Genomic DNA, 135,000 nt, shown 5'->3' on the forward strand with positions numbered 1-135,000 from the left:
AATTATCACTGTCATGCAATGTTCCTCAAAGGTCAATCCTATCTCCTCTGCTTCATGCAATATACAGTCTGGTCCATATATATTGGGACATCGAAACAATTCTCATATTTTGGGCTCTATACGCCACCACAATGGATTTGAAATTAAACAGACAAGATGTGCTTTAACTGCAGACTTTCCGCTTTAATTTGAGGGTATATACATTAAAATCAGGTGAACGGTGTAGGAATTGAAATGGTTTTTATATGTGCCTCCCACTTTTTAAGGGACCAAAAGTAATGGTACAAGCTAAACAATCCTAAATCAAATATTGTAAATCAGTAGATCAGTGCGCTCGTCCAGTTCAACAAAAAATACTTTACTACTTAATGTGGTCGCAGCCCGGATCAGTGTTTTTCGTGAATTGAGCTTTGACATATTTTCCAAGGGCGATCTGATTACCATCTCCTAGATGAAGACCTGGATACAATATCCATACTGATATGCAAATATTTATTTATCTGGTACGCATATAAATTTTGTGTGATAACTGAATTTAATCCCACATACGGAAATATACTGCGCTATATAGTGATTCTTTGTGTCTCCTAGCAGCATTTAGATCCCAGTAGTAACCTGGATTAAAGAATGGGGGACTGATACGCCATGTGTCAAGCCGTAATCCGTACGCTATAATCTTGCGTGTAACAAAACTAGTGATGAGCGGATTCGGTTTTACTCTGTTCTCAAAACGCCATCTTATTGGCTTACAGATGTCATGTGTTTTGGATAGCCAATAAGATTCTGTTTTGAGATCCGAGTAAAACCGAATCCGCTCATCACTAGACAAAACTGATTGAAAAATACTACACCATAGTCGCTCTCTTGTTTCTTCCTTTGTTTCCAGAATCCTTAATCAAACTTTTACTTTTTAATACTTTGTTGCAAATCCTTTTGTCAGTTACAGCCTGAAGTCTGGAACGCATAGACATCACCAGACGCTGGGTTTCATCCCTGGTGATGCTCTACCAGGCCTCTACTGCAAATGTCTTCAGTTTCTGCTTGTTCTTGGGGCATTTTCTCTTCCGTTTTGTCTTCATCAAGTGAAATGCATGCTCAATCGGATTCAGGTCAGGTGATTGACTTGGCCATTGCATAACATTCCACTTATTTGCCTAAAAAAACCCGCTTTGGTTGTTTTCGCAGTATGCGTCGGGTCATTGTCCATCTGCACTGTGAAGCGCCTTCCAGTGAGTTCCGAAGCATTTGACTGAATATGAGCAGATAATATTGCCCAAAACACTTCAGCATTCATCCTGCTGCTTTTATCAGCAGTCACATTATCAATAAATACAAAGGAACCAGTTCCATTGGCATCCATACATGCCCACGCCATGACACTACCACCACCATGCTTCACTGATGAGGTGGTATGTTTTGGATCCTGAGCAGTTCCTTTCCTTCTCCATACTCTTCTCTTCCCATCACTCTGGTACAAGTTGATATTTGTCTCATCTGTCCATAGGATGTTGTTCCAGAACTGTAAAGGCTTTTTTAGATGTTGTTTGCAAACTCTAATCTGGTCTTCCTGTTTTATTGCTCACCAATGGTTTACATCTTGTGGTGAACCCTCTATATTCACTCTTGTGAAGTCTTCTCTTGATTGTTGACTTTGACACATATACACCTATCTCCTGGAGAGTGTTCTTGATCTGGACAACTGTTGTGATGGGGTTCGTGCTATTTAGTACACTAGTAGTGTACTAAATAGCACGAACAGCTTGTAACGTAGAGTGGCAAGTTTAATCTTTCTATGTATAATGGAGAGAAATAAAAGCTCCTCCCTAAGTTCCTGGATGCCAAATCACTGTCCTTAGTATCTCTGTACAGTTTTTTCTATTAGAGTACTAATTAGCAGGAACAGCTTATAATGTACAACATAGATTCTCTAACGCCGACGATCTACAGTACTGTGTTGCTCGAACAGTTAGTTGCGTCAGAATACACTAATTTATATCTACTGTTATGTCTATACGTGCTCATTACTGCTGTGTATTTTAGATAGTGAATGAGTCACTCCTGCAGATTTACCCCGATTTGTGGGAAACCTGTGTGCACCCTTCTGTTGAATGCTTTACAATGGATTACACAGAAAAAATAATAAAGTGAATGTCACTGGAACACAAAAAAAATTGACACTTTGGGAATCGAACCCGGGACTCTCAGCGTGGCAGACCGGAGCCTTCATCGCTAGCCCACAGCACTGCATGGAAGATTCTCAAGTTCATGTGTAAAAGTACTGCAAAGAGCGATTCCTCCCCATTGGTGTTTGTTTATGCCGTTAGGGGACTCGGACGCTCATTTTATGCACTGTACATACTGTAAAGTCAATGAGCTACATTATTCCTTTCACACATTAGTTGTGTCTGCATACACAAGTGTTTTAAAACGTTAATTTGCGTCTGTATAAACTATACACACAGGGATTTGGCATGCAGAAACTTAGGGAGGAGCTTTTATCTCTCCCCATTATACTTAATACTACAGGATTTGGACACTCGCATATCCCTAACATCAATAGACCATACTGTATCTGTAACACGTTCGTTTGCATCTGTATGTGCTGTACTATTTGCACCTGTACTGTATATACTGTTATAGACTTTATGACATACTGTTGCATAATGTAGAGTAATGAGATGCACCAGTAAAGTAGTTCTTACGCTGTAGTTCAGTATTGTATTTTAATGGAGACCACACGCTTGCGCATTGGTGATTTAAAAAAGCGACATCTGGTGGATGATCTTCGGTATTACACTCAAAGGTAACGCCAAACGCTCTGTGTGCCTTCCTACGACTAGGCGCGCCTCCTTGCACCCAGGTACGCTGCGTATGCCTGATCGCGACTAACGCCTCAGCCAGCCAAGATAACGGAGGACCCATCTGTATATTTAGTTCCTAAATAACTCATCCCAAATGCTTAGGTCTTTTTTCTGCTGTTTATTTTGTATCTTGTGCTTTGTGTAAATGTGGATGTCTAATACCAGTTTCCACAATCTGTATTGCTGCACGACAATATGGCGGCCATTGGAACGTGTTTTCACTTCTAGTTTGCCTAACTTGTTGCAGACACTCATCTTGATAAGGAGTGCTGAGTGTTTTCAGATACAAGATCCTATCCATATATACCCTGTACATTATTGTGCATTAGAGTCACCCGGGTTCCATCTTCAGTGGTTTGTTGTATGTTACATCTATATGGTGTGGATACTCCCCTGTATTTCATAATAAAAGCTTTTGTTTGCATCTAATTATTGCATTAAATCTTTTATTTTTATTCTGTTTTATATTCCCGTCTGAGTAATTACGCCATAATGTCTAATCTCGGAGTGGACCCCAGAAGATGTAAAGAAACCGTGTAAGTGTTCCATCATTCTGTTTTGTGTAAGCATACAGGTAAGTGATGGCACGGTGGTCACTGACCGTCACATTCAGGTGGTATAATGGAAGTGGGACTGTCTGGGCTTATTCTAGTCTACTGCAGAAATAAAAAAAATCAGCCTTTATCCTGCTTAAAAAAATGACAAAGCCCATAAATCAAGCTTGGTCGGACAAGACAGTGTCCACATTAATGGTGGCACATCATATAGGCTGAGGACCCATGCTTCTGCTATATATGGCATAACCCTCTTTGTCGACAAAAACCTACCCTTCACCATTCACAATGTCCACCATTGCCCTTTCAGAAGGGACACAACTTTGCTTGTTCCACCTACTTCACAGAGCCCAGGACCATCTCCATGACCATGTCATGTTTATCTGGGAGGTTCATGGCCTGAGATGACCACAGAACCACCAGGTAGTTGCCAAGGAGAGAGAGGGGGAGCGCTGTCAATAGCAGCTGGTAAGAGGGGTGGTAAATCCCCTGGTGGATAAATATACAGCCAAAGAAAAGAATTACCAGCGCTGACTGATCATGTATGATTAATAGGTACTATACATCCGAAAGGCTTAGTGAATTAAAAACCACAGTTATTCCACATGTAAAAACACACACAAAAAAAATAAAAAAAAATTAATAACATTGAGAAATAAATTATTAAAAATTAGAATATGCCACAATATGCCTGATGTCCACATGAACTGCTAGTGATGGACATTTCCAGTGACATTGGTCCTCTCTGAGTGTCATTAGCCGTTGATGTGGACATCTAAATCATCAACTCAGGCATATTGTGGCATATTTTAACTTTTAATTTATTTCTCAATTTTTATTTTTTATTTTTTTTACATGTGGAATAAATGTGTTTTTTAATTCGCTAATCCTTTCGGATGTATAGTACCTATTAATCATACATGATCAGCCAGCACTGGTAATTCTTTTCTTTTGCAGTGGCCAAGAAGAACCCAGACTCCCCAGGAAGTGGAGAGTCCAAAGATCCACCCCGCATGAGGTAAAGAAGGGACAAACAGGGTCTGGCTCACCTATTTCCTTCCTAAAAGCTGCTCTTTACCTAGTTTGGTACCTGTGGGATCCCACTCCAATTTCCCTTGAGAGTCCTCACTAATCCCTTCTGAGCCTACCAGCTCCTTCCCCTTCCAACCACTCCTCATTTTTAAGCTTTTCACTACCTGCTGTGTGAGTCCCATCCAACTACTCCATTCCTTGACTCATTGGTGTAGCAACCCCCTTCTCCCACACCCACCACACTGCTACACTGCAGTTAAGCTGTGAGACTTGCTGCTAGCAGTACTCACTACTCAGCACACACACTCACATCATGATTACACAGCTGTGCCAGAGACACTGTCTCACTGACAACCAGGACGAGACGCTCCCAGAAAGGCATGTATGTATGAGTACGGAGAGAGTGGGCGCAGTGGGGCTGCATCACTGACAGCCAGGACGAGACACTCCCAGAAAGACATGTATGTATGAGTACAGAGAGAGTGGGCGCAGTGGGGCTGCATCACTGACACCCAGGACGAGACACTCCCAGAAAGACATGTATGTATGAGTACAGAGAGAGTGGGCGCAGTGGGGCTGCATCACTGACACCCAGGACGAGACACTCCCAGAAAGACATGTATGTATGAGTACAGAGAGAGTGGGCGCAGTGGGGCTGCATCACTGACAACCAGGACGAGACACTCCCAGAAAGACATGTATGTATGAGTACAGAGAGACTGGGAGCAGTGGGGCTGCATCACTGACACCCAGGACGAGACACTCCCAGAAAGACATGTATGTATGAGTATGGAGAGAGTGGGCGCAGTGGGGCTGCATGACTGACAGCCAGGATGAGACACTCCCAGAAAGGCATGTATGTATGAGTACGGAGAGAGTGGGCGCAGTGGGGCTGCATCACTGACAACCAGGACGAGACACTCCCAGAAAGGCATGTATGTATGAGTACGGAGAGAGTGGGCGCAGTGGGGCTGCATGACTGACACCCAGGACGAGACACTCCCAGAAAGACATGTATGTATGAGTACGGAGAGAGTGGGCGCAGTGGGGCTGCATGACTGACAACCAGGACGAGACACTCCCAGAAAGGCATGTATGTATGAGTACGGAGAGAGTGGGCGCAGTGGGGCTGCATCACTGACAGCCAGGACGAGACACTCCCAGAAAGACATGTATGTATGAGTATGGAGAGAGTGGGAGCAGTGGGGCTGCATGACTGACCAGGACGAGACACTCCCAGAAAGACATGTATGTATGAGTACAGAGAGAGTGGGCGCAGTGGGGCTGCATGACTGACAACCAGGATGAGACACTCCCAGAAAGACATGTATGTATGAGTACGGAGAGAGTGGGAGCAGTGGGGCTGCATGACTGACACCCAGGACGAGACACTCCCAGAAAGGCATGTATGTATGAGTACGGAGAGAGTGGGAGCAGTGGGGCTGCATCACTGACACCCAGGACGAGACACTCCCAGAAAGACATGTATGTATGAGTACGGAGAGAGTGGGAGCAGTGGGGCTGCATCACTGACCAGGACGAGACACTCCCAGAAAGGCATGTATGTATGAGTACGGAGAGAGTGGGAGCAGTGGGGCTGCATCACTGACACCCAGGACGAGACACTCCCAGAAAGACATGTATGTATGAGTACAGAGAGAGTGGGAGCAGTGGGGCTGCATCACTGATAACCAGGACGAGACACTCCCAGAAAGGCATGTATGTATGAGTACGGAGAGAGTGGGTGCAGTGGGTCTGCATCACTGACAGCCAGGACGAGACACTCTCAGAAAGGCATGTGTGTATGAGTACAGAGAGAGTGGGAGCAGTGGGGCTGCATGACTGACACCCAGGACGAGACACTCCCAGAAAGGCATGTATGTATGAGTACGGAGAGAGTGGGAGCAGTGGGGCTGCATCACTGACACCCAGGACGAGACACTCCCAGAAAGGCATGTATGTATGAGTACGGAGAGAGTGGGCGCAGTGGGGCTGCATCACTTACAACCAGGACGAGACACTCCCAGAAAGACATGTATGTATGAGTACGGAGAGAGTGGGAGCAGTGGGGCTGCATCACTGACAGCCAGGACGAGACACTCCCAGAAAGGCATGTATGTATGAGTACGGAGAGAGTGGGCGCAGTGGGGCTGCATCACTGACACCCAGGACGAGACACTCCCAGAAAGGCATGTATGTATGAGTACAGAGAGAGTGGGCGCAGTGGGGCTGCATGACTGACAACCAGGACGAGACACTCCCAGAAAGGCATGTATGTATGAGTACGGAGAGAGTGGGTGCAGTGGGGCTGCATGACTGACAACCAGGACGAGACACTCCCAGAAAGGCATGTATGTATGAGTACGGAGAGAGTGGGTGCAGTGGGGCTGCATGACTGACAGCCAGGACGAGACACTCCCAGAAAGACATGTATGTATGAGTACGGAGAGAGTGGGAGCAGTGGGGCTGCATGACTGACAACCAGGACGAGACACTCCCAGAAAGGCATGTATGTATGAGTACGGAGAGAGTGGGAGCAGTGGGGCTGCATGACTGACAACCAGGACGAGACACTCACAGAAAGGCATGTATGTATGAGTACGGAGAGAGTGGGCGCAGTGGGACTGCATGACTGACAACCAGGACGAGACACTCCCAGAAAGGCATGTATGTATGAGTACGGAGAGAGTGGGAGCAGTGGGGCTGCATCACTGACAGCCAGGACGAGACACTCCCAGAAAGACATGTATGTATGAGTACAGAGAGAGTGGGAGCAGTGGGGCTGCATCACTGACAGCCAGGACGAGACACTCCCAGAAAGACATGTATGTATGAGTACGGAGAGAGTGGGAGCAGTGGGGCTGCATCACTGACCAGGATGAGACACTCCCAGAAAGGCATGTATGTATGAGTACGGAGAGAGTGGGCGCAGTGGGGCTGCATCACTGACAACCAGGACGAGACACTCCCAGAAAGGCATGTATGTATGAGTACGGAGAGAGTGGGAGCAGTGGGGCTGCATCACTGACAGCCAGGACGAGACACTCCCAGAAAGACATGTATGTATGAGTACGGAGAGAGTGGGTGCAGTGGGGCTGCATGACTGACAGCCAGGACGAGACACTCCCAGAAAGACATGTATGTATGAGTACGGAGAGAGTGGGAGCAGTGGGGCTGCATGACTGACAACCAGGACGAGACACTCCCAGAAAGGCATGTATGTATGAGTACGGAGAGAGTGGGAGCAGTGGGGCTGCATGACTGACAACCAGGACGAGACACTCCCAGAAAGACATGTATGTATGAGTACGGAGAGAGTGGGAGCAGTGGGGCTGCATCACTGATAACCAGGACGAGACACTCCCAGAAAGGCATGTATGTATGAGTACAGAGAGAGTGGGAGCAGTGGGGCTGCATGACTGACACCCAGGACGAGACACTCCCAGAAAGGCATGTATGTATGAGTACGGAGAGAGTGGGAGCAGTGGGGCTGCATCACTGACAGCCAGGATGAGACACTCCCAGAAAGACATGTATGTATGAGTACAGAGAGAGTGGGAGCAGTGGGGCTGCATCACTGACAACCAGGACGAGACACTCCCAGAAAGACATGTATGTATGAGTACAGAGAGAGTGGGAGCAGTGGGGCTGCATCACTGACCAGGACGAGACACTCCCAGAAAGACATGTATGTATGAGTACGGAGAGAGTGGGAGCAGTGGGGCTGCATCACTGACCAGGATGAGACACTCCCAGAAAGGCATGTATGTATGAGTACAGAGAGAGTGGGCGCAGTGGGGCTGCATCACTGACACCCAGGACGAGACACTCCCAGAAAGGCATGTATGTATGAGTACGGAGAGAGTGAGAGCAGTGGGGCTGCATCACTGACACCCAGGACGAGACACTCCCAGAAAGACATGTATGTATGAGTACGGAGAGAGTGGGAGCAGTGGGGCTGCATCACTGACACCCAGGACGAGACACTCCCAGAAAGACATGTATGTATGAGTACAGAGAGAGTGGGCGCAGTGGGGCTGCATCACTGACAGCCAGGACGAGACACTCCCAGAAAGGCATGTATGTATGAGTACGGAGAGAGTGGGAGCAGTGGGGCTGCATCACTGACAACCAGGATGAGACACTCCCAGAAAGGCATGTATGTATGAGTACGGAGAGAGTGGTCGCAGTGGGGCTGCATCACTGACACCCAGGACGAGACACTCCCAGAAAGGCATGTATGTATGAGTACGGAGAGAGTGGGCGCAGTGGGGCTGCATGACTGACACCCAGGACGAGACACTCCCAGAAAGGCATGTATGTATGAGTACAGAGAGAGTGGGCGCAGTGGGGCTGCATGACTGACAACCAGGACGAGACACTCCCAGAAAGACATGTATGTATGAGTACGGAGAGAGTGGGAGCAGTGGGGCTGCATGACTGACAACCAGGACGAGACACTCCCAGAAAGACATGTATGTATGAGTACGGAGAGAGTGGGAGCAGTGGGGCTGCATCACTGACCAGGACGAGACACTCCCAGAAAGGCATGTATGTATGAGTACGGAGAGAGTGGGAGCAGTGGGGCTGCATCACTGACAGCCAGGATGAGACACTCCCAGAAAGACATGTATGTATGAGTACAGAGAGAGTGAGAGCAGTGGGGCTGCATCACTGACAACCAGGACGAGACACTCCCAGAAAGACATGTATGTATGAGTACGGAGAGAGTGGGAGCAGTGGGGCTGCATCACTGACAGCCAGGATGAGACACTCCCAGAAAGACATGTATGTATGAGTACGGAGAGAGTGGGAGCAGTGGGGCTGCATCACTGACCAGGACGAGACACTCCCAGAAAGGCATGTATGTATGAGTACGGAGAGAGTGGGAGCAGTGGGGCTGCATCACTGACAGCCAGGATGAGACACTCCCAGAAAGACATGTATGTATGAGTACGGAGAGAGTGGGAGCAGTGGGGCTGCATCACTGACCAGGACGAGACACTCCCAGAAAGGCATGTATGTATGAGTACGGAGAGAGTGGGAGCAGTGGGGCTGCATCACTGACAGCCAGGATGAGACACTCCCAGAAAGACATGTATGTATGAGTACAGAGAGAGTGAGAGCAGTGGGGCTGCATCACTGACAACCAGGACGAGACACTCCCAGAAAGACATGTATGTATGAGTACGGAGAGAGTGGGAGCAGTGGGGCTGCATCACTGACCAGGACGAGACACTCCCAGAAAGACATGTATGTATGAGTACGGAGAGAGTGGGAGCAGTGGGGCTGCATTACTGACAACCAGGACGAGACACTCCCAGAAAGGCATGTATGTATGAGTACGGAGAGAGTGGGCGCAGTGGGGCTGCATCACTGACAACCAGGACGAGACACTCCCAGAAAGGCATGTATGTATGAGTACGGAGAGAGTGGGAGCAGTGGGGCTGCATCACTGACCAGGACGAGACACTCCCAGAAAGGCATGTATGTATGAGTACGGAGAGAGTGGGCGCAGTGGGGCTGCATCACTGACAGCCAGGACGAGACACTCCCAGAAAGGCATGTATGTATGAGTACGGAGAGAGTGGGAGCAGTGGGGCTGCATCACTGACAACCAGGATGAGACACTCCCAGAAAGGCATGTATGTATGAGTACGGAGAGAGTGGGCGCAGTGGGGCTGCATCACTGACACCCAGGACGAGACACTCCCAGAAAGGCATATATGTATGAGTACGGAGAGAGTGGGAGCAGTGGGGCTGCATCACTGATAACCAGGACGAGACACTCCCAGAAAGGCATGTATGTATGAGTACAGAGAGAGTGGGAGCAGTGGGGCTGCATCACTGACAACCAGGATGAGACACTCCCAGAAAGGCATGTATGTATGAGTACGGAGAGAGTGGGCGCAGTGGGGCTGCATGACTGACAGCCAGGACGAGACACTCCCAGAAAGGCATGTATGTATGAGTACGGAGAGAGTGGGAGCAGTGGGGCTGCATCACTGACAACCAGGACGAGACACTCCCAGAAAGGCATGTATGTATGAGTACGGAGAGAGTGGGAGCAGTGGGGCTGCATCACTGACAACCAGGACGAGACACTCCCAGAAAGGCATGTATGTATGAGTACGGAGAGAGTGGGAGCAGTGGGGCTGCATCACTGACCAGGACGAGACACTCCCAGAAAGGCATGTATGTATGAGTACGGAGAGAGTGGGAGCAGTGGGGCTGCATGACTGACAACCAGGATGAGACACTCCCAGAAAGGCATGTATGTATGAGTACGGAGAGAGTGGGAGCAGTGGGGCTGCATCACTGACAGCCAGGACGAGACACTCCCAGAAAGACATGTATGTATGAGTACGGAGAGAGTGGGAGCAGTGGGGCTGCATCACTGACAACCAGGACGAGACACTACCAGAAAGACATGTATGTATGAGTACAGAGAGAGTGGGAGCAGTGGGGCTGCATGACTGACAACCAGGATGAGACACTCCCAGAAAGGCATGTATGTATGAGTACGGAGAGAGTGGGCGCAGTGGGGCTGCATGACTGACACCCAGGACGAGACACTCCCAGAAAGGCATGTATGTATGAGTACGGAGAGAGTGGGAGCAGTGGGGCTGCATCACTGACCAGGACGAGACACTCCCAGAAAGGCATGTATGTATGAGTACGGAGAGAGTGGGCGCAGTGGGGCTGCATGACTGACAGCTGAGCCTGTCACGTCAGTGAGGTGGATGGGGCATCCCATTCCCAGCCGGTACAGCACAGTATTTGTAAGAGCCGGAGCGGTGCAGGGCTACTGGCTGACAGCCTAGCATCTCGGTGCAGCGGCAGAAGTCTGTAAATGATGGGAAATAACATCTGGCCCATGGCTACTGTGAGGAAATGAGAGGTCTGTTACAATATAGCTATGCCTCATTTCTCTGACGTCCTAGTGGATGCTGGGAACTCCAAAAGGACCGTGGGGAATAGCGGCTCCACAGGAGACTGGGCACAACTAAAGAAAGCTTTTAGACTACCTGTGGGCACTGGCTCCTCCCACTATGACCCTCCTCCAAGCCTCAGTTAGATTTTTGTGCCCGGCCGAGCTGGATGCACCCTAGGGGCTCTCCTGAGCTCCTAGAAAAGAAAGTATATTTTAGGTTTTTTATTTTACAGTAAGACCTGCTGGCAGCAGGCTCACTGCAACGAGGGACTAAGGGGAGAAGAAGCGAACCTACCTGCTTGCAGCTAGCTTGGGCTTCTTAGGCTACTGGACACCATTAGCTCCACAGGGATCGACCGCAGGACCCGTCCTTGATGTTCGGTCCCGGAGCCGCGCCGCCGTCCCCCTTACAGAGCCAGAAGCCAGAAGAGGTCCGGAAAATCGGTGGCAGAAGACTTCAGTCTTCACCAAGGTGTGCGCCATTGCTCATGCACACCGCACACTCCGGTCACTGGTGGGTGCAGGGCACTGGGGGGGCACCCTGAGCAGCAATAAAAACACGCTGTTGTTTGGACTCTCCACGGCACCGAGGGTGTTTACCAATGTAATGGCAGAAATGATGATACTCCTTCGAAAAAAGGGAGTTTTAACTATCCCGTACTTGGACGATCTCCTTATAAAGGCGAGGTCCAAGGAGCAGTTGTTGGTCGGGGTAGCACTATCTCTGGAAGTGCTACAACAGCACGGATGGATTCTAAACATTCCAAGGTCACAGCTGGTTCCTACCACAAGCCTACTGTTCCTGGGGATGGTTCTGGACACAGAACAGAAAAAAGTGTTTCTCCCGATGGAGAAGGCCGAGGAGCTGTCATCTCTAGTCAGAGACCTCCTGAAACCAAAACAGGTATCGGTGCATCACTGCACATGAGTCCTGGGAAAAATGGTAGCTTCCTACGAAGCAATTCCATTCGGCAGGTTTCATGCAAGAATTTTTCAGTGGGACCTCTTGGACAAGTGGTCAGGATCGCATCTTCAGATGCATCGGCTGATAACCCTGTCTCCAAGGACCAGGGTATCTCTGTTGTGGTGGCTGCAGACGGCTCATCTTCTGGAGGGCTGCAGATTTGGCATACAGGACTGGGTCCTGGTGACCACGGATGCCAGCCTTCGAGGCTGGGGGGCAGTCACACAGGGAAGAAATTTCCAAGGACTTTGGTCAAGTCAGGAGTCGTCCCTACACATCAATATTCTGGAACTGAGGGCCATTTACAATGCCCTAAGTCAGGCAAGGCCCCTGCTTCAAAACCAGCCGGTTCTGATCCAATCAGACAACATCACGGCAGTCGCCCATGTAAATAGTTATAGTTATTGCCTAACTAAAGGGTTATTGTTATGAGCCATCTGTTGAGAGGCTCAGTTATGTTTCATACTGTTAACTGGGTATAGTATCACGAGTTATACGGTGTGATTGGTGTGGCTGGTATGAGTCTTACCCGGGATTCAAAATCCTTCCTTATTGTGTCAGCTCTTCCGGGCCCAGTATCCTAACTGAGGCTTGGAGGAGGGTCATAGTGGGAGGAGCCAGTGCACACCAGGTAGTCTAAAAGCTTTCTTTTAGTTGTGCCCGTTCTCCTGCGGAGCCCCTATTCCCCATGGTCCTTTCGGAGTTCCCAGCATCCACTACGGACTACGAGAAAAAGATTTACCGGTGAGTAAAATCTTATTTTCTTATGTCAAATATGTACTTTTTATCCCTATACATTCAATTCATCTATTTCCTCATTCTCCATAACATGTCCATTACTGCTCACCCAATATTGTTTAAATCAACCTTAATATTGTTAATATATGCAATTGTGTTACGTTATCTGTTACCCTTTAGATAATGTATTCAAGTTAGACCTAGTTTTCTATTGTTTACTACCACCACAGTGGACACTCAAAGGGTGAGTCATATAAGGTACCATTGTCCATTTTTGTTTACTCCCTATTGTCCGACAGTGAGCTGACCAGACATGGTTGCTCTCTGGCTGATGTAATCACCTTGATTAGAATATGTATTGTATTACAATGCTGTAAGATCCTTAGACAAAGAAGTCACACACACTCCATGTAATATGAATCTTCTGGGGGTATAAGTCGAGCTAACCAGAGAGCTGAAAGAGATTATATGCTCCTTGACTAAGAAGTGATGTTCTGTCAGGAGTTTGTGGTGGGAATTGTCATGTGGAATTGGATTACAGAGGTGTGCTGAGCTGTTTATAGCCCATACTGTTCAATAAACCACTGTTGGTTTTTCATTTACCACTGTGCCTGAGTGATTTGGAACCCAGTATCTTCACAGCTACTATCGATGGCGGGTAACTTCCTGGCTCTCTGCCTTTGATGGTAAAACTAGTTATCATCAGGTATAAACCATCAATGATTCCTGATCATCAATAGTTGATGGCCAATCCTAGACCAGACCCTGAGAGACCACAGCCACCACCAGATCCACAATGTGTACCTAGAAGCTTCCACATCTGGCACTTTGTTACCCACCATCAGATCTACCTTCTCCTAGAGAGCCACCTTCACAGCTTTCCACATCTAAGCTGGAACTCTGCAGGTTTCCTTCACCACCAGCTTGGATCTCCTTTGCATCAGCATCCTGGCCAGCCTCAGACAGGTCCATGGAATCAGCATTATGATAACTTTTGACTCTCTATTTGCTGCAGCTGCTGTATAGTTCCTGTGATTTCCTCCAGCTCATTAACCAGCTGCACCAGCTCCTCATTTCATGTAACTCTCCCAGCTGCTGTAACAGTTTTTTCTCTGACGTCCTAGTGGATGCTGGGGACTCCGTAAGGACCATGGGGAATAGACGGGCTCCGCAGGAGACTGGGCACTCTAAAGAAAGATTTAGGACTACCTGGTGTGCACTGGCTCCTCCCCCTATGGCCCTCCTCCAAGCCTCAGTTAGATTTCTGTGCCCGGCTGAGCTGGATGCACACTAGGGGCTCTCCTGAGCTCCTAGAAAGAAAGTATATTTTAGGTTTTTTATTTTCAGTGAGACCTGCTGGCAACAGGCTCACTGCACCGAGGGACTAAGGGGAGAAGAAGCGAACCTACCTAAGTGGTGGTAGCTTGGGCTTCTTAGGCTACTAGACACCATTAGCTCCAGAGGGATCGCACACAGGACCCGACCTCGTCGTCCGTTCCCGGAGCTGCGCCGCCGTCCCCCTTACAGAGCCAGAAGCAAGAAGGTCCGGGAAAGCGGCGGCTGAAGACTTCTGTCTTCTCCAAGGTAGCGCACAGCACTGCAGCTGTGCGCCATTGCTCCTCATGCACACCACACACTGTGGTCACTGATGGGTGCAGGGTGCTGGGGGGGGGGCGCCCTGAGCAGCAATATTAACACCTTGGCTGGCAAACTGACACCATATATAGCCCCAGGGGCTATATAGGGGTTTATTAACCCCTGACAGAACTTTTACAATAGCGGGAGAAAGCCCGCCGAAAAAGGGGCGGAGCCATCTCCCTCAGCACACTGGCGCCATTTTCCCTCACAGCTCCGCTGCAAGGATCACTCCCTGGCTCTCCCCTGCAGTCCTGCACTACAGAAAAGGGTAAAAAAAGAGAGGGGGGGCACAAATTAGGCGCAGTATAAATATATTATGCAGCTATAAGGGGAAAACACGTTTTATAGGTGATATCCCTGTGATATATAGCGCTCTGGTGTGTGCTGGCATACTCTCCCTCTGTCTCCCCAAAGGGCTTTGTGGGGTCCTGTCCTCTGTAAGAGCATTCCCTGTGTGTCTGCTGTGTGTCAGTACTGCTGGGTCGACATGTATGAGGAGGACAATGATGTGGAGGCGGAGCAAATGCCTGTGAATGTGATGTCACCCCCTGCGGGGTCGACACCTGTGTGGTTGGACTTATGGAAGGAATTATGTGAAAGTGTCAACTCCTTACACAAAAGGTTTGACGACATAGAACAGCCGGCTACTCAGCTTGTGCCTGTTCCAGCGTCTCAAATGTCATCAGGGGCTTCAAAATGCCCGCTACCTCAGGTGACAGATTCAGACGTCGACACGGATACCAACTCCAGTGTCGACGACGATGAGACTAGTGTAACTTCCAATAGGACCACCCGTTACATGATTGAGGCAATGAAAAATGTTTTACACATTTCTGATAATACCCCAGGTACCACAAAAAAGGGTATTATGTTTGGTGAGAAAAAGCTACCTATAGTTTTTCCTGCATCTGAGGAATTAAATGAGGTGTGTGAGGAAGCGTAGACTTCCCCCGATAAGAAATTGATCATTTCTAAATGGTTATTGGCAGCGTACCCTTTCCCGCCAGAGGATAGGTCACGTTGGGAAACACCTCCTAGGGTAGATAAGGCGCTGACACGCTTATCAAAGAAGGTGGCACTACCGTCTCCGGATACGGCCGCCCTGAAGGAGCCTGCTGATAGGAAGCAGGAAACTACCCTAAAAGCTATCTACACACACACAGGCGTTATATTGCGACCAGCGATTGCATCAGCTTGGATGTGCAGTGCTGCTGCCGCGTGGTCAGATTCCCTGTCGGATAATATTGATACCATGGATAGGGACAATATTTTGCTGACGATTGAGCATATAAAAGATGCAGTCTTATACATGCGTGATGCACAGATGGATATTTGCCGGCTGGCATCAAAAATAAGCGCTATGTCCATTGCCGCCAGAAGGGGGTTATGGACTCGGCAATGGTCTGGCGATGCCGACTCGAAACGGCACATGGAAGTTTTGCCCTATGAGGGGGTGGAACTGTTTGGGGAGGGTCTTTCGGACCTTGTGTCCACAGCTACTGCTGGGAAATCGACCTTTTTGCCACAGGCTACCCCACAGCAAAAGAAATCACCGTATTATCAGGTACAGTCCTTTCGGCCCCAGAATAGCAAGAGGGCTAGAGGCTCATCCTTTCTGCCGAGAGGCAAAGGTAGAGGAAAAAATCTGCAACACACAGCTAGTTCCCAAGAGCAGAAGTCCTCCCCCGCGTCCCGTAAGTCCACAGCATGACGCTGGGGCTGCTCAGGCGGACCCGGGTACGGTGGGGCCCGTCTCAGGAATTTCAGCGCTCAGTGGGATCTCTCACAAGTGGATCCCTGGGTTTTTCAAGTAATATCTCAGGGGTACAGGCTGGAATTCGAGACAACTCCACCCCGCCGTTTCCTAAAATCTGCCTTACCGGTAACTCCCTCTGCCAGGGAGGCGGTGTTGGTGGCTATTCAAAAAGTGTATTCACAGCAAGTGATTGTCAAGGTACCCCTCCTCAAGCAAGGAAAGGGTTACTATTCCACAATGTTTGTGGTACCGAAACCGGATGGTAACACTTATATCAAAAGGTTCACGTTCAAGATGGAATCGCTCAGGGCGGTTATTGCGAGCCTGGACGAGGGGGATTACATGGTCTCCCTGGACATCAAGGATGCGTACCTGCATGTCCCCATTTACCCTCCTCACCAGGAGTACCTCAGATTTGTGGTACAGGACTGTCACTATCAGTTCCATACGCTGCCGTTTGGGTTGTCCACGTCACCGAGGGTCTTTACCAAGGTAATGGCCGAAATGATGATACTCCTTCGCAAGAAAGGAGTTTTAATTATCCCGTACTTGGACGATCTCCTGATAAAGGCGAGGTCCAAGGAACAGTTGGTAGTGGGAGTAGCACTTTCTCGGGAAGTGCTACAACAGCACGGCTGGATTCTCAATATTCCAAAGTCATAGCTGGTCCCGACGACACGTCTTCTGTTCCTGGGAATGATTCTGGACACAGACCAGAAAAGAGTGTTTCTTCCAGTGGAAAAAGCCGAGGAGTTGTCATCTCTAGTCAGAGACCTCCTAAAACCGGGACAGGTGTTAGTACATCAATGCATACGAGTCCTGGGAAAAATGGTGGCTTCGTACGAGGCAATTCCATTTGGAATGGTTCCACGCAAGGACTTTCCAGTGGGACCTGTTGGACAAATGGTCCGGGTCCCATCTCCAGATGCAACAGCGGATAACCCTGTCGGCAAGAACCAGGGTGTCGCTGCTGTGGTGGCTGCAGAGGGATCATCTACTAGAGGGCCGCAGATTCGGAATACAGGACTGGGTCCTGGTGACCACGGATGCCAGCCTTCAGGGCTGGGGTGCAGTCACACAGGTAAGAAATTTCCAAGGACTGTGGTCAAATCAGGAGATTTCGCTTCACATAAATATTCTGGAGCTAAGGGCCATTTACAATGCCCTAAGCCAAGCAAGACCACTGCTTCAGAACCAGCCGGTGCTGATCCAATCAGACAACATCATGGTGGTCGCCCATGTAAACAGACAGGGCGGCACAAGAAGCAGGAGGGCAATGGCAGAAGTCACAAGGATTCTCCGATGGGCAGAGAATCATGTGTTAGCACTGACAGCAGTGTTCATTCCGGGAGTGGACAACTGGGAAGCAGAGTTCCTCAGCAGGCACGACCTCCACCCGGGAGAATGGGGACTTCATCCAGAAGTCTTCCAAATGCTGGTACACCGCTGGGAAAGACTACAGGTGGACGTTATGGCATCCCGCCTCAACAAAAAGCTAAAAAGATATTGCGCCAGGTCAAGGGACCCTCAGGCGATCGCTGTGGACGCTCAAGTGACACCGTGGGTGTACCAGTCGGTTTATGTGTTTCCTCCTCTGCCTCTCATACCCAAGGTACTGAGAATAATAAGAAGGCGAGGAGTGAAAACTATTCTCGTGGTTCCGGATTGGCCAAGAAGAGCTTGGTACCCGAAACTTCAAGAGATGCTTGCAGAGGACCCTTGGCTTCTGCCGCTCAGACAAGACCTGCTGCAGCAGGGACCCTGTCTGTTCCAAGACATTACCGCGGCTACGTTTGACGGCATGGCGGTTGAACGCCGGATCCTAAAGGAAAAAGGCATTCCAGAGGAAGTCATCCCTACCCTGATCAAGGCCAGGAAGGATGTCACCGCAAAACATTATCACCGCATTTGGCGGAAATATGTTGCTTGGTGTGAGGCCAAGAAGGCCCCAACGGAGGAATTTCAACTGGGTCGATTCCTGCATTTCCTGCAAGCAGCTGTGACATTGGGCCTCAAATTGGGGTTCATTAAGGTCCAGATCTCGGCTCTGTCGATTTTCTTCCAGAAAGAACTGGCTTCACTGCCTGAAGTACAGACATTTGTTAAGGGAGTTCTGCATATTCAGCCTCCTTTTGTGCCCCCAGTGGCACCTTGGGATCTCAATGTGGTTTTGGAGTTCCTAAAATCGCATTGGTTTGAGCCACTTAAGACTGTGGATTTGAAATATCTCACGTGGAAAGTGGTTATGCTGTTGGCTCTGGCTTCGGCCAGGCGTGTGTCAGAATTGGCGGCTTTGTCCTGTAAAAGCCCTTATCTGATTTTCCATATGGATAGGGCAGAATTGAGGACTTGTCCTCAGTTCCTCCCGAAGGTGGTATCAGCTTTTCACTTGAACCAACCTATTGTGGTGCCTGCGGCTACTAGGGACTTGGAGGGTTCCAAGTTACTGGACGTAGTCGAGGCCCTGAAAATGTATGTTTTCAGGATGGCTGGAGTCTGGAAAACTGACTCGCTGTTTATTCTATATGCACCCAACAAGCTGGGTGCACCTGCTTCTAAGCAAACTATCACGCGCTGGATTTGTAGCACTATTCAGCTGGCGCATTCTTCGGTGGGACTACCGCAGCCTAAATCTGTAAAAGCCCATTCCACAAGGAAGGTGGGCTCATCTTGGGCGGCTGCCCGAGGGGTCTCGGCTTTACAACTTTGCCGAGCTGCTACTTGGTCAGGGGCAAACACGTTTGCAAAATTCTACAAATTTGATACCCTGGCTGAGGAGGACCTGGAGTTCTCTCATTCGGTGCTGCAGAGTCATCCACACTCTCCCGCCCATTTGGGAGCTTTGGTATAATCCCCATGGTCCTTACAGAGTCCCCAGCATCCACTAGGACGTCAGAGAAAATAAGAATTTACTCACCGGTAATTCTATTTCTCGTAGTCCGTAGTGGATGCTGGGCGCCCATCCCAAGTGCGGATTGTCTGCAATACTTGTACATAGTTATTGTTACAAAAATCGGGTTGTTATTGCGAGCCATCTATTCAAAGGCTCCTCTGTTAGCATGCTGTTAACCGGGGTTCCTATCACGTGTTATATGGTGTGATTGGTGTGGCTGGTATGAGTCTTACCCGGGATTCAAAATCCTTCCTTATTGTGTCAGCTCTTCCGGCACAGTGTCCTAACTGAGACTTGGAGGAGGGTCATAGGGGGAGGAGCCAGTGCACACCGGGTAGTCCTAAATCTTTCTTTAGATGTGCCCAGTCTCCTGCGGAGCCCGTCTATTCCCAATGGTCCTTACGGAGTCCCCAGCATCCACTACGGACTACGAGAAATAGAATTACCGGTGAGTAAATTCTTATTTTCTCCTGCAGGGTCCACAGGTTATCCACAGGATAACATTGGGATATGATGATGCGACAGTGGATTTGCACCAAATGGTCAAAGCTTTTGGCCTCCCAGCATGCAGTGGGCCCGTCCATATATCCCCACCTCCTGGCTCAGGCAAATCAGTTTTTTGTTTGGTGTGGCAGGAGCCAGTCCATGGTCAAGAGGGCTTCTGGTTTTTAGCAGCTATAAGCTTTCTTATTTTATTTTTATAGTCTTTTTCTTGAGTGATCTTTCTAAAAAGCATCTTACACCTACCTTAGAAAGAGTAGCTCCAACAATGCCCCGCCGAGTCAAGACAACGCTTACCCACACGTACAGTGCTGTTTTGGCGGGAGTCTGCATCGGATATACTAGCAAGTCCAGCAGAATTTACCTGGCTGTGACCGGAGCATGGGGAGAAGGTAAGGCATCGGTTCTGCTTAGAGGGGGAACACGGACACAGCCGCACTGTTTTGGAGACTACCAGTCACTGACGCAGCTGCCACCTAGGGTGCACCGTGCTAGGCCTTCAGGATCATAGGCTCCAGAGGTAGCATGAGGCCACCATACCTGGGATTGATGTCAGCTGTGGGGAGACAGACGCTCCCCTGCTCACCCCTCCCATGAACCATTTTCCGGCTTCCATCTGAGACACTGTGTATCTAAAAGGACCCAGTCGCAGCATAGGTGGCTGTGTGACTGGTGCGGCTTTGTTCACTTGGGCATCTGTGTTCACTGTAGGTTCACGGGGCGAGTGTGTACACTGTTAGTGTCTGGATCCACTCAGCGTTCGCTAATGTATTGTTCAGTCCTGGAAGCGAGGTGAGTCTTGTCGTATCCCACTCTACTGAGCCGGGTAATACAGCACTAAGTATCTAACTACCTTTTGAGTATGAATAGTTGGATATGTGCCTAATGCATACGAGTCTAATAATTATTACTGTTGTTTCTTTTGCTATGCGTCTGAATTTGGCTAAACTCCTATATAAGGTAATAGTCCCATAGTTACATAATTAGTGAGGTTGAAAAGAGGCAAAATGCCCATCGGGTTCAACCTGTATTCTGTGATCATATGATCATATTATAATGTACCTGCTGATGTAATGGTTTCGTACCAATTGACAACAATGACTCTTACCACTCTCAGTTTAATGTCACTGTGGTAAATGCTATAACCCTGGATTCCCTTTCCAGTTAGAAATTTGTCTAATCGGTTTTTAAATGCATTTACAGAGTCTGCCATTACTATCTTCTCCGGCAGGGAGATTCACATTTTTATTACCCTTACCATGAAGAATCCTTCCCTACGCTGTATACGGAAGCCTTTCCTCGTACTCCAGTGTCTCTAACCCTTTAATCAGTTTAGTAGCCCGCCTTTGAACCCTTTCTAGTTCTCCTAAATATTTTTTATAATATGGTGCCCAAAATTGAACACAATATGCCAGATACAGACGTACCAATGGTTTGTACAGTGGCAGGATTACATCCTCGTCCCTTGTCTCAATGCCCCGTTTTATGCATGCGAGCACTTTACTTGCCTTTTTTGCAGCATTTTGACATTGTGTACTGATAAGCCTATTATCCATGAGCACCCAAAATCTTTTTCCACCACAGTTACCCCTATTATTTCCCCATTTAGAGTGTACGCTGCTTGTGTGTTTTTTGTCCCAAAATGCATCATTTTGCATTTTTCTATATTGAACCTCATTCCCCATTTAGACACCCAGGCTTCAAGTTTAAATAAGTAATTTTGTAGAGACTCCACATCGCTATCTGAATTACCTTACACAGCTTAGTATCATCCACAAAGATTGACACTGTGTTTTCCAAGCGTATTCCTAGATCGTTGATAAATATATTGAACAGTTGCGCGCCAAGTACGGACCCTTGTGGTATTCCACTAACTACTGGTGCCCAGCTGGAGAACATCCTGTTGACCATTTCTCTTTGTACTCTATTATCCAGCCAATTACCTATCCATGTACAAATAGTATATCCTAGACCAAGTTCCCTTAATTTGATGATCAGTCTCCTGTGAGGCAGTGTATCGAAGGCTTTTGCAAAATCTAAATACACCACATTCACTGCTTTTCCCTGATCAAGATTCTCGCTCACTTCCTCGTATAAGCTAATTAAGTTAGTTTGACATGATCTGTCCCTTACAAACCCATGCTGACTTTTGCTAATAATCTTATTAACCTGCAGATAATCCTTTGTGCTATCCCTCAAGAAACCTTCCAATATTTTGCCCACTATAGAGGTTAAGCTAACTTGGCTATAGTTACAAGGATTATTTTTAGTTTCCTTTTTTAATAATGGCACTACCTCCGCTATGCACCAATCCTTAGGTACCTTGCCTGATCTGTTTGAACTGTGGATTATCAAGTATAGGGGTTTTGCTAGCTATGACCTAAGCTCCGTAATAACCCTCAGATGAAAACCATCTGGCCCTGGTGATTTATTAATCTTTATTTTGCTTAGTCTCTCCAGGACAACAAGTATTCAGCCAAGAGTCATTACCATCACTATCTTTATGCACTACTTTCTCTGACTGATCCTCCCTGGTGAATACTGAGGAAAAAAATTGTTCAGTATTTCCGCTTTTATTTTATCATCGTTTATCAAAGCTCCCAATTCATCTTTTAACGGGCCTACATTCTCCTTCTTTAACCTTTTACTGTTTATGTATATATAAAACTGTTTAGGATTGCTTTTACTCTCTATAGCGATTTGCTTTTCGTTTACAACTTTTGCTGCGATTATTACTTTATTGCATTTTTTTTGCATTCCTTGTAATGCTGGAATGACTCCTCCCCTCCATTAGATTTAAATGTTTTGAAAGCATGCCTCTTTTTAGCCATTGCTTCTTTGACCTCCTTATTGGTTTGTTTTTAGTACTCCTGCGTTTACTGTTCATAGGAATGTATTTGTGAATATTGCTGTCAAGCAACCCTTTTAAAGCATCCCACATTTCTGTTGTCTTTACCATGAAACAAAACTTCCCAATCAATCTCGTTTAGTGCCTGTCTCAGCATATTGAAATTAGTTTTTCTAAAGTTAAATGTTTAGTTGTTCCCTTATAGCTATGCTTCTTGAAACTGATGTCGAATGTGATCATATAGCGGTCACTGTTTCCCAAGGTCTCCCCAACTTTAGTGTTTGATATAATGTCCACATTATTGGTAATAACTAGGTCCAGAATAGTTTTACCTCTAGTTGGGTCCTCGACTAATTGAGTTAAGTATTGATCCTTTAATGTATTTAAGAACCTGCTGCTCCTAGTTTTTACACATGAATCGTTACTCCAATTTATATCAGGATAGTTAAAATCCCCTAACACTAGGATGTCCCCCATTCCCGCAGCTTTTTCAATTTGGTGTAAGAGTTGTTCCTCGTCATGTACACTAATATCTGGTTACTTGTAGCACGTGCCAATGACTAGTTTCTTTGCCTCTGTGCCCCCACTTGTGATCTCACCCCATAGCGACTCCACGTTATCTCCAGCCTCCCTGTAAATATCTTCTATTAAGTTTGGTTTTAGAGATTGTTTAACAAAGAGACATACCCCTCCTCCCCTTTTGGTAGCCCTATCCCTCCTGAAAAGAGAATATCCCTCCAAATTCGCAACCCAGTCGTGAGAGTCGTCCCACCATGTTTCCGTAATACCTATAATATCATACTGAGACTTTGATACAAGCCATTCCAATTCCCCCATATTACCCGATAGGCTTCTTGCGTTCACAAGCATACATCTTAGCTTAGCCTCTCCATTGCCCGTTTGTTTTAGTTGTATCTTATCTATATTTACAAGAGCCTTTCTAGACTTACCCTTACTGACTGTTATTCTCCTCCCTCCCTTTCCTCCCATCATGCTTAATGCAGCTTTCCTCTCTACTATCTCTATCTGACCTATAAGACTTTCTAACCCCCCCCCCCCCCGATGTTATTATCCTCCCTTATGCTATGCACATTATTTTCTATATACTGTGTTGCTAAGCCATATTTGTCATTAGGTAATACATTGGGAATATCTTGGGCAATACCTGTGTCAGTATTTCTGGTGTCAATACCCATGCAAATACCCTTGCCATCTGATCTTACACTCTCCCCTTCTCCACCCTCAAAATGTTCACTACCCCCATCCTTACTGCTTTCCCTAATTAACCCGCAGCTTCTAACTAAAACCTCCCCCCAGGCTCCTAGTCTAAAAGCTCCAACCTTCTGACCATGCAGCACTACAGCCCCTCCTCATTCAGTTGCTATCCATCGCAACAAAGATGGCACCTGACTGAGAAGAACGCCCGGGGTTCCAGGAACACAAACCCCTCCTTCCTACACCAGTCTCTAAGCCACACATTTACCTCCCTAATCTCCCTCTGCCTCCCTGGGCTAGCGCGTGGTATTGGTAATATTTCAGAGAATATTACCCTAGATGTCCTTGCCTTAAGTTTCTTGCCTAAGTCCCTATAGTCTTTCTTAAGGACAACCCACCTACCACTAACTTTGTCATTGGTGCCAACATGCACCAAGTCTGACGGGTCTTTACCAGCCCTTCCCAACAATCTATCTACCCTGTCCATGATGTGTCGTACCCGAGTACCCGGAAGACAACAGATTACGGCGATCACAGTCACGGTAGTAGGTTGCCCTGTCTTCCTGATAATAGAATCCCCTACCACCACAATCTGACTAGGTACTTCACTATCTTTTTCCCATCTGCATCGTAGGGACCGCTCCTCTGGTTGCTAGAGGAAACTGTCTCCTCCGGTTCCATCATTTTCTCACTGCCATCCTCAGAATCTTCATCCAAGCAAGTGAATTTATTGGGGTTTGGCAGATTGGAGATGTCCTGTCTTCCCCTCCCCCTCTTCTTCCTTCTAACCATGACCCAGCTGTCTACCTGATCTTCCTCATCTACCAGTGATCCCCCTGCAACTCCTCCACCATTCTATCTAACCTTTGCTCGAGATTGTGAATGCTCCTCAGTCGCATAACGGTCCGCTCTAGATCAGTTACCTGGGCTACCAGGGTGGCCGTACGGTCACATCTCGCACAGATGTACCCACACTTGGACTGTTGTGTCAGGTGTGCATACATCATGCACGACACGCACTGAGTGAGATTCCCAATCTCGGCCACCCCCATTTTTTTTCGTATAATCTGCTTTTATTGAATATAATACAGACATGTGCCAATATATAAACACGTATGAACACATTAACTGACACTTAGAAAACGGCTTAATATAGTGGCGTACAGTAGTATAAACGAGGTAGTAGCAGCGTGTTCAGTATATACAAAGTCTGCACTAACATTTTTTGAGACAGGAGCCATTAGAAGAAAATAGACACAGGATGGAAAAAAGAAAATAACAGAGAAAAAGGTGACCGAGCCGAGAATGCAAAGAAGAGAAGGAAAGGATGCGTGAAAAGAACAGATATATTCAAATATGCAAACCCGAGACAAATGACAAATAGATTCTCATCTCATTTTGCAGAAGAATTATGGGTCTTGTACGACTCAGAGGTCTTCTATTCTATCCAAGGCAGCCATATAGCAATAAACTCAGACCGTCTATCCCCAGCACTCAGTAATATATCTTCCATATTCATAGAATAATCCAGTCTGGAGAACCAGGTATGCCACGTGGGAGGATTGGAGGACCTCCACAGAGTGGGAATTACTGCCCGGGCGGCATTGCCAAGGTGTCGTAGTAGAGATGACTTATAGGTAGAGAGTGGGGTAGTGGAATGGATCAACAACCAAAAGGCCGGTTCAGGTGGGACAGGAACATGAAGGATAGCACTGGAAAGAAGCAAATTATACTTACCGATAATTTCATTTCTTCGAGATACTTCATGGCAGCCATAACTACTGGGATTGTATCCCTATTCCTAACTTTAGACAGGGAGTTTTCTTAATCCACTAGGGCCCACCCACTATGGGTATATAATCGCACTCCACCCCTTCCTCCTTAGTCTTTTGAGTGTCTCCTACGACAAGCCTCTCTGAGAAACCCAATAAGGGAGGGATTTTGTAGGCTGCCATGAAGTATCTCGAAGAAATGAAATTATCGGTAAGTATAATTTGCTTCTTTCTTCTACGCTACTTCATGGCAGCCATAACTACTGGGATATACCAACGCTCGTATAGGGAGGGCAATATAATACACAGGAAGCCTTGCTTTGATGCTGAAAATAATACTTATTTATTGCAAAGCCCCTTGAAGGACCTGCTTTCCAACAATATCTAAAGCATAATGAGTAGAGAATGTATGCATCGAAGACCACGTGGCTGCTGCGCAAATGTCTCTCGCCGACACGCGACCCTTCTTAGCCCAAGAAGTTGCCATGGCCCTAGTAGAGTGTGCCTTTAAACCTTCTGGAACTCTGCGACCACTTCTTTCATATACAAATGTCAAAAGCTCTGTAATCCATCTGGAAATGGTCTGCTTTGTTGGCCTTTCACCTTTCTTCACACCAGAGTGTAGCACGAACAGATGTTTTGTGTTACGGAACTGTTTAACTCTTTCCATATAGATCGAAACTGCCCTTATCAGATCTAACTTATGCATTGCTTCTTCCTCCTCATTCTGCGGATCCGGATAGAAAGATGGCAACATGATGTCCTGACTGAGGTGAAACTCCGACACAACTTTTGGCAAAAAATCTGGATTGGTTCTCAGAACAATTTTATCTGGGAAAAAATTAAGATAAGGTTCTTCCGACCACAGAGCCTGTAATTCGCTAACTCTTCTGGCCGTTGTGATGGCTACCAGAAACACAACTTTCCAAGTTAAGAACTTCAGCGAAATATCCTGCAGAGGCTCAAACGGAGGCAGCATCAAAGAATTGAGAACTAAATTTAAGTCCCAAGGAGCAAGAGTTGGCCTAACTCGAGGTCTTATTCTTTTAATTGCCTGACAAAACTTCTTGACCAAGTCTTCCTCAGACAATCTCCGATCCAACAGAATACTCAGAGCCGATATCTGAACCTTAATAGTGGACACTGCCAATCCTTTCTCAAAACCTTCAAACAGGAATTGCAAAACTTGAGAAGTTTCTGCTTTTAATGGATTAAATCTTGATCCAGACCAAGAGATTAATTTTTTCCAGACCCTATAGTAAACACTAGAGGATACTTTCTTCCTTGCCTGGATAAGCAAATCGAGGACCTGCCCGGACAGACCTCTATTTCTTAATAGCTGCCGCTCAATTTCCACGCCGTCAAATGAAGCCGTTGCAGATTCAGATGCAACAATGGCCCCTGATGCAGCAACTCCTTCTTCAACGGCAACCTCAAAGGACCCTGCACTGCCATCCTGAGCACTGAAGGAAACCAACCCCTCTTCGGCCAGTAGGGAAGAATTATTATTACTTGTGCCTTGTCCTCCCAGATCTTCCTGAGAGTCCTTGGAATCATCGGAAACGGGGGAAACACATACGCCAGTCTGAACGTCCAAGGAAGAGAGAAAGCATCCACTTCCCCTGTTCCTGGGAGATGATATCGGGAGAAAAAGAGTGGTACTTTTGCATTGACGTGTGTGGCCATCAAATCTACCTGAGGCCTTCCGAACTGTTGTATGATCTGTTGAAAAACTACATCTTCCAGCTCCCACTCTCCAGGTAATACCTCCTGTCGACTGAGGAAGTCTGCCACCACATTGTTTACTCCTGGAACATGTAGAGCTACTAGAGTTTTGAGATGGCATTCCGCCCATTTCATTATCTTTGACACTTCCTCCATCAACACTGGACTCCTGGTGCCTCCTTGGCGATTGAGATACGCCACTACGGAAACGTTGTCTGAAAAAACCTTGAGATGCTTTCCTTGAAGTTGTTCTTGAAACTGCTGTATGGCATTCCACACCGCTCTCATCTCCCTGTGATTCGAAGACAAACGTGCTTCCTCTTCGCTCCATGTGCCCTGACAATTTCTGTGCAACAGATGAGCACCCCAACCTGTTGTACTCGCATCCGTTGTCAGAACCAGAGCATGATGGTCCGACAGAGACGTCCTTCTGCTGACCAGCCGTTCATCCGTCCACCAGGTCAAAGATTCTTTCACTTTCCGGCCTAGTTTTATACGGTAATTCAGAGAATATCCCCTCCGAATATAACTCAGGATGTCCAACTGAAGATCTCTCATCCTCCACCTCGCCCAAGGGACTACATCTATGGAGCACGCCATAATCCCCAAGAGACGCATCCCCTGACGAATCGTCACACTGTTGCATCCCTTTATGAGGGTAGCCCGATCTTGAAGCTTTAGACACCTCTCCTCTGAAAGACCTATCATATAATCGAGGGTATCTACCTGTACCCCCAGAAACTGTATTCTTTGCTTTGGCGTTAATCTGCTTTTTCCCCAGTTTATGAGCCAGCCATGTTCTTGTAGAATTTGTAGCACCACACTTAATGCTTTGTCCACTTTCTCTATCGACTCTCCGCACACCAGCAAGTCGTCAAGGTATGACCATATTGCTACTTTTTGACCTCTGATCACAGCAATGAGCGACATCAGAACTTTGGTGAACACCCTTGGAGATGACTTTAGGCTGAAAGGAAGGCAAGTGAACTGAAAGTGTTTGCCGAGGACACAAAGCCTTAGATATTTCCTGTGCTGCCTGCAAATTGGAACGTGGAAGTAAGCGTCCTTTAGGTCTACCGAAGCCAAAAAGTCTCTCTCTCTCACCCCTAACAGGATAGACTTTAGGGTCTCCATACGGAACTTTATTGTTTCTATATACTCGTTGAGCTGTCTGAGATCTAAGATGGTTCTGAACTCGCCGGAAGGTTTTCTCACCAGAAACAGTATCGAATAGAAACCTCTGTTTCTTTCCAAAAACGGAACAGTCTCTACAGCTTTCGCTCCGATCAGTTTCCTTAAACTGTCTTTCATAGCTTTTAACTCCAGATTTGTAGTTGGTGTCTCTGAAACTAGAAATTTGTCCAACACGGGAATTTTTGAGAATTCTATCCGGTATCCCTGGGATACGACATCTATTACCCACGTATCCTGAATAGACTCTATCCAACAGCCGGCAAACTCCTGAAGTCTGCCACCCACTGGAAAAGATACCGGAACCTTGTGACAGTCATGCCCTTCGACCACCTCTCCTGTAGGCCTGCCGAAAGGACTGCCTATTGCTACCTGAGGAGTACCTTCCTGAATAAAAGCGACCTGGTCGATATCCTCTTGCCTCCTTAAACTGCTGCTTAGAGGACGGTATTGGAAATCTATTCCTCCTGTCCTGAGGAAGTTTTGCAGATTTTCCTCCAGACATTTTCTGTATTATGGCTTCTAATTTATTTCCAAACAGCAAAGACCCTTCATATGGCAGGGACACCAACCTATTCTTGGAGTGCATATCTGCCGACCAAGAACGCAGCCACAAAGCTCTTCTTGCCATCACACCTGCTGCCATAGACTTTGCAGCAAAATCCAGAGCATCTAACGAGGCCTCACAGAGATACTCGATCCCTTTGAACATTACGGCCAGACTTCTTTGCAGATACTGCCTCAAAACACCTCCTTCTATATCAGTCGCCAATACTGACCCCTAGACTCTCAACGCTCTAGCAACAGATGCTACCGCCACACCGGATTTTAGTGATATTGCTGAGGACATATGCAATTTCTTTAACGCACTCTCCATGCGTTTATCCATACCATCTTTTAAGACTGCGCCATCTTCTAACAAAATGGTGGTTTTTGATACCATCTCTGCGACTGCAGCATCAACTTTAGGGATTGCACACCAATTAGTAAACTGCTCATCTTCCACTGGGAACATACGATCAAGCCTTTTAGTATTACCCAGCTTTTTATCAATGCTTTTCCACTCCTTACTCACAACATCTTTTAATGCTTTATGGACTGGAAAGACCCTGTTCTTTTTGGTTTTATCACAGAACAGAATATCCTCATCATTACATTCCTCTTCAGGCATCTTATAATTCATAGTCTTAAAGATATCTTTCAGAAGACTATCCACCAGCTCCAAATTAAACTTTCTCTCCTCTTCCTACTCGTCCACCGACTCAGCACTAGAAGCAGCCAGATAATCATCATAAGCAAAATCCTGAGAACCTGACTCATCCACTAAATCAATTCTATCAAAAGACCTATCCCTTTTATTCCCTTGGAATTCCGAGAGCTGCTCTTTGGTAACAAAAGACTCCTTCATCCATCTCATTAAATCTCTTATTTGCTTGGACTGCACAGTCTCCTGAGATTCACTCTGTATACATTCCTCACAGAATTTAACATTTTCAGCAGCTGAAAAGATTTTGTCACAAGCTGCACACTGCATGTCCTTATGCCTTTTTCTTACATAACCTCTTCTTAGGTGGAGACACACTAAAACAACAAAATAAAACACCTTACAACCTATCCTAAACTACCACATGGTAACAGAACAAACAATAAACAATAAATAACAACCAGCCCTCTATGAGGACTTACCTCTTTAGGGCACTGACCGGCTTTTGGGGAGAAGGCTCTCTTTCCATTCTGCTGGTAAGCTTAGAAAACCAGCCCAGCAATTATAGGAGCTTCCTAACTCCTGTGTGCAGCGCCATTAATTCAAATTTCTATGCCTTATAAAAGGCTATGGCGTCCGTGCAGCCCGCCCCCCATAATCAGCTGGGACGGGTGCCAACAGCACTTCCGCCAGCCAGCCTTTTACTGCATCCCCCCAGCACTTCCGCCCACCGCCGCACTTTCCCTTCAGTGCCAGGACCTTCCGGAGGAAGTCGCGTACATCCCCTTCAGCAGACGGACCTCCGGCCGGAAACTGCACAGATGCCCTTCAGAAGAGGTACTCCTCACTGAAAGGCCCCATACACACAGCAGAGCAGCGGCCACAGCAGCGGAAAACGGCAAGAGGGGGACCCACAGCAAAGAGCTGACAGGAGGACACCTTAAGCTGGACATATGGGGACTTACTTGACCGCCCCTTAGCACACCTAGCCAAACACCCAGGGAGCCACCCTCTTCTAGCACTGCTACCAGGAGACGTATCAGCTAGGAACAACCTGAGGTAAGCCCTGAAAAATAAAATTATTTAAATAGAAAAAATAATACAGGAACTCCTCCTGCCAAGCTAGGAGACAGGAAAAAAGACAAAGTAGGAAGGGGTGGAGTGGATTAAGAAAACTCCCTGTCTAAAGTTAGGAATAGGGATACAATCCCAGTAGTTATGGCTGCCATGAAGTAGCGTAGAAGAAACAGGATTTTTCTGAGATCACAATCCCATTGTGAAAGGATCTTATACATTTGATAAATAAAACCTGTGTTTAAATCCCTTTTATATTTCACTTGCTTATATCAATTATTGCTCTACCTATATACCCATACATAGGTAGTGCTGGTATATAAATTATTTTATATCTTTCATTCATTTTTTGTCTTTCCAGGCTGACAATCAATTGCCTTATGTCATGCCTATTGACAAATCTATCTTAAATAAAAATAATAAGTTATGTTTTAATTTATTCATGAAACAAAGAAAAAATGAGTGCACCACACATTAAGGCTTCTTTATATATAAGCCCACTAGCTGTTTCTTCTAAACCCCCTAACCAGTCATTGCAATTTGCTTAATGGCGCACCTCCAACCAGATTAGCTAATCTTTGGTATTAACACTTTCAGATTATTCCCTCTATCGGTTGGTTCATACATAGAACGATCATAAAACAATTATCATTTGGGCCTGTGCATAGTCCCTTAGACTTAACGTCTTCCCTGGAAATACTTGTGGATGGAGCCCTTCATTCGCTTTGCCAGGATTCAAGGGGGGTCAATATGTTGAAATCAGAGCACTACATTTTGGCCACCGTGCTTGATCCTAGGCTTAAAGCCTACGTTGTATCTCTCTTTCCGGACACAAGTCTGCAGAGGTGGAAAGACCTGCTGGTGAGAAAATGGTCAACTCAAGCGGAACGTGACCAGTCAACAGATCCTCCTTCATTTTCTCTAGCAACTGGGGCTGCGAGGAAAAGGATAACATTTCCGAGCCCACCCGCTGGACACAAAGTAATAATACAAGTGACACATTAACAGGAAATTGTTTCTGTCACCATAGCGACAATTATCTGGAAATAAGATAACACACTGACACATAAAAAGACTCAACGAAAATCTTTTGTTTTTAAACAACTTCATTTCATATCTTTAATACACAGATTTTTCTCTATATTTTAAACTTAAAAAATACTTTACTCTGCACAACATGGATAAAATATCCTTTACATCACAGAAACAATTCAAGTTACATTATAGCATTGCAGGTAAGTAAAACAGATACATATCAGGAGAGCCAAAACTCTATGGGGGTCATTCAGACCCAGCCGCAATAGCGGGCCACAGCAGTTTGCTGGTGGTGACAAAATGCACATGTGCAGCGGCCACGCAGACACACATTGCGGTTGCATCCCTGAGGGGTGAATGCGGGCGGGCCGGGACCATTTTCCAGGGGCTGCGTGATGTCACATCTGCGTTCATCTCTGATTAACCCCCTATAAGCTTCCAGATTGCACCTCATATCTCATCTTTTCCAAGTTACTACAAATGATATGAGATCGGTAGCAGCACTACTTTCAGGATTATTACACAGAACACACATAAAGGCTGACACAGCAAATAACAGTGACACATACAAGGGATTAATTAGAAATAAGGAAGCATGATCATCATTAAGTCTAATAGTAAACTGATTCTGTGCGGGACCCATACACCTCTTTACTGCCTCCAGCATCCCCTGGTACTGCACTGTGGCCATCCACCCTGTCTCCCCCCTCTACTGCCACACAGCCGGTCTCCCTCCTACTACTGCCACCACCCTGTCTCCCCCCACTACTGCCACCCGCTGTCTCCCCCGCTACTGCCACCCACCCTGTCTCCCCCACTAATGCCACCCGCCCTTTTTCCGTCCACCACCCTGTTTTCCCCCACTACTGCCACCACGTCTCCTTCCACTACTGCCACCCACCCTGTCTCCCCCCCACTACTGCCACCGCCACTGCCCGTCTACCCCCACAACTGCCAACCGCCTTGTCTCCCCCCACTACTGCCACCGTTCTGTCTACAATACTGCCACGTCTCCAACTACTGTCACTGCACTGTATTCCCCCATTACTGCCCCCACTACTGTCACCACCCCATCTCCCCCCACTACTGCCACATCTCCCAACTGTCACCACCCCACCCCCTTCACTTCTGCCACCACCCTGTCTCCCCCACTACTGCCACCACCTTGTCTCCCCTCTGACAACTCAGTGCTGCTTGAGGACAAGATTCTCACAGACATTGCCTCCGGCAGCCCCCACTAGAGCACTAGTGCCACCACCCTGTCTCCCCCTCTGACATCTCAGCACTGCTTGAGGATTCTTAGTACTGCTGGTAACAGTCCTTCATCTGCAGGTGGAAGTTAGAAAGCAGGGCAGTAAGGAGGCAGAAGCTGCTTCTGGTACCATGGACCCTGGTCATGGTGGGCTGAGTCAGTAAGATTATGTAATAGTCACCATCTTACAGGCAGCTGGTGAAGAGAGCAGAGAATGGGTGTTATGTGGCAGGAACAGGCTGGTTAGGTAACAGCCTGGCTGCTACATTCTGTACATGCTACAACCGGTGCAATTCTATTGCTAGGAGATCCAGGTAGAGGACATTGCAGTAGTCTATGTGTGATGATACAAGTACATGTATGACTGTAGGTAGATCTTCTGAGAGAATTACGTGCTGGAGTCTGGCTATGTTCCTCAGATGAGGATCTAATTGTGGCAGATACTGATGTTTAAGTGTCACTCCACCATCCAGGACACCAAGATTCCGCACATGATCAGCATTCTGTAACTCTGAACCCCCAAGCCCGGTTGGTTTGCAAAGCTGAGCTGTAGCCCTGCCCTTTGTTGGTGAGCTTCTACCATAAATGCCTGTTTCACCAGGACTGAATCACAGCCAACTGGCATCACCCACACCTGGAGCTCAGCTAGACAACCATTTAGGATTGGGACTGGGTTCTCAGTACCTGGAGCAAAAGACAGGTCATCTGCATAGCAGTGGTAGATGATGGCAGGACATCTGATTATTTCACCTAGTGGTAACATGTATATTGCAAAAACATAGGAGAGAGGATAAGAAACTTGAAGAACAACGCATGGCAATGAGTATACTTCAGAAGATTAAAATGGTTCCTCATCTGAGTGATGTCTACTGTGTGCAACAAGAGCTGATTTATTTCTCAGAGTATGAAAATGACCTCTCACCTGTGTGACTTTGCTGATGTCTAACAAGATTTGATTTTTGTGTATAACATTTCCCACACTCAAAACATGGAAATGGCCTCTCACCTGTGTGACTTCGCTGATGTGTAACAAGTTGTGATTTCCGTGTAAAACATTTCCCACACTCAGAACATGGAAATGGCCTCTCACCTGTATGACTTCGCTGATGTGTAACAAGTTGTGATTTCCGTGTAAAACATTTCCCACACTCAGAACATGTAAATGGCTTCTCACCTGTGTGACTTCTGTTATGTTTAACAAGATGTGATTTGTGTGAAAAACATTTTCCACACTCAGAACATGGAAATGGCTTCTCACCTGTGTGACTTCTCTGGTGTATAACAAGAGCTGATTTGTTTGCAAAACATTTCCCACACTCAGAACATGGAAATGGCCTCTCACCTGTGTGACTTCGCTGATGTATAACAAGATGTGATTTGTGTGTAAAACATTTCCCACACTCAGAGCAAGAAAATGGCTTCTCACCTGTGTGACTTTTCTGATGTGTAACAAGATTTAATTTCAGTGTAAAACATTTCCCACACTCAGAACATGGAAATGGCATCTCACCTGTGTGACTTTGCTGATGTTTAACAAGATTTGATTTCCGTGTAAAACATTTCCCACACTCAGAACATGGAAATGGCCTCTCACCTGTGTGACTTCGCTGATGTGGAACAAGTTGTGATTTCCATGTAAAACATTTCCCACACTCAGAACATGGAAACGGCCTCTCACCTGTGTGACTTTTCTGATGTGTAACAAGATTTAATTTCAGTGTAAAACATTTCCCACACTCAGAACATGGAAATGGCATCTCACCTGTGTGACTTTGCTGATGTTTAACAAGATTTGATTTCCGTGTAAAACATTTCCCACACTCAGAACATGGAAATGGCCTCTCACCTGTGTGACTTCGCTGATGTGTAACAAGTTGTGATTTCTGTGTAAAACATTTCTCACACTCAGAACATGGAAATGGCCTCTCACCTGTGTGACTTTGCTGATGTGTAACAAGTTGTGAGTTCTGTGTAAAACATTTCCCACACTCAGAGCAAGAAAATGGTTTCTCACCTGTGTGACTTCTGTTATGTACAACAAGATGTGATTTCAGTGTAAAACATTTCCCACACTCAGAGCAAGAAAATGGTTTCTCACCTGTGTGTCTTCTGTTATGTACAACAAGATGTGATTTCAGTGTAAAACATTTCCCACACTCAGAACATGGAAATGGTTTCTCACCTGTGTGACTTCGCTGATGTACAACAAGATGTGATTTCAGTGTAAAACATTTCCCACACTCAGAACATATCAGTGGCATTTCACCTGCCTTACCTGTGTGTGGGTTAATAGGCTTTGTGTTCTGTGTAAAACATTTGGCATCTATAGAACACGGAAACACTGTATCTACTGTCAGAGCTGTAACAGATGCACCAATATCAGAGTGATCAGGAGAACATTTCCCAGGATCAGGGGGATCAGCTGATAGAGCTGGATGTATAATTGGGGTAATGGGGTTATCTGCTGGAGTATCCGGTCTACTGTCATTATCTTTTATGTCACAATCCGGAGATAACATTAGATGTACTTCTGAGATGTTCCTGCTTGTGTGTCCATCTCCTGGAAATAAAATACATTATGGAAATGTGACATTTTCTGTAACAATATTAATCTTGTAAACAATAGGAGAAGACGACTCTCTGGGACACTTATTAGTAAATGTGTGTGTATAATAAAACATAACTTTTAATGAAGGCTTTATAATATTGTGTCTCAGACTATCATTGTGTCCACCCTCCTGAGAACATCACAATAACAAATGTAATATTATAAGAAGACTTAGATGTATCTCTCTCTTGTACTGTTAACTAACCATGAAGTATAAATGGAGATGTAGTCACTCGCCAAGTCCTACGTCAGCACCAATGTAAAACAATGGATGGGGAACATATCGTATGAATTGGAGATTCTAGATGAACAATAACATCAGTCATATGAGCTGATGGATCAGAGAAATGTCTAACGTTACTACTGGAAGCATTGGTAAGGTAGCATTCCTTTATGTGTGTGCTCATACGCTGGTAAGCCTGTACATGTGTTACTCACCCTTATATAACGTATATTGCTACAGCAGAGTAGGTGTGGCACAAGGTACTTTACATGCAATACACCATATGATACCCCTGCAATCATCATAATCATCTGCTAGGTTATAATCAACTTTATTTTACGTCCTAGAGGATGCTGGGGTCCATTTAGTACCATGGGGTATAGACGGGTCCTTTGGGAGCCACTGGCACTTTAAGAGTTTAATAGAATAGGCTGGCCCCTCCCTCTATGCCCCTCCTACCAGACTCAGTTTAGAAAATGTGCACGGAGGAGCCGGTCACAGCTAGGGGAGCTCCTAGGAGTTTTCTTAGTTTTTTATTTTCTAGAGTTAGTTAGGTTACAGGAAGGCTGCTGGCCACAGAATCCCTGCTTCGTGGGACTTAGGGAGGGGGAAGGAACCAACGTCTTGAAGAGTTAATGGTTCTCTACTCCACTGACAGGACACTGAGCTCCTGAGGGTGCTGATCGCAAGCCCACGGGCGACTACTCACTCCCGCAGTACGGCTGCCACCCCCTAACAAAGCCAGAAGAAAGTGTTGAGTACAGCGTCGGCGACACGGTTTGCGGGTCGCCGGCGGGTATGGCGGCACAAGGGTGGGAGCGCAGCTCTGACAGGCTGCGCTCCAGGAAGGCTCAGCAACACACAGTGTAGGCGCTTTGAGGGGCGTCCTGAGCCAGCGCGGATAAACCCTACACTGGTCACGCAGCTAACAGGGGCTAATCCTCCTGTTATCACTAAAATCCTCAGGCCAGTATAAACAATTAGTGCGGGAAGCCGTGCGCCATTACAAGGGGCGGGGCTTCCTCTCAGAGTGGATCCAGCACTCACCAGCGCCATTTTCTCCCTGCAGATCATAGGAACTAGGACACTGACAGGGAGCGCTGCCCTCCCTATTAAGGTTAGTTAGTCAGCGCCGGGCTTTTATCATAATAACTGCCTACAGGGGCGCTGTGTGGCTGGCTCCTTATACTCTGTGACTCTCTGAAGGTACTCTGTGGGAAACTGTGTCTGACATTTTCCTGTGTGTGTGTGTGTGTGTGTGTGTGTGTGTGTGTGTGTGTGTAAGTGTGTATATCCATATTACCATGTCTAAGGACTCTGTGTCCTGTGCTGCAGGGTGTTTATCTTCTCCTGAGGAGTCTATTCCATGTACTCAGGACTGCAATGTGCTGTCTCAGCCTTCTGAATCCGAACCCCCATGGGTGGATTCTTTAAGGAAAATGATATCCCAGATTTCAACAAGGATGTCACATACTGAGAAAGAGACGCAGGTTTTGAGACAATCTGTAGTGGGTTTGAAGTATTCAGCTCCCACTACTTCATCTAAAACCCCACCTACATACCCCAAAAAACGTACACTTGCCCAGATAATGCAAGCTGACACTGATACCGACTGATACAGGGGACGGTGATGGGGATATGCAGGGGGAAGGGGGGGATGCATCCCTTGCTAAAGGGGTGCAGCTAATGATTGAAGCCATTAGGGATGTTTTGCATATTTCTGGGAAGGTTCCGGAACAAGTAGAGGAATCTTAGATTACAATAAATAAGAAATCCTCGCTGACCTTTCCTGATTCTAAGGAGTTAAACTCCTTGTTTGAAAAATCCTGGGAAAACCCAGAGAAAAAATTCCAGATCTCTAAAAGAATTCTCATTGCTTATCCTTTCCCTGAAGAGGAGGATAGGAAGAAGTGGGAAAACCCACCTATAGTAGATGCTTCTGTATCTAGGCTGTCTAAAAAGATGGTTTTACCTGTTCCTGGTTCAACCGCCTTAACGGAGCCGGCTGACCGCAAGATTGAGACTACGCTCAAATCACTATACACAGCTACAGGCGTGGCTTTAAGGCCCACTATTGCTTGTGCATGGATTTCTAAAGCCATAGTAAAGTGGTCAGGCACCTTACTAGAGGACTGAGATACTATGGATAGGAGTGAAATTGACTTGTTTTTACGTCACATACAGGATTCTGCAGGTTTCATGGTGGAGGCAATGAAGGACATTGGCCTGCTACTTCCATGGCTGTCTCAGCACGCAAAGGACTCTGGATACGCCAATGGACTGCGGATGCAGAATCCAAGAAAAGTGTGGAGAACCTGCCATTCACAGGTCAGCCACTATTTGGGGACGCATTGGATGTGTGGATTTCCACGGCGACTGCGGGTAAGTCGACATTTCTTCCCTCCGCAGCAGCCCCAGCTAGGAAATCTTATCCTACACCTACACTGCATTCCTTTTGGACCGCAAAATAAAAAAAAATCCAAACCCCCTCCCACCTTCTTTAGAGGAGGTCGGGGAAGATCCAAAAAACCTGCACCAACAGGTTCCCAGGAACAGAAATCAGGTTCTGCTTCCTCTAAATATTCAGCATGATGGTGGACCTCTCAGCCTGGAGATCAGACAGGTGGGAGCGAGACTAAAAGCTTTCAGTCACGTCTGGGGGTCATCATGCCTAGACCCCTGGGTGACGGATATTGTTACCCAGGGGTACAGACTGGAGTTTCAGGAACTCCCACCTCACAGATTCTTCAAATCAGGCTTACCAGCTTTGCTGACAGAAAGTGCTATACTTCAGGAAGCCATTCAAAAATTGGTACGAACATATGTCATTGTTCCAGTTTCACCTTACCCAAAAACCAAGGGTTATTACTCAAACCTGTTTGTGGTACCAAAACCGGTCGGTTCGGTAAGGCCTATATTGAACTTGAATTCATTGAACCCCTACTTGAGGGTTTTCCAATTCAAGATGGAGTCTCTGAAAGCGGTGATCTCAGGTCTGGAGGAGGGGAATTCCTAGTATCCCTGAATATCAAGACTGTGTACCTTCACATTCTGATCTGGCCGCCTCACCAGGCCTATCTACGGTTTGCACTACAAGACTGTCACTATCTGTTCCAGACGTTGCCATTTGGCCTCTCTACAGCACCGATGGTGTTCACCAAGGTCATGGCGGAGATAATGTTCCTCCTACGCAAACAGGGAGTGAACATAATTCCATATCTGGATGATCTGCTGATAGAGGCATCTTCCAAGGAGAAGCTGTTGCAGAGTATTTCGCTCTCAACTCAACTACTCTGGGATCATGGGTGGATCCTGAACCTTCCAAAGTCACATTTGGCACTGACAAGGAGACTGCCCTTCCTAGGGATGATACTCGACACGGAAGTGCAGAGGGTGTTTCTACCGGCGGAGAAAGCGTTGGTGATGCAATCAATTGTCAGGGATGTCTTGAAACCTCCCCAGGTATCGGTTCATCAGTGCATTCGCCTTCTGGGGAAGATGGTAGCGTCCTACGAGGCTCTACAATACGGAAGATTCCATGCACGGTTCTTCCAGCTGGATCTCCTGGACAAGTGGTCAGGATCGCATCTTCACATGCACCAGCGTATATACGCCTGTCGCCGAAAGCCAGAATGTCACTCATTTGGTGGCTGCAAACTTCTCACCTGCTTAAGGGACACAGGTTCAGGATTCAGAATTGGATTCTTCTAACCACGGATGCAAGCCTCAAAGGTTGGGGAGCAGTCACCAAGGGGGAAAACTTCCAAGGAAAGTGGTCAAGCCAGGAATCTGTCCTTCCAATAAACATTCTGGAACTAAGGGCCATCTACAACGGCCTTCTACAGGCGGCACATCTTCTGCAAGATCGAGCCATTCAAGTTCAATCGGACAACGTCACAGCGGTGTCGTACATCAACAGGAGTGGACTTCCTCAGCAGACACTATCTCTATCCAGGGTAGGTGGGGTTTCAAAGATTGTGGGTGCTGTTGGCAATCAAGCCTGTATCAATGTGTGCATTTATATTTAATCAGTACATATTTGGCTGCAAAGTATCCTAGCTGCATAGTATGTTAGTGTTAAGTATGAATATATGACCTTTGGAGATACTCGTAGATAAACAGGAGAGGAACAGAAGGACAGCAGACTATCTTCCCCAACTGCAATCAACATCCTACAGAGAGTAACCTAATCCAGTACCACCAATGCCTGCAGCCCGGACAGCCTGGACACTGACCTCCCTGTCTGATTACATACCAGCCATACTGCTCTCACACATTGCTTTCTACTCCTCATTTATACTCTCTACAACCACTGTGTAACAATCTCAGCCTTTCCGTTCCTTCCATTATTTACCAAAAAAACATTTTTCACTATCTCTGCTTTTACTACATCCCCCTTCTCATTGTCCAGTCTATATTACACCCACTCCATTCTATATTATTCCTCTGAACAACACTACTGTACTGGAATTATGGCTTCTCGATTGTGTCCCATACCAAACCTCACTGCTAGGTAACCCCCCCCCCCCCCCCAATTTCCAGACCACCCACACACATTCAGACCTGATCTTCATCTCCCTTGTCCCCTCCCTTCCCTTCTCCTGTGCACTCTGGAAAGCCTAATCAAGCTGCCAACTATCCACGACCTCTTCATCTCCCACTCTTTTAACCTTCTCGCCATCACTGAATCCTGGCTCTCCTCCTCTGACACCACCTCCCCTGCTGCCCTCTCCTACAGAGGCATCTCCTTCACCCACACGGTCAGACCTGATGGCCACTAGGGTGGAGGCATGGGCATCCTTCTCTCCCCAAACTGCACCTTTCGTGTCATCCCACCTAAGCCCTCCCTCACCTTCTCCACCTTTGAGGTCCACACTATCAGCCTTTTCTGCCCCATTCACCTCCATGTGGCAGTGATCTACCGCCCCCCTGGCCGCTGTTCACTTTTCCTTGACAACTTTGCTGCCTGGCTTCCCCACTTTCTCTCCTCCGACCTCCCCTCTATCATCCTTGTTGACTTTAACATCCCTATCGACATCACTAATGCAGCTTCCACTAATCTTCTTGCCCTTTCCACCACCTTTGGATTTTCTCAATGGTCCTTCACCCCTACTCACAATCTCGGCCACTCCCTCGACCTTGTCTTCACCCACCGATCTGATCTCTAATATCACTAACTCTTCCTTCATTCTCTCTGACCACCATCTACTTTCACCCTCTCATCTTCCCCTCTCCTCTCCACGCCCAGACCCAACATCACCAGACGCAATCTCGGGTCTTTCAATCCCGCTATCCTGTCCTCCCTCGAGACTTTCCTCTCTCCTCCCTCCACCATGACCTGTCCCAACCAGGCAGCCGCCTTCTGTCCCAACCCTGGCACACCAAACTAACATGATTACTACAAAAATGTTCACACTCTGCAGAACGCTCCTGGAGGAGATCTCACTCTCTGGCGGACTTCCTCCATTTCAAGTTTATTCTCTCCTCCTATAGCTCTGCTCTTTCTCTCGCCAAGCAATCCTTTTTCCACTCATCTCTTCTCAGTCCTCAATGACTCTTTGAAACTTTCAACACTTTCCTTCATCCCCTCCTCCTCCCCTCCCCACTCAGTGCCACTGACTTTGCCTCCTTCTTCATCTCCAACATTGAGGATATCCAAAATGACATCTCCTCCCGTCACCCCTCTGCTGCTCCCATCATCCCTCCCCTCCATCTATCCCACCCTGGCCTGCTTCCGTCCCACCTCAGACAAGGAAGTCCACTCCCTCATCTTATCCCCCCTCAACCTGCCCATTGGACCCTCCCCTCCCATCTTCTCCGCTCCCTCTCTCCACTGCCTGCTCCCACCTTGCTCACCTCTTTAACCTATCGCTCTCTACCGGCATCTTTCCCTCACCATTCAAACATGCTCTGGTGTCCTCTAGTCTCGAAAAAAACAACCTTAACCCTTCATCACTCACTCACTACCGCCCCATCTCTCTTCTCCCATTCGCCTCCAAACTACTTGAACGACTGGTCTACAGCCGTCTCACAAGCTACCTCTCTGACAACTCCATCCTTGATCCACTACAATCTGGCTTTAGCCCACTCCACTCCACTGAGACTGCCCTGGTGAAAGTCACCAATGACCTGCTTTCGGCCAAATCCAGGGCCACTTTTCTCTGCTCATCCTTCTGGACCTCTCTGCTGCCTTTGACACCGTAGATCATCGTCTCCTCCTCCGCACACTCCAAAACATTGGCCTCTCTAGCACAGTCCCTGACTGGTGTACCTCACTAACCGCTATTTCTCTGTGTCTGCCTCCAGAACCACCTCACACCCTTCAATCCTTCCTGTTGGTGTCCCTCAAGGTTCTGTCCTAGGCCCCCCTTCTGTTCCCCCTGTATACCTCTTCCCTGGGTGTGCTCATTAACTCCTTTGACCTTCAATACTACCTCTATGCTGATGACACACAACTCTACCTCTCATCTCCTGATCTGTCCCCCTCTGTCCTCTCTCAGGTCTCCAGCTGCCTCTCTGCCATCTCCTCCTGGATGTCTGAGCGCTCTCTGAAGCTCAACATGGACAAAACTGAATTCATTATCTTTCACCCAGCCAGAGCAACACCCCCTACAAATATCACTTTTTTGAACACAATCATCTCCCCCGTTCCCCAACTCCTCTGCTTGGGCATCACTCTTGTCTCCTCCCTCTCCTTTGCACCCCACATCCAAGCTCTGGCGCAATCCTGTCGGTTCCAGCTACGCAACATTGCTCGCATCAGGCCATTTCTCTCCCAGAGTGCAACTAAACTTATCATCCACTCACTGGTCATCTCATGACTTGACTACTGCAATGTTCTTCCTGGCCTCACTTGCTCCCATCTCGCACCCCTCCAATCTGTCCTCAACTCCACAGCTAGGCTTATCTTCCTCTCCTGCCGCTCCACATCGGCCACTCCCCTTCGACAAAATCTACACTGGCTCCCATTCCCCTACAGAATCCTCTTCACACTCCTCACCCTCACATACAAGTCCATCTCTAATTCCACTGCTCCCTACATCTCCAACCTCCTCTCCCTTCATACTCCCTCCCGCCCACTACGGTCGGCTGATGACCATCGTCGTTTCTCCTCTGCCTTGGTCACTGCTTCCCATGTATTATGTATGGGAATTGTGGTGCTCTTTGTTACCTGTACTCTATTTTTGTTATTTATTTACTGTTATGCTAAGTTTTGTCTCCCTGTACTGTCCTTTGTACGGTGCTGTAAAACACTTGTGGTGCCCTATAAATAAAATGTAATAATAATAATAATACTGTGTCTGTCTCCTTATCAGGAATATTCATCTGAAACAGAGTAGATAAGAGCTTCCACTCCCTGAGACATTAGTGTCCCCCATATTTACATTCACCTCCTCCTCTTCCAGATCTGGCATCTCGATAACACAGACAGACAGACTGGAGAACTTGAGGTAATGTACTTTTTGGGAAATAAGTATAGGGGGCTGAGAGGATGGTCTGCGGTCTGATTTCTTAATCATAAAATCAGCCATAGACTTCTTTTAAAATCCTGCCTCTCCTGCCTGGCAGTATCCAGTACAGGGGATATGTCTGTAATCATTCCTTTTATTGAGTCCAGCCACGCTGGCTCCTGAGTGCTGCTTCCTTGTGAAGGAGGGCTGCACTGTGCACACAACAGAGATCCCCTGGGGAAGGGGAAAACCTTGTGCTGCAGGACTGGCATATGACCTTCTTACCTGACATACTGTACAGCATAATACACACACAGGAACAGGTTACATAACACAGTAACCCAGAGAACCTGCTAAGAATGAGAGGGAGAAACCAGCACACCTTGCCTCTACAGCCAAAGCAGTGCTGTGCCGGCCAGTAACTAGGAACCTTAGATAAAGGACCTAGATTATTATATACACATACAGTATATCGCTCCATCCTACCACAAACCCCCTTGTACCAAACAAGGTGCTTCTGAGGGTCTCTAGGAGGTAGGAAATGGTGCACTGAGCCGCTGGTCCCGCTCTCCAGGAAGCCCCGCCCCCTTAATGGCGTGCAGTGTTCCCGGAATAGTTTATACTGGCAGGGTAATATTTGCAAAGAAAATGGGGTTAAAACCCCTTTTCAGCATCAGTGCCAGTGTGGGCTTGCATAGAGGAACAGCAGCAGCACTTAAGCTGTGTGCCCGCTGCCCTAATGCCGCCATCTGTACTGGGGACCCCGGTTTAGTATTCACCACTCAATTAGAAGTGGCGGCATGCTGTGGGGAAGAGCGCACACCACTGTGGGTGAGCGAAACAACCCCCTTCAGGAGCTATGTCCTGTCAGCAGGAATCTGGACCATTAACCCTTCAAGAGGTTGGTACCGGTGCCCCCCTAAGTCTCACGACGCAGGCAGACTGGTGCCAACCTGTCCTTCCTGAAAACATCAAACTAAAATACATTCTGAAGAAAACTCTCTGGAGCTCCAGAGAATGCACCCGGCTCCCTGGGCACATTTTTCTAAATGGAGTCTGGTAGGAGGGGCATAGAGGGGAGGAGCCAGCCCACACCAATGATTTCTTAAAGTGCCAGGCTCCAACAGACCCGATCTATACCCCATGGTACTAAGACCATCCCAGTATCCCCTAGAATGTTAGAGAAAGTGGACATTCCTGTTGACAGTCCTTCATGACACTTTACCTAAACCAATCCCGGAGGAGATGTCTTCCGTCTCGAAGTAATATGATAAAGGAGTAAAACTGTTACAGACACTCAGAGTTTGTTTCCTACTGTAACATGTGCCAACTGGGACTAAGTTACTGGGCATGGATCTATTTTTGGGCCAGATTTATTTGCTCTTGTTATGGGTATAAAACGTATATTTTTATCTTTATTTCCTGAGGTATGTATGAGATACACCAGAGTGTGTGGGGAGGAGACTGGTCAGATCTCTGGGCTGGTAACACACAGTGACATGATGTGAGGGGGGAGCAGGAGTATAATAGGGGCTGATGGCTCCTGATGTATGAGATACACCAGAGAGTGTGGGGAGGAGACTGGTCAGATCTCTGGGCTGGTAACACACAGTGACATGATGTGAGGGGGGAGCAGGAGTATAATAGGGGCTGATGGCTCCTGATGAATGAGATACACCAGAGTGTGTGGGGAGGAGACTGGTCAGAACTCTGGGCTGGTAAAACATAGTGACATGATGTGAGGGGAGAGCATGAGTATAATAGGGGCTGATGGCTCCTGATGTATGAGATACACCAGAGAGTGTGGGGAGGAGACTGGTCAGATCTCTGGGCTGGTAAAACATAGTGACATGATGTGAGGGGAGAGCATGAGTATAATAGGGGCTGATGGCTCCTGACTCCATTACTGGGCGAATACAGTTCCCTAATTTGTTCTGACAGAGGAGGGTGTAGGATAAGAGATTGCTGTAGTGACTGATAAAGGAGAATATGGGACTCTTTTCTGTAATAAGTGTTTATTTCTCGGGTTCACTACGGCTGGCCGGCGGTCGGGCTCCCGGCGCCCAGCATACCGGCGCCGGGAGCCCGACCGCCGGCTGACCGACAGTGTGGCGAGCGCAAATGAGCCCCTTGCGGGCTCGCTGCGCTCGCCACGCTACGGGCACGGTGGCGCGCTACGCGCGCCACACTATTTTATTCTCCCTCTATGGGGGTCGTGGACCCCCACGAGGGAAAATAAGTGTCGGTATGCCGGCGGTCGGGCTCCCGGCGCCGGTATACTGAGCGCCGGGAGCCCGACCGCCGGCATACAGAATGCCACCCTTATTTCTCACCTGTGCTGATATCTGTAGGGATCTCCTCCTCCTTACACTGCTGATCACCCCTCACATACGTCTCTTCTTCTCCCTCTATATCTTCTGCCTTCATATCAGTCACATACGTCTCTTCTCCCTCTATATCTTCTGCCTTCATATCAATCACATATGTCTCTTCTTCTCCCTCTATATCTTCTGCCTTTATATCAGTCACATATGTCTCTTCTTCTCCCTCTATATCTTCTGCCTTTATATCAGTCACATACGTCTCTTCTTCTCCCTCTATATCTTCTGCCTTTATATCAGTCACATACGTCTCTTCTTCTCCCTCTATATCTTCTGTCTTTATATCAGTGACATAAGTCTCTTCTTCTCCCTCTGTATCTTCTGCCTTTATATCAGTCACATACGTCTCTTCTTCTCCCGCTGTATCTTCTGCCTTTATATCAGTCACATACGTCTCTTCTTCTCCCTCTATATCTTCTGCCTTCATATCAGTCACATACGTCTCTTCTTCTCCCTCTGTATCTTTGACTTTAACATTATTTATTTGGGCTTCACCCTATGTAAACCATCAATAAAAGAAGACTGTAATAATTGTTGATTTCAGAAATAAATTAAACAATACAAATATAATGACACACACAGCTGCTCTACACATTATATAGTGACAGTCACTTTGGTATATGGGTGAGACCCTAAATCCCTCCTACCTGATCCTCCTGTGGCATCCTGTGATTCTCCTCTGTACAATCCTGGGAATACAGAGGACGGGGACATCTCTCTGGGGTATCTCTGTTACTGGGTCCATCTGTAGGAGACACACAGTGACTGAGTACAGTATATATATGTGATTATCAGATGATGTGTGTATATAGGTGCCCCCCATACTCTCCCCTGTACAATACATGACAGTCTCATCTTACCCAGTGATGTGAGGGGCCGGTGATTCTCTATCATCACGTCCTTGTACAGACCCCTGTGTTCCTCTATATACTCCCCCTCCTGCATGGAGACATAGACAGTCACATCCTGACACCTTATAGGAACCTGACACAGCTACAGTGATACAGTCATCACCCAGACACATCCCCTGGTGTTACTGTATAATGCGCCATTCCCAGCAGTCACCTCTCCAGTCATCACCCAGACACATATCAGGGTGTCACTGTATAATGCCCCATTCCCAGCAGTTACCTCTACACTCATCACCCAGACACGTCCCCTGGTGTTACTGTATATTGCCCCATTCCCAGCAGTCACCTCTCCAGTGTCAAAGTCAGAAAAATATCCCTACACACACTGCCATATTTGCACCTCACACTGGTCCGCGCTGCGCATGCGTGCGCTTTCCCGTGATAGCGCATACCCGCTGTTGCGTGCACCCGCTCGCACTCGGTATGCGTATTTACGGTAGGGAGTATGTAGGCGTAGCGTGCGACTCAATAGTTACATATTTTCACAATTAATGTAGTTTGTAGATCATAGTCCCTTTGATAGATTCTGAAAGTTTGGTTAATATAGAATGTCCCTGAACGGAGGAATCCCTCTTTGTATTGTACGAAGGGTCTAACAGGGGTCATACAGCAGTGTTTGGTACCCATCGGAAGAGTATTTAAATAGCAATATTCCGGTGTTGGTTTGGAGCGTATTAATCGCTCGTGCGAATAGTTATGGACATAAGAAGTTTATGTCTATTACTATTATTTACTCTTACTCAGGTATGCGGCGGGAAACCCAGTGTCCCACCCACCTGAGCTGTTTGAAATCGTCACAGCCCACCTGTATGAATCAACCTATGACCTTTTGTTATAATGCGAAGCCGAATTCCTGTGTCCAATGGACGATAAGATTGTAGAGACCATTAGATTGCATTGTGTGTGGAGCATAAAAGACGGGCCTGTGGTATCCAGCTTACACTTCTCTTCAAACGGTTCTCATTGCTGATAATCGGGAAGCTGGATGTCCAGAGGCGCTTGCGATCGTTTCCCCTTGTGCGTAAGTTCTCTCCGTAATCATATTGTCTTACTGTGAGCCATTTCTCTCATATCTCTCTCTCCCTCTCTTCTCCTTCTCTCGTATTTTCCCTTGATTAGATTGTATTGTATTGTATTGTATTGTATTTATTGTGTAGTTATTTGGTTAGGAAGTCTCTGTTATATTGTAGTGTATCATTTGTACTGTGATTCTTTTTGCAAGTATATTAGTCATAATACACATAACAGGCTTTGGACCCTAAACCCAGGTATCTGTGTATTTCTCATAGTGTTAAGTATTCACAGAGCATCGGTGACGCTCAAACAACTTTGTAGTTAATCAGGTTACACCAGGTTGCACATACACCCAGTCTCTACATAAAGTTATACTGTGTTTCTCATTGTTTTAGGTATAGATATAAAGGTATAGCGCTGTGAGCGTCTGCGCCGCTGGTGATCTCCTCGTGGTCTCGAGCGTCCGCTACGCCATAGCGAATCATTACGTTTGTCTGTAGCCAATAGCGTGCCAGTCTGTGATCTCTGGGCCGTGAGCGAACACGACGCTTGAGCGTCTCGCCTACGGCTGAGCGATCGTTACGCAACTTGCGTACCCTTACGGTACTTCTTACGTAGATAGCGTACTGTGTTCTTAGGCCTCATAAAGGGTTATAAGTACGATAAATAATTCAGCTTTATCAATTGGCGGCTCGTCCTGTCCTTCACATATCTGCACTAGGTAGATCAGCAGACATTATCCCTCAGCAAAGTGCGGGAGGTTGTCTCGTAGTGCTGACGGGATAAGCGTCTGCTTCGCTTAGATAAAGAGTGCTGAAGGAATCCGGGAACCGGAGGTAAGAACAAAACGCTTGTGTCTTTTAAAAACTGTATTTTTCTTCTGTCTTGCGTATACACGCACGTATACATCTGTATTTCCTTTTCATTTAAAATTTTCGTATATCACTATCCTGTTTGCCAGTTTTATAGTTGATAGAAAAGTGCTAAAAGAGATTTGCTGTTATTTCATAGTTTAAGAATAGAGGTAATAGTTAAAGTATAGACCAACACACGGTTTGCCTGGGAGATAAGGCGAAGTCAGTGTGGTGTGCGGTAGATGATCAGGGATCATCTACATTGATAAAAGTATAAATTGTGTTACGGTGGATCTTTGCTTTGCGTACACGTGTCCCTAACTGAGACTTGCGTACGCAATCCAAAGGCCGAGGCACGCAGCGTACATTACGCAGCGTAGCGTCCGGTTACGCCCACGTAGCTCAAGTCACGATAAGTTGATTTTTAACGCAAAAGCGATAAGACACCCAAAGCGATAAGTAACGCAACGCGGTAAATAGCGCAACAGGCGAGAAATAACGCAAGTCTATTTTTGGAAATCCAAAATTTAAATTAACAGATCCTGCTCCTAATTGGTAACACAGCTGGGCTAAAGAAAATTTCTGCGCAGAAATAGAAATAGAAGCAAAAGTGTACATGTGTTGAGTGAGTGTTTTTGTATTACAAGTTTATATAACTTTAAGGTGGAACCACAAGGAAAGTCGGGTACTCGTCAGGAACATACGTGTAAGTGACATATACGGTGGCTAGGGAGGCATCCTTGGTTAAATAATATAGGAGCATTAGAGTATAGTGGACCATAACAGACCAGGAGGTCATAAGGAGACAAGAAAGTCCGCTATAAAGGTAAGAGGCACAACCCCGGGGGTTGGTGCAGAACCCATATAGGCCATACAAGCTCTTGCTGAAGGAATTCGCAGCCGAAATTTTCGATTCCATTGATCTCTCTGTACATAAGAAGTAGTCTTATGTACTGAACGATTGTACCGCACGTCATTGTGTGCATTAGTAAACCTGACCAGTATCATTTTGCGTACAAAGGTCATAAACGCTATTTGTACATTCTGACGTGATTTGTGTAATTTTTTATTTTTGGAAGGGAAGTTCGCTGGTCACTCAGGAACTATCCAACAACCGATACTTGCTGGGGAACGCGCCCCAGTAAATAAAGGTTCACAGGGGCCCTGAGTTGGGTACAGCAGCTCTGAATACAGTGATTGCAGTACTGGCCAACGTGGGCGAGAAGTGAGTGGGGCACTTGGTAAACCGCCACCGCCAGCCTGCCCAGGACATCTTGGTTTGTCTGTAAGGGTTCACTGAAGACCTTGATATAAAGATCAAAGGAGTAGTAAGCAACACCTGCAGATTATGGGGGCCAGTTGTTCAGGTAGGGGGCGATCAACCTCGGTTCGGGTTGATTCAGAGAACCGACCAGTCGGGTCGGCAAGGTACATAATGTGTGAGAAATACGGAAGTCACACAGAAGTTTTATGTGATGAATGGGAGAGAATGACTGTACAAGACAGGGAGAAATTCCCAAGAATAGGTAGCTTCAGCCCAGAAGTGTTACAAAATATAAGGAGGAGGATATGTCTCATAAAATCAACAAAGAGACGAATTCAGCATCATGATTATTTACAGTTGTGGCAACAGGAAGGTGAGATACAGAGAGGTTTGGCTCTGGCGGCGGGATCTGGGGCAGTCAGGAAACTGATAGCCACAGCCCCACCTCCACCATACATTGCAGGAGAGAAGTTGATTGCGGAGAGAAACGCACTGGGGTGTAAAACACAAACACTTAGCAACCCTGTAAATGTTAATGATAATGTAAACCCATTAACCCATGCAAGTATTAACCCGTGCAAGTTGTACCCTGTTTTGAACTTTCCTCAGGAGTGTGATCAAGAAGACGATTCGGCAACAATTTCAGCGCTCTCTCTAGCGGCCACCATATCAGAAACCACAGTAGGAACTGCTCCACTCACGAGATTAGTGAAGGCCCCTAGCGGAGGGATAGGTGAGGTCGTGTCAACGGGTAAGTACGGCACCATGCATTATGCTGAGACAATTGTACCACAATAAGCTGTAGAATCTACACAGAGTGAAGTTGTTAAAATTAATCCAGTTAAGGTGATAGTAGTTCCCAATGGGAAAACAGATGCATCAGGAGCCACACCCGTTAGGAACATTGCCATGTATTGCCCGTTTACTAGAATGGAATTGAGGACCATAGTGTCTGAATTCCCAGACCCCAGAAAAGATTTAGTTGCAAGCCAAAAATACATCAGGGATCTAGGAAACACTTTAGAGCCCAATAATAAGGATTGGCAGATAGTGCTAAGAGCTTGCTTACCTTCCAACGTCGACTCACCTCAATTCTTAGTTGATTGTGGACTAGATAAAGATGTACCGCTTACAGATGTGTACGACAAAGATAATGTAAAAAGGATAAATTTACAGTTAAAAGAGTATTTCCCAGCCGTTGTTAAATGGAACAGAATATTCTCCATTAAACAAAAGGAGTCCGAAACGGCAGCAGAATATTTCCACCGGGCACTATTAGAAATGGCAAAATACACTGGTATAGAAGACATTAGGACCAACCCAAACCATCAAGAAGTAGCAGTATCTGTACTGATGGATGGTTTAAAGGAAACATTAAAGGCTAGGGTACAGACCTCGCAACCATGTTGGCGAGGTCTGTCAGTGTCCACCTTGAGAGAGGCTGCTATTGATCACGACAGAAACATCACCAGGCACAGAGAGTCGCAAAGTGATAAGTTAATGTCAGTAAGTATACAGGCGCTGACCACAAAGCAGCCTGCGTATGTACCATCAAATCCTGTAAGTAAGTCAACTGTGATAACATGTTATTCTTGTAACAGACAGGGACACTATGCACGAGACTGTAGAGTAAGAAATGTACAGAAATCATACCAACCCCCTAGACAACGACACAACACAAGACATTGGGATCAGGATCCACAGAGGCGGAGTTATGAGCCACATACAGGGGAAACAAAAAGATACCCCCCGAACAGAGATTGGCATGCCTCTGGTAGTTCCCAGCTAACTCCCTCACAAGTAGTTGCTGCCAGCGGGATTCAGGGAGGTCACCATACCCAATAGGGGTGTGGCCATACCTGTAATCTGCAGCCAGTAAAGTTGATTGCAAGCCTTGGAAGTGAACCCGAGGTCGCAATCAATGTAGCTGGTAAAACTTTAAACTTTCTTGTAGACACAGGGGCGGCCAAGTCAGTGATAAATTTGACAGTGGGCATGAGAACCACTGGTAGGACAATTCCAGCCATGGGAGTAACAGGAGTAGTCCAGCACTACCCTGTTAGCAAACCAGCCGAGATTACAATAGGACCTTTGCATACCAAGCATTCCTTTTTGCTGGCTGCATCGGCACCGACCAATCTCCTGGGTAGAGACTTACTGTGTAAAATGGGGTGCGTCATTTACTGTACTTCTGAAGGTGTATTCTTGGACATACCTGAGAATCACGCTCAGGAAGTACGAGACATGTTAGACTCCCCATCAAAATTAATGTCACATACCATTATGACAAATAGGAATCCATCCCAAGTAGAAGAGATGACTTCCCAGATACCAGAGTCACTTTGGACAAAAGATGGAGAGGACACTGGATTAATGGCAAACGTAGCTCCAGTAGTTGTACAAGTAAAAGATGGTAGGATAGCTCCAAAAATCCCACAGTATCCTCTGAAGCCAGAGGTGGAGTTAGGAGTTTTCCCAGTAATAGAGCGCTTGCTACAACAGGGCATTCTGGTAAGAACGTCCAGCACAGCCAATAGTCCCATCTTCCCTGTTAAAAAGAGTGGGGGGAGGGGTTACAGGCTAGTGCAGGATCTAAGGGGGATTAACAAAATAGTTGAGAGCCAGTTCCCCGTAGTGCCAAATCCAGCTGTCATCCTAATGCAAATTCCTCCCACTGCCAAATTTTTCACTGTTATTGACCTCTGCTCCGCTTTCTTTTCGGTACCTCTGCATCCTGACAGACAATATTTGTTTGCATTCACATACAGAGGAGTCCAATACACGTGGACTCGATTACCCCAAGGTTTCATAGATAGTCCAAGTATATTTTCTCAGGCTTTGCATGATTGTTTACAGTCTTTCCAACCAGAGAGTGGATCAGTATTGATACAGTATGTGGATGATTTACTGCTGTGTTCAGATTCACTGGAAGCTTCTCTGAAGGATACGAAACAGCTCCTGTTTCATCTTTCAGACACAGGACACAAGGTTTCCAAAGACAAGTTGCAATTATGCCAGACTAAGGTAAAATATTTGGGACACTGTCTAACACAAGGACTGAGACACCTGACCGCTGATAGAATCCAAGCAATTAGAGACATGACACTGCCACAAACCCAGCAACAGATTAGAACGTTTTTAGGAATGTGTGGGTATTGCCGTAATTGGATCCCAGGGTTTTCCATTTTAGCGCTACCTTTGCAGGAAATGGTCTCCTCAAACAAACCTGATAGGATTTCGCATACAGACGAGTCCGAAACAGCATTTGAGAGACTCAAACAGTGCCTAACACAGGCGCCAGCACTAGGTATGCCTGACTATGGGAAACCCTTTGAACTATACGGAACAGAAAGTGCTGGTTGCGCAGCAGGTGTACTAACCCAAAAACACGGTGATGCCAGCAGGCCAGTTGCATACTACAGCGCTCAGCTAGACACGGTAGCGCGATCCCTCCCCACATGCTTGCGAAGCGTTGCTGCAATAGCATTGCTAGTGACAAAAAGCGAAGATGTCGTGCTAGGCCACAACCTCACAATCCATACGCCACATGCAGTATCAGCCTTATTGAATTCTGCCCAAACCAGACACGTCTCATCAGCGAGGTTTACAAGATGGGAATTGGCACTAATGGCCCCAGTAAACATCACCATAAGGAGATGCAGTGCATTAAATCCTGCAACATATCTCCCAGGTGTGCCTGGTCAGGCACAAAGGGTGGAAGGTGAGAGTGATGGGGAAGGAGGATTTAATACAAAGGAAGATACACATGATTGTATGGAATATTTGACCCAAAATTTTACCGCAAGGCCTGACATCAGTGACAATCCACTGGAAGATGCAGAACTCACGTTCTACACGGACGGTAGTTGTCACAGACAGTCAGACTCGGGAGACTTGTGTACTGGATACGCAGTCGTAGATGACCAAGACACCATAGAAGCGGAACCGCTAGGCCCACCTCACTCAGCCCAGGTTGCTGAACTGGTCGCCCTAACCAGAGCATGTGAATTGGCTAAGGGTAAGTCAGCCAATATCTACACCGATTCTAGATACGCATTCGGGGTAGTCCATGATTTCGGAGCCCTATGGCGCCTCAGAAATTTCATGACGGCAGCTGGTACACCGATAGCGCATGCAGCTCACATAAAAAGGCTTCTAACAGCGATACAGGAACCCGACAGAGTGGCTGTTATCAAATGTAAAGCACATACATATAGTCAAGACCCAGTATCACTTGGTAACAGCCGAGCAGACGAAGCTGCTAAGTTAGCAGCTGCCACCCCCATACAGACAGACACCACACAACTGATGGTATTCAATACCATCAACACACAGAAGTTGTGTGAAATGCAAAATTTGTGTTCCACACAGGAAAGAGCGGTCTGGAAGGCAAAGGGATATGGCCAGGAGTCCTCAGGGCTCTGGACGGATGGACATGGTAAACCAGTGGCCCCCAGAGCATATCTTCCATGTCTGGCTGAAGCAGCTCACGGGCTGACTCATCTAGGCAAGGAGGGAATGTGCAAATTGGTAAGAGCATACTGGTGCGCCCCAGGATTCTCCTCTCATGCGAGTAAAAGAGCAATGTCATGCCTTACCTGTCTGAGAAAGAATATTGGAAAGGCAATACCTACAGAACCATCCCATATCCCACCTGCCGGCGGCCCCTTCCAGGTAATACAAATTGACTTCATTCAATTACCCCCTTGTCGGAATTTGAAATATGTACTTGTTTGTATAGATGTTTTCTCGAATTGGGTCGAAGCATTTCCAGCGGCTACAAATACCGCTATGTTTACAGCTAAGAAAATTGTACAGGAATTTGTATGTAGATATGGTATCCCTAGAATCATTGAAAGTGATAGGGGTACCCATTTTACAGGTGATGTCTTTCAAGGAATGTGTAAGTACCGTCCTCAGGCGAGTGCGAAGGTCGAAAGAGTGAACAGCACTATTAAAAATAAATTGAGTAAAGTAATGGCAGAGACAGGATTGACGTGGCCAGAAGCTTTACCCATTGTTTTGTATAGCATCAGAACCACTCCCAGGCCCCCTCTTAATCTGTCCCCCTTTGAAATCTTGTTTGGTCGACAACCGCATGTCATGATTAACCCTCAGGATGATTTGAAATGTAACAATGAAGTAACTGTAAAGTACTTGATTAACATGAGTAAACAGTTAAGTAATCAAAATGATAATCTGAAGTTAGTGATTCCTGATCTACCTGATAGTAATTGTCATGACATTGAACCTGGGGATTATGTAATGATACGAAATTTTCTACGCTCAGGTTGTCTTATTGATAGATGGGAAGGACCATACCAGGTCTTATTGACTAGCACCACAGCATTGAAGGTTGCTGAGAGAGAGACTTGGGTCTATTCATCCCACTGCAAGAAGGTTGCTGATCCAGAGAAGTCCCGTGATAAGGAACAGACGGTAGAGGTTGTATCACTGGAGTGTCTGTTCCAGGAGGACTGAGGCGGCACCTGAGTCTTGAAGACCGAAAGCAGTTGTCGACTCCCCAATCCCTTTTATTGTTTTTTTCCACTTCCCATCCCCTCTCCCTTGAAATTTCTTTTTCCCCCTTCTCATTCTTCTCCATTGCCTCCTCAAAGATGGACTTGCCCCAGGAGACTGTGATCCGGATTTTCCTGTTGACCATGATGTTGACCAGAGCAGTCTGTTCCGGCGAGAGTACCATGGAGGTCAAGAGAGGTTCTGGAATGGGTTCCGATTATGATGATGGAGGCATAGTTTTCCAAGATCAACCTAACCAACAAGCAAAGGCGAGTATCAGAAAACGATCCGATAGAAGAAATTGTGATGGATTGTTAGCTGAAGAAAACTGTATCTGTAGGCTCTGTGATAATTTGGTTGAGGATGGGTGCATAAAGAAATGCCAATCCAGTTTTAATATCCATATGGACCGGCATCCATTGAGTGACTATCACTCCTTAGTGGGTAATGTGTTAAACAAAACCGATTGTTGGGTATGCTCTCAAGTACCTCAGGGTCATAGCAAATCAGGGCTAGTACCATTTCCTTTAACGATAGGGGAGGTACTTGAGTTAAATGGTGGGAGACCGGTGGACAGGAGGTTTAATATCTCCAGCCCTCCTAGCTTGAAGCTCCACCAATACCATGTGGATAGGTCCCTCTTATGTTTCAACATCTCCAATCCCCGAAAGCCGGGAAATTGGGAAGTGTCATGGAGCAACCTAACCATGACCTTCTCGCATAGAGCAGATAGAATGCCTACAGATACAGAGCTTGTACGCCACATAGCCAGTAGAGGAAAATCTTTCCGGTATAGGTACACCTTAGGAAATAGGATTACTAGAGTTGGAGAAGTATCACCAGGATACTGTGCACATATCGTACAGCCTGATACGTGCATTAAGCAGATGGAAGAATTAGGATCAGGAGATTTCACCTGGAAGGTGTGTAATATGGTAATGTCCTTCTCCGTCCCTTATGTTCTCCCCGATGATGCATATTTCATATGCGGGAGAAAGGCGTACAAGTGGCTTGCCCCAAACTCTGAAGGATTGTGTTATATTGGAAAAGTATTGCCTGAAGTGATGACTGTAACACATGACAAAATGAAAGACATACACCGTGGTGCCCAAGCTCCTTATACTCACACTCATTACGAGCACCGAGTTAAAAGACAACTGTCAGAAAGGTTAGAGCATCCGGCCTCTGATCTGATCCATGAATCCACCGGGATTCAGGTTCTGGTGGCGTTAGATTTCACTCGCACCGCTCGAGGAGTGATGAATTATAGATACATTTCCGCACTCGCCAATTTGTTAGATAATATCACTGAAATGTATGACGACACGTTTAGATACACTGGAAGAGAACTCCAAGCTTACAAAACAGAACTGGTACAGCATAGAATGGTTCTTAATTACCTCACAGCAGTAACAGGCGGATATTGTGTTACATTGGCAACACAGTACGGCGTGAAGTGTTGCACGTATATCACGAATAGCACCGAGGATCCGGTAGAGGTCATAGACCAAAAGATGGACGATATTCTCCAATTAAAGTGGGAATTTCGCCGAAAACACAATCTCACTCTTGCTGCTGTAGGTAATGAGCTGACTGGTTGGGTGTCATGGTTGAACCCGCGAAATTGGTTCTCCGGTTTGGGAGACTGGGCTCAAGGAGTCATAATGGATGTTGGAAAGTTTCTCCTATGTATTTTAGGTGTTGTTATATCTATTGGATTGATATTTAGATGCGGGCAGGCTTTAATGAGGTGCAAACAAAGTACAAGAGTGATGAGTTTGAGGAGTGAGGAAACTGTAATTAACCTAGATTTGATTTATGACCCAATGATAGAAACCATGATGTGATGAAAATGCGATTATACGGTCCGTTTCTTTCACCTGTTTTTCTGATTTTCTCCAAGATAAAAAGACCCCCTTGGACGAGGAAGTTGACGAAGACGCTATACAGACAACGGATGGACCAAAGAAGGAGTTTTGACCACTTGAGAAATGGACATTTGATGACCTTTGCCATGGATCCCCAGTTTCCCTAGTATTCTTAAACTTACGCTAGCCCAACATTTTTTGTAAATCTAATGGCATTGACAAAGCTTGTTGCTCATGCCTAACGAGCAAAACAGCGCAAAGAAGACGACTTTCAACTGATACCGAACAAAACTTCAACGACAGATGTACATTTACCTGACATAGAATATCATTGCATTTTCCATAAGTGTTCTTTATCTTCATCTCTACAACCCTCAGGTAATGACACACATAGTCGATAGGGAATACAGGCACAGATATCAGCAACCACATACTTCCCCTATTCATGTATCATCAACTAAAATGTGCATCCCCATTTTGTTACAACTGAAAACCGAAATGAGCTCGGTAGAGTTTGACAGCCCATCCACAGACCCTTGATACGGGATAAGAAGGAATTCAAATGTATACTTCGCAATACCTCGAAGCTTGATTTACAACACGTACGGCACGATGATACATGACCCCCCAAACATGGACTCGTACACACATGCTTCTGCTATCTCACTAGGTCATACCCTCTTCACACCTACTCCTCTCTCCTCCCTTACCCAACCATGGAAATTAATTAACCCCTGACATATATTTTTCTCCTTTTGAAATGTTTTAGAAGGTGGCAGTTATTATTGACTGCCAAAGGGTGGACTGTCAAAGTCAGAAAAATATCCCTACACACACTGCCATATTTGCACCTCACACTGGTCCGCGCTGCGCATGCGTGCGCTTTCCCGTGATAGCGCATACCCGCTGTTGCGTGCACCCGCTCGCACTCGGTATGCGTATTTACGGTAAAGAGTATATAGTCGTAGCGTGCGACTCAACAGTTACATATTTTCACAATTAATGTAGTTTGTAGATCATGGTCCCTTTGATAGATTCTGAAAGTTTGGTTAATATAGAATGTCCCTGAACGGAGGAATCCCTCTTTGTATTGTACGAAGGGTCTAACAGGGGTCATACAGCAGTGTTTGGTACCCATCGGAAGAGTATTTAAATAGCAATATTCCGGTGTTGGTTTGGAGCGTATTAATCGCTCGTGCGAATAGTTATGGACATAAGAAGTTTATGTCTATTACTATTATTTACTCTTACTCAGGTATGCGGCGGGAAACCCAGTGTCCCACCCACCTGAGCTGTTTGAAATCGTCACAGCCCACCTGTATGAATCAATCTATGACCTTTTGTTATAATGCGAAGCCGAATTCCTGTGTCCAATGGACGATAAGATTGTAGAGACCATTAGATTGCATTGTGTGTGGAGCATAAAAGACGGGCCTGTGGCATCCAGCTTACACTTCTCTTCAAACGGTTCTCATTGCTGATAATCGGGAAGCTGGATGTCCAGAGGCGCTTGCGATCGTTTCCCCTTGTGCGTAAGTTCTCTCCGTAATCATATTGTCTTACTGTGAGCCATTTCTCTCATATCTCTCTCTCCCTCTCATCTCCTTCTCTCGTATTTTCCCTTGATTAGATTGTATTGTATTGTATTGTATTGTATTTATTGTGTAGTTATTTGGTTAGGAAGTCTCTGTTATATTGTAGTGTATCATTTGTACTGTGATTCTTTTTGCAAGTATATTAGTCATAATACACATAATAGGCTTTGGACCCTAAACCCAGGTATCTGTGTATTTCTCATAGTGTTAAGTATTCACAGAGCATCGGTGACGCTCAAACAACTTTGTAGTTAATCAGGTTACACCAGGTTGCACATACACCCAGTCTCTACATAAAGTTATACTGTGTTTCTCATTGTTTTAGGTATAGATATAAAGGTATAGCGCTGTGAGCGTCTGCGCCGCTGGTGATCTCCTCGTGGTCTCGAGCGTCCGCTACGCCATAGCGAATCATTACGTTTGTCTGTAGCCAATAGCGTGCCAGTCTGTGATCTCTGGGCCGTGAGCGAACACGACGCTTGAGCGTCTCGCCTACGGCTGAGCGATCGTTACGCAACTTGCGTACCCTTACGGTACTTCTTACGTAGATAGCGTACTGTGTTCTTAGGCCTCATAAAGGGTTATAAGTACGATAAATAATTCAGCTTTATCACCAGTCATCACCCAGACACATTTCCCTGGTGTTACTGTACATTGTCCCATTCCCAGCAGTCACCTCTCCAGTCATCACCCAGATACGTCCGCTGGTGTTACTGTATAATGTCCCATTCCCAGCAGTCACCTCTCCAGTCATCACCCAGACACATCCCCTGGTGTTACTGTATAATGCCCCATTCCCAGCAGTGACCTCTCCAGTCACCACTGAAACACATCCCTTGGTGTTACTGTATAATGTCCCATTCCCAGCAGTCACCTCTCCAGTCATCACCCAGACACATTCCCCTGGTGTTACTGTACATTGTCCCATTCCCAGCAGTCACCTCTCCAGTCATCACCCAGACACGTCCCCCGATGTTACTGTATAATGCCCCATTCCCAGCAGTCACCTCTCCGGTCATCACCCAGACACATCCCCTGGTGTTACTGTATAATGTCCCATTCCCAGCAGTCACCTCTCCAGTCATCACCCAGACACATCCCCTGGTGTTACTGTATAATGTCCCATTCCCGGCAGTCACCTCTCCAGTCAACACCCAGAAACATCCCCTGGTGTTACTGTATAATGTCCCATTCCCAGCAGTCACCTCTCCAGTCATCACCCAGACACGTCCCCTGGTGTTACTGTATAATGTCCCATTCCCAGCAGTCACCTCCCCAGTCATCACCCAGACACGTCCCCTGGTGTTACTGTATAATGTCCCATTCCCAGAAATCACCTCTCCAGTTATCACCCAGACACATCGCCTGGTGTTTATGTATAATGTACCATTCCCAGCAGTCACCTCTCCGGTCATCACGCAGACATGTCTCCTGGTGTTACTGTATAATGCCCCATTCCCAACAGTCACCTCTCCAGTCTTCACACAGACACGTCCCCTGGTGTTACTGTATAATGCCCCATTTCCAGCAGTCACCTCTCCAGTCATCACCCAGACACATCCCCCGGTGTTACTGTATAATACACCATTCCCAGCAGTCACCCAGACACATTCCCCGGTGTTACTGTATAAATAAGAATTTACTTACCGATAATTCTATTTCTCGTAGTCCGTAGTGGATGCTGGGGACTCCGTCAGGACCATGGGGAATAGCGGCTCCGCAGGAGACAGGGCACAAAAGTAAAAGCTTTAGGATCAGGTGGTGTGCACTGGCTCCTCCCCCTATGACCCTCCTCCAAGCCTCAGTTAGGATACTGTGCCCGGACGAGCGTACACAATAAGGAAGGATTTTGAATCCCGGGTAAGACTCATACCAGCCACACCAATCACACTGTACAACCTGTGATCTGAACCCAGTTAACAGCATGATAACAGCGGAGCCTCTGAAAAGATGGCTCACAACAATAATAACCCGATTTTTGTAACAATAACTATGTACAAGTATTGCAGACAATCCGCACTTGGGATGGGCGCCCAGCATCCACTACGGACTACGAGAAATAGAATTATCGGTAAGTAAATTCTTATTTTCTCTGACGTCCTAAGTGGATGCTGGGGACTCCGGCAGGACCATGGGGATTATACCAAAGCTCCCAAACGGGCGGGAGAGTGCGGATGACTCTGCAGCACCGAATGAGAGAACTCCAGGTCCTCCTCAGCCAGGGTGTGCCCCTGACCAAGTAGCAGCTCGGCAAAGTTGTAAAGCCGAGACCCCTCGGGCAGCCGCCCAAGATGAGCCCACCTTTCTTGTGGAATGGGCATTTACATATTTTGGCTGTGGCAGGCCTGCCACAGAATGTGCAAGCTGAATTGTACTACACATCCAACTAGCAATCGTCTGCTTAGAAGCAAGAGCACCCAGTTTGTTGGGTGATACAGGATAACAGCAAGTCAGTTTTCCTGACTCCAGCCGTCCTGGAAACCTATATTTTCAGGGCCCTGACAACATCTAGCAACTTGGAGTCCTCCAAGTCCCTAGTAGCCGCAGGTACCACAATAAGCTGGTTCAGGTGAAACGCTGACACCACCTTAGGGAGAAACTGGGGACGAGTCCGCAGCTCTGCCCTGTCCGAATGGACAATCAGATATGGGCTTTTGTGAGACAAAGCCGCCAATGCTGACACTCGCCTGGCCGAGGCCAGGGCCAACATCATGGTCACTTTCCATGTGAGATATTTCAACTCCACAGATTTGAGCGGTTTAAACCAATGTGATTTGAGGAATCCCAGAACTACGTTGAGATCCCACAGTGCCACTGGAGGCACAAAAGGGGGTTGTATATGCAGTACTCCCTTGACAAACGTTTGGACTTCAGGAACTGAAGCCAATTCTTTCTGGAAGAAAATCGACAGGGCCGAAATTTGAACCTTAATGGACCCCAATTTGAGGCCCATAGACACTCCTGTTTGCAGGAAATGCAGGAATCGACCGAGTTGAAATTTCTTCGTGGGGCCTTCCTGGCCTCACACCACGCAACATATTTTCGCCACATGTGGTGATAATGTTGTGCGGTCACCTCCTTCCTGGCTTTGACCAGGGTAGGAATGACCTCTTCCGGAATGCCTTTTTCCCTTAGGATCCGGCGTTCAACCGCCATGCCGTCAAACGCAGCCGCGGTAAGTCTTGGAACAGACATGGTACTTGCTGAAGCAAGTCCCTTCTTAGCGGCAGAGGCCATGAGTCCTCTGTGAGCATCTCTTGAAGTTCCGGGTACCAAGTCCTTCTTGGCCAATCCGGAGCCACGAGTATAGTTCTTACTCCTCTACATCTTATAATTCTCAGTACCTTGGGTATGAGAAACAGAGGAGCGAACACATACACCGACTGGTACACCCACGGTGTTACCAGAACGTCCACAGCTATTGCCTGAGGGTCTCCTGACCTGGCGCAATACCTGTCCAGTTTTTTGTTCAGGCGGGACGCCATCATGTCCACCTTTGGTCTTTCCCAACGGTTCACAATCATGTGGAAGACTTCCCGATGAAGTCCCCACTCTCCCGGGTGGAGGTCGTGCCTGCTGAGGAAGTCTGCTTCCCAGTTGTCCACTCCCGGAATGAACACTGCTGACAGTGCTATCACATGATTTTCCGCCCAGCGAAGAATCCTTGCAGTTTCTGCCATTGCCCTCCTGCTTCTTGTGCCGCCCTGTCTGTTTACGTGGGCGACTGCCGTGATGTTGTCCCACTGGATCAATACCGGCTGACCTTGAAGCAGAGGTCTTGCTAAGCTTAGAGCATTGTAAATTGCCCTTAGCTCCAGTATATTTATGTGGAGAGAAGTCTCCAGACTTGATCACACTCCTTGGAAATTTTTTCCCTTTGTGACTGCTCCCCAGCCTCTCAGGCTGGCATCCGTGGTCACCAGGACCCAGTCCTGAATGCCGAATCTGCGGCCCTTTAGTAGATGAGCACTCTGCAGCCACCACAGAAGAGACACCCTTGTCCTTAGAGACAGGGTTATCCGCTGATGCATCTGAAGATGCTATCCGGACCATTTTTACAGCAGATCCCACTGAAAAGTTCTTGCGTGAAATCTGCCGAATGGAATCGCTTCGTAAGAAGCCACCATTTTTCCCAGGACCCTTGTGCAATGATGCACTGACACTTTTCCTGGTTTTAGGAGGTTCCTGACTAGCTCGGATAACTCCCTGGCTTTCTCCTCTGGGAGAAACACCTTTTTCTGGACTGTGTCCAGAATCATCCCTAGGAACAGCAGACGTGTCGTCGGAAACAGCTGCAATTTTGGAATATTTAGAATCCACCCGTGCTGTCGTAGAACTACTTGAGATAGTGCTACTCCGACCTCCAACTGTTCTCTGGACCTTGCCCTTATCAGGAGATCGTCCAAGTAAGGGATAATTTAAGACACCTTTTCTTTGAAGAAGAATCATCATTTCGGCCATTACCTTGGTAAAGACCCGGGGTGCCGTGGACAATCCAAGCGGCAGCGTCTGAAACTGATAGTGACAGTTCTGTACCACGAACCTGAGGTACCCTTGGTGAGAAGGGCAAATTGGGACATGGAGGTAAGCATCCTTGATGTCCAGGGACACCATATAGTCCCCTTCTTCCTGGTTCGCTATCACTGCTCTGAGTGACTCCATCTTGATTTGAACCTTTGTATGTAAGTGTTCAAATATTTCAGATTTAGAATAGGTCTCACCGAGCCGTCTGGCTTCAGTACCACAATATAGTGTGGAATAGTACCCCTTTCCTTGTTGTAGGAGGGGTACTTTGATTATCACCTGCTGGAAATACAGCTTGTGAATTGTTTCCAATACTGCCTCCCTGTCGGAGGGAGACGTTGGTAAAGCAGACTTCAGGAACCTGCGAGGGGGAGACGTCTCGAATTTCCAATCTGTACCCCTGGGATACTACTTGTAGGATCCAGGGGTCCACTTGCGAGTGAGCCCACTGCGCGCTGAAACTCTTGAGACGACCCCCCACCGCACCTGAATCCGCTTGTACGGCCCCAGCGTCATGCTGAGGACTTGGCAGAAGCGGTTCTGTTCCTGGGAATGGGCTGCCTGCTGCAGTCTTCTTCCCTTTCCTCTATCCCTGGGCAGATATGACTGGCCTTTTGCCCGCTTGCCCTTATGGGGACGAAAGGACTGAGGCTGAAAAGACGGTGTCTTTTTCTGCTGAGATGTGACTTGGGGTAAACCCAAATAAGTCCTCCCCTTTATACGGCAATACTTCCATGTGCCGTTTGGAATCTGCATCACCTGACCACTGTCGTGTCCATAAACATCTTCTGGCAGATATGGACATCGCACTTACTCTTGATGCCAGAGTGCAAATATCCCTCTGTGCATCTCGCATATATAGAAATGCATCCTTTAAATGCTCTATAGTCAATAAAATACTGTCCCTGTCAAGGGTATCAATATTTTCAGTCAGGGAATCCGACCAAGCCACCCCAGCGCTGCACATCCAGGCTGAGGCGATCGCTGGTCGCAGTATAACACCAGTATGTGTGTATATACTTTTTAGGATATTTTCCAGCCTCCTATCAGCTGGCTCCTTGAGGGCGGCCGTATCTGGAGACGGTAACGCCACTTGTTTTGATAAGCGTGTGAGCGCCTTATCCACCCTAAGGGGTGTTTCCCAACGCGCCCTAACTTCTGGCGGGAAAGGATATAACGCCAATAATTTTCTATCGGGGGAAACCCACGCATCATCACACACTTCATTTAATTTATCTGATTCAGGAAAAACTACAGGTAGTTTTTTCACACCCCACATAATACCCCTTTTTTGTGGTACTTGTAGTATCAGAAATATGTAACACCTCCTTCATTGCCCTTAACATGTAACGTGTGGCCCTAATGGAAAATACGTTTGTTTCTTCACCGTCGACACTGGAGTCAGTGTCCATGTCTGTGTCTGTGTCGACCGACTGAGGTAAATGGGCGTTTTAAAGCCCATGACGGTGTTTGAGATGCCTGGACAGGTACTAATTGGTTTGCCGGCCGTCTCATGTCGTCAACCGACCTTGCAGCGTGTTGACATTATCACGTAATTCCCTAAATAAGCCATCCATTCCGGTGTCGACTCCCTAGAGAGTGACATCACCATTACAGGCAATTGCTCCGCCTCCTCACCAACATCGTCCTCATACATGTCGACACACACGTACCGACACACAGCACACACACAGGGAATGCTCTGATAGAGGACAGGACCCCACTAGCCCTTTGGGGAGACAGAGGGAGAGTTTGCCAGCACACACCAAAACGCTATAATTAAACAGGGACAACCTTATATAAGTGTTTTCCCTTATAGCATCTTAATATATAATAATATCGCCAAATAAGTGCCCCCCCTCTCTGTTTTAACCCTGTTTCTGTAGTGCAGTGCAGGGGAGAGCCTGGGAGCCTTCCTAGCAGCGGAGCTGTGTAGGAAAATGGCGCTGTGTGCTGAGGAGAATAGGCCTCGCCCCCTTTTCGGCGGGCTTCTTCTCCCGTTTTTCTGACAACCTGGCAGGGGTTAAATACATCCATATAGCCCCAGAGGCTATATGTGATGTATTTTTAGCCAGCATAGGTACTTTCATTGCTGCCCAGGGCGCCCCCCCCAGCGCCCTGCACCCTCAGTGACCGTTGGTGTGAAGTGTGCTGAGAGCAATGGCGCACAGCTGCAGTGCTGTGCGCTACCTCATGAAGACTGAGAAGTCTTCAGCCGCCGATTTCTGGACCTCTTCTCTCTTCAGCATCTGCAAGGGGTCGGCGGCGCGGCTCCGGTGACCCATCCAGGCTGTACCTGTGATCGTCCTTCTGGAGCTAGTGTCCAGTAGCCTAAGAAGCCAATCCATCCTGCACGCAGGTGAGTTCACTTCTTCTCCCCTAAGTCCCTCGTTGCAGTGATAATGGTTGTAAAGGTCAGCGCACTAATTGGTTGGTGAGGGTATGTAATGGGTGTGTGATGGTCTGGGTGAAGTTTGTGTACCACGTGGATGTGTGTGTTAATGATGGTCACTCTAACCGTTGGATTGCCGTGTGCATCTAGTTTTATTTTTGTTTTTATTTTTAAAAAGTGTTCATACAGTATCAAGGTTGTCCTTATTGGCAACAACCTATGAGGATTAGATAATGGTTCCTTTCAGTTATTTGTCCACCTCTTTCAGGTGTGTCCTGCAGACTACCCTTTATTTTGTATACCTTCCTAGTGGTATACAAGATGGACCCCAGTTCAGGTGAATGTCAGGTGTACCCTGCGGGTCACCTTTACCATAGGGGTGATGAGAGCCTATGTTCCCTCTGAGTCTGGATGCTGGATGGTGTCTATGGAGTATGATCAGTGCGGCGTCCCGCCTGTCATACACCTTCTGTGTGCAGCACTGAGGTGTGAGAGAGTGGGCTGTGTGCACTGACACTTACCGCCGTGGACAGGATTTTCTGCTGCCTGTCGCCGGTGAGCCGCGTCTCTGCTGTTCCCCCCTCAGGCTGTCAGTCCTCCGTTACCTCCGTCTTTCTTAGTAGATGTTCTCCCCAGCGGCAGAGGAAGGCCTCCAAGGGCCGAAACGCGTTTGAGCATTTCACTAACACGATCCACAACAGCAGCACGATCAAGTAGAAGTAGCAGCACCAGAGACGGCATCCGGTCACGTGACTGAAGACCAAAAAGTGTCTGCGGGCCACGGACGGCAGAGAAACATCAAGGAGACAGCCTGCCACTGACACAGCCAGCAGCGGAGAAGGAGAACTAAGGTCTGGGGCCTTCCTATACACTACTTTTGCCGCTGGGGAGAACATCTACTAAGAAAGACGGAGGTAACGGAGGACTGACAGCCTGAGGGGGGAACAGCAGAGACGCGGCTCACCGGCGACAGGCAGCAGAAAATCCTGTCCACGGCGGTAAGTGTCAGTGCACACAGCCCACTCTCTCACACCTCAGTGCTGCACACAGAAGGTGTATGACAGGCGGGACGCCGCACTGATCATACTCCATAGACACCATCCAGCATCCAGACTCAGAGGGAACATAGGCTCTCATCACCCCTATGGTAAAGGTGACCCGCAGGGTACACCTGACATTCACCTGAACTGGGGTCCATCTTGTATACCACTAGGAAGGTATACAAAATAAAGGGTAGTCTGCAGGACACACCTGAAAGAGGTGGACAAATAACTGAAAGGAACCATTATCTAATCCTCATAGGTTGTTGCCAATAAGGACAACCTTGATACTGTATGAACACTTTTTAAAAATAAAAACAAAAATAAAACTAGATGCACACGGCAATCCAACGGTTAGAGTGACCATCATTAACACACACATCCACGTGGTACACAAACTTCACCCAGACCATCACACACCCATTACATACCCTCACCAACCAATTAGTGCGCTGACCTTTACAACCATTATTCCACGCAAGGAGGTAGGACGCCTTCAGGTACAGCAGCACAATTGGTACCCCACTCTGTGAGCGCAGCTTCCACCCCCCTTTTTCCAACCCTCGTTGCAGTGAGCCTGTTGCCAGCAGGACTCACTGAAAATAAAAAAAACTAACAAAACTTTTACTCTAAGCAGCTCTTTAGGAGAGCCACCTAGATTGCACCCTTCTCGGCCGGGCACAAAAACCTAACTTAGGCTTGGAGGAGGGTCATAGGGGGAGGAGCCAGTGCACACCACCTGATCCTAAAGCTTTTACTTTTGTGCCCTGTCTCCTGCGGAGCCGCTATTCCCCATGGTCCTGACGGAGTCCCCAGCATCCACTTAGGACGTCAGAGAAATACCCATTCCCAGCAGTTACCTCTCCAGCCATCACCTATACACGTCCCCGGTGTTACTGTATAATGCCCCATTCCCAGTAGTCACCTCTCCCGTCATAATCCAGACACGTCCCCCGGTGTTACTGTATAATGTCCCATTCCCAGCAGTCACCTCTCCAGTCATCACCCAGGCACGTCCCCCGGTGTTACTGTATAATGTCCCATTCCCAGCAGTCACCTCTCCAGTCATCACCCAGACACGTCCCCTGGTGTTACTGTATAATGTCCCATTCCCAGCAGTCACCTCTCCAGTCATCACCCAGACACATCCCCTGGTGTTACTGTACAATGTCCCATTCCCGGCAGTCACCTCTCCAGTCAACACCCAGAAACATCCCCTGGTGTTACTGTATAATGTCCCATTCCCAGCAGTCACCTCTCCAGTCATCACCCATACACGTCCCCGGTGTTACTGTATAATGCCCCATTCCCAGTAGTCACCTCTCCAGTCATCATCCAGACACGTCCCCCGGTGTTACTGTATAATGCCCCATTCCCAGCAGTCACCTCTCCAGTCATCACCCAGGCACGTCCCCCGGTGTTACTGTATAATGTCCCATTCCCAGCAGTCACCTCTCCAGTCATCACCCAGACACGTCCCCTGGTGTTACTGTATAATGTCCCATTCCCAGCAGTCACCTCTCCAGTCATCACCCAGACACATCCCCTGGTGTTACTGTACAATGTCCCATTCCCGGCAGTCACCTCTCCAGTCAACACCCAGAAACATCCCCTGGTGTTACTGTATAATGTCCCATTCCCAGCAGTCACCTCTCCAGTCATCACCCATACACGTCCCCGGTGTTACTGTATAATGCCCCATTCCCAGTAGTCACCTCTCCAGTCATCATCCAGACACGTCCCCCGGTGTTACTGTATAATGCCCCATTCCCAGTAGTCACCTCTCCAGTCATCATCCAGACACGTCCCCCGGTGTTACTGTATAATGCCCCATTCCCAGCAGTCACCTCTCTAGTCATCACCCAGACACATCCCCCGGTGTTACTGTATAATGCCCCATTCCCAGCAGTCACCTCTCCAGTCATCACCCAGACACATCCACTGGTGTTACTGTATAATGCCCCATTCCCAGCAGTCACCTCTCCAGTCATCACCCAGACACATCCCCCGGTGTTACTGTATAATGCCCCATTCCCAGCAGTCACCTCTCCAGTCATCACCCAGACACATCCCCTGGTGTTACTGTATAATGCTCCATTCCCAGCAGTCACCTCTCCAGTCATCACCCAGACACATCCCCTGGTGTTACTGTATAATGCTCCATTCCCAGCAGTCACCTCTCCAGTCATCAACCAGACACATTCCCTGGTGTTACTGTATAATGTCCCATTCCCGGCAGTCACCTCTCTAGTCAGCAACTGAATGATCTTGTTGGTGAGTTCCAGGATCTTCTGGTCATTGTGTCTCTCGTGTGTCAGTGAATGAGGTGGAGGCACCGTGATGGGGCTCTGGGTTTTACTCAGTCCTCCTGATACACAGGGATGGCTGCTGGGTGTCTCACACTCATTAGACGTCTTCTTCACTATATTGTAATCCTGTGTAATGGTGGAGACATCAAATTGCAATATAAACACTCCCAGACGTGACGTCACTGTGACGCTCCCAGATCCCCTCACCTCCCCAGTCATGTCCCTGTATTATTACTATAGATTTAAGTGATGTCACTGTGACATTCCCAGGAGTGAGATATACATTTGCTTCACACTGTTCCAATTATCATCTGTTACACATGCCAGGGATATTATGGTCTCTGCCTTAATATATCCTAGAATTTTAGCAATATTTTCAATCCCCACAATTACATATAATAAAATTAATAATAGTAACGACACTAAATGCTGCACCCCAGTATAAATAAGAATTTACTTACCGATAATTCTATTTCTCGTAGTCCGTAGTGGATGCTGGGGACTCCGTCAGGACCGTGGGGAATAGCGGGCTCCGCAGGAGACAGGGCACATCTAAAAAGCTTTTTAGGTCACATGGTGTGTACTGGCTCCTCCCCCTATGACCCTCCTCCAAGCCTCAGTTAGGTACTGTGCCCGGACGAGCGTACACAATAAGGAAGGATCTTGAATCCCGGGTAAGACTCATACCAGCCACACCAATCACACCGTACAACTTGTGATCTGAACCCAGTTAACAGTATGATAACAAAACGAAGTAGCCTCTGAAAGATGGCTCACAACAATAGTAATAACCCGATTTTTGTAACAATAACTATGTACAAGCATTGCAGACAATCCGCACTTGGGATGGGCGCCCAGCATCCACTACGGACTACGAGAAATAGAATTATCGGTAAGTAAATTCTTATTTTCTCTAACGTCCTAGTGGATGCTGGGGACTCCGTCAGGACCATGGGGATTATACCAAAGCTCCCAAACGGGCGGGAGAGTGCGGATGACTCTGCAGCACCGAATGAGAGAACTCCAGGTCCTCCTTAGCCAGAGTATCAAATTTGTAAAATTTTACAAACGTGTTCTCCCCTGACCACGTAGTTGCTCGGCAAAGTTGTAATGCCGAGACCCCTCGGGCAGCCGCCCAAGATGCGCCCACTTTCCTAGTGGAGTGGGCCTTTACAGATTTAGGCTGTGGCAGGCCTGCCACAGAATGTGCAAGTTGGATTGTGCTACAGATCCAACGTGCAATCGTCTGTTTAGACGCAGGAGCACCCATCTTGTTGGATGCATACAATATAAACAGCAAGTCAGACTTTCTGACTCCAGCCGTCCTAAACTATATATATATATATATATATATATATAAATATATTTTTAGGGTCCTGACAACGTCTAGTAACTTGGAGTCCTCCAAGTCCCTAGTAGCCGCAGGCACCATAATAGGTTGTTTCAGGTAAAAACCTGACACCCCCTTAGGAAGAAAACTGGAGACGAGTCCCAGTTCTGCCCTGTCCGAATGGAAAATTAAATATGGGCTTTTGTAAGACAAAGCCGCCCATTCTGACAATCGCCTGGCCGAGGCCAGGACCAACAGCATGGTCACTGTCCATGTGAGATATTGGTCAACAGCATGTTCACTTTCCATGTGAGATATTTCAAATCCACAGATTTGAGCGGTTCAAACCAATATGATTTTAAGGAATCCCAACACTATGTTGAGATCCCACGGTGCCACTAGAGGCACAAAAAGGGGTGTATATGCAATACTCCCTTGACAATCTGGACTTCAGGAACTGAAGTCAATTCTTTCCGGAAGAAATTATACAGGGCCGAAACTTAAAACCTTAAAGAACCCCAATTTTAGGCTCAAAACACTCCTGTTTTCAGGAAGTGTAGAAATCGACCTAGTTGAATTTTCTTCGTGGGGCCTTCCTGGCCTCACCCACGCAACATATTTTCACCACATGTGGTGATGACGTTGTGCGGTCACCTCCTTCCTGGCTTTGACCAGGGTAGGTATGACCTCTTATGGAATGCCTTTTTCCTTCAGGATCCGGCAATCAACCGCCATGCCGTCAAACGCAGCCGCGGTAAGTCTTGGAATAGACATGGTACCTGCTGAAGCAAGTCCCTTCTTAGCTCCCCAGGCCCTTAGTCCTCTGTGAGCATCTCTTGAAGTTCCGGGTACCAAGTCCCTCTTGGCCAATCCGGAGTCACGAGTATAGTTCATACTCCTCTATGTCTTATAATTCTCAATACCTTGGTTATGAGAAGCAGAGGAGGGAACACATACACCGACTGTTACACCCACGGTGTTACCAGGACATCCACAGCTATCGCCTGAAGGTCTCATGACCTGGCGCAATACCTGTCCCGTTTTTTGTTCGGGCGGGACGCCATCATTTCCACCTTTGGTCTTTGCCAATGGTTCACAATCATGCGGAAAAACTTCCCTATGAAGTTCCCACTCTCCCGGGTGGAGGTCATGCCTGCTGAGGAAGTCTGCTTCCCAGTCGTCCACTCCCGGAGAGAACACTGCTGACAGTGCTATCACATGATTTTCCGCCTAGCGAAAAATCCTTGCAGTTTTTTCACTGCCCTCCAGCTTCTTGTGCCGCCCTTTCTGTTTACGTGGGCGACTGCCGTGATGTTATCCCACTGGATCAATACCGGCTGACCTTGAAGCAGAGGTCTTGCTAAGTTTAGAGCATTATAATTTTGCTCTTAGCTCCATCTATGTGGAGAGAATTCTCCAGACTTGATCACACTTTCCTGGAAATTTTTTCCCTGTGTGACTGCTCCCCAGCCTCTCAGGCTGGCCTCCGTGGTCACCAGCATCCAATCCTGAATGCTGAATCTGTGGCCCTCTAGAAGATGAGCACTCTGTAATCACCACAGGAGAGACACCCTTGTCCTTAGATATAGGGTTATCCGCTGATGCATCTGAAGATGCGATCCGGACCATTCGTCCAGCAGATCCCACTGAAGAGTTCTTGCGTGAAATCTGCCGAATGGAATTGCTTCGTAATAAGCCGCCATTTTTACCAGGACTCTTGTGCAATGATGCACTGACACTTTTCCTGGTTTTAGGAGGATCCCGATTAGCTCGGATAACTCCCTGGCTTTCTCCTCTGGGAGAAACACCTTTTTCTGGACTGTGTCCAGAATCATCCCTAGGAACAGTAGACGTGTCCTCGGAAAAGCTGCGATTTTGGAATATTTAGAATCCACTCGTGCTGTCGTAGAACTATTAAAGATAGTGCTACTCCGACCTCCAACTGTTCTCTGGACCTTGCCCTTATCAGGAAAGCGTCCCAGTTTCTTTTAAGAAGAATCATCATTTCGGCCATTACCTTGGTAAAGACCCGGGGCGCCGTGGACAATCCAAACGGCAGCGTCTGAACTGATAGTGACAGTTCTGTACCACGAACCTGAGGTACCCTTGGTGAGAAGGGCAATTTTGGACATGTAGGTAAGTGTCCCTGATATCCAGTGACACCATATCGTCCCCTTCTTCCTGGTTCGCTATCACTGCTCTGAGTGACTCCATCTTGATTTGAACGCTTGTATGTAAGTGTTCAAATATTTCAGATCTCACCGAGCCGTTTGGCTTCAGTACCACAATATAGTGTGGAATAATACCCCCTCCCTTGTTGTAGGAGGGGTACTTTGATTATCACCTGCTGGGAATACAGCCTGTGAATTGTTTCCAATACTGCCTCCCTGTCGGAGGTAGACGTTGGTAAAACAGACTTCCGGAACTTGTGAGGAGGAGACGTCTCGAATTTCCAATGTACACCTGGGATACTACATGTAGGATCCAGGAGTCCCCTTGCAAGTGAGCCCACTGCGTGCTGAAACTCTTGAGATGACCCCCTACCGCACCTGAGTCCGCTTGTACTGCCCCAGCGTCATGCTGCGGACTTGGCAGAAGCTGTGAAGGGCTTCTGTTCCTGGGAATGGGCTGCTTGCTGCAGTCTTCTTCCCTTTCCTCTACCCCTGGGCAGATATGACTGGCCTTTGCCCGCCTGCCCGTATGGGGACGAAAGGACTGAGACTGAAAAGACTGTGTCCTTTTCTGCTGAGATGTGACTCGGGGTAACAAAAGGTGGATTTTTCAGCTGTTGCCATGGCCACCAGGTCCGATGGACCGCCCCTTTATACGGCAATACTTCCATGTGCCGTCTGGAATCTGCCTCACCTGACCACTGTCGTGTCTTCGTCTGGCAGATATGGACATCACATTTACTCTTGATGCCAGAATGCAAATATCCCTCTGCGCATCACGCATATATAGAAATGCATCCTTAAAATGCTCTATAGACAATAAAATCTTGTCCCTGTCAAGGGTATCAAAATTTTCAGTCAGGAAATCCGACCAAGCCCCCTCAGCGCTGCACATCCAGTCTGAGGCGATTGCTGGTCGTAGTATAACACCAGTATGTGTGTATATACTTCTTAGGCTATTTTTCAGCTTCCTATCAGCTGGCTCCTTGAGGGCGGCCGTATCTGGAGACGGTAACGCCACTTGTTTTTATAAGCGTGTGAGCGCCTTATCCACCCTAAGGTGTGTTTCCCAACTCGCCCTTACTTCTGGCGGGAAAGGGTATACCGCCCATAACTTTCTATCGGAGGAACCCCACGTATCATCACACACTTCATTTAATTTATCTGATTCAGGCAAAACTACAAGTAGTTTATTCACACCCTACAAAATACCCTTATTTGTGGTACTTGTAGTATCAGAAATATGTAACACCTCCTTCATGCCCTTAACATGTAACGTGTGGCCCTAAAGGAAAATACGTTTGTTTCTTCACCGTCGACACTGGAGTCAGTGTCCGTGAGGTAAATGGGCGTTTTTACAAGCCCCTGACGGTGTCTGAGACGCCTGGACAGGTACTAATTTGTTTGCCGGTCGTCTCATGTCGTCAACCGGCTTGCAGCGTGTTGACATGATCACGTACTTCCACAAGTAAGCCATCCATTCCGGTGTCGACTCCCTAGAGAGTGACATCACCATTACAGGCAATTTGCTCCGCCTCCTCACCAACATTTTCCTCATACATGTCGACACACACGTACCGACATACAGCACACACACAGGGAATGCTCTGATAGAGGACAGGACCCACTAGCCCTTTGGGGAGACAGAGGGAGAGTTTGCCAGCACACACCAAAATGCTATAATTATACAGGGACAACCTTTATATAAGTGTTCCTCCCTTATAGCATTTAATATATATTTATATCGCCAAATCAGTGCCCCCCCTCTCTGTTTTAACCCTGTTTCTGTAGTGCAGTGCAGGGGAGAGCATGGGAGCCTTCCCCTCAGCCTTTCTGTGAGGGAAAATGGCGCTGTGTGCTGAGGAGAATAAGCTCCGCCCCTTTCTCGGCGGGCTTTTCCTCCCGTTTTTTTAAGAACTGGCCTGGGTTAAAATACATACATATAGCCTTAATGGCTATATGTGATGTATTTATTTTGCCAAATAGGTATTTATATTGCTGCCCAGGGCGCCCCCAGCAGCGCCCTGCACCCTCCGTGACCATGTCAGTGAGCCGTGTGACAACAATGGCGCACAGCTGCAGTGCTGTGCGCTACCTCTCTGAAGACTGTGAAGTCTTCTGCCGCCTGTTTCCGGACCTCCGTCTCTGCCGTCTTCAGCGTCTGTAAGGGGGATCGCGGCGCGGCTCCGGGACGAACCCCAGGCTGACCTGTGTTCCGACTCCCTCTGGAGCTCAGTGTCCAGTAGCCTAAGATCCCAATCCATCCTGCACGCAGGTGAGTTGGAGATCTCTCCCCTAAGTCCCTCGTTGCAGTGATCCTGTTGCCAGCAGGAATCACTGAGTGAAAACCTAAAAAAAAAAAAACTTTTCCAAACAGCTCTTTAAGAGAGCCATCCAGATTGCACCCTTCTCGGACGGGCACAAAAACCTAACTGAGGCTTGGAGGAGGGTCATAGGGGGAGGAGCCAGTACACACCATGTGACCTAAAAAGCTTTTTAGATGTGCCCTGTCTCCTGCGGAGCCCGCTATTCCCCATGGTCCTGACGGAGTCCCCAGCATCCACTAGGACGTTAGAGAAAAAATAATAACATATGTCTTTATAAACAGGACACCACAGGCTACTCCCCCTGTATTATAATAAAAGGACACCACAGGCTGCTCACCCTGTATAATAATAAAAGGACACCAGAAGCTGCTCCCCCTGTATAATAATTACAGGACACCACAGGCTGCTCCCCCTGTATAATAATTACAGGACACCACAGGCTGCTCCCCCTGTATAATAATTACAGGACACCACAGGCTGCTCCCCCTGTATTATAATAACAGGACACCAGAGACTGTTCCCCTTGTATAATAATAATAATAATAATAATAATAATAAAAACAACAACAGGACACTACAGGCTGCTCCACCTGTTTAATAATAATAATAACAATAATAATATTATTATTATTATTATATTAGAAGAAAAAGAAGAAGAAACCACAGGCTGCTCCCCTTGTATTATAATAATAATAATAATAATAATAATAACAGGACACCACAGGCTGCTCCTCCTGTATAAAAACAGGACACCACAGACTGCTCCTCCTGTATTATAATAATAACAGGACACCACAGGATGCTCCCCCTGTATAATAATAATAATAACAGGGCACCACACACTGCTCCACCTGTATAATAATATCAGGACACCACAGGCTGCTCCCCCTGTATAGTAAGACGCCATTACCTGATCTCCACGGACACTGGGAGGCTGCAGCAGTCGATGAAAACTCACTTCCTCTATGTGGAACGCACAGTACGGAAGTATGGTGGACCGCACAGGCAGGAAGTAGGGTATGATTGGCAACGGCTGCTACCTGGTTACTGGCCCCTCCCCTCCTCCACCCGCCCACAGCCCAGCACTCTGTAATTACTATTACCATACATGTCCTCAGTGCAAGAGGCCGGCGGCCATTTTCTTGTAGACCAGTCCGGCAGCAGCAATAGGTTCCCTGGCCGTGTAGTGACGTCAGGAGCGGCGGCCATTTTCCCCTGGTCTGAGCTCCGCCTTCCTTCTATCATTCCCACAAGGCAGCAGGAGCAGAGAGCAGCCATTGCTGTGTCTGGCAGCAGGTAATGATATTATTATTATTATTCTATAGGCTGAGCAGCTCTGGTGTCAGGTTCTGTACTACAGGGGGAGCAGCCTCTGGTGCCTTGTTATAGTGCAGCTGGAGCAGCCTCTGGTGCTGCATTATCCCTGTACAGGTGGCTGACACTCTAGTGTCCTATTACTGTAATACAGGGGGCGCAGACCCCGCAGGTATCGTAATACAGGAGGAGCAGGCTATAGTGTCCTGTTATTATTATTATACAGGGGGAGCAGCTTGTGGTGTCCACTTATTATTATTATACAGGGCAGCAGCCTGTGGTGTCCTGTCTTATTATTATACAGGGGAAGCAGGCTGTGGCGTACTGTTGTTTTTTATTTGTTGTTATTATAATACAGGGGGAGCAGCCTGTTGTGTCCCATTATTATTATTATTTTGCAGGGGGAGCAGCCTGTGGTGTCATTTTATTATTACTATAAAGGGAGAGCATACAGGTAATGTTATGTGCATGTACGCTTCTATAAGGAGTTGTGTGATGCTCCTAAGAATAAAAAAACTCAAGAAAGGGGAATAATAGAAGTTATTCTTTTCATATTCATATTCAAGTTCATATAGTGGTTTTTTATATATATATATATATATATATATATATATATATATGATATATGAGCATTTTTTTAAAGATAGTGTTACTTACTATCTCTTTTTTTTAAATAAAAATACATTTTGAATTGCCTTTTGACTCCTTTGGTTGTAAAATCTTTTCAGGGATTTCAATGTTTATAGTGTTAAGAGCGCTTCTATTATTCCCCTTTCTATTATTATACAGGGACAGAAGCTTGTGGTGTCCTGATATTAATATTATTATTATTATTATTATTATTATTATTTTAATACATTGGTGATGTCATCTATAGTAGTAATACAGGGACATGACTAGGGGAAGTGAGGGATATCTGGGAGCATCATAGTGACATCTCTTAGATCTATAATTATAATAATAACAATAATAATAATAATAATAATTCAGGGACATGACTGGGGAGGTGAGGGGATCTGGGAGCATCACAGTGACATCACTTATATCTATAGTAATACAGTGACATGACTGGGGAGGGGATCTGGGAGTGTCACAGTGACATCACTTATGTCTATAGTAATAATACATGGACATGACTGGGGAGGTGAGGGGGATAGGATCATAACAGTGACATCAGTTATATCTATAGTAATAATACAGGGACACGAGTGGGGAGGTAAGGAGGACTGGGAGAGCCACAGTGACATCACATATATATATATAGTAATAATACAGGGACATGACTGGGGAGGTGAGGGGATCTGGAAGCATCAGAGTGACATCACTTATATCTATAGTAATACAAGTACATGACTGGGGAGGTGAGGGGATCTGGGAGCGTCACAGTGAGAACACTTATATCTAGTAATAATACAGGGACATGACTGGGAAGGTGAGGGGTTCTGGGAGCGTCACAGTGAGATCACTTATATCCGTAGTAATATTACAGGGACATGAGTGGGGAGGTGAGGGGGATCTGGGAGTGTCAAAGTGAGATCACTTATATCTATAGTAATAATACAGGGACATGACTGGGGAGGTGAGGGGATCTGGGAGCATCACAGTGACACCACTTGTATCTATACTAATAATACAGGGACATGACTGGGGAGGTGAGGGGATCTGGGAGTGTCACAGTGACACCAGTTGTATCTATACTAATAATACAGGGACATGACTGGGTAGTTGAGGAGATCAGGGAGCGTCACAGTTACATAACTTATCTGTAGTAATAATACAGGGATAGTGTTCACTCTAGAAATAATGTTAGGCAGGGCCCTGAACTGCGGTGGCATATGTGTGCGCGCACGGCAACACCACGCATGCATCTGAAAAGGGTTCGTGGCCATGTAAAATAGGGTTCGTGGCCATAAAACATCATTTAAGTGGGCGGTGCGGACCTCAGATGTTACTGCAGGGGGCGTGGGCGGCCGGCAGCTTCACTGTTGGAGACGTGCCGCTGGGCTTTCTCTCTCTCCTAGCATGAATGGATGTCATCCGCACGCGCAACACATCTTTACACGCTAAGAGGGGAGGAAGTGTACGGCAGTTTTAGCAGGGTGCCGCAGAAAGGGCAGGGTTCAATTTTGCCCTTAAAAAATAGGGAAGGTGCGGCACCCTTCTAAAACAGCCTAGCTTGAACACTGAGGGACATGGCTGGGGAGGTGAGGGGATCTCGGAGTGTTACAGTGACATTACATATCTATAGAAATGATACAGGGACATGACTGGGGAGGTGAGGGGATCTGGGAATGTCACAGTAACATCATTTATATCTCTAGTAATAATACATGGATTTGACTGGGGAGTTTAGGGGATCTGGGAGCATCATAGTGACATCACTTATATCTATAATCATAATAATAATTCAGGGACATGACTGGGGGGGTGAGGGGGTCTGGAAGCAGTATAGTGACATCACTTATAGCTATAGTAATAATACAGGGACATAGCTGGGGAGGTGAGGGGGATCTGGTATTGATACAATGACATTACATATCTATAGTAAAAATATAGGGACATAACTGGTGAGGGGAGGGATCTGGGAACATCACAGTGACATCACATATCTATTAATAATACAGGGACACAACTGGGGAGGTGAGGGCATCTGGTAGCATCACTTACATCTATAGTAATAATACAGGAACATGACTGGGGAAGTGAGGGGATCTGGGAACATCACAGTGACATCACTTATATCTAGTAATAATACAGGGACACGACTGGGGAGGTGAGGGCATCTGGTAGCATCACTTACATCTATAGTAATAATACAGGAACATGACTGGGGAGGTGAGGGGATCTGGGAACATCACAGTGACATCACTTATATCTAGTAATAATACAGGGACACGACTGGGGAGGTGAGGGCATCTGGTAGCATCACTTACATCTATAGTAATAATACAGGAACATGACTGGGGAGGTGAGGGGATCTGGGAGCATCATAGTGACATCACTTATATCTATTGATAGAGTCAAATATTTACCTTTTAACATAAGCTATATACTAATACTGTATAGCCGTAATGGCCGCTAAACCATGTGCACGTGCTACGCACTTTGTACGCTTTTTGCGTACAAAGACTGCACACATGGTACGCAAGTAACGTACACACGCTGCGCTGGGTGTACGGAATACACGCAGCGAGCGTACACACAGTCAATAACCTTTTAAACCTTAAACACAGAATATGCTTATACTGTAAACCTTAGTACTGAGATACTGTAATGATGTAACACTGGTTAACCTTGTTATTAAGCAAGCCGTTTGAGCGATTGAGATGCACAGAAACCCCTAGTAATAAATGGTAAAACACACAACACTTAGTGAGGTTCCAACACCTTCTTAGAAGATTTTAGTATGTAAAAAGGGGAAAAACAGTTACAGCTTATACACTACAAGCCTAACATTAATAACTAAACCGGATAACATAAAACAAATATAAACAATAGCGAACGATCGCAAACACAAGTACACAGAGTGAGACTGAATGGCATACACAAAAGGTAACAAAGTGGCTACAGAGAACATACCATACGTGGGAATACTCGCATGCGCAACCCGGATCCAAAGCTCCGATATCAAGCAGATGATCGTTGATGAGAGAGAGTACTGGCCGGTCAGGGAACAGTGGCCTTTATATACACACCCTATAGCACAATACAATGGTCCCTACAATCTCATTGTCCATTGGACACAGGAATGTGTCTCCGCATTATAACAAAAGGTCATAGGTGGATTCGAACAGGTGGGCTGTGACTATTTCCAACTGCTTAGGTGGGAGGTATCCTCAGGATTCCCGCCGCATGGATAATGAACTGCAAATACAGTAAATGTCTGTAAACTACTTTTATACATAACTATACGCAGGAGCAAACAATCTCTTCCTAACCAACACCGGAATGTTACTAATAAAATACTCTACAGTTGGACACCAAACACCACCGTTCAACCTTTGCCTGACCCTTCATATCATGCAAAGAGGAATCCCAATGTCCACGAACCATTTACACTAAACATACTTGCAGACGTTATTAAGGGAAATATTATCTACTAAACACACTATATGAGTTAACTATGCTATAAACGAGTCGCCCGCTACAAGCTTACAAACTCTACCGTAAATACGCATATCACGCGCGTAATCGCCGGAGCGAGTTTACGCAATTTGCGGACATGTGCACGCACGGCAGACTGAATGCCCGAGCAGCGGGCATGTGTATTGGGGTTAATACAAGGCATTGTGAATCACAATATTTTTCGACTTTGACAGTCCACCCTTTGGCAGTCACCAATAACTGCCACTTTCTAAACAATTCAAACAGAAAAATATATATGTCATCATGGAATACCTTATTATGATTGGGTAGAGGGAGGAGAGGAGAAGGTGGGAAAAATATGACCTAGTGAGATAGTGAAAGCATGTGTGTATGAAATCCATGTCTGAGGGATCATGTATCATCGTGCCGTACGTGTTCTAAATCAAGCTTCGAGGTATTGCGAAGTATACATTGAATCCTTCTCATCCCGTATTAAGGGTCTGTAAATGGGCTAACAAACTCTACCGAGCTCTTTTCGGCTTTAGTTCCAACAAATGGGGTGCACATTAGTTGATGATACATGAAAGGGGAGAATATGTGAGTGCTGATATATGTGCCTATATTACCTGTCGACTATGTGTGTCACTACCTGAAGATAGTAGAGATGAAGATAAGAAACGTGTTATAAATGCAGTCGTATGATTATGTATGTGGTCGCCGATTGGGGTCTTGTTGATGTCTTGTCTGATGTCTTGTCCGGATTGTCGTATCTTTACTGTAGCTTTGCGGTAATTGGCCAACAAAGCTTCTTCAAGTGTCCATAAAAAGAATTACAGTCTCTAAAAGCTCATTAGGTGTCTGTGACACAGTTCATCAGTGGTCTGTATAAAAGTGTTATAATGTTAGGTTCCTGGTGCTCAGAACAAGAGAGATGTTATGAAGTGAGTCCAGAGCACCAGGACGTAATGCTGGGAAAGGGGAATGGAAAGGGAACAGCCCCCGGCGCCCTATCTCCGTTGTCTCGCCCGTGCGGTCAGCACACTCTTGCGAGACTATGGTTGCTTGAGCCCATGGCAGCCGCATTTGAAGGGCGGATTACGTCTGCCCAACTTCGATGCCCCCTCAGGTCTTAAAGAGAGACAAAGAGTGTACCGAGACAGTGTGATAACAAGGGGCCCTTTAACTGAAACAACCAAGGCCAGGGGCTACTAACTAGCCTAAAACTAAATGTATGTGCGGCTTGCCGCCAAAGGAAAAGAATAACAAAGGAAATGCTGACCACACACCGACACAATACTTTTGTGTACCGGCGGTGACAGCATAAGCAGAACCCTCTGCAAAACACCAGTGACAGAAATAATAACGGAATACAGCGGCCTGGGCCGACGGACGCGGCACAGCCGCTACTCACGGAACCGGTACGAATACTGGCAAACGGACAGGAACCTCCAATGCTGCCGACACAAATTCTGAGAACTGGAGGACAGGGAGAATCCCAAACGACAGACCGGTGGACACCAAGAAGCCAGAAACTTGACCAGGCACAGCAAAGCCACTGGACTTCAGGACAGGAACACTTAACGGCAGGACACGGGATCAGACACAGGAATCGACACAGGGACTGACACAGGAATTCAGGGACTGGTAGGAACAAGCTCAGAACTCAAGCAGACTGGAAACTTAGAAATATCACCAGCATCTGCGAACTGCACTGAGCCAGCATATAACAGAGAGACCTAATTAATAATCTCATGCAGCTGCCCTGTTGCATGACTCCAAACTGACAAGATGCAATTAGCAGCCAGGTGAGGCTGAACACATGGGAACAAGCTGCAATTACACAGACTCACCAGCGGCAGCAACCAAGAGTATTCTAAAACAGAGCAACGGGAAATCCTGGCCTGTAAGACAACTTATAAACATAAAATACATAACTGACATGCAAAACAGGAATGAGCCACAGCCGTGGCTCATAACAAAAAGGTCATCAAATTCTTCTTCCAGGTGGATTACTTGGTACCTCTGAGAAAATCAAAGGAGAAACGGGTGAAAGAAACAGTCCTTGGAATCATATCTTATCACAACATTGTCTCAATCGTTGGGTCATAAATTTACTTCAGGCAACACTTTTCCAATGTAACACAATCCCTCTGAGTTTGGGGCAAGGAACCTATACGCCTTTCTCCCACATATGAAATATGCATCCTTGGGGAGAACATATGGGACAGAATATGACATAACCATATTACAAATTTTCCAGGTAAAAAAATCCTATCCCTAATTCTCTCATCTGTCTAGTACACGTATCCGGTTGTATGATATATGCACAGTATCCTGGTGATACTTCTCCAACTCGCATGGTCCTACTTCCTAGAGTGTACCTATACCGGATATATTTTCCACCGTCGGCCATTTGGCGTATAAGTTCTGAGTCTATGGGCATTCTGTCGGCTCTATGTAAAAATGTCATGGTTTGGTTGTTCCATGACACTTCCCAATTTCCCGGCTTTCGGGGATTGGAAATGTTAAAACATATTAGGGACCTATCTACATGGTATTGGTGGAGCTTCAAACTAGGGGGACTAGAAATATTAAATCTCTTGTCCACTGGTCTCCCACCCTTTAACTCAAGTACCTCATCTACCGTTAAAGGATATGGCACTAGTCCTGACTTTCTATGACCTTGAGGTAATTGTGAGCACACCCAACAGTCTGTCTGATTTAACACTTTACCCACCAATGAGTGATAGTCATTCAATGGATGCCGGTCCATGTTGATATTAAAACTGGACTGACATTGCTTGATGCAAACGTCCTCAACTATATTTTTACAATTCCTACAGATGCCGTTCTCTTCAGCTAACAATCCTTCACAATGTCTATTAATGTCATGGCTACTAGATCGTTTTCTGATACTCACCTTTGCTCGGTGATTGTGTTGCTCTTGGAATCTTACAAATCCATCCTGATCATCAGAACCCATTCCAGATCCTTTCTCGACCTTACTGGTACTCTCACCGAAACAGACTGCTCTGGCCAACAACAGGGTCAACAGGAAAACACAGACTGCAGTCTCTTGGGGGCGAGTCCATCTTACAGGAGGTGAAAGAGAAAGTTGTAATGGGGGTACAGAAAATAATTGAAGGGAAAGAAAAATGTTACGATAATTTGTCCTCTGGTCTTATTGTTCTTCTTGCTCAAATGTCATCTCAAAGGTGCTGTCTCTCACTCTTCCCAAAATGAACACTCCGGTGATACAATATTCTTTCCGAATCAGCGATCTTTCTGTAAGGCGCATAAATCTTGCATTACCATTTGTCTAACTGATGTGTGACATACTATCCGTAAAACATGAAAGAACAAACAGAGAGAGAGAGAATAGGAAAGGAAAACATTGTCAGATTCATCAACAGGCTGTCGCATCAACATGTCCACCGGTATCTCTGCACAGTCTCCCCACCAGTATCTCCACTCTCCACCCTTTGCGTCTGGCCAAACACAACGATGCTGGTAAGATATACTGGGGTTGGGTAGACCTCTGAAAAAGACCAAGTAGTCATGTGACGTTTGAGTTCTGTTGGTGAACGTTGGAGATGAGAAGAAAACATTTAAAGATAAATTACAAAGTTTACCCGGCTGTCCCTGTGTCTACAAGGAACTGACCTCCCAATTGCATTGACTGTAACCTCAGGCTTACTATCAAGGCTAATGATCAACTTTACTGGCTGCACATTACAGGTGCGGCCCAAAATTCTTCATATGTGATCCCTGATTATAATTTCGTGTGTCATAACTTGGCTCGTGTTCTTGTCTAGGGGGTCTGACTTTATGTGGGCTGTTACAGTTGCTTGCATAATGCCCTTCTCTTTTACAAAGATAACAAACCCTTGGCTTCCTCCATGTGCCAGTGTCCTGGGGTTTTGGTCAATTTGATGCCTCCTCTAGTGCTTGGATGCTCATCACCATCAACCGCTCTCCCTGTGCTTCCCTGGTTCTTCGGATATTATGGTCATGTTGTTGTCTAAGGGGTTGATATACCTGGTATGTGTCTTTAAACATACAATTTCGTGCATAATGACCTTTCCTCTTGCAACTATAACATCTTATCACATTCGACTTACCCACAGGGGTCTGGGGCTTAGACTGAGGTAGTTTACTTATTGTCACCAGCTTACCCCCTTGTGACTCCCTGTGCTTGCTGATATTCCGTTCGTGCCCAACAGCGGACTTTCTTAATGCAGCCACCGAGATACTTCTCCAGTTAGGTTGAGTGGTCTGTATCCTTGTTCTCAACACTTTTGTTAAACCTTTCATTAATACATAAACCGCTACTTCTCTATGATGTATATTTATCTCAATGTCTACGATCCCAGTGTATCTAGCCATTACCTGCAGTGCTCGATTGAAATAATTAGAAGCAATTTCACCTTCTTTTTGTCTTATGGAGAAGATTTCGTTCCACTTGACAACAGCTGGGAAATATACTCCTAATTGAATGTTGATCTGTTTAACATTTTCCTGATTGTATTCCTCAGTAAGAGGTACCTCTGCGTCTAACTTACAATCAGTAATGAATTTCGCAGGGTCAGTATTGGAGGGCAAACATGCCCTCAGCACTGTCCGCCAATCTTTATTGGTGGGTTCTGTGGAGTTTCATAGTTCTTTAATAAACCTCTGACATGCGGCTAGATCTCTCCTGGGATCAGGAAATTCAGACATAATTGTCCTTAATTCTGTCCGGAACCAGGGGCGGTGCATTGCACTGTTCTTGGCGGGAGTGATTGCCAGAGCGTCAGTCTGTCCATTTGGGATTGCAATCACCCTGACAGGATTAAGTTCAACAACATCATCTGGTGTTGGCTCTACAATATGAGGTGTATTTGTCTGTGCATGATATACAATACCGTACTTACCTGCGGACACGACCTCACCTGACCCTCCGTAAGGGGGTTTGACTACTGCCTTTACCGATTGGGCCGTGCCCACCTGGGTGTCTCGTATGATGGCTGCTGGAAAAGGTGCCGACATCGTGCTGGGCTCACTTTCTTGCTTGTAATCCTTGGGGAAGTTTAACATGAGTGCAGCTTGCACGGGTTAGAATTTGTACATTTATCAGTTTTCCTTCTATCATTATTACATTTATTACATTTACTCTTATCATTATTAATACAGTTACTAAGTGCACAATTATCATCATATCGCAGTATGCCATTCTCTGTAGCCATTGCTTCTCCAGTTGCCATATGTTTCCTGCTAAAGTGAGAACAAGCTGTGTAAGATAATCTTCCTTGTATCTCACCTTCCTGTTGTCATAAATGTAAACAATTATAATGTCTATTCCGTTGCTTCCCGGATTTTATGAGACCTATCCTTCTCCTTAAATTTTGCAAAACCTCAGGATTAAAATTGCCCACCCTGGGAAACTTATCCCCATCGTTCACAGTCATACGTTCCCACTCATTGCATAAAACCTCTGCGTGTGATCCATATTTTTCACACATTATGTAGCTCTCCGACCCAACTAGTCGTGGTACTAAGTCATCCTGAACCTTGGTTGATCGTCCCTCACTTGAGCAACTGGCCCCCATTATTTGCAGGTATTGCCTTCTCAGCGAATGCCCACAAAAAAACAAATTGCCCGACGTAAGGCGACGGTGAAAGTTCAACGAGTGCCTTCACTCACTCTCGCCCACGTTGACCAATACACACAGAAACTGCTTTAGCGCTGGCGTACTCAACTTAGGCCCCTATGTAACCTGTATTTACTGGGGCGTGTGTGAGTAGGTTAACCTCCCCAGTAAGTTTCGGTTGTTGGAGAATTCCTGAGTGATCAGCGAACCTCCCTTTAAAATAAAAAAAAACCTACACAAATCACGTTAGAATGTACAAATAGCGTTTATGATCCAACAAAACTGAATGGGTATCAAGGTAACAAACTAATGCACACAATTACATGCGGTACAGTCGCACTGTGTATAAATAACTATTATTTATACGCCTTACGACCAACGGAATCGGTTGCGAAACCTTCAGCCGGAGCTTATTCTCAACACGGGCCTATATGGGTTTTGCGCCAACCTCTCTGTGGGTTGCGCCCACTACCTCTGACCTTTCTTAAGTCAGGGTCTTCAAACTTTAGCGACCTTCTGGTCTGCTGTAATACTAACTTGCTCCTTTTACCTTATTTCACTGTTAACATGAGATGCCTCCCACGCCACCACGTGATATCACTTCACGAGTGTACTTCTACGAAATCTCGAATTGTCTCAAGATTCACCCAAAGAAAAATTAACTTGCATACACACGCTTCTTTCACTTCAAATATACTTTTGATTTTTCTGTACAGAAAATTTCTTTCATTCAGGTAACACAGGTTAATCCCAGAGGAGATGCAGCCAGAGAAGGATCTAGTTTTAGGAAACTGAAAGAAATTGTGCTATTATCTCGAGGCTTCCGTATGGCCTTACTAAAACAATGTTATCGTGTGATTTGTATCTAGTGGGCGTATCTGTACGCACGTTGCGTAAACACGCCACTTGTGTAGGCCTTTGCGTCGCGTACGCTTGACTCGCACTCGGTGAGAGACACGTGTACACAGGCCGGATACGTCCGCAGTAACACAAATAACACTCTTCTATAAATGTAAACAATGTTTAACTATAATCGCTTACCAAACACCACACAGATTCCACTGTATCAACCTTTAACTAGGCCAGGCTGTGTGCGTGTTTTACAATTACTCCCTTTAAGTATTAATCTTACTTTTAACTAAAATAGCATCATATTTTTCTCAGTACGTAATCAATAATAAATGGCAAACAGGAAGGTAGATAGGTAAAAATACACAGATACAATACAATTTTAAATGAATCTAATAATCAATGCTTCCAATAGTATGTTTCACATTGTATAGCTATCTTGTAGAACATACATTGATATGAACACACACATAATTATAATATTACATCTATGTACTAATCACTGGTCTCCCGAGACCCATTCACTTATTCAGTGCTTCTAATTTGCATATGAATATGCTTTTAACTGTCTGTGAAGGTGATTCTCTTCACTGCTAGGAAAAAAAAAACAGTTACACAGGTTAATTTGCATTTCAATGGCCCATCTCACAACAAGCAGTTCAACAGAATCTTAGAGGTAAGGAGAGGGGAAAAAAAACAAAAAACTTTGTTTCTCTGTGTGTCGTTCCTAAATCAAATATTCATTTTATTATTAACTTTCATTAAACCCCATCTAAACTATTTATAATTGATTATGACATGGGTTAAACAAATGCATTGGAAACTCGAAAATGGTGATTTATTTTTGACAAAGGACGGCTGATTATTCCTGAGTCAACTGAAAATCAGCTATTTAGAAAAAATATTTTTTTTACCTTCCCAAAATGTCCGCTGCTCCTCCCCCTTCCACATCCATTAGAGTTACACAAAATGGAGGACAGACCATGCGGCTTCTTTTGTCACAAAGAAAATCACCATGCAAGCACCTGAAGTTATTTTAGGCCTGGGTTAAAAATAAAACTATCAAGCTATGCAGAGCGATTCAAAATACTTTTAAACCTATTTAAACAGATAAGCAATCCAATCTGAATCAAACACGATATGACTCATTTGAACCTTGTTTTGCAACAATATGGTCAGATATGCAGAGTACAGGTGTGTGCGTGTGTTACATGTGTTGCGTGTGCAGTTGGCACCAAATAGAAATTAAAACCAGATTTTAAAAGACAATAGCTTACCGTTCTTACCTTCCTCGGATCCCACCAGCATCCCTACAAACCAAGCGAAGCAGACGCTTATCTGATCAGCACTACCGTATCCCCAACCTTTACGGATAGATAAAGTCTGCCTTAACCTGCTAGGCTGTGGGTATGAGGAAATCCCAGAACTAGCCCTCAATTGATAGAGTCAAATATTTACCTTTGAAAATAAGCTATGTACTAATACCGTGAAGCCGTTATGGCCGCTAAACCACGTGCACGTGCTACGCACTTTGTACGCTATTTGCATATAAAGACTTCGCACATGGTACGCAAGTAACGTACACACGCTGTGCTGGGTGTACGGAATACACACAGCGAGCGCTCACACAGTCAATAACCTTTTAAACCTTAAACACAGAATATTCTTATACTGTAAACCTTAATACCAAGATACTGCAATGATGTAACACTAGTTAACCTTGTTATTAAGCAAGCTGTTTGAGCGATTGAGATGCTCAGAAACCCTTAGTAATAAATGGGGAAACACACAATACTTAGTAAGGTTCCAACAACTTCTTAGATGATTTTAGTATGAAAAAGGGGAAAAACAGTTACAGCTTATACTCTACAAACCTAACATTAATAACTAAACAGAATAACATAAAACAAATATAAACAATAGTGAACGATCGCAAACACAAGTACACAGAGAGAATGAATGGCATACACAAAGGGAAGAAATGACTATAGAGAAACTTACATACGTGGGGAATCTTTCGCATGCGCAATCTGGAATCTAGCCCTCAGCTATTCAGGTAGAAAGCCTTGAGTGAGAGAGAGTGACTGGCCCAGCAATGTTGGTCCTTATATTTACAGCATACATTCACAATACAATGGTCCCTACAATCTCATTGTTCATTGGACACAGGACTGTGTCTCCACATTATAGTAAAGGTCATAGGTGGGTTTAAACAGATGGGGTGTGTCCTTCTCCAACTGCTCAGGTGGGAGGTATCCTCTGGATTCCCCCCTGCATGTGTAATGAATTGCAAATACAGTGAATGTCTATAAACTACTTTTAAACATAACTATACGCAGCAGCGAACAATCTTCCTAACCAACACTGAAATGTTACTATTAAAATACTCTTCAGTTAGATACTAAACACCACCATTCAACCTTTGTCTGACCCTTCATATCATGCAAAGAGGAATACCCATGTCCACAAACCATTTACACTATACATACTTGCAGACATTAATAAGGGGAATATTATCTACAAAACACACTATATAGATTAAATATGTTACGATCTAGTCGCCCGCTACAAGCTCACAAACTCCGCCGTAAATACACATCTCCATGCGCAGGCGATGTCGGAGCGTCCCTTACGCAACCTGAGGGGATGCGTACGCACAGGGAAGTGGGTGCACAATCAGCGGGTATGTGCATTGGGGTTAGTACAAGGCATTGTGAATCATGATATTTTTCGACTTTGACACCTCCGCAAAAACCTCAAACACAAAAAGTAACACAAGGACTAAGCGGCCTAGGCCGCAACACGCGGCAGAAGCCGCTACTCATGAAACTGGGAGAGAACCCCAACAAATGAGAACCCCCAGATGACTGCAACAGGTTCACTTGAACAGGAAGGATTCCCAGGACCGGCTTCAGAACTCCAGGAGCACAGGGAGCAGGATCGACCAGATACACCTGACCAGGAACAGACGTTACAAGGCAGGAACAGCATGCAGGAAGTTATCACCGGCGTCTGTGCCAGGTAGTGAGGGAGAATATAACAGGGAGCCCTCCAATAGCTGCAGCGAAGCTTAATTAGTAATGTCGTGCAGCTGCCCTGCTGCACGACCAGAGCTAACAGGTGTATTGATTGATAGGAAGCAATGAGGAACACAGTTCATCAGTGGCGTCCCCGTTGCTAAGGTTCCGTCGGCTAAGCACGCACGGCGTCCCAGCATTGCCAGGGACCCGGCGGCTCAGTGTGCATGGCGTCCTGGCGTTGCTAGACGCCGGGCGGGCAGGGAGGGAGGTGCGGCGGCCGTGAGCATCGCTCAGAAGCAGACTGAGCTGCGCCGTGGACAGCGGCACCTAACAGTACCCCCTCCTCTTGAGGAGGGGTTAAAGAACCCCTAAATCCGGGTTACTGAGGAAATTCCTGAAAGAATAATCTCTTAAATTTAGGGGCATGTAGATCCTTATCCAGGATCCAAGACTTTTCTTCCGGGCCATAGCCTTTGCAGTGAACCAAAAAATAAAGCCGGCCCCGAGAAACTTTGGAATCTAAAACCTTCTCCACCAAGAACTCTTGTTGCCCCTGAACATCCACCGGAGGTCTACCCTGGGAAGTCTTCTGAGGGAATCTCCTGGAAGAAAAATACTGCTTCAGAAGGGAACAGTGAAAAGTATTACCAATTTTGAATGATTTAGGCAAGCGTAGCCGAAAAGCAACTGGGTTAACCTTCTTAATGATAAGGAACAGTCCAATAAATTTGGGTCCCAATCTAGTCGAGGGTTGTCGGAGCTTGATATTGCGGGTTGACAACCACACCTTATCTCCCACCTTAAAAGTGCATGGGCGTCGGAACCTTTCAGAAATAATTTTTTCTCGGAAGGCAGCCTTCTTAAGGGCAAGGTGCACCTTTTTCCAAATCATTCTGAGACGGGAAGTTAAGGTTAATGAGGAGAATGGAAAATGAGGGTAAAAATAATTGGATCTAGGATGAAAGCCCAAGACAGAAAAGAATGGGGACTCTTTGGTGGAAGAATGACAAGAGTTATTATAGGCAAACTCGGCCAAAGGAAGAAATTCAGACCAATCATTCTGAAGTTTGGCTGAATATAGCCGTAAATACTGTTTTAAAGACTGATTAACATGTTCTGTTTGTCTGTTAGACTGTGGATGGTACCCAGATGTTAAAGAGAGTTTCATATTTAATGAGGCACAAAAACGTTTCCAGAAACGGGCGATGAATTGCGGTCCCCGATCAGAGACAATATTCCTGTGTAAACCATGGAGCCAGAACACATGGCGGAGAAATAAAATTGCCAACCCTTGAGCAGAGGGTAATCGGGGGAGAGCAATGAAGTGGGCCATCTTACTAAAACGGTCTACTACCACCCAAATAACTCGAAATCCAGCTGAAAGCGGAAGGTACACCACGAAATCCATGGATACATGTGACCATGGCCTGAGAGGAACGGCTAAAGGTATGAGTTGCCCGACCGGCAACGATCGAGATACCTTGTACTGAGCACAAACCTGACAGGAACGTATAAATTCCCTTTCATCTTTAGAAAGATTAGGCCACCACACTGAGTGAGAGATTAACTCCAAGGTCTTAGTGATACCCGGATGACCAGAAACCTTATTATCATGAAACTCAGCTAGAACAGTGCCTCTCAGAAATTCAGGGACAAAGAGACAATCTGCAGGAGTGACTTTGGGAGCCTGCTGCTGAAGCTGGACTAGCTGTGTAAATAAATCCTGTGTGAGGCCAGCCCGGATGACAGACGATGGGACTATGGGGGTAGTAGCCGGGTGGTTATTGTGAACCGGAAGAAAACAACGTGACAGGGCATCGGCTTTGTATTCTTGGAACCGGGCCTGAAGGTGATAATAGACCTGAAACGAGTAAAAAACAGCGCCCAACGTGCCTGTCGAGCATTAAGCCGTTTAGCTGACTCGATATACTGCAGGTTCTTGTGGACAGTAAACACCGTAATGGTATGCCTTGCTCCTTCCAGCCAGTGCCTCCACTCCTCGAAAGCCCATTTAACTGCCAACAATTCTCGATTACCAACATAGTTGGATTCTGCGGAGGAGAATTTTCTGGACATGAAGGCACATGGGTGTAACTCCTGAGACTCCGGGTCTTCCTGAGAAAGGATAGCCCCCACTCCAACCTCTGAGGCATCTACCTCGACAATAAAGGGGAGCTCCGGGTTAGGGTGTCTGAGTACTGGAGCTGAGACAAAGGCCTTCTTTAAGGCCAGAAATGCAGACTTGGCTTCAGGCGACCAATTGGAAGGATCCGCTCCTTTTTTAGTCAATGCCACAATAGGAGCAACCAAATCTGAGAAGGTATGAATAAAACGCCTATAGTAATTTTCAAACCCTAAAAAGCGCTGAATTGCTTTTAAATTCGTGGGTTGTGCCCAATTTAGAATGGCCTGGAGTTTCTTTGGCTCCATTAAAAACCCCTTAGGAGAAATAATATACCCCAGGAAGGACACTTCTGTGATGTGGAAATCACATTTCTCCAGTTTGGCGTATAAATTATTTTCCCGTATCTTCTGAAGGACCATTCGCACATGGGTAATATGTTGTTCAAAAGACCCAGAGTAAATCAAAATGTCATCTAAATAAACGACTACGAACTTTCCTAGAAAGATGCGAAGGACGTCGTTAATGAGATCTTGAAATACAGCAGGATCATTTGACAGCCCAAACGGCATCACCAGGTATTCATAATGTCCTGACTGTGTGCTGAAAGCAGTCTTTCACTCATCCCCAGATTTAATTAGGATGAGATTGTAAGCCCCTCTAAGTTCGATCTTGGAAAAGATAACGGCAGTCCGGAGCTGATCAAATAGTACTGAAATCAGTGGCAAGGGGTAGGTGTTTTTAACAGAGATTTTATTCAGAGCCCGAAAATCAATACATTGTCTGAGCGACCCATCTTTTTTCTCAACAAAAAAGAACCCTGCACTCAATGGAGATTTCGAGGGCCTAATGAAGCCATTTTTTAGGCTCTCCTGTACATAATCATTCATTGCCGTAGTTTCCGGCCCAGACAGGGCATATAGTCTCCCCTTAGTTAAATAGGCACCGGGAACTAAGTCAATAGCGCAGTCATAGGAGGAAGAATATCCGCATTACCCTTGGAGAAAACGTCGGCAAAGTCCTGATATTCCAAAGGAATAAGTTCTGGGGTGACTGCCGCAACCCGGACTGGACGGGAAATACATTCCTTAACACAAAAGGGACCCTATCAGGAAATCTCCCCAGACCGCCAATCTATGGTGGGATTATGAAAGGCAAGCCAGGGGTGACCCAGAACTACGGGGACAGCCGGACAATGGGTAAGGTAAAATTCGATTTTCTCTGAATGTAGGGCCCCCACTGTCACTTGTACTGGTGGTGTGCGGTGAGTGATTACCTCATTAGAAAGCGGACCACCATCCAAGCCGTGCATGGTGATGCGTTTATCCAAAGGTATCTGTGGAACGCCCAAACCCTGAGCCCAACCAAGATCCATGAAATTTCCCGCTGCTCCACTGTCGACGAAGGCCGACACCAACGAACTGAGGTGTCACAACTAAGGGCTGATGACGGTGACTGGAAGCCTCAGTTGTAGGGGCTGACTGGTACTGGAATTTAAGAGGAGAGAGTGGACTCCTAGACATGCGCACAGTAGTAGTTATAGAAGCACGAAGGTGTGACCACGACAACTGAAATAACTTTGAAGGTTTTTATTAAATAAAAGTCAAATAAGGTGCATTGAAATAATACTGTCACCATGGATAAAGAACATACTGCTGGTTGAGACCAGTAATCCGAAATGAAAAAAAAAGTTCTGTATAAAGCTTGAGGTCTCAGGTGAAGACTAACGTGATAATGAGGATGATTCGTGAAGCTGTAAATAATGTAAGTGTTCGTGAGTAAACAGAAGATGAAGCTGAGGCTTGCAGGTAAATGGGAAATTAAGCTGGGGTTCGCTTGTAAATAAGAAATGAGGCTGGGGTTCGCTGGTAAATAAGAAATGCAGCTGGAGTTCGCTGGTAAATAAGAAATGCAGCTGGGGTCACTGGTAAATAAGAAATGCAGCTGGAGTTCGCTGGTAAATAAGAAATGCAGCTGGGGGTCGCTGGTAAGCCAGAGTATACACACTACTTATCACTGGATGCGGGAACACAGAGAAACAGGCTGCTCCACAAGCTGGTTACAAGAGAGCTGGAATGCACCAGAGAGAGTCCACAGAGAACTGCACACTGGAGTAGCTGAAGGAAACAGAAGCACTGACAATCTTCTGGGTGTGGATCCAGGATATTTATACCCACAGCTTAGCAGGGATTGGTGGGCAATTAGGCTCCAGCACTGTCAGCACTGTGGATAGAAGGAACAATGTCATGTGAGGAAGTCCAACATGGCTGCGCCCATGAACACACACACAGAAGGGGAACAAAGTACTTTAGCCATGTAACAATGGTGGCGGAGGCCGCAATCAGCAGAGCTTCATGCGCCCAGACGCACACAGCGGCCACAGGAACGGCAGAGTCACATGGAGGACGTGTATCCAGGAGAGGTCCTCGGATGCGGCGGTGACGGCCGCGGCGGGGCTGAGAGCGCCGCACTTCTGTGAGTACACATACCCGGGTGGATGCTAAGACCAGCGCTGCAGGCCACAACCAAGGTTAAAGCCTGGCCCTGGCCCGCTGAGCCAACCTCAGGAGGCACCTAACGGGCAGAAAATGGCGTCTCAGTACCCGGATCGTGACATGAGGCTACCAAAGGAAATTTTTACAGGAACTAATAAACAATCATTAGAGGAGATTAACTGCAGACCCAAGTGAACCCCCTCACAATTCACTTGGTCAGAGCGTTTCCCTGCTTATTCGGGCAATTACGTGCAACATGTCCCTTGCCACCACAATACAAACAAAGACCAGAATTTAGCCTTCTGGTTCTTTCCTCTGGGGACAGCCGGGAGAGACCCATTTGCATGGGCTCCTCGACGTCCTCAGGAAAAATATATACACATGGACTAGGCCTGAAACTAGCTCCTCTTTCAGCCCTCCGCTCCCGGAGACGACGATCAATTTTAATAGCAAGCTCCATGAGTTTGTCTAGTCTCAGGAGCGGGGTAATGAAGGAGACTGTCTTTAATAACTTCGGACAAACCGAGGCGAAACTGACTGTGCAGGGCCGGGTCATTCCAGCCACAGGCGTTCGACCAACTGCGAAACTCGGTACAATACGCCTTTGCTGGATTTTTCCCTTGCTTAAGTGCACACAGGTGGCTCTCAGCCAACGCTTCTCTATCAGGGTCATCATACAAAAGGCCTAAGGACTTAAAAAAGGCATCTACAGATAGCAAGGCAACATCATCGGCTTTTAACCCAAAAGCCCAGGTTTGCGGATCGCCTTGTAGTAATGACATCACAATCCCGACCCGTTGAGACTCAGTACCAGAGGATCGGGGCCTTAAACGAAAATAAAGCTTACAAGCTTCCTTGAAATTAAAAAAATCCTTTCGGTTACCCGAAAAACGGTCAGGTAGATGCATCTTTGGTTCTGGAATCATACTCGGGGAGGCTCGCAAAAGATCTTCCTGCGATCTCACCTTAAGAGTAAGGTCCTGAACCATCTGAGTTAGTTCCTGAATCTGGTTGGCTAAAAGCTGGCTGGGATTCGGTCCTAAAACTGCCGGATTCATGAGGCCGAATTTCAAGGCCCACCAAAAACAAAAATAACTGTTTAATATTTTATATCTTGTTTTTTTTTGTGTGTGTGTTTTGGCCGGTGATAATGTTACGTTCCTGATGCTGAGAACTAGAAAGATGTTGTGAAGTGAGTCCAGAGCACCAGGACGTGACGCTGAGATAGGGATGGAACGGACATAGCCCCTAGCACCCTACCTCCGTTGTTTTACCCGTGTGGTCAGTTCACGCCTGAGTGACTATGGTTTCTTGGGCCCACGGCAGCCGCGTTTGAAGGGAGGATTAGGTCTGCCCAACACCGATGCTCCCAGGTCTTAGAGTGAGACAAGGCGTGAACCGAGACAGGATAATAACAAGGGGACCTCTAACTAAAGCAAACCGAAGCTAGGGGCTACTAACAACCCTAAAACTAAATATATGTGCGGCACGCCGCCAAAGGAAAAGAACAACAAAAGATACCACTGCCCACTCCCCCACACGGCACCGCCGAGTTCCGGGGAGGACCGTGAAAAGCGGAAACCTCCGCAAAAACCTCAAACGCAAAAAGTAACACAAGGACTAAGCGGCCTAGGCCGCAACACGCGGCAGATGCCGCAACACGCGGCAGATGCCGCTACTCACGAAACCGGGAGAGAACCCCAACAAACGAGAACCCCCAGATGACTGCAACAGGTTCACTTGAACAGGAAGGATTCCCAGGACCGACTTCAGAACTCCACGGACTCGGGAGCACATGGAGCAGGATCGACCAGATACAACTGACCAGGAACAGACGTTACAAGGCAGGAACAGCATGCAGGAAGCGATCACCGGCGTCTGTGCCAGGTAGTGAGGGAGAATATAACAGGGAGCCCTCCAATAGCTGCAGCGAAGCTTAATTAGTAATGTCGTGCAGCTGCCCTGCTGCACGACCAGAGCTAACAGGTGTATTGATTGATAGGAAGCAACGGGGAACGCGGTGGCGTCCCCGTTGCTAAGGGTCTGGCAGGTAAGCGCGCACGGCGTCCCAGCATTGCCAGGGACCCGGCGGCTCAGCGTGCACGGCGTCCTGGCGTTGCTAGGCGGCAGGCAGGGAGGGAAGTGCAGCGGCCGTGAGCGTTGCTCGGAAGCAGACCGAGCGGCGCCGTGGACTGCGGCACCTAACAGGTATTCCTTCTTCTCTATAAGGCCTAGGCTATTCAAGCCATGGTACGGTTGGTCCACCGGACATGTCAGGTCCCCATAACAATTCAAAATGGATTAATGATCGCGCACACCTGCAGTGCGGCCCTTGTGATAAAAAGACCCTTCACCGGTCTATATCAGAACATAAAACAATATATCACAAATGCAGCAAACAGGACATTGGAGCAAACAAGAAGGACATTTGTCCGAAAAGCTTCAGGCGTGGTGACTGACTGATCAGGGATCGTACAGCTGCTTGAATACCCGGTGGTGTGACCGTTCTGGACAACTGCATACATATAGGACGGTAACTGCATATGTGACGATCCCCCATCCACCATAGTGGTTACACCCCTTTGTTATCTGTGTTCTTGTGAGTGCAATGCAATAAATATTGTTCCCCTTTTACATCTGGTTGTATTGCTCTATGTCCCTCTCTTTCTGCTTGAGATATTGAACGATGGAATGGGAGAATACTGGAAATGTACAACTACTGGACTGCATTGAAGCCTAGATGGGGTGATACACAGTATACTGGATATGTACAAAACTCACCTCAATGTGAGGACGTTTCCTATATGTGTCTGCGCTATTTGTGATATATTGTCATTTTATGGTCTCCAGTCATCTTTGCATCCGCCTCCGCGGCCAGGTGGTCACATCCTACGAGGCGATTTCAGTATGGCTCCTTCTCTCCCGGACATTCCAGTTGGATCTCCGACTGGCCCGGGTCACACTTGCACATGCCTCAAATAATACGCCTAGCTCCTCAGACACGACTGTCTCTGTGGTGGTGGTGACACCACTTCTGCTAGAGTAAGGATGGAGGACCTTTGGCCCTCCAGCTGTTGTTGAACTACACATCCCAGCATGTCCTACTACGGTTTTGCTCTTTGGCCATGCTAAAAGTATTGCAAGATATGCTGGGATGTATAGTTCAACAACAGCTGGAGGGCCAATGGTTCCCCATCCCTCTGCTAGAGGGTCGCTCCTTTAACATTGAACTGGGTGCTTCTGCCCATTGATACAAGTCTCAGGGTCTTGGATTTGGTAACACAGGGCTCTCAGTTCCAGGGTCACTGGCCCAGATCAAAAACCACACTCCAGATATACATATTGCAACTGAGGGTGATATTCAACGCACCAGAGCAGGCGTTTCCCGGGCTACAGGGTCGGCATGTTCAAAGTTCAGTCCGACAATGCCACGGCCGTGGCATACGTCAACCGTCGGGGCGGAACAAAAAGCAGAGCTGCTATGAGACTGGATGTCAAGATCTTCTACTGAGCAGAGAGGTACGCCGAAACTATTTTGTCTATCTTCATACCATAAGTCAACTATTAGGAGGCGAATTTCCTCTGCAGATTTACATCCGGAGGAGTGGGGGTTCCAACATTGATGGCTCAGCTAAATAGGAATCTTTAAAGATACTGTTCCAGGACAAGAGCCCCAGAGGCAATATCGGTGGATACCCTGATGACTCCCTGAACTTTTCAGAGAGTCTACCAGTTTCCTCTTCTTTCATGAGCGAAGACGGGGAGAGTTCTGGTAATCCTCATGGTTCCAGATGGCCTCGCAGGCCGTGCTACACAATCCTTCACTCCTTTTGGTCAACAACCCCTGCTCTTTACCACTTCAAGAGGACCTGCTTCAGTAGGATCTTTTCTTTTATCCGGTCTTATAGTGGCAACGTTTGATGAAGTAGCTGTTGGAAAGACAGTACTAGCTAAAAGTAGATAACCCCATAAGTAAGGTGACTACTTCCAGAGTAATAGGTCATAGGTTCTAGTCCTGGGCATGTCACTTAAAGAAGTGTATACCTACGATGACGATTCCCACTATAATCAGTGCCAGGAAGGAGGTCACTTCTAAACACTACTATAGCGATTGGAAGCGGTATGTCATTTGATGTACAGATGTAGCCATGCTCCATCCACTAGACGGAGACGCGCCCCACTAGACAGAGACGCGCCCCATTCACTAGACAGAGACGCGCCCCATTCACTGGATTGCCTGGTCACGCCAGGAGTGTACGCCTGCGATGGAGCTGCCTCAGATGAGAGTGTCTCCATCTGTAAATAGAGCCAGTATCCGCCTCCTGCTTTTCGGTTGGTGACGTATTTTTAAATTCCTGCAGGCAGGGTTAGATGCGTCCTTGCGACTAGATTCACTTAACGTACAGGTTTCACCCCAGACGTCAGACATTCCTGCAGGGGATTCTACACCTCCAGCCTCCATTCACTTCTCCAACCGCACCTTGTGTGTCTTTCTGCTGTTCTTCTCCAGTCTTCAAATTTGGAAATGTTGGAGACTACGGATTTCACATATCTCACCTGGAAGACCGTTACTCTTCTGGCTTGGCATCTGCTAGGAGATTGTCAGGTTTGAGTGAGTTGTCGTCCAAGCCTCCATATCTCATCTTTCATGCTGACAGGGCCAAAGATGGTGCTTGTTCTTAGAGTTACGTCATCAGTTTAGCGGACACTATATGTGGTGCGGGCTCTTCGCATCAATGTGGAGAAGATGGCCACTATTAAAGATTCGGCCTCCTTCTTCGTTCTGTATGCTGCTAACAAGTTAGGCTGGCCAGCTTCCAAGCGGGCTTCTTGACATCATCTGACGCTCTGTTTGGTCTTGCAGGGGTCACAGCACACTCCCACCCGTGATGGGAGCTCTGGGACGTCCCCACTGTAAACTGCACCCCAGCATCCCCTATGGATGTAAGAGAAAATGAGCTTTTGATACTTACCGATAAATAATTTTCTCGGAGTCCATATGGGATACTGGGTGCGCACCCTGTACTGTTCTTTCTGCACGACTGTTCATGTTGTGTGTTGGTTCTCTGCCGGCTGTTACACTTTGCTTCCAGTTTTGTTCTGGTTCTATTCCAGTTTTCTCTAGTATGTTCTATTATATATTCTATATCTTCTATTCTCCAGTTATGTTCCGTCTCTCTACGGGAACAGTTATCTTAACTGGCCTAATGGGGAGGGGCATAGAGGGGAGGAGCTAGCAAACACAGACTAAAAAAAATATTGTGCATCGGCTCCATGGACCATGTTTATACCCCACTGTAAACTGCACCCCAGTATCCCCTATGGATTCTGAGAAAAGGATTTATCGGTAAGTACCAAAATCCCATTTTACCATGTTACATGTGTAATCTGTGTTGTGTATATTTATTCATAGGCACACCAGCTGTCTTTATTGCAATTCACATTTTCTGTATTCTCTCTGAATCACTGAGGATGGACCCAAACAAGAGTCACAAGACTAAGAGGATAATCAAAATCACCCTGAAGATCATTTACCTGCTGACTGGGGAGGTGAGGGGATCTGGGAGTGTCACCGTGACATCACTTATATCTATAGTAATAATACAGGTACAAGGCTGGGGAGGTGAGGGGATCTGGGAGTGTCACAGTGACATCACTTATATCTATAGTAATAATACAGGTACAAGGCTGGGGAGGTGAGGGGATCTGGGAGCGTCACAGTGACGTCACTTATATCTATAATAATAATACAGGGACATGACTGGGGAGGTGAGGGGATCTGGGAGCGTCACAGTGACATAACATCTATAGTAATAATACAGGATCATGACTGGGGAGGTGGGGGGATCTGGGAATGTCACAGTGACGTCACATATCTATAGTAATAATACATGGACATGACTGGGGAGGTGAGGGGATCTGGGAGTGTCACAGTGACGTCACTTATATCTATAGTAATAATACAGGTACAAGGCTGGGGAGGTGAGGGGATCTGGGAGCGTCACAGTGACGTCACTTATATCTATAGTAATAATACAGGGACATGACTGGGGAAGTGAGGGGATCTGGGAGCGTCACAGTGACGTCACTTATATCTATAGTAATAATACAGGGACATGACTGGGGAGGTGAGGGGATCTGGGAGCGTCACAGTGACATAACATCTATAGTAATAATACAGGGACATGACTGGGGAGGTGGGGGATCTGGGAGTGTCACAATGACGTCACTTATATCTATAGTAATGATACAGGTACAAGGCTGGGGAGGTGAGGGGATCTGGGAGCGTCACAGTGACGTCACTTATATCTATAGTAATAATACAGGGACATGACTGGGGAGGTGAGGGGATCTGGGAGTGTCACAGTGACGTCACTTATATCTATAGTAATAATACAGGGACATGACTGGGGAGGTGGGGGATCTGGGAGTGTCACAGTGACGTCACTTATATCTATAGTAATAATACAGGGACATGACTGGGGAGGTGAGGGGATCTAGGAGTATTACACTGACGTCACATATCCATAGTAATAATACAGGGACAAGACTGGGGAGGTGAGGGGATCTGGGAGTGTCACAGTGACATCACTTATATCTATAGTAATAATACAGAGACATGACTGGGGAGGTGAGGGGGTCTGGGAGTGTATACATTGGTATTTGATGTTTCCCTCGTTACACAGGATTACACAGTAGTGAAGACATCCAATGAGTGTAAGACACCCAGCAGCTGTACCCTTGTGTCAGACGGACTGAGCAGGACTCAGAGCCCCATCACGGTGCTTCCTCCTCACTCACTGATACATGAGAGACACAATGACCAGAAGATCCTGGAACTCACCAACAAGATCATTCAGCTGCTGACTGGAGAGGTGACTGCTGGGAATGGGGCATTATACAGTAACACCAGGGGATGTGTCTGGGTGATGACTGGAGAGGTGACTGCTGGGAATGGGACATTATACAGTAACACCAGGGGATGTGTCTGGGTGATGACTGGAGAGATGACTGCTGGGAATGGGGCATTATACAGTAACACTAGGGGATGTGTCTGGGTGATGACTGGAGAGGTGGCTGCCGGGAATGAGACATTATACAGTAACTCCAGGGAATGCGTCTGAGTAATGACTGGATAGGTGACTGCTGGGAATGGGACATTATACAGTAACACCAGGGGATGTGTCTGGGTGATGACTGGAGAGGTGGCTGCTGGGAATGGGGCATTATACAGTAACACCAGGGACGTGTCTGGGTGATGACTGGAGAGGTGACTGCTGGGAATGGGACATTATACAGTAACAGCAGGGGATGTGTCTGTGTGATGACTGGAGAGGTGACTGGTGGGAATGGGGCATTATACAGTAACACCAGGGGATGTGTCTGGGTGATAACTGGAGAGGTGACTGCTGGGAATGGGGCATTATACAGTAACACCAGGGACGTGTCTGTGTGATGGCTGGAGAGGTGACTGCTGGGAATGGGGCATTATACAGTAACACCAGGGACGTGTCTGGGTGATGACTGGAGAGGTGACTGCCGGGAATGGGGCATTATACAGTAACACCAGGGACGTGTCTGGGTGATGACTGGAGAGGTGACTGCTGGGAATGGGACATTATACAGTAACACCAGGGGATGTGTCTGGGTGATGACTGCAGAGGTGACTGCCGGGAATGAGACATTATACAGTAACTCCAGGGGACGTGTCTGGGTGATGACTGGAGAGGTGACTGCTGGTAATGGGACATTATACAGTAACACCAGGGGACGTGTCTGAGTGATGACTGGAGGGGTGACTGCTGGGAATGGTACATTATACAGTAACACCAGGGGATGTGTCTGGGTGATGACTGTATCATTGTGTGTGTCAGGTGTCTATAAGGTGTCATTATGTCACTGTCTATGTCTCCATGCAGGAGGGGGAGTATATAGAGGAACACAGGGGTCTGTACAAGGACGTGATGATGGAGAATCACCGTCCCCTCACATCACTGGGTAAGAGGAGACTGTCATGTATTGTACAGGGGAGAGCAGGTATGGGGGCCCCTATATACACACATCATCTGATAATCACATATATACACTGTACTCAGTCACTGTGTGTCTCCTACAGATGGGCCCAGTAACAGAGATACCCCAGAGAGATGTCCCCGTCCTCTGTATTCCCAGGACTGTACAGGGGAGAATCACAGGATCCGAAAGGAGGATCAGGTAGGTGGGATTTAGGGTCTCACCCACATCCCAGCATGCTCTGCAACAGTTTTAGCATGACCAAATTATATACTATTTCACCTCCGCTTCTTTTGACTCTATGTAAGTGTCATTATGTATCGTTTTTTTGGGTTATCTAGGTAGAAGGTCTGTCAGATATAAAGGCAGAAGATATAGAGGGAGAAGAAGAGACGTATGTGACTGATATAAAGGCAGAAGATACAGAGGGAGAAGAAGAGACGTATGTGACTGATATAAAGGCAGAAGATACAGAGGGAGAAGAAGAGACGTATGTGAGGGGAGATCAGCAGTGTATGGAGGAGGAGATCCCTACAGATATCAGCACAGGTGAGTAATAACCACTTATTACAGGAAAGAGTCATATATTCTCCTTGCTCAGTCACTACAACAATCTCTTATCCTACACCCTCCTCTGTTAGTAAAAACTAATGAGGAATATGTATTTTCTCTAACGTCCTAAGTGGATGCTGGGACTCCGTAAGGACCATGGGGAATAGCGGCTCCGCAGGAGACAGGGCACAAAATAAAAGCTTGAGTATCAGGTGGTGTGCACTGGCTCCTCCCCCTATGACCCTCCTCCAAGCCAGTTAGATTTTTGTGCCCGGCCGAGAAGGGTGCAATCTAGGTGGCTCTCCTGAGCTGCTTAGAATAAAAGTTTAGTTAGGTTTTTTTATTTTCAGTGAGTCCTGCTGGCAACAGGCTCACTGCACCGTGGGACTAAGGGGAGAAGAAGCGAACTCACCTGAGTGCAGAGTGGATTGGGCTTCTTAGGCTACTGGACGTTAGCTCCAGAGGGACGATCACAGGTTCAGCCTGGATGAGTCACCGGAGCCGCGCCGCCGTCCCCCTTACAGAGCCAGAAGAGACGAAGAGGTCCGGTGAAAGCGGCGGCAGAAGACATCCTGTCTTCAAGACTAAGGTAGCGCACAGCACCGCAGCTGTGCGCCATTGCTCTCAGCACACTTCACACTCCGGTCACTGAGGGTGCAGGGCGCTGGGGGGGGAGCGCCCTGAGACGCAATATAACTCAAATACCTTAGCTGGCTAAAGGAATACATCACATATAGCTCCAGGGCTATATGGATGTATTTTTTCCCCTGCCATTTTACACAGAAAAAGCGGGAGATGAGGACGTCGTGAAGGGGCGGGGCCTATCTCCTCAGCACACTGGCGCCATTTTTCCCTCACAGCTCCGCTGGAAGGACGGCTCCCTGACTCTCCCCTGCAGTCCTGCTTCTGATTCAGGGTAAAAAAGAGAAGGGGGGGCATTTTGGCAGCAGATAATAACAAAACAGCAGCTAGAAGGGATTAACACTTATATAAGGTTATCCCTGTATATATATAGCACTGGGTGTGTGCTGGCAGACTCTCCCTCTGTCTCTCCAAAGGGCTAAGTAGGGTCCTGTCCTCTATCAGAGCATTCCCGGTGTGTGTGCTGTGTGTCGGTACGCGTGTGTCGACATGTATGAGGAGGAAAATGAGGTGGAGGCGGAGCAGTTGCCTGTGTTAGTGATGTCACCCCCTAGGGAGTCGACACCTGACTGGATGATTGTGTTTAAGCAATTAAGTGATAATGTCAGCAATTTGCAAAAAACTGTTGACGACATGAGAAAGCCGGCAAATCAATGAGTGCCTGTTCAGGCGTCTCAGACATCCTCAGGGGCCCTAAAACGGCCGCTACCTCAGTGGGTCGACACGGATCCAGATACAGATACTGAGTCTAGTGTCGACGGTGACGAGACAAACGTAATGTCCAGTAGGGCCACACGTTACATGATCACGGCAATGAAAGAGGCATTGAACCTTTCTGACACCACAAAGGCGGGTATTATGTGGGGTGTGAAAAAACTGCCAATAGTTTTTCCTGAGTCTGATGAAATAAATGAGGTGTGTGATAAAGCGTGGGTTTCCCCCGATAAAAAACAGCTAATTTCTAATAAATTATTAGCACTATACCCTTTCCCGCCAGAGGTTAGGGCGCGGTGGGAAACACCCCCTAGGGTAGATAAGGCGCTCACACGTTTATCTAAACAAGTAGCGTTACCGTCCCCTGATACGGCCACCCTCAAAGAACCAGCTGATAGGAGGCTGGAAAATATCCTGAAAAGTATATACACACATACTGGTGTTATACTGCGACCAGCAATCGCATCAGCCTGGATGTGCAGTGCTGGAGTCGCATGGGCGGATTCCCTGACTGAGAATATTGATACCCTGGATAGGGACAATATTTTGTTAACTATAGAACATTTAAAGGATGCATTGCTATATATGCGTGATGCGCAGAGGGATATTTGTACCCTGGCATCAAGAGTAAGCGCAATGTCCATCTCTGCCAGAAGAGCATTATGGACCCGACAGTGGTCAGGGGACGCAGATTCCAAACGGCACATGGAAGTATTGCCGTATAAGGGGGAGGAGTTATTTGGGGCTGGTCTAACAGACCTGGTGGCCACGGCAACGGCTGGAAAATCCACCTTTTTACCCCAGGTTACTTCACATCAGCAGAAAAAGACACAGTCTTTTCAAACTCAGTCCTTTCGTTCCCATAAGTACAAGCGAGCAAAAGGCCACTCTTTTCTGCCCAAGGGCAGAGGAAGAGGAAAAAGACTGCACCATGCAGCCGCTTCCCAGGAGCAGAAGCCCTCCCCTGCTTCTGCCAAGTCTTCAGCATGACGTTGGGGCTTTACAAGCAGACTCAGACACGGTGGGGGCCCGTCTCAAGAATTTCAACGCGCAGTGGGCTCACTCGCAAGTGGATCCCTGGATTCTACAGGTAGTATCACAGGGGTACAAACTGGAATTCGAGGCGTTTCCTCCTCATCGGTTCCTGAAGTCTGCTTTACCAAAGTCTCCCTCCGACAGGGAGGCAGTTCTGGAAGCCATTCACAAGCTGTACTCCCAGCAGGTGATAATCAAGGTACCCCTCTTACAACAGGGGAAGGGGTATTATTCCACACTATTTGTGGTACCGAAGCCGGACGGCTCGGTGAGACCAATCTTAAATCTAAAATCTTTGAACACTTACATAAAAAGGTTCAAATTCAAGATGGAGTCACTCAGAGCGGTGATAGCGAACCTGGAAGAGGGGGACTATATGGTGTCGCTGGACATCAAAGATGCTTATCTCCACGTCCCAATATACCCTTCTCACCAAGGGTACCTCAGGTTTGTAGTACAAAACTGTCATTATCAGTTTCAGACGCTGCCGTTTGGATTGTCCACGGCGCCTCGGGTCTTTACCAAGGTAATGGCCGAAATGATGATTCTTCTACGAAGAAAAGGCATCTTAATTATCCCTTACTTGGACGATCTCCTGATAAGGGCAAGAACCAAGGAACAGTTAGAAGTCGGAGTGGCACTATCTCAGGTAGTGCTAAGTCAGCACGGATGGATTCTAAATATCCCAAAATCGCAGCTGATTCCAACGACACGTCTACTGTTCTTAGGAATGATTCTGGACACAGTCCAGAAGAAGGTGTTTCTCCCGGAGGAGAAGGCCAGGGAGTTATCCGAGCTAGTCAGGAACCTCCTAAAACCAGGACAGGTCTCAGTGCATCAGTGCACAAGGGTCCTGGGAAAAATGGTGGCTTCTTACGAAGCGATTCCATTCGGAAGATTCCATGCAAGAACGTTTCAGTGGGATCTACTGGGAAAATGGTCCGGATCGCATCTTCAGATGCATCAACGGATAACCCTGTCGCCAAGGACAAGGGTGTCTCTCCTGTGGTGGCTTCAGAGTGCTCATCTACTAGAGGGCCGCAGATTTGGCATTCAGGATTGGATCCTGGTAACCACAGATGCCAGCCTGAGAGGCTGGGGAGCAGTCACACAGGGAAGGAATTTCCAGGGCTTGTGGTCAAGCATGGAAACATCTCTTCATATAAACATTCTGGAACTAAGGGCCATTTACAATGCCTTAATTCAAACAAAACCTCTGCTTCAGGGTCAGGCGGTGTTGATCCAATCGGACAACATCACGTCAGTCGCCCACGTAAACAGACAGGGCGCCACGAGAAGCAGGAGGGCAATGGCAGAAACTGCAAGGATTCTTCGCTGGGCGGAAAATCATGTGATAGCACTGTCAGCAGTGTTCATTCCGGGAGTGGACAACTGGGAAGCAGACTTCCTCAGCAGACACGACCTTCACCCGGGAGAGTGGGGACTTCACCCAGAAGTCTTCCACCAAATTGTAAACCGTTGGGAAAAACCAAAGGTGGACATGATGGCGTCACGTCTAAACAAAAAACTGGACAGATATTGCGCCAGGTCAAGGGACCCTCAGGCAATAGCAGTGGACGCTCTGGTAACGCCGTGGGTGTACCAGTCAGTGTATGTGTTCCCTCCTCTGCCCCTCATACCAAAAGTATTGAGAATCATAAGACGGAGAGGAGTAAGAACTATACCGTTTGTCCGGTATGTTCCCAACATGATTGGGGCGCCTGCGTCTATGCAGTCTGTAAAACGCTGGATCTGTGATACGATTCGGCGTGCTCGTTTTACAGCTGGATTGCCGTTGCCGAAGTCGGTGGAGACCCATTCTGCTAGGAAGATGGGCTCTTCTTGGGCGGATGCCCGAGGGTTCTCGGCGGTTCAACTTTGCCGAGCGGCTACTTGGTCGGGTTCAAACACTTTTGCTAAGCTCTACAAGTTTGATACCCTGGCTGATGGGGACCTCATGTTTGCTCAATCAGTGTTGCAGAGTTGTCCGCACTCTCCCGCCCGGTCTGGAGTTTTGGTATAAACCCCATGGTCTTTACGGAGTCCCCAGCATCCTCTAGGACGTATGAGAAAATAGGATTTTAATACCTACCGGTAAATCCTTTTCTCTTAGTCCGTAGAGGATGCTGGGCGCCCATCCCAGTGCGTACTGTGTCTGCAGTTATTGGTTATGGTTACACTCTTGGGATGTTTCTTTTCTGTCAGACTGTTGCTGAAGTTGTTCATGCCATGCTTATTGTCTGTGTTGACACACTGGTTGTGTTACATATTTTCTCAGCATGTGGCTGAGTATTTTTCATGCCGTTGGCTGGTATTCTCTTGAATGCCACGTTCTGCGGTATGTTCGAGGTGTGAGCTGGTATGACACCGTGTTTACACAATAAATTCTTTCCTCGAAATGTCCGTCACCCTGGGCACAGTTCTCTAACTGGAGTCTGGAGGAGGGGCATAGAGGGAGGAGCCAGTTCACACCCATTCAAAGTCTTATAGTGTGCCCATGTCTCCTGCGGATCCCGTCTATACCCCATGGTCCTTATGGAGTCTCCAGCATCCTTTACGGACTAAGAGAAAAGGATTTACCGGTAGGTATTAAAATCCTATTTTCATTTGCTTCATGAAAATTCATATGTGCATAATGTTTTTTACTTCCAGCAGATGGACACACAAGCAGGAACATCTCAGAAGGACATCTAATGTTATCCCCGGATTGTGAAATAAAAGATAATGACAGTAGACAGGATTCTCCAGGAGCTAACCCCATTACCCCAATTCTACATCCAGCTCTATTAGCTGATCCCTCTGGTCCTGGGAAATGTTCTCCTGATCACTCTGATATTGGTGCATCTGTTACAGCTCTGAGAGTAGATACAGTGTTTCCCTGTTCTATAGATGCCAAAAGTTTTACACAGAACACAAAGCTTATTACCCGTCAGCCAGCTAAGGCAGGTGAGAGGCCATTTCCATGTTCTGAGTGTGGGAAATGTTTTGCACATAAATCAGCTCTTGTTATACATCAGCGAAGTCACACAGGTGAGAAGCCATTTCCATGTTCTGAGTGTGGGAAATGTTTTACACTGAAATCAAATCTTGTTAAACATCAGCGATGTCACACAGGTGAGAAACCATTTCCATGTTCTGAGTGTGCGAAATGGTTTACATTGAAATCAAATCTTGTTAAACATCAGCGATGTCACACAGGTGAGAAACCATTTCCATGTTCTGAGTGTGCGAAATGTTTTGCACATAAATCAGATCTTGTTAAACATCAGAGAAGTCACACAGGTGAGAGGCCATTTCCATGTTCTGAGTGTGGGAAATGTTTTGCACATAAATCATATCTCTCTGTACATCAGCGAAGTCACACAGGTGAGAAACCATTTTCATGTTCTGAGTGTGGGAAATGTTTTGGACGTAAACCAGAACTTGTTATACATCAGAGAAGTCACACAGGTGAGAAACCATTTTCATGTTCTAAGTGTGGGAAATGTTTTACACAGCTATCAGATCTGGTTAGACATCAGAGAAGTCATAGGTGAAAAAGCATTTCCATGCTCTGAGTGTCATAATCAGCTCTGTTGCACACAATAGACATCACACAAGTGAGGAACCTTTTTAATCTCATCACTATTACCATGCAATGTTCCTCAAGGTCCTGTCCTTTCTCCTATGCTTTTTGCAATATACCTGCGGCCACTGGGTGAAACAATTAGACGTCATGCCCTGGTCTACCACTGCTATGTAGATGACCTGTCTTTTGCTCTGTGTACTCGGAAACCCAATACCAATCCTAAGTGGCTGTTTAGCTGAGCTCCAGGTGTGGGTGATGCCAGTTGTCTGTGACTCAGTCCTGGATAAGCAGAGGTTTTTATGGTAGAAGGTCACCAACAAGATTACAGGGTTGCCAATCAACTGAACTTATGCATGTGGGTTCAGAGTTACAAAATGCTGATCATGTGCAGAGTCTTGGGTTGTGTCTGACACAACATCAGGTATCGGCCACATTCGAATCCTTGTTCTTTCATCAGTGGACCATATCCAAAATCAAGCACCTGATTCTCTCAGAAGCCCTACCTACAGTCATACATGCACTTGTATCATCACGCATTGACTACTGCAATGTCCTCTACCTGGGTCTCCCAGCAAAAGAATTACACCGCTTGTAGCTTGTACAGAGTGCAGCAGCCAGGCTGTTACCTAACCAGCCCGTTCCTGCCACATAACACCCATTCTCTGCTCCCTTCACCGGCTGCCTGTAAGATGGTGACTCTTACATAATCTTACTGACTCTCCCAGCCCTACATGACCAGGGACCATGGTACCAGAAGCAGCTTCTGCCTCCTTACTGCCCTGCTTGCTTCCATCTGCACATGAAGGACTGTTACCAGCAGTACCATGAATCTCCAGTAATTCATTTGAGGATGATCTATTAGCATTGTAGCCCTGATCATGGAACCTGCTACCTCACACAGTCCAAGAGACCTCCACTCTGGAGACCACAAACAGACTGATGACTGTGACTCACGCGTTTCATTAATGTTCCTTCACTCCCTACATAATACATCCCACATGCTGAGTCCTTTATTCTGTTCTACTAATTGTGTATCTTTTACTCTGTGTAAATGTGAATGTAAAGTTCTGTGAGTGCTATTGGGAGGAAAGTGCTGTATAAGTATCATTATTACTGGTGAGAATGACAGGAGTCAGATCTAGTTACACCATACGTTACATATACAGAAGGGGAAATATATAAGTAACATTATTACTGGTGAGAATGACAGGAGTCAGATCTAGTTACACCATACGTTACATATACAGAAGGGAAATTATATAAGTAACATTATTACTGGTGAGAATGACAGGAGTCAGATCTAGTTACACCATACGTTCTATATACAGAAGGGGAAATGTATAAGTAACATTATTACTGGTGAGAGTGACAAGAGTCAGATCTAGTTACACCATACGTTCCATATACAGAAGGGGAAATGTATTAGTAACATTATTACTGGTGAGAATGACAGGAGTCAGATCTAGTTACACCATACGTTACATATACAGAAGGGGAAATGTATAAGTAACATTATTACTGGTGAGAATGACAGGAGTCAGATCTAGTTACACCATACGTTACATATACAGAAGGGGAAATGTATAAGTAACATTATTACTGGTGAGAATGACAGGAGTCAGATCTAGTTACACCATACGTTACATATACAGAAGGGGAAATGTATAAGTAACATTATTACTGGTGAGAATGACAGGTGTCAGATCTAGTTACACCATATGTTACATATACAGAAGGGGAAATGTATAAGTAACATTATTACTGGTGAGAATGACAGGAGTCAGATCTAGTTACACCATACGTTACATATACAGAAGGGGAAATGTGTAAGTAACATTATTACCAGTGAGAATGACAGGAGTCAGAACTAGTTACACCATACTTTACATATACAGAAGGGGAAATGTATAAGTAACATTATTACTGGTGAGAATGACAGGAGTCAGATCTAGTTACACCATACGTTACATATACAGAAGGGGAAATGTATAAGTAACATTATTACTGAGGAGAATGACAGGAGTCAGATCTAGTTACACCATACGTTACATATACAGAAGGGGAAATGTATAAGTAACATTATTACTGGTGAGAATGACAGGAGTCAGATCTAGTTACACCATACGTTACATATACAGAAGGGGAAATGTATAAGTAACATTATTACTGAGGAGAATGACAGGAGTCAGATCTAGTTACACCATACGTTACATATACAGAAGGGGAAATGTATAAGTAACATTATTACTGGTGAGAATGACAGGAGTCAGATCTAGTTACACCATATGTTACATATACAGAAGGGGAAATGTATAAGTAACATTATTACTGAGGAGAATGACAGGAGTCAGATCTAGTTACACCATATGTTACATATACAGAAGGGGAAATGCATAAGTAACAATATTACTGGTGAGAATGTCAGGAGTCAGATCTAGTTACACCATACGTCACATATACAGAAGGGGAAATGTATAAGTAACATTATTACTGGTGAGAGTGACAGAAGTCAGATCTAGTTACACCATACGTTACATATACAGAAGGGGAAATGTATAAGTAACATTATTACTGAGGAGAATGACAGGAGTCAGATCTAGTTACACCATACGTTACATATACAGAAGGGGAAATGTATAAGTAACATTATTACTGGTGAGAATGACAGGAGTCAGATCTAGTTACACCATATGTTACATATACAGAAGGGGAAATGTATAAGTAACATTATTACTGAGGAGAATGACAGGAGTCAGATCTAGTTACACCATACGTTACATATACAGAAGGGGAAATGTATAAGTAACATTATTACTGGTGAGAATAACAGGAGTCAGATCTAGTTACACCATACATTACATATACAGAAGGAGAAATGTATAAGTAACATTATTACTGGTGAGAATGACAGGAGTCAGATCTAGTTACACCCTATACGTTCCATATACAGAAGGGGAAATGTGTAAGTAACATTATTACTGGTGAGAATGACGAGTCAGATCTAGTTACACCATACGTTCCATATACAGAAGGGGAAATGTATAAGTAACATTATTACTGGTGAGAATGACAGGAGTCAGATCTAGTTACACCATACGTTACATATACAGAAGAGGAAATGTATAAGTAACATTATTACTGAGGAGAATGACAGGAGTCAGATCTAGTTACACCATACGTTACATATACAGAAGGGGAAATGTATAAGTAACATTATTACTGGTGAGAATGACAGGAGTCAGATCTAGTTACACCATACGTTACATATACAGAAGGGGAAATGTATAAGTAACATTATTACTGGTGAGAATGACAGGAGTCAGATCTAGTTACACCATACGTTACATATACAGAAGGGGAAATGTGTAAGTAACATTATTACCAGTGAGAATGACAGGAGTCAGATCTAGTTACACCATACGTTACATATACAGAAGGGGAAATGTATAAGTAACATTATTACTGGTGAGAATGACAGGTGTCAGATCTAGTTACACCATATGTTACATATACAGAAGGGGAAATGTATAAGTAACATTATTACTGGTGAGAATGACAGGAGTCAGATCTAGTTACACCATACGTTACATATACAGAAGGGGAAATGTGTAAGTAACATTATTACCAGTGAGAATGACAGGAGTCAGAACTAGTTACACCATACGTTACATATACAGAAGGGGAAATGTATAAGTAACATTATTACTGGTGAGAATGACAGGAGTCAGATCTAGTTACACCATACGTTACATATACAGAAGGGGAAATGTATAAGTAACATTATTACTGAGGAGAATGACAGGAGTCAGATCTAGTTACACCATACGTTACATATACAGAAGGGGAAATGTATAAGTAACATTATTACTTGTGAGAATGACAGGAGTCAGATCTAGTTACACCCTATACGTTCCATATACAGAAGGGGAAATGTGTAAGTAACATTATTACTGGTGAGAATGACGAGTCAGATCTAGTTACACCATATGTTACATATAAAGAAGGGGAAATGTATAAGTAACATTATTACTGGTGAGAATGACAGGAGTCAGATCTAGTTACACCATACATTACATATACAGAAGGGGAAATGTATAAGTGACATTATTACCGGTGAGACTGACGGGTCAGATCTAGTTACACCATACATTACATATTCAGAAGGGGAAATGTATAAGTAACATTATTACTGTTGAGAATGATAGCAGTCAGATCGAGTTACACCATACGTTACATATACAGAAGGGGAAATGTATAAGTAACATTATTACTGGTGAGAATGACAGGAGTCAGATCGAGTTACACCATACGTTACATATACAGAAGGGGAAATGTATAAGTAACATTATTACTGGTGAGAATGACAGGAGTCAGATCTAGTTACACCATACGTTACATATACAGAAGGGGAAATGTATAAGTAACATTATTACTGAGGAGAATGACAGGAGTCAGATCTAGTTACACCATACGTTACATATACAGAAGGGGAAATGTATAAGTAACATTATTACTGGTGAGAATGACAGGAGTCAGATCTAGTTACACCATATGTTACATATACAGAAGGGGAAATGTATAAGTAATATTATTACTGAGGAGAATGACAGGAGTCAGATCTAGTTACACCATATGTTACATATACAGAAGGGGAAATGCATAAGTAACAATATTACTGGTGAGAATGTCAGGAGTCAGATCTAGTTACACCATACGTCACATATACAGAAGGGGAAATGTATAAGTAACATTATTACTGGTGAGAATGACAGGAGTCAGATCTAGTTACACCATACGTTACATATACAGAAGGGGAAATGTATAAGTAACATTATTACTGGTGAGAATGACAGGAGTCAGATCTAGTTACACCATATGTTACACATACAGAAGGGGAAATGTATAAGTAACATTATTACTGGTGAGAATAACAGGAGTCAGATCTAGTTACACCATACATTACATATACAGAAGGAGAAATGTATAAGTAACATTATTACTGGTGAGAATGACAGGAGTCAGATCTAGTTACACCCTATACGTTCCATATACAGAAGGGGAAATGTGTAAGTAACATTATTACTGGTGAGAATGACGAGTCAGATCTAGTTACACCATACGTTCCATATACAGAAGGGGAAATGTATAAGTAACATTATTACTGGTGAGAATGACAGGAGTCAGATCTAGTTACACCATACGTTACATATACAGAAGAGGAAATGTATAAGTAACATTATTACTGAGGAGAATGACAGGAGTCAGATCTAGTTACACCATACGTTACTTATACATTTCCCCTTCTGTATATGTAACGTATGGTGTAACTAGATCTGACTCCTGTCATTCTCACCAGTAATAATGTTACTTATACATTTCCCCTTCTGTATATGTAACATTATTACTGGTGAGAATGACAGGAGTCAGATCTAGTTACACCATATGTTACATATACAGAAGGGGAAATGTATAAGTAACATTATTACTGGTGAGAATAACAGGAGTCAGATCTAGTTACACCATACATTACATATACAGAAGGAGAAATGTATAAGTAACATTATTACTGGTGAGAATGACAGGAGTCAGATCTAGTTACACCATACGTTCCATATACAGAAGGGGAAATGTATAAGTAACATTATTACTGGTGAGAATTACAGGAGTCAGATCTAGTTACACCATACGTTACATATACAGAAGGGGAAATGTATAAGTAACATTATTACTGGTGAGAATGACAGGAGTCAGATCTAGTTACACCATATGTTACACATACAGAAGGGGAAATGTATAAGTAACATTATTACTGGTGAGAATAACAGGAGTCAGATCTAGTTACACCATACATTACATATACAGAAGGAGAAATGTATAAGTAACATTATTACTGGTGAGAATGACAGGAGTCAGATCTAGTTACACCATACGTTCCATATACAGAAGGGGAAATGTATAAGTAACATTATTACTGGTGAGAATGACAGGAGTCAGATCTAGTTACACCATACGTTACATATACAGAAGGGGAAATGTATAAGTAACATTATTACTGGTGAGAATGACAGAAGTCAGATCTAGTTACACCATACGTTACATATACAGAAGAGGAAATGTATAAGTAACATTATTACCGGTGAGAATGACAGGAGTCAGATCTAGTTACACCATACGTTCCATATACAGAAGGGGAAATGTGTAAGTAACATTATTACTGGTGAGAGTGACAGGAGTCAGATCTAGTTACACCATACGTTACATATACAGAAGGGGAAATGTATAAGTAACATTATTACTGGTGAGAATGACAGGAGTCAGATCTAGTTACACCATACGTTACATATACAGAAGAGGAAATGTATAAGTAACATTATTACTGGTGAGAATGACAGGAGTCAGATCTAGTTACACCATACGTTACATATACAGAAGGGGAAATGTATAAGTAACATTATTACTGGTGAGAGTGACAGGAGTCAGCTCTAGTTACACCATATGTTACATATAAAGAAGGGGAAATGTATAAGTAACATTATTACTGGTGAGAATGACAGGAGTCAGATCTAGTTATACCATACATTACATATACAGAAGGGGAAATGTATAAGTGACATTATTACCGGTGAGACTGACGGGTCAGATCTAGTTACACCATACATTACATATACAGAAGGGGAAATGTATAAGTAACATTATTACTGGTGAGAATGATAGGAGTCAGATCGAGTTACACCATACGTTACATATACAGAAGGGGAAATGTATAAGTAACATTATTACTGGTGAGAATGACAGGAGTCAGATCGAGTTACACCATACATTACATATACAGAAGGGGAAATGTGTAAGTAACATTATTACTGGTGAGAGTGACAGGAGTCAGATCTAGTTACACCATACGTTACATATACAGAAGGGGAAATGTATAAGTAACATTATTACTGGTGAGAATGACAGGAGTCAGATCTAGTTACACCATACGTTACATATACAGAAGAGGAAATGTATAAGTAACATTATTACTGGTGAGAATGACAGGAGTCAGATCTAGTTACACCATACGTTACATATACAGAAGGGGAAATGTATAAGTAACATTATTACTGGTGAGAGTGACAGGAGTCAGATCTAGTTACACCATATGTTACATATAAAGAAGGGGAAATGTATAAGTAACATTATTACTGGTGAGAATGACAGGAGTCAGATCTAGTTACACCATACATTACATATACAGAAGGGGAAATGTATAAGTGACATTATTACCGGTGAGACTGACGGGTCAGATCTAGTTACACCATACATTACATATACAGAAGGGGAAATGTATAAGTAACATTATTACTGGTGAGAATGATAGCAGTCAGATCGAGTTACACCATACGTTACATATACAGAAGGGGAAATGTATAAGTAACATTATTACTGGTGAGAATGACAGGAGTCAGATCGAGTTACACCATACATTACATATACAGAAGGGGAAATGTATAAGTAACATTATTACTGGTGAGAATGATAGGAGTCAGATCTAGTTACACCATACGTTACATAAACAGAAGGGGAAATGTATAAGTAACATTATTACTGGTGAGAATGACCGGAGTCAGATCTAGTTACACCATACGTTCCATATACAGAAGGGGAAATGTATAAGTAACACTATTACTGGTGAGAATGACAGGAGTCAGATCTAGTTACACCATACGTTACATATACAGAAGGGGAAATGTATAAGTAACATTATTACTGGTGAGAATGACAGGAGTCAGATCTAGTTACACCATACGTTACATTTACTGAAGGGGAAATGTGTCTGCATGGGGGAAGCTTTCTGTCTGACCTCTCCATATACATCGTATCCTGATCCCGGTTCTATGTGACCATCTATTACGTGTGTTACATTACATCTTATACCTGCAGTTTTATGTTTTTGTTGTTTACCTGTTTCCTGTTCTGTAAGATCACCTGCTCTCATTGTGTGGATGGGGTGGGGGAGGGCATATTTCAGCTGCCATCTTAGGTCCATTAACCACTCCCCCTGTCACCATGGCAATGCACAAGCTACTCTCCTTACTGGTTCAGGAATTTTGAATCTCCGATGGGCTGAACTTTTGGCTCCTCCCCAAACAGCCCTCCCAATAAACTGAACATATGCCTCATGTGGTATAAATAGGAGCACTAGGCCCTCTCACACTTACCTTGGTGAACAAGCCTTATTCTTGCGGCGAAACGTGCGTCCAACCACAACCCATGTGGGTACCTATGGTCCTTGTGCCCAGGACCATGTCCCGGCACTGACAGCTTGATAAGTCCAGTCCCTCCCTTTTTTTCCTCTATATTTGTGTATATATTGTACACTTGAATGTAAGGTTCCTTCACTTTGGTATTGGCACCCCTCCCATCTACCTTCAGGTGTTTTAATTAACGCATGTTCCTACATTGCTGACCACACATCAATAAGGGCTTTATTTGAAGATAAGACCTATATAAATGTATATAATGTGATAGTATTAGAGATGTTAGGGACCCATGTGATGAAATCACCTGGTCGCGGTGCATGTACCCGCATATTTGCTTAAATGTGTGCTAATAAGTTGTCTTAGTGCTTAGAGTGTGCATCAGCATTTCTCTTCCCCCGGCTTGAGAAGTATTATTTCTCTTACTAACAATATGTTTTTCTTTCAGTAGTTCCCTTTGCTCACCAGAAGGTTACTAAAGGAAATAGATTGTGACGTGTATAGTGAATGGAAAAAAAGTAAAAGCATGAAAAAACCATAAAAAACATGTCGACCCCGTTGACCTTTTCACCCTGTTGGACTTTTTACTGTTTTAACTTTACCGACCGCCTCCCCATTGTGTGCTGCCCCCCTCACTCCCCGGCTAAGGTGAGGGTTTCAGTACAACAGATCTCTCATCTCTGGCCTAACCCAGTGTACTCTCATCCCCTTGTCCACTGTCCAAAGGGCACACAAAGGGCAGCAGATGCAAAGGAAACCCAGTGTACTCTCATCCCCTTGTCCACTGTCCAAAGGGCACACAAAGGGCAGCAGATGCAAAGGGGAGGTCAAGTGAGACTGGTCTGACCTCTGCCCAATAGACTTCTCTTATTGTATGCAAAATGAAAGAAGCACCTGAATCTGTGCGCACTGTGCAGCTGATGATACTATATCTCAAAAAAGAGGTTTTTTCCAGCCCTCCACCAATGATTCAAGTGCAAAGAGTAGAGAAACCGTTCCACCAGCGCATAAACAAACTCAAAGATACTTATTCCAATGATTGGGAAGATGGTGTCATCTTTTCTCTCAGTCAAATAACGTCAATTTGAGAGAAAAAACAGAAAGTGCATATTATAATACTGTTTTAATAAATAACATACATGACGCAATGTTAAAAAAATCCCAACAAGGATAATGTTAAAAAACATGAAATGGAATTTTATACAAGATTTAACACTAAACATGTATTCATATGTAGCTGGATAATAAATGCAATTACCAATGTGTTAGGAGAACTGTTTTACTAGTTCTCAAATGCGCATGCACCAGAAATATCCCACGTACGGTAGCAGCATATGAAACACATTTAAATGATGGGGAATCCTGAACAGACTCGCGGGATGGATAATTACCAATTCGTTGTAAAGAACTGGCAACGCTCAGTTCTTAAAAACATGTGAGTAGGAAAAAGGTCCCTGGCTGCAGCTCCAAGTATTTCCGGCATGTCCACCTCAGCGATCGTCCGGTGCCCCAATAGCGGCACCCATGCATTCCGACCCTCGCCGGGGTCTTTCTCAAGGTATGCCTTAAAAGGTGAATGAGTCCGTGTACATCCGGAGGTATTTAAAAACCTCCTGCTAGGCTCTGATTGGTCCCAGCGCGCAAGTCTCTATACATCAGACACTACAAGTCCCATGACTCTTTGTGCGGGGACCGTCATATCCGTTTCCTTTAGATCGCGTCCCTTTGTCATAGTGACGCATGGATAACAAATTTGGCTGTTTCAATGATAACAAAACAAAATAACACATTTTATTAATATTGCAAATACGGCATAGATAAATATAACTCAAAAGTGTATGTTCATAGCATAAACATCAATCTCCCTTCACCACTTTGAGATAATACACACGCTCAGTAGTAGAAAAGGGGAATGCTGATAACAAAAGATAATCGATTTAAAGAAACCATTTCACCTCGAAGTCAGTGTTAAGACCGCCTGGTTTCAATGTTCCTAAGTCATATATTCCTTTCATTTCTGCCTTTGCCAATTGGGCACCTATGTCTCTTTTTCTCCAATGCCCCCTCACCCACTGAATAACAATGAAATGTTTCATGGCTGTAGGGGAGCAATCATGACATTTTCAGAAATGGATAGATAATGCATGACTGTCCAAACCATTTCTGATGTTTCTAAGATGCTCCCCTATGCGGACCTTAAGGGGTCTCGATGTCCTGCCTATAAATGATAGGCCACAGATACATTCAATGTTGTAGATTACATTTTTCGTATAACATGTAATGAATTCAAAATTTAATATGTGATTAACACAGTAACCTAATTATCCGATATATGAATCATAAACATCACTGTCTGATACGTTTCTCAATGTCACTGATTTACTTGTTTACCTTCTTTTTACTTATATATAAAAATGTTCTTGGATTTACAATAAACCTTTATCTTTCTGTGCAATTATTGTATTATTATGTCCATTCTTTATGAGAACTCAGCAAAGGCATTGTACTATTATAATGTATATCAATCAGGCTTACACATTGTAAACTACAAGGAGATTATGATGGGACAGCTTTCTATTGAAATTTGTGTCTCCTGATGACGGTCTGTGTATGACCGAAAACGTTTGAGGACCTGGGAATTTATGCTGGACTGCAGTGAACAGTCATGCTGTGCTGTCTGGTTAATAAACTCCTGTTGATACTTAATTAAGAAAAGACTGGTGAGTGCTCTATTGTTTGTTTATATATATATATATATATATATATACACACAACCACTAGACTCCTGGAGTCTTGTGAAATAAATCTCGTCAGCAGGCAGTTTGATGAAACAACGTTTCAATGCCGATTTTTATTTAGGCATTTTCCTCAGGTTACAAACAGATACAAAAAACGTCTTACCTATAAAGGCTACTAATCACCCTGTGCTCCTGCCGCGTGTGGCGTGCGGGACACCGCCCGTTCCGTCCGGCGCGGCTGCAGTGACGTCACCCTACGTCACTTCCCATGTGTGCATACCATCACCATAGTTACGTACACAGAACAAACAGGTTGCCTAGGCACAGGATACAGCGCTAACGGCTTTAGCCGCTTATTACAAATACCATATTTAAATCGTGCTCAATGTATGTCCATAGATATATTATGTCAGTATATAAGGCAGATGAACACCCGGAGTCCATTGTAATATTTGGCCTAGAAACAAACTGTGCACAGCGCAACATATTAGCAAAAAAACAGGACAAAGTGCTGTCACTGCCATATACTTAAAAACTGTACTGTGTATCATAAGATCCAAACAACATTACTACGATCTATATTGCTGATCATATATATGGGGGGCTATATGCTCATACTGTTACCTATAGCTCCATATTATCCAAAAAGAGAGAAATATTTAATTTGTATTTTAGTGTTAATATATACTCCCTGAATGCTGCTAATAAAACTAGCGTGTAGAAACACCTAGTCAAGGGATGTCAATCAAAATGACAAAAACAGGTACATGTATGAGAGAACAATGGTGACTGCCTATAGTGTCAACTTATATATAAGAACGGAAGCTAAGATGACTATGTAGTTTATAAAAAACAATTAAAGCCCTGGGACTCATTAAGTCCTTTTGGATGGATGGTACCCAGCCGATAGATCCAGCGTGCTTCTAATCTCAAGAGGTTGCCACCCCCGTCGCCGCCTCTAATAGAGGCCGGTACGTGGTCGATCCTAGGCAACCTGTTTGTTCTGTGTACGTAACTATGGTGATGGTATGCACATATGGGAAGTGACGTAGGGTGACGTCACTGCAGCCGCGCCGGACGGAGCGGGCGGTGTCCCGCACGCCACACGCGGCAGGAGCACAGGGTGATTAGTAGCCTTTATAGGTAAGACGTTTTTTGTATCTGTTTGTAACCGGAGGAAAATGCCTAAATAAAAATTGGCATTGAAACGTTCTTTCATCAAACTGCCTGCTGACGAGATTTATTTCACAAGACTCCAGGAGTGCCGCGTCTAGTGGTTGTGTATGTAATTGTTTTACGAAGGCACCCGGTGCAGGAATTCTTTTTTAATGGAGAGCCGGAATACATGGACTATATATATATATATATATATATATATATATCTCTGCCCTGTGTGTGACGGCCGGCCTATATGCCGTATATAATTATGCGTCCTGCCCCGTGTATATAATTATGCGTCCTGCCCCGTGTATATAATTATGCGTCCTGCCCCGTGTATATAATTATGCGTCCTGCCCCGTGTATATAATTATGCGTCCTGCCCCGTGTATATAATTATGCGTCCTGCCCCGTGTATATAATTATGCGTCCTGCCCCGTGTATATAATTATGCGTCCTGCCCCGTGTATATAATTATGCGTCCTGCCCCGTGTATATAATTATGCGCCCTGCCCCGTGTATATAATTATGTGTCCTGCCCCGTGTATATAACTATGTGTCCTGCCCCGTGTATATAATTATGTGTCCTGCCCCGTGTATATAATTATGTGTCCTGCCCCGTGTATATAATTATGTGTCCTGCCCCGTGTATATAATTATGAGTCCTGCCCCGTGTATATAACTATGTGTCCTGCCCCGTGTATATAACTATGTGTCCTGCCCCGTGTATATAATTATGTGTCCTGCCCCGTGTATATAATTATGTGTCCTGCCCCGTGTATATAATTATGTGTCCTGCCCCGTGTATATAATTATGTGTCCTGCCCCGTGTATATATTTATGCGTCCTGCCCCGTGTATATAATTATGCGTCCTGCCCCGTGTATATAATTATGCGTCCTGCCCACGTCTAGTGCGCACTTCTATATTTCTATACCAGTGATGGGTGTCACATGCAGATGACACATCTGTAGCAGATAGTCACTGGGCGACAATATACTCTGGGTGAAATTTGTTACAGCATGTCTTCAGGAACGCTGGGTTTAGCCTCCCTGTATATCTTTCCTAAGGGCCAGGTTATACAGCTCTGACTCCTACCTACCCCTGTGGTGCTGAGTAGTTGAGTAAGTGCCCATTGCAGTTGTATAGTTTATCGCATTGTTTGTGACTTGTGCTTAGTTCTGCTGTCTGACTTTAATACTATGTTGTTATATATACGTATTATATCTCTTTTCTGTCCCTCTCAAACCTTTGGATTGTTATGTTCCTAAACTAAATCAAGCTGACCAACTTGCTTCTCGCCTAGAATCAGCACCAGTACAACAACCACCTTGGGTGGCTTCTTTTGCGCAGGTTTTGACGCGTATAGCGGATCACTTGGCTACACCTGCTATACCTCCAGCTACAGGGTTTCCTCCACAGCCTCCATGGGGAGATGTGTTCTCACATTCAGTCCAGGATTTGGCTCAGACCTCTGCGGCCTTTCAGCAGATGTTACAGGATGACAAGTCTGTGGAAGGGAAAGCACGCAGACGTCTGACACCGTCCTCACAGTCTACACAGCTTTCAGGATGTGAGATGTCATCAGAAGATGAGGCTGACTCCTCTCTCCCTGAGTCCCCCTCAGGTGAAGAAGATTGTCTCAGTGGATGTGCCCGCATTGATTCACGTGGTAAAGTCCATATTGACAATAGAAGAACAGGAGCCACCATCAAAGTCTAAGACTCCAGTCTTAGCTGAATACCCGCAATCAGATCAGCTTACTGAAATCATGCAGGAAGCATGGGGTACACCAAATAAGAGGTTTACACTGCCAAAGAAAATGGCTTCTTTTTACCCTCTTCCACCGGTAGAATGTGCTTAATGGGAACTACCTCCCACAGTTGATGCTCATGTGGCACGTCTAGTGCGCACTTCCACATTTCTATACCAGTGATGGGGAATCTTTGGCACTCCAGCTGTTGTTGAACTACACATCCCAGCATGCCCTACTACAGTGTTAGCATGGCCAAATAGCAAAACTGTAGCAAGGCATGCTGGGATGTGTAGTTCAACAACAGCTGGAGTGCCAAAGGTTCCCCATCACTGGCCTATTCCATAAAAGTCTTCTTTGAAAGACCTGACAGACAGAAAAGTTGAAACCTGTCTTAAATCCATTTTTCCCTTACGGGGGCAATTACAAGACCAGCTATGGCCTTAGCATGGGTGGCCAAGGCTGTTGCAGGCTGGGTGGATGCATTTAGAGGATAGTCTCTCAGTGAACGCCACAAGAGAACAGCTATCCTATATAACAAATATAAGGCAAGCAGCTGCCGAGTTGGAATAAGCAGCCTTAGATACAGGCCTACAAGCTTCCCAAGCTTCAGCTACCTCAGTAGTAGCCAGCCGAGCAGTGTGGCTACAGCCCTGGAAGAGGGATTCAGAATCCAAGAAGACGTTGGAATCCCTCCCTTTGCTGAATATATTCTGTTTGGAATGGAATTGGAGAAAATAGTGCCCATTTTAGCAGCCTCTAAATCAGCGTTTCTGCTCTCAACATCAACTTCTAAACTGAAATCCTCTGCTTTCCGGTCCTTTCAGACCCAGGTCAAAGCAAAAGGACAAGCTTATTCCAGACAGTGTCAATCAACTGTTTCAATCAAAACCGTTACATGCCTGGGCAGCCAGACGTACGATTTCCAAATCAGAAGACATACCCTCCACCTGACCATGCGGGCCTCCACCTGTGAGACCCCTGGGTGGGAGGCAGACTTCTGCAGTTTGGACAGGTATGGTGTCAGTACACCACAGATACCGGGGTGCAAGAAGTGGTTTCCTAGAGATCTTAGCGGTAAAATGGAAGTGTATTTCATATATGCAGCAGCTGTGTAGTGTGTGACTCACGTTACGCGTTTCACTGCAACTGGCACCTTCATGGGAGCATGTCAGAGAAGTAGTCTCACCTTGTCAGAGTAATGAGTAAGATATGGCTTTTTAGAAGTAGAGATGTTGCCCATAGCAACCATTCAGATTCTACTTACCATTTATCTAGCACCTATTAGAGCAGGCATTCCCACGGTCCTCAAGGCACACAAACAGTGCAGGTTTTAGTGATATCCAGGCTGCAGCACAGATGGTTAAATCAAAATAACTGAGCTACTCATTAAGTCACCTGTGCTCAAGCCTGGATATCACTAAAACCAGGACTGTTAGTGTGCCTTGAGGATCGTGGTTGGGAATGCCTGTATTAGAGGATAAAAGCTAGACCCCGGTTTGGTTGCTATGTGTCATGAGGTGAGTACTCACTGCCGCCGAGTCCGGGGTCTGGCCGCTGCCGGTGCGGCTGTTGGCGCTCCTGTGCGACCGCAAGGGGACATGGCGCGGGAACTCACCACCGCGAGGTCCGGGGTCCGGCCACTGTCGGTATGGCTGCTGTGGTGCTAGTGTGGCTGCAGGGAGGGGGCGGGGCGGTCAGCAGTGAGGATGTTGTGACTTCTGGGAGACCAGGAGGATTGAGGATCAGGTAGGCTGCAGTGCTTCTGTGTGTTTGCAGCACAGGAGGCGGCCATGTTGGAGACCAGTTTATTCTGTACCACTGGGGTAAGTGGTTAGCCAATCCCGTGGCTTCACTTCCTATAAATAAGCTGAGCATTAGGCACTCTCTGCCAGTGCTTTGTTGTTACTAGACATCATCCCAGCTCTGAGCTCCAGCAGATTTATCTGTGTCCATCCAAGTGTCCTGGTCCCGACTCCGCTCCCTGTGTTGGCTAGCCATTCCTCGCTGTTTTGATACCCGCCACTACATTCCCCGCATGGGCCCCTATCACTACATTCCCCCCATGGGACCCTATCACTACATTTCCCCCATGGGCCCCTATCACTACATTCCCCGCATGGGCCCCTATCACTACATTTCCCCCATGGGCCCATCACCCCCCAGTCCCACACTGGCTCTCCACCATGGCTGACATGGGCCCTGTCATACATCCCACCCATGGGCCCCTGTCACTACATTCCCCGCATGGGCCCGTCACTACATTCCCCCCATGGGCCCCTGTCACTACATCCCCCCCATGGTCCCTGTCACTACATTCCCCCCATGGGACCCTATCACTACATTCCCCCCATGGGCCCGTCACTACATTGCCCCCATGGGCCCCTGTCACTACATTCCCCCCATGGGCCCCTATCACTACATTGCCCCCATGGGCCCATCACCCCCCAGTCCCACAATGGCTCTCCGCCATGGCTGACATGGGCCCTGTCATACATCCCCCCCATGGACCCCTGTCACTACATTCCCCCCATGGACCCCTGTCACTACATTCCCCCCATGGGCCTGTTGACTCCAGGGGCGCTTCCAGGCCTGAGGGTGCATCCACGAGCAGGGCGACAGGTGACAGCAACGTGCAGTGACCCCAGACGGAGTCCGCTCCGGCGGACCGACATAACAGCGGTGAGTCGATTCCTGACAGTACCCCCTCCTTTATGGGTGGGCACCGAACACCCACGTGGCTTGGAAGGATGAGACCTGTGGAAAACACAGACCAACCTGGGAGCATGGACATCAGCAGAGTTCACCCAACTCCTCTCCTCAGGACCATAGCCGGCCCAGTCGATGAGATATTGCAGACGACCATACCGGTGACGGGAGTCCAGGATCTTCTCTATCTCGAACTCTATGCCCCGCTGAGTTGGAATGCTGGGGCCAGCTGGAAGAGCTCTTTGGAAGCGATTCAGGACTAATGGTCTGAGGAGAGAGACATGGAAAGCATTAGGAATTCGTAATGAAGAGGGTAACTTGAGCTTGTAAGCCACAGGATTAAGAACTCTTTCGATGGAGAAAGGACCGATGAAGCGTGGTGCAAACTTCATCGAAGGCACTTTAAGACGAAGATTCCGGGTGGATAGCCAGACTTTATCCCCTGGTTTCAAGCTAGGAACTGCACGTCTCTTGCGGTCGGCAAAGAACTTGTACCGGGCAGAAGCCTTTTTGAGTGAAGTATGAATCCTTCTCCAAATTGTCGAAAACTGACTGAGGACAGTAGTGGCAGCAGGAACATCGATGCTAGGAAGGTCTTGAAAATCAGGAACACGTGGATGTTGCCCATAAACAGCGAAGAACGGAGTAGTGTCAGTAGATGTGTGGTAGCGGAAATTGTGAGCGAATTCAGCCCACGGGAGCAAATCCACCCAGTCATCTTGGGAAGATGATACGTACAGTCTCAGGAAAGTTTCCAACTCCTGGTTTACCCTCTCTGTCTGCCCATTCGTCTGAGGATGATATGCTGACGAGAACTTGAGATGGACCTGCATGGCAGAACAGAGAGCTCTCCAAAACCTTGCCACAAACTGGACTCCACGGTCAGATATTATTTCAGTGGGTAGTCCATGTAAACGGAAAATCTCCCGCAGGAAGATTTGGGCCAGTTTTGGAGCTGAAGGAAGTCCTTGGAGTGGAACAAAATGAGCCATTTTGGTGAATCTGTCGACCACTACCCAGATGGTGTTGTATCCTTGGGAGGAGGGAAGGTCAGAGACGAAATCCATCGACAGATGTGACCAAGGACGGCTGGGAATGGATAATGGCTGTAGTTGACCTGCTGGAGACTGACGAGGAGTCTTGTGCTGCACACATTTAGGACAAGACGCTACAAAGTCTTTGATGTCAACTTTCATTTTCGGCCACCAGTATGTCCCGGAGAGAAATTTAAAAGTCTTTAGGACACCAGGATGCCCAGTAAACTTAGACTGATGGGCCCAAGACAGCAACTTAGAACGGAGTTCAGGAGCAACAAAAATCTTACCAGGAGGCGGAGCTGGAGAAACTTGTGATGAGGCAAATGCCACAGGATCCAGGATGGAGCGTGGTACTGAATCGGACGTCTCGTCCTCAGATTCCATGGATCGAGACAGGGCATCTGCCTTGGTATTCTGAGAACCTGGGCGGAAATGGAGCTTAAAATTAAAACGGGAGAAGAACATAGCCCATCGGGACTGGCGAGGATTAAGGCACTGAGCTGCCTTCAGATAGAGCAGGTTTTTATGATCAGTATAGATGTTAAATGGAAACTTCGCCCCTTCCAGGAGATACCGCCATTCCTCAAGGGCCAGTTTAATCGCCAGAAGCTCTTGATCTCCGATGGAATAATTAACTTCTGCAGGAAGAAATTTGCGGGAAAAGAATCCACAGGGATGGATCTTCCCGTCAGCTCCTATCTAAGAGAGAACAGCTCCCACTCCAACTGTGGAAGCATCCACCTCCAACTCGAATGGCTTATCAACATCAGGCTGTAACAAAACTGGTGCGGTCATAAAAGCCATCTTGATTTTTTGAAACGCAGCCAGGGCATCTTCTGACCAGTTGGAATGATCTGCCCCTTTTCGAGTTAAGCTAGTAATAGGAGCAATGAGAGTTGAAAAGCCTCGGATGAATTTCCTATAATAATTGGCAAAGCCCAGGAATCGTTGAATGGACTTGAGAGTGTTCGGAATGGACCAATTGGCAATGGCTTCCAATTTTGCCGGGTCCATCTGGAGATCCGATCCAGAAATTATATACCCCAGGAAGGGTATAGAGGCAACTTCAAAGGTGCACTTAGACAACTTGCCATAGAGACGGTTCTCACGAAGACGTCGGAGAACTTCACGGACTTGGAGACGATGAGAAGAGAGGTCTTGAGAGAAGATGAGGATATCGTCCAGGTAAACTACGAGATATTTGTACAGAACGTCACGGAAGATTTCATTAACAAAGTGCTGGAACACTGCTGGAGCATTGCTCAACCCGAATGGCATTACCAGGTACTCGTAATGGCCATCCCGAGTATTGAAAGCCGTCTTCCATTCATCACCGCTGCGGATTCTGATGAGATTATAGGCACCGCGGAGATCTAACTTGGTGAAGATGCGGGCTCCTTTGACCCTATCAAATAACTCGGTAATAAGAGGCAACGGATAGCTGTTGATAATGGTAATGTCATTAAGTCCCCGGTAGTCAATACATGGACATAGTCCTCCATCTTTCTTTTTAACAAAAAAGAAGCCTGCCCCAGCAGGTGATGATGAAGGACGGATGAATCCTTTCTGAAGGTTTTCTTTGATGTAATCACTCATCGATTCAGTCTCAGGAACAGATAACGGGTAGGTGCGCCCCCTAGGTGGTTTTTTGCCAGGAATGAGGTCGATGGGGCAATCCCACTCTCTATGGGGCGGTAGGACATCAGCGGCCTTTTCGCTGAAGACGTCAGCGAAGTCTTGGTAGGCCGTAGGAAGAGTAGACGGGGTCTTGATTTCAGAAGTCTTGACAGGAACAACTTGGGCTAAACAAGACTGACGGCAATGTGACCCCCAAGCAGTTAGCTGTAATGTAGCCCAATCAATCTGCGGGTTATGTAACTGGAGCCAGGGCATACCTAACACAATCTCCTGAGTAGCCTGAGGAATAACTAAAAGCTTTATTAACTCAGAATACAGGAACCCAACCCCCATTATCACTGGCCTGGTTTGTTGAGTGATATACCCCTTAGAGATACGACTACCATCTACTGCCGTAATGTAGACTGGACATGGAAGTTCATAGACTGGCAGATGAAACTTGTCTACCGCAGCTTGAGTGATGAAATTCCCCGCTGCACCACAGTCTACCAACGCAGTTGCAGATTGGAGTCCAGCCGCCGTCTCTAAGGTCACAGGAAGAATGAGATCTTGGGTTGAAGGAGCTTGCTTGAAAGATCCCAACTTGACTCCTCCCTTACAAGTCAGGATCTGGCGTTTCCCGAACGCACTGGACAAGAACTTATTTGGTGACCTGCTGCCGCACAGTAAAGACACAGTCTCTCACGGAGTCTCCTTGACCGCTCCTCAGCAGTTAAGCGGGACCTATTAATTTGCATAGGCTCATCAGAAGGTGGAGGCTGCAACTGTACAGGAGGTACCATTCTTGGTTTGCGACACTCAGCACGAGCACGCTCATTGTTGCGTTCGCGGATGCGAGAGTCCAACTTGATACATAGGGATATTAGCTCGGGTAATTGCTCAGGAATATCACGGGTCGCCAATTCATCTTTTATCCGATCCGAGAGTCCATGCCAGAAGGCTGCTACCAAGGCTTGGTTATTCCACTGGATCTCTGCGGCTTGCGTCTGGAACTGGATGACGTATTGGCCCATACTGCGAGTCCCTTGACGGAGCTGGAGAAGATCTGCGGAGGCTGATGTTGCACGACCCGGTTCATCGAAGATGCGTCTGAAGATGGAAACAAACTCGGCATAGTTGTTCATCAACGGGTCGGCACGTTCCCACAGAGGAGACACCCAGCTCAGGGCTGATCCAGAGAGCAGTGAAATGATATAAGCAACCTTGGATCTTGGCGTGGGAAAATTGTGAGGTAAAAGTTCAAACTGGACTTCACACTGGTTGAGGAACCCACGGCATAACTTCGGACTGCCATCATACCTGCTAGGCACAGGCAAGTGCAAACGGGATACAGGAGCAGATGCAGCCGGAGAAGAAGAAGAACCCCCAACACTGGCATGTGCAGGGGTAACAGGAACTGGAGGTGCAGGCGCACTTAGCAGAGATTGTTGTAACGTATCAATCCGGGAGGACATCCCTTGCAGAAACTGGAATATCTGCTGCTGCACAGCCTCTTGTCCATCCAAACGAGAGACCAGATTTTGTAAGGCCCCTGACCCCACACTCTGACCACCGTCCGAGTCCATCGGTCCTGAACTTACTGTCAGAGACGGTTTTGTTTGTGTCCCCGGAGGGGGCGCTAGTGGGTCAGTGGAGGTAGGAGGAATGAAGTGAGGAGGCAGTATGGGATTTCTGCGCATGTGCACAACGTAATTTATTAATAACAGAAAGTCCAGATAATAATGCAGCAGAAAGTAAAACAAACGAATGCAATGGTAATGGCAATGGTAACGGTAATGGTAATGGTAATAATATGGTTTGAAACTGAAAGTCTATGGCAGAGTTTGTAATGCAGAAATGGAACCAGAATAATTATAACGTGGAGCCAGCAGAGATGGAATAATGGTAGCAAACCTGGTAGTAATGCAGGAGACTAGGAGTTAATGTCCACTGTGCTGGTGGAGATGCACAATCAGCATGCAGGCTGAATCACAGGTGAGATGTTAGAATGCACCTGGATAGGAAGTCTCTACTGCTGGAGGCTGGAGCACACTGCAGGTGTAAAAGATGTGAAGCCAGAAAGGTATTGCTGTGATGCTGGTGCTTGTAGTTCCACGGGGTAACAGGTACAGGAGAATATCCAGGAACACGGAGGAACAGGAGAACGTCCAGGAACACGGAGTATCAGGAGAATATCCAGGAACATGGAGGAACAGGATAACAGGTCCAAACACACGAGTCGCAGGAGTGACACAAAGTTCAGGACAACCTCTGACTCACCCAGCAGCTCCTGATATACCCCCTGACCGGCAGGCATTGGCTGGAGTGAGACAAGGGGGTGCGGCCAAGCTCCGGATTGGCCGCCGCACTTACACTGGGGAATACTGTCATGGCGGCGCCCATGCCGCGGCCCGGCAGGAACGCGGCGCGCTCACACGCCCGTTGACTCCAGGGGTGCTTCCAGGCCTGAGGGTGCATCCACGAGCAGGGCGACAGGTGACAGCAACATGCAGTGACCCCAGACGGAGTCCGCTCCGGCGGACCGACATAACAGCGGTGAGTCGATTCCCGACAGTCAGATTGCTTAGAATATCGCTCCGTGAGTACCCCCCTTAAAGGGCGCTATAAGTGTGGCAGGAACAGATGTATAACATGTAATTTCATACAAAACCGAACCCAGAGAATTCATCTAGAAGATCCTTATTTAATATATCAAATTAAAAGTTTCATTAATTGTGAAACATCTTAAGTAATTTACTTACTTGTTTGTGGTTGTAATAATAAATATATCAGTAGAACAACTGGTGCTGTAAAGGTTCTTGGAGCACCATAGAAATATACTGAGAAGAGTTCAAACACATAGAGCGGGATGTGCTAAAGGGAAAATACGGTAAAACCCCCGCATCTTCATATGTACTAACCCCTGGCCACCGGGTTTTCGCCGCTGCGGGCATCGCCATCTTTTGATGGTGGTACCCTATAGAAACCTATGGGCTTCTTACCACAGCACCATGACGCTCACGCCGCCCCCCCCCCCCCCCCCCCCCAGGAAATACCTATGTGCAGACAAACCCCTCCCCCCTAGCAATACAGCCAGAAGTCCTGGCTGCAGGGAGGAGGAGCCTGGGGCTGCCTGCTTGCTGGCCTGGGAGGTGACGGAGACCCCCGCACACCTTCTCACATGTTAATCGCATGTTAGTACATATGCAGTTAGCATGACTGTCACAATGGAATCCCCAAATGTCTTAAATTGTTTGGCATGGAATCTATCCTTACGATGCTATGAAAAGTGCCAAGTGGGGGGGGGGACCGGTATAGAAATCCTTGCATCTTTTGGATGTTTAAAGTGAACGACATCTTCCTGGAGGGTTTGAACGAGTCAGTGAAACTCAATACTGTCATTTAGGTTTCCCATTTCCAGCCTCTGGGTGACGTTAGCACAAAACGTTTTCAGTAAAGAAGTTATGGATGATACGTCTGCTTTATAATGTTTCTGGTTATTCACTTCCACTCAGCTCTAAAGCACCATTGCTGATTTAATGCTGAGATCTTTCCTGTGGTTTGGGACTCTTTATAGGACGCTTTAGGTTCTTTATAGGTTAGGAATCTGGTATGATTGACCTATATGTTTATGAAAAGGTTAACTCCCTCTATAGGTCATGCTGGATATATCTATGCACTTTATGTATGGTTCGATGTAAAATAGAGAGTCCTTGCATGAAAACCATGTGACCGCAAATACACTCTAATCAATCCCTAAAGCATGCTATATATTGTACTCCAAATTATTCATATCATGCGAGATAATTGTGACCAATGTAAAATCGAGTATACAGTGCATCTGGAAAGTATTCACAGCGCTTCACTTTTTCCACATTTTGTTATGTTACAGCCTTATTCCAGAATGGAATAAATACATTTTTCTCATACGTCCTAGAGGATGCTGGGGACTCCGTAAGCACCATGGGGGTATAGACGGGATCCGCAGGAGACATGGGCACACTATAAGACTTTGAATGGGTGTGAACTGGCTCCTCCCTCTTTGCCCCTCCTCCAGACCTCAGTTAGATTCGGTGCCCAGGAGAGACTATACACACACTAGGGGAGCTCTACTGAGTTGCTCTAAAAGACTTTATGTTAGGTTTATTATTTTCAGAGAGACCTGCTGGCTACAGGCTCCCAGCATCGTGGGACTGAGGGGAGAGAAGCAGACCTACTTCTGTGAGTTAAAGGCTCTGCTTCTTAGGCTACTGGACACCATTATCTCCAGAGGGTTCGATCACTTGGTGCGCCTAGCTGCTAGTTCCCGGAGCCGCGCCGTCACCCCCCTCACAGAAGCCAGAAAAAAGAAGCCGGGTGAGTATGAGAAGAACAGAAGACTTCAGTGACGGCAGAAGACTTCCGAGTCTCAGAGGTACCATGCAGCGGTCATGCTGCCCGCCATTGCTCCCACACACCAACGGCTCTTCAGCAATACATACCTCCATTGAGTCCGGCCAGCATAAAAAGCTATATAAATTGCAGGGCTGAAGCGCGTCGAGAAGGGGCGGGGCTTAGCCCTCACAACAGGATTCAGCTCCATTTTCTCAATGTCCCCGCCAAAGCAATATGTACAGTCGTCTCTTGTACTCCAGCCGGCGATGAAGCAAGCTGCTGAGATGCACAATGTGATTGCACAGCGGAGCGGGAAGGTGGGTAACCCAATGCTGAGTACCTGCCGCCAGGAGGAAATGTGCGGTCGTCTCCTGTTCTCGTGATCGCTGGCCGGCGGTGATAGCAAGCTGCTGTCGGAGAGTCAAAGGTGGTTTCTTGCCGCGGTCAGCCGGATGGAAGAGAAGCTGTGTGGATTGCACAGGATTAATTCACCTGGACCAGGTGTATGGAAGGCGGGGTTCTGACGCGTTTCGTCACGATCACTTGACTTTATCAAAGGTCTATACATCTCTTTCTATTGGTAGGTGCTTGGCACTGGGCACCGCAATACTCCTCTCCTCTGTGCAGAACATTGGGCAACGTAGGACTCACTAGCCGGGGACGCCCGGCCAAGTTTACACCAGCCTTTGCCGGAGAGGTAGTATACGTTTATATTTATCTGGAACTACATCTACAAATTCTCCTGTTCCCTCCCTATTGCACAATTAAGATCCGGGTCGTGTATCAAGACTTACCGTGGCTGCGTTTGACGGCGTGGCGGTTGCACCCCATATCCTAGCCCGAAAGGGTATTCCCTGTGAAGTCATTTCCACACTTCTTCAGGGTAGAAAAGAAGTAACGGCAAAGCCTAACCACCGTGTTTGGAGAAAATGTGTCTTGGTGTGAATCCAGAAAGATTACTACGGAAGACTTTCAGCTGGGTCGTTCTTCTCCATTCTTTGCAAGCAGGTGTGGATGCAGGCCTAAAGTTAGGCTCCATTTCAGTGCAGTTTTGGCCTTATAAATTTTCTTTCAAGTAAAGAATTGACCACCTTTCCGGAAGTTCGGACCTTCGTGAAAGGAGTACTGCACATTGTGCCACCATTGGCACCGTGGGACCTTGACGTGGTGGTGCGTTTTCTTGGGTCACACTGATTGGAACCTTTATGAAAGGTTGTGTTAAAATTTCTCTCTTGGAGAGTGGTCATGCTTTTGGCTTTGGCGTCCGCATGGCGGATGTCAGAAGTAGCGACTTTGTCTCACAAGAGCCCCGGTTTGATCTTCCATGTGGATAGAGCGGAATTGAGAACTCGGATAATAATTCTGCCAAACGTGGTTTCTGTGTTTCGCAGAAATCAGCCTATTTAATGCCTGTGGTTACTTAAGCATTGGCTGATTCAAGGTCTCTCGATGTAGCCAGGGCTTTGAATATTTATGTCGCCAATTTGGCTCAGATTGGGGAAACAGAGGCTCTGTTTGTCCAGTATGCTCTCAGCGTGATTGGGGCGCCTGCGTCTCTGCAGTCTGTTACACGCTAGATCTGTGATTCGATTCGGCGTGCTCGTTCTATGGCTGGATTGCTGTTACTCGGTGGAGACCTATTCTACTAGGAAGATGGGCTCTTCTTGGGTGGATGCCCGAGGAAGTCTCGGCGGTTCAACTTTGCCGAGTGGCTACTTGGTTGGGTTCAAACACTTTTGCTAAGCTCTACAAGTTTGATACAGTGGCTGATGGGGACCTCATGTTTGCTCAATCGGTGCTGCAGAGTTGTCCGCACTCTCCCACCCGGTCTGGAGCTTTGGTATAAACCCCATGGTCCTTACGGAGTCCCCAGCATCCTCTAGGATGTAGGAGAAAATAGGATTTTAATAGCTACCGGTAAATCCTTTTCTCTTAGTCCGTAGAGGATGCTGGGCGCCCGTCCCAGTGCATACTGTCTCTGCAGTTATTGGTTATGGTTACACTCTTGTGGTGTTTCTTTTCTGTCAGGCTGTTGCTGATGTTGTATATGCCATGGCATGCGGTGTCTTATTATTGGTTGTGTTGACACACTGGTTGTGTTACATATTCTCTCAGCATGTGGCTGTGTATTGTTCATGCCGTTGGCTGGTGTTCTATTGAATCCCATGTTCTGCGGTATGTTCGAGGTGTGAGCTGTTATGACACTCACCGTGTTTAAACATTGAATTCTTTCCTCAAAATGTCCGTCTCCCTGGGCCAGTTCACACCCATTCAAAGTCTTATAGTGTGCCCATGTCTCCTGCGGATCCTGTCTATACCCCATGGTCCTTACACAGTCCGCAGCATCCTCTACGGACTAAGAGAAA

The 135,000-nt window shown here is 46.2% G+C and overlaps 2 protein-coding genes across 2 annotated transcripts; one reads left to right on the forward strand and one right to left on the reverse strand.

Annotated features, from left to right (window-relative positions):
* Positions 1 to 33,063: 33,063 nt before the first annotated feature.
* On the reverse strand, positions 33,064 to 75,955 carry LOC134996706 (zinc finger protein 260-like). Its single transcript, XM_063951214.1, has 6 exons — positions 75,880 to 75,955; positions 69,076 to 69,267; positions 46,711 to 46,789; positions 46,498 to 46,595; positions 45,803 to 46,346; positions 33,064 to 35,747 (listed from the first exon to the last, which is right to left on the reverse strand). The coding sequence occupies exons 3-6, from the start codon at positions 46,742 to 46,744 to the stop codon at positions 34,078 to 34,080; spliced, it is 2,346 nt and encodes a 781-aa protein (XP_063807284.1). The 5' UTR covers positions 46,745 to 46,789; positions 69,076 to 69,267; positions 75,880 to 75,955; the 3' UTR covers positions 33,064 to 34,077.
* Positions 75,956 to 76,210: 255 nt separating this feature from the next.
* On the forward strand, positions 76,211 to 110,099 carry LOC134996705 (oocyte zinc finger protein XlCOF7.1-like). The gene is made up of 7 exons (XM_063951213.1): positions 76,211 to 76,265; positions 99,899 to 100,035; positions 101,172 to 101,360; positions 102,405 to 102,483; positions 102,602 to 102,699; positions 102,840 to 103,047; positions 108,094 to 110,099. The coding sequence occupies exons 2-7, from the start codon at positions 99,958 to 99,960 to the stop codon at positions 108,975 to 108,977; spliced, it is 1,536 nt and encodes a 511-aa protein (XP_063807283.1). The 5' UTR covers positions 76,211 to 76,265; positions 99,899 to 99,957; the 3' UTR covers positions 108,978 to 110,099.
* The last annotated feature ends 24,901 nt before the right edge of the window (positions 110,100 to 135,000 follow it).

The sequence above is a fragment of the Pseudophryne corroboree genome, unplaced genomic scaffold (assembly GCF_028390025.1).
Source record: "Pseudophryne corroboree isolate aPseCor3 unplaced genomic scaffold, aPseCor3.hap2 scaffold_1426, whole genome shotgun sequence".
NCBI lineage: Eukaryota > Metazoa > Chordata > Amphibia > Anura > Myobatrachidae > Pseudophryne > Pseudophryne corroboree.

Excerpts from the sequence above, each read along its gene's own strand:
- LOC134996706 (XM_063951214.1), bottom strand. The coding sequence starts at position 46,744 with ATGATAGAGAATCACCGGCCCCTCACATCACTGG. Across the intron at positions 46,596-46,710 it reads CCGGCCCCTCACATCACTGG|ATGGACCCAGTAACAGAGAT; the intron begins GTAAGATGAGAC and ends TGTCTCCTACAG. Across the intron at positions 35,748-45,802 it reads CCCTACAGATATCAGCACAG|GAGATGGACACACAAGCAGG; the intron begins GTGAGAAATAAG and ends TTTTATTTCCAG.
- LOC134996705 (XM_063951213.1), top strand. The coding sequence starts at position 99,958 with ATGGACCCAAACAAGAGTCACAAGACTAAGAGGATAATCAAAATCACC. Across the intron at positions 102,484-102,601 it reads CCGTCCCCTCACATCACTGG|ATGGGCCCAGTAACAGAGAT; the intron begins GTAAGAGGAGAC and ends TGTCTCCTACAG. Across the intron at positions 103,048-108,093 it reads CCCTACAGATATCAGCACAG|CAGATGGACACACAAGCAGG; the intron begins GTGAGTAATAAC and ends TTTTACTTCCAG.